Source organism: Melospiza georgiana, chromosome 6 (assembly GCF_028018845.1).
Source record: "Melospiza georgiana isolate bMelGeo1 chromosome 6, bMelGeo1.pri, whole genome shotgun sequence".
Taxonomy (NCBI): Eukaryota; Metazoa; Chordata; class Aves; order Passeriformes; family Passerellidae; genus Melospiza; species Melospiza georgiana.
The window spans coordinates 60693482-60809057 of NC_080435.1; the positions used below are offsets into that span (position 1 = coordinate 60693482).

The 115576-nt window shown below is 46.6% G+C and overlaps 1 protein-coding gene across 10 annotated transcripts; it reads right to left on the bottom strand.

Moving 5' to 3' along the window:
• Positions 1 to 23991: 23991 nt before the first annotated feature.
• Positions 23992 to 106314, bottom strand: KTN1 (kinectin 1). Of its 10 annotated transcripts, none has more exons than XM_058026258.1 (44): positions 106232 to 106314; positions 80879 to 81341; positions 79018 to 79155; positions 76554 to 76721; positions 74177 to 74307; positions 71784 to 71900; positions 67461 to 67601; positions 65505 to 65611; positions 64053 to 64185; positions 62832 to 62919; positions 62375 to 62541; positions 61712 to 61780; positions 59652 to 59689; positions 58975 to 59065; positions 58643 to 58711; positions 57892 to 57929; positions 57685 to 57775; positions 55391 to 55459; positions 54301 to 54335; positions 54084 to 54174; positions 52685 to 52753; positions 50856 to 50893; positions 50108 to 50198; positions 49879 to 49947; positions 48364 to 48401; positions 47808 to 47898; positions 47627 to 47704; positions 46739 to 46776; positions 45977 to 46067; positions 45731 to 45799; positions 45350 to 45387; positions 44339 to 44429; positions 42332 to 42418; positions 40450 to 40539; positions 39380 to 39460; positions 38340 to 38429; positions 38164 to 38256; positions 36215 to 36286; positions 35668 to 35751; positions 35379 to 35462; positions 33082 to 33165; positions 31690 to 31782; positions 25895 to 26014; positions 23992 to 24488 (listed from the first exon to the last, which is right to left on the bottom strand). In XM_058026258.1, the coding sequence occupies exons 2-43, from the start codon at positions 81303 to 81305 to the stop codon at positions 25910 to 25912; spliced, it is 3972 nt and encodes a 1323-aa protein (XP_057882241.1). In that variant the 5' UTR covers positions 81306 to 81341; positions 106232 to 106314; the 3' UTR covers positions 23992 to 24488; positions 25895 to 25909. The 10 variants fall into 10 exon arrangements, with proteins under 10 accessions (XP_057882241.1, XP_057882236.1, XP_057882235.1 ...); XM_058026253.1 differs by having other exon boundaries at positions 76554 to 76655; positions 80774 to 81341; XM_058026252.1 differs by having other exon boundaries at positions 80774 to 81341.
• Positions 106315 to 115576: the final 9262 nt, after the last annotated feature.

The window sequence follows — 115576 nt, forward strand, 5'->3', positions numbered from 1 at the left end:
GACAAAAGTCAAAGCGCTGCAGGACAACTTAACAGCTCCAGACACCTACAAACCCCATCCAGAGTCCAACTACACCCTACATGACAAATTTCAAGTCTTTTTGTTTTTTCTTTTTTTTTTTTTTTTTTTTTTTTTGGCTGTTCTAAAAGCAGGAACATTCCATGATGGATTACAGGACTTAAACAAGCACATGGACCCTATGGAGGGAGTAAATTCAGTGGGAAGGTTGAGTGCCAGGAGTGTCAGAGCACTGACTGACATGAAATTGGCTTTGGTGGAACCTTGCTGATTTATTGCCGCTGAAAACCTGAGCTGAGGTGGGAAGGAGCAGCCAGCAGAGAGGCATGGAATGGACAGACTTCCCTGCTGGAGGCTGGGGCAGCTTTGGAGCATGGGCCCAGGGTGGCATCTCTGTCTCCAGGGGTTCCCAGGGCTCATTTATTCAACAGGAACCAGGAAAATCCCATTTCACAGATCCCCAGATGCTCCCCTCCAGCACTGCTGTGATTCCTGCTCTGGGCTGTGTGCTTTGGACACAAGTGTCACTTTTCCCCTGCTGTCCCAGGGTGGTGGGGGGACACCCAGCACGTTGGCACATCCACACCAAACCGTGTCAGCTGTCCCCTTGCCAAGGCAGAGACCCCTGTGGTCCTTCAGCCACCCCTGCTGCGACCACCGAGCCCTGAATCTGCTGCCACACCAATTATTATCAATAACAACCCTGCGAGGAGCTCAGGGGTGGCCAAAACACACCAAGGGACTGTCACCCCACTCTCAGGGTGCTGTGAAAAGCCCAGCACAGGCAGGGTCTGCAGGCACTCTGCAGCTGGGCAGCAGCTCCAGGAAAGCTCCAGCCTCTGGCTCTGAAGGGTTTTGGGAGGCTCAGCTCCTCAGCCAGTGCCCAAGGCTGCAACAGGGAAAGGAATCGCAAGGAGGATTGGGATCTCACTGGGATCTGAGCCCCTTTGTCCTCTCCAAACCCCAGGCCAGCAGAAGCAAACCCAGCATTTATCAGGAGCAGCATCTCCCACAAACTGGGCTGGCACCTCAAGCTCCACAGGACACCTCTCCACCAGGGCTCCAGGCACCCACAGACCTGCTGCTGTGCTAATTACCCTCGACATTAACGAGCCAGGAGCTCCTGAGCCTGTCATTAGGAGCAAAAGGAGGAGATGGATGGGTGGCAGGGGAAGGGTGGGAAGCAGAAGCTGCTGCAGGTCAGTGGGTGGGCTGGAGAACACGAGCAATGAGAGACCTTCATGACCATCATTAATCTGGAGCCTTTAATTGGGCCTTTGGAAGGAGCCTTTTCCATCTGTCTCCAGAAGAGCAGGGTGGCCACCAGCCCCTGCCAGGCTGGCTCATGGAATGGGTTCCATCTTCCCTCCTGGAGCAGGGACACCCCAACCTGCTCCCGGCCCCTCCTGCGCTGGCTCAGCCCTGCAGCCCCTGGGGAGGATGAATTTCCATCTCTGCTTTCAAACCGTGCTGCTGGTTATTGCTTACCCCTGTATCAGCCATCAAAGTTCCCATGAAAACACTGAATAGGAGACACAAATTGCAAATTAGGCTTTAATTAGAAGCTGGCATCTGCTTTCTGACCAAGAAATACAATGAAGACGTCTATATGTTGCTATGGCAGTCCAGAAACACAGATTTCTGTTTCAGGACCCTTTGAAGACAAATTTACTCAGCACTATAAACTTGTATGCCAAAGTGATTAACACTTTAATGCTAATATCAAGCCGGACCAGTTACACACATTTTATTCATTAGAAGGCATCGTTTTTCAACTGTGCCTTATCAGTATGTAAATGAGATTTTGCCTCAGTCATTGTCTGCTCCCAAAAGCGCAGCCAAAGTGAATTCAATTAATGCGATTTACATCCCAATGTGACACGCGAGGCTGTGCTGGCCCTGATAAGGGAGCCAGATGGGAGCTGGGCTCCCGGCACAGCCCAGCCTTCAGGCAAGCTCCTGCTTTTAGGAGCAGGCACTGAGCCTTGTTTTAGGGTTTTTGGGATGACTCTCAGCCCCCAACACATTCTGGTTTTGACCAGGTGCTGGCAAAACGCCCATGAGGCCATTCCCAGGAGGGGACTTCCTTTCCTTTTCCCATCTATATCGGACATTCTGGACATTTATTTATTTCCTTTTATCTCAGACATTGTTTTGTTGATGTAAGCAAAGACCTGACTGTGCCACACCAAATTTATTGGGGTTTTCACATGGCTTCAGGATATGTGATGTTGTTATGTCTGCTTACACACGTGCATCAGTCCGGGGTGATTTTTACACTGCCTGAAAAGTGTAAAAATGGTTGGAAAGGATTCCCATGAGAAGCTCTGGCCAAACAGGTGTCAAAGAGTCGTGGGGGCCGTGATGAGGGAGCCAGATGGGAGCTGGGCTCCCGGCACAGCCTTCACTCTCCTCCTCTTCCTCCCGTTCCCCTGGAGCAGACACGCAGCCAGCTCCAACCCAAACCTGGTTTTCCTCCTCTCTGGATGCTGCTGCTGGCAGGGGACACCCTCTGGAGCCGCTGAGGTGTTTGAAAACACGGCAATGCCTCCAGTGCCAGCCCAGGATCGCTCAGGCCAATTGAGGACAAGCTCCAGCCTTTCTTCTTGGCTCGGTGGAGCCTTACAGATGTGCACAACAGCTGGTTCAGCAGCCCCCACTGCCAGGGCAGAGCTTCAGGAGACCCTGGCTTCCCCCTGAGCAATCCCTCTGGCTTCTCCCTGGTCTGGGCCACATCCTCATCCTCCTCATGCCTGGAGGACCCTGCTCGCAGTGCTGGCCCTGCCCCAGCCCCAGGTTTGGGTGTGATCACCCAGAATTGAGGTGTGAGGCTGGGGCAGTGCTGGGCTGGAGCACAGGGAAGCAGGACCCTCGTTGTCCCCTCATTGTCACACATAGCATCTTTCATCCCACAGCTCGGGATCCTTCCATGGCCCCCAGGACTCTCTGACACCTGTTTGGCCGGAGCTTCTGATGGGAATCCTTTCCTGTGGGAACCTAGGACGTCCCTCTGGCTGTCCAGGATGGCCAGACCCCTGCCAGGGGGCTCGGGAGCCCTGGCACGGAGCCCAAAACACCTGTAGGTTGGATTATGACCCGTGGAGCAAGTTACCAACCTTAGATGAAGATCAGCAAGCCACAACAGTTTAAGTAGAATATTAGTGAAATTATCATGGGGTGGAAAAATAGATTTTAGGGTTTCTGGTTTGGGGATTCAGGGAGGCAAAATGGAGGGATCTGGGTGTGTCCGGCCTTTCTCCTTCTTCTTCTTGGCCTCCATCTTCTGCTGTGATGCTGGCACTTACAGATTGGTTTAGAGTAGAAGCTCACTGTCTAACACAGGTGATGGGTATTGGGAAGTAATTGTAAACATTGTACACGTAGGCTTTAGTATAAAAACATAACACCACCCTGGGGGCAGGCAGAGTGCCTGGAACTGTCCTGCTGGATGGACCTCAGCAGGACAGGAGAAAGAATTTTATAGATAAGATACAATAAACAACCTTGAGACTGAGAAATGAAGAGCTCTGACTCCTTCTTCAAGTGCTGGGCTGGGAAAAGAGACTTTCCAACTTTTCTCGGGGTCACTTGGATAAGCCAGAGATCCCAACACTTCCAACCATTTTTACACTTTTTAAGCTGCGTAAAAATCACCCTGGTCGATGCACGTGTGCAAGGAGACATAACATCACATATTCTGAAGCCAGGGTGAAAACCCCAATAAATTTGGTGTGGCACAGTCAGATCTTTGCCTAAATCAACAAAATAATGTCTGAGATAAATGGAGATAAATAAATGTCCAGAATGTCTGAGATAAATGGAAATCTTGGGACCCCAAGCCCCCATTCTAAAACCCCCCCCAAAAAAAAAAATCTATTTTTCACCCTATGACAAACTAACAATTATTCTACTTAAACTCTTTTGACTTGTGATTCTTCATATAAAGGTTGGTAATTGTTTTTTCCAGGGGCTAAATCAAAGGCATGGGAGTTTTGGGCTCTGTGCCAAGGTCTCTGAGCCCCTCGGGCAGGGGCTCAAGCCCTCCAGGACAGCCAGAGGGATATCCTGGGTTCCAACACCCACACATCCATGAGAGTTCATTAATCCAGGGAATGCGCAGCAGGGAGCTGAATCTGTCCCCAGTGTCCCCGAGCTCACCCTGCCCTCCATCCCTCAGGGGTCCCCACCCTCTCCTGCCCCTCCTCTTCCTCTCCCCAAAATCCCTTTGGTTTTCTGTGACTGCGCAGCTCATTCCCATGGTTTCCATGCAAGGTGGGAAAGCTTTCCCAGGCACATCCCTATCCTGCTTGCTCCCCTTCACCTCTCACCCAGGCACGGATGTTCATCCCCCCATCCATTCCAATATTCCCTGGTCTATTTCCACCTCCTGCATCGCCAGCCCCCGGGCCATGCCAATCTGACCATTTTCCCCAGAGCAATCTCCCCATGCCAGCTCCATTTGTGTTTCCTAGCATGGGTTTGGCTGGGTAGACCCCTTGTGCTGAGAACCAGCAGTAAATAAATCATGCTGTGCCCCCTTTCAGCCAGCCAGCACTTTGCTATTCCTGAGCACAGTTAACCTTTGTTTTTCCACAAACGAAATGTTCCAGGACAATTATTCACCTTGGCAGTGTGATTGTGGGGGAAAGCAAAGAGGAAAAGACATTTTTGAGGAAGCAAATTCTGCCTGGGAGCTGGATCAGTCCTGTGACCCCCAAACACAAAGTCAATTGTTGCTGAAAATCTTCCCTTTTAGGGTTCAAAGGACAGGCAATAAGCAAGCTCAGATGATGGCTTGGCGTTAATGAAGCTGCAGAACTGCTGTTTATTCATGCAAATTCACTGTAACCAGCTTAGGCACATTATCCAGCGGGACCTGGGGGAGATCAGGGCAGGGAAACTCGGGGCTGGGTATCAGCACAGGCAGTTAAGGTGCTTCCAAATATCCCCATTAAGTCCCAGATTGGCCTGGCATTAGGATAACAGAGGAGGCCCTTGTTGTCTGACTGTTAACGATGGGCAAAGTCCCCAGGGGCTGGGACAGGGAAAACAGCATCCCATTGATCAGCCCTGCCCTGATCAATACCTGCTTTGACAACGTGGAAATGCTCATTTATCTCTTACCCGCAGGTAATAATGAGAGTGTCCAGGTAGCTGAAATAAATCCTGGGGGATGTTAACAACCCCCTCCCGGAATTCTCATTTCTCTTTCCCACGTGTTGTCTTATTTATCAAGAGTTCTATTACAGTGCAAGGATCCCATACTGCCAGAGTTTTGTGCCTCCTCAATGTTTTCTGTAAGCACTGACTCTTCCTGGTTCTTGCAGTAGCCCTCTGACTCCTGGTCCCACCAATCCACTCTTTTATACCACTTGTTCTTATTGGCTACAGGTGTGGCCTGTTAACATCAGGCCTGCTCCTAATTTTTAGTAATTGGTTCAGCTGCAACTCTTTGGGGGATAAGATTACACTCTATACCACCTTCATTTACCCATACTGTATCCCCCTACAATTCCCCTTTTTCTTTTTAACCACAAAGTTGCAGCATTTCCAGAAGTATGTATTCAAATAAGTTAACATTATGACAAATTTGTACATTTCATTTAGAACTAAGAGTTATATAAGTGTTCAAACAGCATATTATAGTACAGATATATATTTTTAAATGTTAGTTCAGTTTTATAATTTACAAAGTGCTTATCTTCATATTTAACAAACACTAATAGCTGTAATTGATATATTTTGTCAATAGTTTAGTATTCAAATCTGGTTTTCCCAAATCCACAGGGTTATATGGTTTAGTCCTAAATCCATGGGGTAATATGGTTTAGTCCCGAATCACATCGGGGTCACCATTTGTTGTCTTATTAATCAAGAGTTCTATTATAGTGCAAGGGTTCCATACCACCAGAGTTTCATGCCTCCTCAATGTTTTCTGTAAGCACTTCCTCTAAGCACTGACTGTTCTCAGTCCTTGCAGCAGCCATTGGACACCAGTTCCCACCAATCCACTCTTTTATACCACTTGTTCTTATTGGCTACAGGTGTGGCCTGTTAACATCAGGCCTGCTCCTGATTTTTAGTAATTGGTTCAGCTACAACTCTTTGGGGGATAAGATTACATTCTATACCACCTTCACGTACCCATGCTGTGTCCCCCTACACCCACAGGGCTGCAGGTTTCAGACACAGAGCCCTGGCGGCTTGTGCTGCCTGGGGAAGGGCAACCACAAACCATTGCTGGCCAGAGCTCACCAGGGCAGGAAGCAAAGCAGCTCCCAGGGCTTGTTTTTAGGGGGATTTGGGCACCCACATTCAATTTGGGAATTTGAAGCTCAGAATTACACACTAAAGCAGCACAGAATCTGAAAATTATAAAAGCTAAATCCTGAGGCGTCAGAGCCAGCTGGTTCAGGTTGTCCAGGGGGTGGTGGCATCACCAGCACTGCTGGGTTGGGGTTTTCAAGTCCCTCAAGTCCAGAACCAGTGACCCTCACCCAAGCATCCTCCCTGCTGAAAGGAGAGCTCAGAGCCCCTGGCAGGGCCTGAAGGGGCTCCAGGAGAGCTGGAGAGGGACTGGGGACAAGGGATGGAGGGACAGGACACAGGGAATGGCTTCCACTGCCAGAGGGCAGGGATGGATGGGAGATTGGGAAGGAATTCCTGGCTGGGAGGGTGGGCAGGCCCTGGCACAGGGTGCCCAGAGAAGCTGTGGCTCCTCCATCCCTGGAAGTGTCCAAGGCCAGGCTGGACAGGGCTTGGAGCACCCTGGGATAGTGGAAGATATCCCTGCCCATGGCAGGGGGTGGAACAAGATGAGCTTTAAGGTCCCTTCCAACCCAAACCATTCTGGGGTTCTGTGATTTTAAGTTCCTTCTGCTGCAGAGGCCAGAGTTTAGTGTCGATTTTCAGTCAGTGTAGGGTAAATCCAGAGTGACTGAAGCACACAGCATCCCTCATGAGCAGACTCCTGCAGGTGATGGCAGAGTTTGGCATCACTGATGCAGGAGGAAGGAGCTGGAAGAGCTGCCCAAGGCTTGGGGGATGGAGGGAAGACAGAACAACAGGCTGGGAATCATTTAAACATACCTGGTACCACAAAAAGCCAACAAAAAGAGATTTAAGTGCATTTAGATCAACACTGGGGGGGTTCCCAGAGCACATGATGAGCCTGTTCACCAGGAAAATCACATCCCTGCAAAACTGAGCAGCACTCACTCTTGCATGACAGGAGAGGCAGCCCAAGCTGGTGATTTGTAGCTTCAGGAAAGTGGGGTACTATTGGAAACGTGTCATTTTTCCATATGTTATTTTCCTATTTAATGAGGCTGTCCCAGGGGCACAAATATCAACTTCCTTTTCCTTATCAGCTGCAGGGGAGGAGGGAATACCAGGCTGCTGACCCCAGTTAACTCCTTCCCACAGCAGGGTGCTCCATGGATGTTACTGCATCCCCTCCGGGGCAGGGGGTTACAGCTCTTCCCAAGGATATCTGTTTCAACCCAAAAAAATAAAAATCCCACAGTGCCACAAAATAAACAACACTATAGGGGGAAAGGGGGTTTGTTTTCAGCTGAGCCTGTTAAAATTATTGGGTGCAGTGCTGGCTCAGGAGCAGCTTTGTGGCCCTAATAATTCAAAATTGGCTCAGGTTGAAGAGCTCAAGTCTTCCTGCAGGTGGTCTCCCAAACAGCATGGAGAGCAGGATGGGCAAGGAAAAGCCCTGTCGGTGTCTTTTAAGTGAAAAGGAGAGAAATGTTTTATTCACCTCAAGTGTTGCCACCAGTTTTTTCCTGTTAGGCTGCCACAGCCAAGCCAAAATCCATTCCCTTCCACCAGACTCCTTCAGACACCCTGAAAAGTGCAGGGCTGGGGTTGGCTACATGAAATCATGAAGGACCAAGAGTAAAGGAGGTATTTGGTAAAGGCTTGACAGGAGATGGGTAGGACAGCCAGGCCTCAACCCCAGACTTTCCTTTATGACAGCTGATGTCTTGTGAAGGCTGAGCTAGAACAGAGACTGAACACAGTTAAAGAATAAAATAGGGATTTATTCAAAGGCCTCAATGAATCCACCTTGGGCAGGACAAGAACCCAGCCAGGGCTGCACCCCAGGTGACCCCAAAATGGTCAGAAAATGGGCAACCAGTCACGGGGTCTCTCACTTTTTTAAGTTCTGCTCCATTTGCATCTTGCTGTTCATTGTCCAATTCCAGCTTTAGCCCATGCAGTCCCACCCTGCTTGTTTTTCTCTCTTCAGTCCATGTTGTTTGTCCTCAGCTGGGGAGGAAAGTACAGCCTGAAGAAGATGAAAGATTGCCCAGAGAATTTGTGGATGCCCCATGCATGGAAGTGTCCAAGGCCACGTTGGACAGGGCTTGGAGCACCCTGGGATAGTGGAAGGTGTCCCTGCCACGGCAGAGGGTGGAACTGGATGATCTTTAAGGTCCCTGACAGCACAAACTGTTCAATAATTCTACAAAAAGAGCCAAGAAAATAAAACTTGTCACTTCCCCAGACCTGATGGAAGCAAAGAATCTCCCCACCAATGCCCTACAAGCCAATACACCGAAATAATTTGGGCTCTGGAAAGGAGCACAGACCTATCAGAGCATCAGGACCTTTCTGGGAAGGAAATTTCTGTGAATTCCTTGATCCTGTCAGGGTGAGAACCCCAGGTGTGTGGGTGGGATATAACCCAGGAGCAGCTTCTCTGGAAACTGAGGTCAAAAATCAGAGCGGAGGGGAGGCACCAACATCCTTTCAGCATGGAAAAACCTCTCTAAATTAGTAGGGACCAAATTCCTTGCCAGCTCCTCTGCTGGACACAGATCTGCTCTAGAGATGCTTTTGTCATGGGGTTTGAACTTTAATGGTTCCTTCCGACCCAAACCATGCTATGATAACCCAGGGAAATCTCACAGCAGTTGCAGGCAGGCACCGGACAGGATGCTCACCCTGCTGACACACAGCCCAGCACTGCCTCCACACATCACTCATCAGCCAAAAAAACCATCAGGGCTTCCTTCTAAAGGCAAAACAAGCCACCAATATTCCTTAATCAAACAATAATGTTAACGATAAATAAAATACTATTGGCATGGGATAATGCTACCCTTGACTCCCCATAAATGCAGGGAGGGGCGAGGTATTTCCAGAGGCAGAAGAAATGAATCCTCAGACACTCCTGTCACTGTGACATAATTTACATTATACCCTGGCACCAGTGGAGATGCAATCATGTCACTTGATGGATGGCCCTGTAGGAGGGTGCAAATTGCTTTATTGACCTGCTGAGTCCGGGCTGCTTCACTCCCACTGGCCAAGAGAGGGTCGGGAAGGGGAGGTTGGATCCACCCACATGAATTTTGAAGGTGTAGGAGCCCCTTTCAAGCCTGTTCCATTTTTTCCTGCCAGCTAGGCCCCATCTTGTTGAGCCTGCTGATAAAACCTGCCACTGCAGGGACATGTGGCAGGCACAGAAATTGCAAATGAAGCTGTTGCCACCTGCTCCTGCACAATGAAAATGGGACAAGGAGCTGCTGCCTGGAGCCCCTCGGCTGAGCCAGCACCACACCAGTGCTCCCAGTTTGCCACCCTGGCTGGGGGAAGAGCACTGCCCTGCTGTGGGATGCCAAATTAATCTCTGTCTACAGACTTGTCTCTGTACAAATCACAAACGGGACGGGAGTGCTATGAACGTGCCTTGAGCTGGTTTATTTTCCAGCATCAGCCTCATTACATGATTATGACCATGGGAAGATGCCAGCAGCTCACATCATTACAATACCTGCTTGTGAGCCTTAAAATACGATGCACAGAGCTCCATTATTAAGTTTAAAACTTCCTAACATCTCACTAGATAAACTTTTCTGCAGCTTAGGGAGTTATTCTAGACAAGCATTTATACACAGACCATTGTTATATTTGTCCTTACTTTTCTACATTTTACATAATTTTTCTACTGACCAATCTTCTGGCTACTGCTTACACCAATCACAGTTCTGCTGTCTCAGAGGCCTGCCTTTTGCAGCTTTCCCAAAACTTTCTGATTTATGGATTCACATGTAACACAAACTGAGTAACAAAAAAACCCAAAGTCACCCCAAAATTAAAACAAAACCCTTGAAAGGATATATTTGTGTTTTATACATCAAATTTCTATTTCTCCAGCTGGGGCTGGCTCCTCCAGGCACTGAGCAGCACAGTCCTCACCAAACCCTACAATTAGGCAAAGCACCAAGATCTGTTTTAAACACCTTTTTCATGCCTGCATTGTCAAGGAAAGGTGACAAGTGATTGGATATTTCCAGGGAAGGAGAAAAATCCCAAACATCCTGTGGTCACTCCATGGACATCACCTTGGGCAGGTCTCAGCCTCCAAACCATCTATCTCCAAACCATCTATCTCCAAACCACCCATCTCCAAACCATCCATCTCCAAACCATCCATCTCCAAACCATCTATCTCCAAACCACCCATCTCCAAACCACCCATCTCCAAACCATCCATCTCCAAACCACCCATCTCCAAACCATCCATCTCCAAACCATCCATCTCCAAACCATCTATCTCCAAACCATCCATCTCCAAACCATCCATCTCCAAACCACCCATCTCCAAACCATCCATCTCCAAGCCATCCATCCCTGAGCACTGCAGGTACTGCCCCAACTGCCCAAATCCTTCAGGCCAGCCAAAAATCCATCACACACTTCCCACATCCAACCTCCAAAAATTCCCTCATCCAACCCCCAAAAATTCCTTCATCCAGCCTCCTCCAGGAGGAGCAGGAGCTCAGGGCCAGCAGAGTCCCGGGGCTCCGAGCACTGGTCATGTTTGGGGCAAAAAAATGCAAATCACGGTAATTATCTGCTGCAGAGCCTGTTAATGATTAAGTTTGGGAGGCACTAACAATCAAGGCTATTGAAAAGAACTACAAGGGTTTCCTCTAGACCATGTGACGGCAAATTGCTGCGAGTAGAGGGCTGTTAATGCAGATCTGGTTGCCATGGGGACGGGATAAAACCCCTCCTGTTCAGGGATGCCGCAAAAGCAACGACTGTTCAGCACAATCGGCTTCAGAGCTGGGGCCACGCTTTGTAAATCAAAAATAAATAAACCCTAAAATGATCTGGAGAGTGATATCGGTGCAAACCTTTCCTAGAGCAACATGGACAAAAGGGCAGAGGGATCTGGGCTGGGGAAAGAGCTGGAAACACATGGATGGATCCATGGAGGGAGCCATGGATGGATGGATGGATGGATGGATGGATGGATGATGGGTGGATGGATGGATGGATGGATGGATGGATGGATGGATGGATGGATGATGGATGGATGATGGATGGATGGTTGGATGGATGGATGGATGGATGGTTGGATGGATGGATGGTTGGATGGATGGATGGATGATGGATGGATGGATGATGGATGGATGCATGGATGCATGGATGGATGGATGAAGGATGGATGATGGATGGATGGATGGATGGATGGATGGATGGATGGATGGATGATGGATGGATGGATGGATGGATGGATGGATGGATGGATGGATGGTTGGATGGATGGATGGATGGATGGATCCATGGAGGGAGCCATGGATGGATGGATGGATGGATGGATGAAGGATGGATGCATGGATGCATGGATGGATGGATGAAGGATGGATGATGGATGGATGGATGGATGGATGGATGGATGGATGGATGGATGGATGATGGATGGATGGATGGATGGATGAAGGATGGTTGGATGGATGGATGGATGGATGGATGGATGGATGGATGGATGGATGATGGATGGATGGATGGATGGATGGATGGATGGATGGATGGATGGATGATGAATGGATGGATGGATGGGTGTGGGAAGCAGATCACTGTGGCCCATGCTCTCACAGTATTGATGGAGTTCAGCCATCTGTTCACAGGCAAGAGTTTCCCTCTTCTCCCAAAATGTCCCTGGCAAAGTCCCAGAGCTAAAAACCTGTCTGGATGCTGCCGAGGCATCAGCAGCCACTGAGGGGGACAGGAGCCACCCCTGGCACTGGCTGGGAATTCAGATATGGAGAAACACGGAGAAACAGGTTCTCCCAAGGCCAAGCACCACTGGCTCAGCTGTGATCACCTGTCCTGTTGCATCTCTCCCTACAGCCAGACCTTTGGAGGGCTCTCCCACTCCTGGAGTATCCTCTGGGACAGCTGATTGGAGCAGCACAGGAGCCCTGAGGAGAAGCTGAAGCTGATTTCAACTTGCTCCAAACTCCTGGGATTCATTCCCAGAGGTGTCTGAACCCAAGCAGAAATCAAACCTTTCTGCTGGGAGGGGCAGAGAAGCTGAAGCCTCTGGGCAGGCTCTGAGCTCAGAGCTGCCAAATTTGGGCTAAAATCAGCTGTGACACCAACAGCTGCTGCACGCGCTGCTCGCTCGCCTTCTGCTCGCAGGGGCCAGGGAAACATTTGTACAAAACATGAAATCAGTTCCCAGGAGCCGCTGGAACGAGCCAGGAATTTCTGGAACAAATCCTGCAGGCTTTAAGAGCTCTGTTCACGTTTGGGGTTGCAAGCACAGGGCCAGCAGGATTTGCCAGTGATCCCTACAAGTGTGGGTGTTTGATCAGTGGATCTCCTTGCCTGGGGAGACCACGGTGAGGGGAGCTCCAGCAGGGACAGGATAAGCTCATGGATGGTTCTTAAACCCATGGAAAGCACACGGAACCCTTGGAAAGTGGGTTCTTAAGCCCATGGAAAGTGGCTCAGGATGCCCCGTGCTGCAGACCACCCGCAGCTGGGAGAGCATCACTGTGACAAATGCATGTATTTTATGATTGGCTTTTTGCAAATAATAAAATGAATGCTATATGTGTTGTGTTAGAAAGCAATGCTGTATTCATTCTCTTAAGTAGTGTGTTAAATATAGTTTGAGGTTATAACATAAGGTTAAAATAGAAACTATGCTATGTAGGATACTTTATTTAAAGAAAGGACTTGCAGTGAGATAGCAGCCACAGAACACCTGAATCTTTCAGAGAAAGAGAATTTATTGCTCTATTATCAGAAGAAACGAACTTCTTCCCACCTCAAAGGTGCTGTTAGGATTCAGAGGAAGAGGCTGACACTGACCAGACAGAATCCTGTGTTTGAATGGAATTTATGCATCATGTATGAGGTGTATGAATATGCAACAGGCTGTTGTTTTTAAGGGTTAATCCTCTGTTAACATGGGTCCTTTTTCGGGCTCGTGCTGCCCAGAAAAAGGTACCTGGATGTTCGTAACTCTTTGTCTCTACTGTCTCATATTGTCCTAATCCAAATCGTCCAAATTATTATTACTTTAATTGTTTTACTATTTTTATAACCATTTTGTTACTATTAAACTTTTAACATTTTAAAAACAAGTGATTGGCGTTTTTCACAATCACTACACCCTGCCCAGCCCCTGGAGAGGGCTTGCAGAGCTTCTATCCTTATCCTGCCCAAAAACCCTTTTATTTTCCCTGGCACAAAACCACAAATCCCTGGGGGCTAAAAGGTGTGTGACAGCCCTGGAGGGCCACGGTGCCACCCCAGAGCTCCAGCCTGCTCCCCCCAAAGGCATCTCTTATGAAAAAGGCCGATTACTTGTTTTTAAAATTTTAAAAGTTTAATAGTGATAAAATGGTTATAAAAATAGTAATACAATTTGAGTAATAATAATTTGGACAATTTGGATTAGGACAATATGAGATAATAAATACAAAGAGCTATGGACAGTCCGGGTACCTTTTTCTGGGCAGCACGAGCCCAAAAAAGGCCCCACGTTAGCAAAGGAGTGACCCTTAAAAACAACAGCCTGTTGCATATTCATACACCTCATACATGATGCATAAATTCCATTCAAACACAGGATTCTGTCTGGTCATCTCAACTTCTTCCTCCGAATCCTATCAGCACCTTCGAGGCAGGAAGAAGTTTGTTTCTCCTGATAACGGAGCAATAAATTATTTTTCTCTGAAAGATTCGGGTGTCCTGTTGCTGCTGTCTCGCTGCAAGTCCTTTCTTTAAAAAAAGTATCCTACATAGCATAGTTTCTATTTTAACTTTTTTTTATAACCTAAAACTATACATAACACACTACTTAAGAGAATTAACACAGCATTACTTTCTAACGCAACACATATAGCATTCACTTTAATATTTGCGAAAAGCCAATCATAAAATATGCATTTTTCCCGTCTCTGAGAGCAGCCGGCTGCAGAGGGAGCAGCGCCGACAGCTCCATTGTTCCCCCGAGGAGGAGGAAGGAGGGGAAGCAACCATCACCTTCCCGCGTGGGAGCCGCCAGACGGATGAGTCACTTCCATCACCACCTCCTCCCCCGGAGCTCAGCATCCTCAGCAAGGAACAGCCGGCAATCCTCCTTCCCCTCCCGCTCCCTCCCTGCCCTGAGAGGAAGGGAAAAACCCAAAAAACCCGGAGTGATGCCAAAACCCCGTCCCTGCAGGGCGTGTGTGACCCCAGACCCAGCTGGGGTGGAGCAAATGCTCTCAGAGCACCAGTGGCACCCTTGGGTGCACACAGCAGCATAAATGTGATTTCCCACTCAAGGTTTCCTCCTCAACAGCATCCCAAACCGAGAGGATGGTGGGGATAACCCTGTTCCTGAGTGGCAGCTGTCCCCATCCCCAAAATGAGCTCCATGGGGGCGTGGATGCTGCAGCATCCCCCAACACAGGCTCCTCATGGGATGCATCTCCAGCATGGGGAGATGCTCATGGTTCTTTCCTCCAGATGAGGAAAACCAACCAAAACAACTGGGAAAAGGCAAAAGGCAGCACCACACCTCTCCCAGGGGTTCTACTCCTCACTCCTGCCTTGGGAGAGTGGTGAGGGACAGCTCACACCTCCCTAAATTCCCTTCCAGGAGTTCTGCTCCTCACTCCTGCCTTGGGAAAGTGGTGAGGGACAGCTCACACCTCCCTAAATTCCTAAATTGGGGAAGGATGGGGATTTTGAAGCTTATGATGAAATTTCATTCCCAGAAGGAGGTGAGGCTTTCTGCTCCGGAGTGGATGTAAATTGTTATTGGGATTTGGCTAATTAAAAATGAAGTTTTAACTGTGTTTATGATTGTGCTGGGGGGTATTTTTGAGGTTGTTGGATAGAAGGGGGAGTAGGATGGGGGTGGAGAGGGTTGCTAAGGTTAAGAGTATGAATGTGTTTAGGACTAAGAGAGTGGTGAGGGACAGCTCACACCCTAAATTCCTAAATTTAGCACCCTAAGTTCCCTTCCAGGCTGATGTTTGTCCCATCTTGCAACTCCTTGCGGGCAAAAAGCTCCTGCAAAGCCAAGGCTGCTTTCACCATTTGCTCCCATGTCTGGTGGCCAAGGAGTTTAAACCCAAGTAGGAAGAGATGTGAAACATCCAAAACTTCTTAAAACTGTCAGGGGGCTCACACCCAGCCCCACCATTGCTCCATGAAATGTGTAAATATTTCTGGAAATTAAATAATGCTCTTCACTGAGTGTCTGCACTCCAGTTTGGAGAGACAGAGGTAAAAAATTGTGCATTTGTGGTGCTGTTTTATCAACCTGCACATGGGATCCATCCAGAGCCACTACAGAAAGGAAAACCACTGTTACAGAGGCAGGACTGTTGTATCCTGCAAAGCACCAGCCTGATTTTAAAGTCTCTCTACCTCCAGGATGCCTCATCCTCCCCAGCCAGCAGAAGAAAACACTTGGAGGTTTCACATAAAAAGAGGTTTTTTTCATGGGAGAAAAAGGATGAAAGTAGGGAAAACATAAGTGGAAAACACTGATTAAAATGAGGATGCAGCAGCTCAAAGCCTGTGTGGCTGCTGGCCTGTGCAGGCTTAGCTTAAATCTTTAGTCTGAGCCCTTTGTCCCTTTGCTGAGTGCCCGGTGTACGCAGAGCCCTGAGCAAATGGCAACAGAAAATATTGTAATCTGATTTTAACAAAATTAAAGCCCCTGCAACCCGAGTGGGAGAGCAAGGTAAACAGCAGAGAGGAAGGCTTAAATGTGCTTTTCCATCCCTCTAACTCCAGGTTTGCTCCAGCTTAGGCAGTAGAAGGACGTGGCTCCTGCACCCACCAGGCTCAGAGCCAAGGACAGAAGGATTCCTGCCAAGGCTTTGCCACCATCCCAACACTCAATTCCCATTTCCCTCCCTGCCATCCCACCCTAACAAAGGCATTTGGTGACAGTGGACAGGGAGAAGCCTCAGCAGAGCCCCCCATTTCCAGGGGCACTGATTAATGAAAGGCTCCTCTATTATCGGGTTATCGCTCCCCGTTTTTCCTTAATTGAGGCGAGGCACCTCCATCCTCTAAACTTCAAGGATGACAATAATTAGCACAGCGAGTCGTTATTGCTCTCATCATCTCTCCCCTTCAGGAAGTACAAGATCTAAGGCACCAGCCACGAACGGGAAATCCAGCTTTGCCAGGCACACTCTCCCCGACCTCGGAGCCCGCCCCGCGATCTTGTAATGAGAGGATTAGCCCAGAATACATATGGGGCCCTTTAAAGGAGAATATTTATTAAAAATACATCAATATGTCGCTGCTGGGGTGCACATGCAGCTTATTAACAAGAGACCCCCCTCCTGAGAGGGCTTTTGTCAGCAGCAAACAGAGCTGGGGAGATAAACAGCAGCTCCTGTAATTAAGAGTAGCCCTTGTGTTAATGCTGGTTGCTGTTACAGCAGCTTATTGTCGGCTGCAGGGCCTGGGGAAGCAGGATGATGGCAAAGGCTAATGCTGAAAGGTGGATTTAGTCAGTAAAAGATGAGCCTGGGACATGGATTTTAAGCAAAAGGTGACAGGAAAAAAATATGCTTGGATTTAGCCATCCTCAGGCAAGATTTAACTGCAAATTAGGACTTAGAGAGTCACAGAATGGTTTGGGTTGGTTAAAGAGCATCTCATTCCAGCCCCTGCCATGGGCAGGGACACCTTCCACTATCCCAGGCTGCTCCAAGCCCTGTCCAACCTGGCCTTGGAGCAGAGAACTCCTCTTCTTTTTGGTGAAACGCAGACACACCTATAGAGATGTATGTGTAACATGTGGACATGATGTTCATGTGGAATCAGACCCCCATTATTGGCCCAAGGCATGTCAAACATGCACTGTTGGGGATCCTCTCCTGCTCTCAGTCCCACAGGATTCACCCTTTACCCAGCTGAAATTGCCTCAGCTGCCAAAAGCAACCTTCAGACAGAGATCCCCCTGTCAAATACCACAGGATTTGCAATAAACTCACCCTAGGCAGCAAGAACAGGAATTCCAGGAGAAAGAAAACCTGGGGAGAGTTTGTGTTTCTGCCTGTACAGCCCCCAGCCCAGCAGCAACACCTGTACATGTATTTAAAATAAATACACTGTGTGCTGCAAAGCTCTTCAAAAGGCACCTCCCAAAGGGACAGAGGGCAGCCCAAGGACACCCTGAGACATGGGGACACAACTGCAGAGCAACAGGGCAACCCCAGTGTTGGGACCCAGGACATTGCTCTGGCTGCCCTGGGTGATTTGAGACCCTGACAGGGGGCTCAGAGTCAAAACCAGCTGTGCCTTGGATTTTAGCCCATGGAAACAATTACCAACTTTGTGTGAGGATTTACAAGCCACGAGAGTTGGAGTAGAACGATAGTTAATTTGTCAGAGGGTGAAAAAGTAGAATTCTGGGGATTTAGAATGGGTGTTCAAGAAACAAGATAGAGAAATCTGGGTGTGTCCTGTCCTTCTCCTCCTCCTCCTCCTCCTCCTCCTTCTCCTTCTCCTTCTCCTTCTCCTTCTCCTTCTCCTTCTCCTTCTCCTTCTCCTTCTCCTTCTCCTTCTCCTTCTCCTTCTCCTTCTCCTTCTCCTTCTCCTTCTCCTTCTCCTCCTTCTCCTTCTCCTTCTCCTTCTCCTTCTCCTTCTCCTTCTCCTTCTCCTTCTCCTTCTTGTCCTCCATCTTCTGGTGGGATGGTGACACTTCTGGATTGGTTTAGAGCAGAGACAGACTGTCTAACATAGGTGATAGGTATTGGAAAATTATTGTAAATAAAGTACAGGTAGTTCTTAGTGTAAAAAGCCAACACCACCCCAAGGGCAGGGACTGTGCCACAGCCCAACCTGCTGGACAGATCTCAGCAGGTCAGAGAAAGAATGTAATAAACAAGAAAAAATAAACAGCCTTGAAAAGCAGAACCCAAGAATCTCAACTTCTTCTTCAGTTGCAGGGCTGGGAAAAAAGAGATTTTCTAATACCTCAAAAGTCATCTCAGCCACAGAAACCCGAGACCCCACATCCCCCCAAAACCAGTACAGGGCCCAGCTGCCTCTGCCTACCCCCCTAGCAGAGTAAGGGGAGAGGGGAAACTACATTCACATTCTATTATATGTATAAAAATACATAATATATAAAATACAGAGATCAGATATTGGGAAGGAATTCCTCCCCGTAAGGGTGGGGAGGCCCTGGCACAGAGCAGCTGTGGCTGCCCCTGGATCCCTGGAAGTGTCCAAGGCCAGGCTGGACAGGGCTTGGAGCCACCTGGGATGGTGGAAGGTGTCCCTGCCCATTACAAGGGGTGGAGCTGGACAATATTTCAGGTCCCTTCCAACCCAAACCATTCTGTATTCCCTGATATTTATAAATTCCTGCTCCCTGAGTGTCCCATTTTCAGGCCTTTTCCCTACAAACACTCCCAAGAGAGCAGTTGTGTTCTCACACACACCCCAACAATCAGGCTGTTCCTGCTGCTCTCTCATCAGGTTTCAGGAGCCCTTTGAGAGGACAGAGCATCAGTTTCCCTTTTGTTTCAGCTGGGTAACAAAATGCCTCCCTGGGCTGGGAGCAGGGACTGATCCTGCTCTGCCAGGGCAGCACCTTGGAGTCTCCTTAACCCAACATTTTCACTCCCTCACAGGGCCCCAAAAGCAGGATTTTTAGGACAGACATCCTGGAAAGCTCTGCTGACTGTTTGGGAGTGCAAGTCCTGCTGTCACTGAGTCCCCAGCCTGAGGCATGTGTGCAAAACAACCATTTTTTGCTGTATTTAACACCTGGGTGAAGGCTGGGCCCCCCTTTCTGAGTCACTGGAGATCCAGCAAATCCTCTCAGCCATGTGGGGGGAAGCAGCACTGAAAATTTCAGCTGTTGTGCTTCCTCAGCCAATTCAGCACTGCATCCATTGAATTAATAATGACCAGCCAGGGCCAGCACTGCTGATCCAGACCAGCTCCCTCTGCTCCTGAAATATTTATTGGTTTTAAAGAATTCTATCCCCAGCCTGGTGCAGCCCAGGTTGTTTTCTGTAGGGTTGGATTAGGATGAGCCCATTTGTTTAAGCAAGAGATCAGGTTCTTCCAGGATGGCCCTGGCAGTATTGAGGTGCTGCAGGAACACTCTGGCTCTGGATATGAGCTTTGAAATTGTCTTTGGGGTCTTTATTTTCTCTGCTTTAAGCCTGTTTGAGGTGGTGAGGGGTGTTTTACCCAAATAAATCCTGTGAGAAGATCACAAAGGCCTTGAACCTTCAGAGTCTCCATCCTCTCATGGTCCCACAGTGACACAAACAGGGCCCACAGCCACACTTGACAGTGGTTTTGTTAATGTAAAGAATTGTTGAAGGCCAAGCTGGAAATCCAAAGCCCACTGGGACCCTTCAGCACATCTGAGCTGGATTTTAACCCCAGATGTGCAGAATTTTACAGGGTGAAACTCAAAGCTGTTTGCCAGGCCTCCCTCCCATCTCCACTGAGGGGTCCTGCCATGGTCACAGCAGGGCTGAGGCTGAAGTTCAGGGTTTGGGGGGGTGAAAACTGCACAAAATAAAAGTATTAATGCCAAAAACCCAGGTGCAAACCTGCCCTTCCCACAGAGGAAGGAGAAACCCCTGGACCTTGCCCATGCACAACATGGATCGCTGCAAAAACAGGAATAAAACAAACCCACAGCATTTCCAGCAACGTGGAAGGAGCCCTGCTGGAGGGCCTGCGCTTCCCCCAGTTTAATTAGCTCCTCAATGATGCAGAGCAGCTTCCCCAGGAGCCTGCAGATGTATTTTTAGGTGCAAGCACTCCAGAAATAGCAGCATCCCCACAGGAAGCTGCAAACAGGCACCGAGGAGCCGCGTGAGGGTTGGGCTGTGGATGCACAAGCTGAGAGCAAAACCTGCACCCATCCCCAGCACAGGGACATCAGAACAGGGGCACCTCCAGCAGCCACCCCAGCACCCTCCCAGAGATGCCCCTGGGAAAAAACAAACAGAGAAATTCAGAAATGAGGTGTTTGGTGCATCCCTGTGTCACAGCATGAGGGGGACACAGCACAGGGGACCTCCCCAGTGAGCTCCTGAGCAAGCCTTGGCATTCCCACGGGTTCTCCTGCACTTCTGCTCATTCCTACAGGCTTGGGAAACTCCTCAAGGCTTCTACTACAGGTTTGCTGTGGAAATCTCACAGAGCAAGGCATCCAGAGGAAGCTCCAGAGGAGGCCCCACCTCAGGCCCTGATCCTGCCCCTGTGGCAGGCAGAGCTCTCAGCAAAATCTGAGCCTTCAGGAATGATTTCATTCAGCCTGATTTTAAGCAAGTCTGGGAAAGAAGACACCCTCTGTGAAGATCTTTGGTTAAATCTCCCTCCAAGGAGCAGCCCTTGCCCATTGCTCCCCCCTCAGCCACCGCCCAGGGAACCACAGGGATTTGTGACATCTCCAACAGGATGTGAGAGAAATGGAATGCTGGGGAAGTACCAATCATCTCCAATTTGTTTAAAAGCTTTTGGAGACTTTACATCCCACAGCATCACCAGAGGCTTTCTCCCCAAACCCTCTCCTCTCCAGCCAGGGCAGAAGCACAGTCTGGACCATGGAGGAGGAGTTTTTGCTGCATGTTTAACCTTGAAGTCCGGCAGAAATATGGAGTTTTTCACCTTCTGGAATTCCCACTCAGCCACCAGAAGCTGTGTCCACTCTGCTTCCACCAAGACCCCCCCCAGTACAACCAAACCCAGACTGGCAAGACCCTTGGTGGCCACCAAAGTGCAACCTGAGAGAGCTGCAGAGACAGCCAAGGTCACACAGGGAGCAAGGGGACACGGGGACCCCGGGAGGACACAGCTCTGTCACTGCAGAGGGTTTTTATGGCAAATTCAGCTGAATTATTTGGGGTTGAATTAAAGCTGCATGAGCTTTCCTTTTTTAATCACAGGAATAAATAGCTGGGTGAGTCAGTGCCTGAGAAAAGGCAGCAGCAGCTCCTGGGTAAACAACCTGCTGCTCCCCAGGGCTGGATCCAGGAAGGAAAGGGTGAGAGGGACCCAGGAGAGGCAGCACAAATTCAGGGAGACACCTCAGAGCCTTCCCCTTCACCTCCTAGTGATGCCTTGAGAAGGCTGACCTAGAACAGAGACTGGATGGAGTTAAAGAGTAAAATAGGGATTTATTAAAAGGATCTCCTCCATGGATGCACCTTGGGCAGCGCCAGAGCCCAGCCAGGGCTGCACCCAGGATGAACCAAAATGGCCCCAAAATGCACGGCCGGGCACGGGCTCTGTCCCTGGGATCAGTTCTGCTCCATTTGCACCTTGCAGTTCATTGTCCCATTCCAGCTTGAGCCCAGGCAGTCCCACCCTGCTTGTTTTTCTCTCTCCAGCCCATGGTGTTTGTGCTCCTGGGCTGACATTTGGATCATTTGTCCTTGGTGCCCAGCTGGAGCAGGAATTGTTTTGTCTCCCTGCTCTGTGCACAAAGCTCACCATCCCCTGATATGGAGCCCAGACCCACAGTCTAAAGCAGCACAGAATCTGAATTTTAGAATAGAAAAGCTCAAACCTGAGGCGTCACCATTCCCATTTTGAGGGAAGATGCTGAACTGAAAGCAGAAGGAGCCAGGTTTGTACAGGAGCCAGGCTGCACAGGCAGCACCCAGCCCCACATCACCCAGTGCAGCCTCTCCTGGTGCAAATCACCTCCAAAAAAATAAATAAATACCAGAAGAAATCCATTTGTCAGCATCTGAACATCCCACTTTGGGCTTTTTTCCAAGCAAAGCATCCCTGTATGCATTAGCCATTGTCTCCCTCTAGTGCAGGCAGACACCATCCTGCTCCTCTCCTGCCTGGCTGGGCACCAGGAGCTCTGCAGAGATCCCAGCCCTGGGAACACAACAGCACCAGCCCTACCTTTGCACTGATCAATCAGCTTCCCACAATTTTGTAGTTTTTTTCTCATTCCATTTTCTCCCAGGAGGGATTTCTCAGTGACCACATTGGATGAGCAGTGTTTTATGCAGGGCTGGAGAGGACAGTGAGATCAAACAGCATCCTTCCCTCCTCCCGGTGCCCTGGGGAACCAGCCTGACCTCTCCTCATCCTCCAGAGAGGGGATCAGCCTTTGCTCAGCTGAGCTTTCCACAGCTGCCTCTAACCCCTCTGTACATCCCCTAAAGCCCAATAAAAACCTGAGCTTAAATTTCAAAACGAAAAAGATCTCCCGTCCTCTCCAGGGAGAATTCCTGCCAAGAGAAAAAGGGAATGATGCTGCAAATCCATCCCCTTTTCACTGCAGCAGCACCTTCACCCCCTGCCCTGCAGCTCAGTCCACACAAAGTCAAGAGTCTGGAGACACAGGAATGATCCAGGAGCTCTCCAGGCACTGCTGTCCCTTCCAAAAGCATTTATTTGTTTGTTTATTTATTTCTTGCATTGCAAACCACCTTTTGAAGAAAGAAAGGACACCACCTTACCTGCAGAGCCCAGATCCCATTGGGATGATGACTCAGAGGAGCTTTCCCAGCATGGGTGGCCAAGGGGACTCTCCTGAGGGGGGCAGGAAAGAATCAGAGCCACAGGGACACCCCCAGCCCAAACCATCACCACTGAAACTCCTGGGTGATGTTCTTAAATAATTTTAAACCAGTCAAACCTGCATGGATCCATTGAACTGCCAATTACACCCCAAATTGGTGTTTGGACACCTGCTAGAGCCCCTGACCCCAACCAGGGCAAGTGTGGAGACCCTCCAGGTTTCAGGTTTTCTTGGATCTGCAGTTGTAGGGGTGAGTTTCTACTTTCTACATCAAACACCCACACAAGTCAGGCTAATGGCATTTGAGTTTTTACTCCAGGGAACACAACACTTCAGGGGCCACAGCTGGAGCCCAGGGGTAGCTCCTGCTGTGAGGAAACCACATTTTCCAGGTTTTTTCTCCCTCTTCTGAGCTGTTTCACAGCTCTCAGCAGGACTTGGCATGATGCACATCACTGGAACCATGTAAGGAAGAGGCTTCTTTACCTCCTGCCTGCTGAAGGCCAAATATTAACTAAAAAACAGCACAGAGGGGAGTGTGAACAGCTCAGGCTGAGCAGTTTGATCTGTTTCACCTCTGCAATTAACCCCCCATTAATGACTGACCCCTGTTTTATCACTTTCCCTCAGATAATCACATCCTCAAGTGTTCTAAAGAACCAAACCACCCCTCACCTTGCCCACTGCAGAATCCCACAGGACTGAGAGCTCCTCGAAGACACAGAGGAGAGGCCACCTGATCTCCCCACAGAATCCCCGTCCCATCAAAGACCCTCCCACACTTGTTCCCAACAAAGCACAAGGGAACAGAGCATCCAAACCCTATCCCAGAACTCCTTCCAGCCCAAACTCCCAGCCAGGGGGTGGATTTGGGGCAGAGGAACACACTCTGCTCACCACTGGCTTTGTCACATCCAGTGTTTCCAGCTGTTCCTCCCCCTGGCACTCCCTCATCTTTCCCAAAAACAACACATGGCACAGAACCACAATTTACATGACATTTTGATGGGGATTTCTTGTCTTTTTTAAAACTTGCTGCCTTCTCCTCTGCCCAAAAACAAGCACAGCCTGATGCTCATTTCGGGGAGGGGAGAGGTGGAAACCTCACCTGAGTCATCCAAACTCACTTGAAAGAAGAGAGCAGGAACACCTTGAATAATAGCATCCCTTTATTTGCTGACACCATTACAAAAACTGATTACATTAGCAACCAAAAAAAAAAAGAAAAAAAAAAAAAAAAGGAGTGTTTACTTGAGGTTGAAGTCAGAGGCAGCTAATCCCAAAAATGTAATTAAGTAAAACAGTGTACAACATCAGTATTAAAATGTCATTTCCCACTGGTGACTTTACCATGTTGGAATTTTCTGAACAAGTTTTATTGAGCAAAATAAGATAAAAGATTATGTGTTTACTGTCTCTCCAGGAATGTAAAGGTCTAATTATCCAAACAGGTTTGTTTTTATTATAAAACTAAACTCTGGAGGTGTCTACAGAGTTGGGGTTTGTTTCTTTAAATCAGTAGTCTAACAAGGATTAGAAAAGACAAAACTCTGTTCAGTGTTTCTGACGAAGTAGAAAGGGTGAAAACATAAATAAGGCTTTAATTTGGCAAAATATAATACAATGCCTTCTGCTATCCTCAAATGAACGATTCCCCCGTGATTTCACTCTGCAAGAGAAACACAAAGCACCAGGTCAGAGGGTTAGAATAATTCACAATTCCAGCACCTTGCCTGCATTTCTTTGGTGTCAGCCCATGAGGAAGCCCAGGGAAGGAGCCTGGGTGGTGGAGCTGAGCAGGAGCAGCCTCCTGGGCAGCCAAGGGGCAGCAGCACCTCCCTCCCTCCCTCCTGGACACCCAGGCACCCTCTGCCAGCTCTGCTTTGCAAAGGCAGGAGCACAAAAAGCTCCTGGATCAGGAATGCAACAAATCCCATCCTCAGCAGGTGAAAGGCAGCTCTGACACTCCTCAGTGAGTGCTGCAGTTCCCAGTTCAGACCCAAATCTGCATCAGCTTCCTTAAAAAGTTCAGTGTCTTGAGCTTATCCAACCTTCAGCTGACTCTGGGTTATTTGACTTTATCTGCAACTCCTGAAAGGTGAAGGTGGCTGCACTCAGCTGGGGCTGGGCTCTGTCTGCAGCAGCACTGACACACCCAGAGCACACAGCCTCAGGCTGCACCAAGGGAAATACAGGCTGGATATCAGGGAAAAGTTTTTTACAGAAAGGATGATAAAGTTCTGGAATGGCTGCCCAGGGAGGTGGTGCAGTCCCCATCCCTGGGTGTGTTTAACAAAGCCTGGATGTGGCACTGGGTGCCAGGGCTGAGCTGAGCTGTTGGGGCTGGGTTGGACTCAATGATCCTGAAGGGCTCTTCCAACCCAGTGATTCTGTGAATTCTGTGAATCCCCAGGTTTCCAAGCTGGATGAGCATTAAAATGAAAGCCTTGTCCACGTGTCTGTAACTGATTGAGAGCTCATGGCAGGCTGGTGTTCGTGTTCAGACACTCCCAGCCACCTCTGAGGGTCATTTCATATCCTCCATCCCAATAAGAGCACGGGAGTGCAGACAGTTTGCTGCTGGGGCAAACAAAGATGAGAAAAGGCTCTGGGAGAACAAAACTTGGGGAAACCTGCTGCAGGAAGGAGCAGGCAGGGGTGGAATTACCTGCCTACATGAGGGACAGAAGATCAGTCTCAGCTGATTGACATGTGCATCCACAGAGGAACAAATCCAGTGCCTGCCAGGAGCTTTTTATGATTTGCATGTGGAATTTGGATGAGTATTAGGAAAAGATTCTTCACTGGATGTGTCAGCAGGGTCAGGCATTAGAACAGGGCAGTGATGGAATCTCCATCTCTGGATGTGGCACTTGGGGACATGGTCAGTGCTGGCCTTGGCAGAGCTGGGGAAAGGCTGGACTCAGTCTCAGAAGGCTTTTCCCACCTTAATAATTCACTGACTGTAAAAAGCCTCATATTCAGACATGAGAGCTGTTAATCTGAACAAATTCCCACCACAACACAGCAGTGTCCCTCCCAGCAGCTGAACTGGGGGTCACTGTCCACACCCACCTGGCTGTAGTGTCCTCATCCCTTTGACAACATTTGGCTTACTGACACCAGCAGCTTCTTGAGGTGACCCACATCCTGGGTGAGATTCACCACCACATTTCTCCTTTTATCACTCAATTCCTGGAAGAAGGAAAAAAAAAAATTAAAAACTCATTTATAATCTAATTACCAAGAAAGCCCAGAATTAGATCCTCTGTATAAAATTACAACTCGTGGTGCAGAAGGGAACAGTTCTTGTCAGTCAGAGGGTTATGGCCACGTGCAAGGAGAACAAGGCTCAAAGTCAAGGAGCCCTTTCCTGTTCAGGGCATCACCTGCACATCCAGCTCCTACCCCACTGCCTGGGACTCCAGCCCTCCCTGCTCCAGGAATTGTGCAGGTACCCACAGCTGATCCAGCCCCAAAGGTTATTTCTCCACCAGCCTGGCTGAACCCCACAGATGTGGTTTATAACACAGGCCAGAGTGCACAGCTGATGCCTCAGGTTTGAGCTTTTCTATTTCTCAGGTTCTGTGCTGCTTTAGTGTGTGGGTCTGGGCTCCATATTCAGGGATGGTGAGCTCTGTGCACAGAGCAGGGAGACAAAACAATTCCTGCTCCAGCTGGGCACCAAGGACAAATGATCCAAATCTCAGCCCAGGACCACAAACCCCGTGGGCTGGAGAGAGAAAAACAAGCAGGGTGGGACTGCCTGGGCTAAAGCTGGAATGGGACAATGAACTGCAAGGTGCAAATGGAGCAGAACTTATCAAAGTCAGAGACCCCATGACCAGTTCTCCATTTTGGTTCATCCTGGGTGCAGCCCTGGCTGGGCTCTTGTGCTGCCCAAGGTGGATCCATTGAGGCCTTTGAATAAATCCCTGCTTTATTCTTTAGCTCTGTCCAGCCTCTGTTCTAGGTCAGCCTTCAGCACTCCTGAGCCCAGAGCTGGAGCAGCCAAACTCCTGCACCACCAAGGCCTGGGTGTGAGTGAGGAGCTGAGGGAGGCGTCCTCAGCAGAACCCAACAGCCCAGCCCAAGGCAGCTCCAGCTGTGGAACATCTGCCTGCAGTTCCACACCCTTCCCACAGATTCACCCTCTGCTCCAAAGCCCTGGGAAATTCCCACTGGCCAGCACCAGAAAACAGGAAGAAAATGAAAACAGGAAAAACGAAAGCTACCACGAGCTAGAAAGCTTCCTGTGCTGAAATGAAAATGCTGAGCTTGTGTTTTGAAACAAAAATAAATGTTTGGGGTTTTTTCTAAGAATTCAACAGTTTCTTAATCAGGAAGTGTCACAGCTGAAGATGGACTCTCCCCCTCCTGCCTCCCTGCCTGTCAGCCTGGGCTAACAGTGCTGTGTAATCCCTCTTTTATTATATATTTATTGATTAATTAACCCCTGCTTTATTATATTTATTGATTAACTGCTGCAGACATGCACAGAGCACTCCACATCCAACACACACACCCACCTTACTGCTCCTTATTCAGCCCAGAACACAGACATGCACATCACCTGCAGGAGAGCTTTTCCTTGAAATTTAACAGCTAAAATAAGCAACTGTGCCATGGTGTCAGCACTGCAGAAGTACCCAGTTCTCCACAGGGGCACAGAGGTGTCTGCAGGCTCCCAGCATCCATCAGCCCCACTCTGGTGTTACCCACAGAATGAGACTGATGCATAATGTGGGTGCAAATCTCTCCCCAGAGCTCCAGGGAAATTAGAGGGAGTTCAGAGAGGGCCATTTTCCCTGCTCCCGTTTGGCTGGAAATGCAAAATGAGCAGTAAATCAAACTCAATCAAGCACCTGCAGCATTGCAGGAACGACTCTGGGCTCAGACAAGAGAACAAAACCATCTACAGCAAAGCTCTTACTCCTGTGCAACTGGTAAACATTTGTCTACTGTAAGAAAATCACTGGGATCTGTATTAGGGCAGCCTTAACCTGTTTTACCCATATTAAAGCAGAAAAATCAGGTCTGTCAGGGCTGAGACTTGGCTCAGCAGTCTCACACAGCCTGATGGCAGTGGAAGGGTGAAGGCAATTAGCAGCCAACAGATGAATTAATCCAGCTCTGAGCAGCAGTGAGGCAGCCTGGGCAGCAGCACAGACCCAGCAGGAGCAGGAAGGAGCCCCCAGTGCCCTCCCAGCCCCTCTGGGAACAGCTCCTCCCCCCCTGCCTCATTTACTGCATCTCCCTTCTGTTCTGTGGCCTCACCAATGCCAGGCACTGCTCACTCACGAATTGCAGACACATCCCCAATCCTCCTGGGGCCAATCCTGACCACATCCCAATGGATTTGGGGCCAGCACAGTCCTCCTGCTAACCCAGGGGTGCACAGCTGCCTCACACTGCTGAGCCCCAGCCCTGTGCTCTGCATCACCTGGGGGAAAGAGGGGACATTTAGGGCAGATAAACAGAATAAATCCTTCCCTGTGAGGGTGTGAGGCCCTGGCACAGAGAAGCTGTGGCTGCCCCTGGATCCCTGGCAGTGCCCAAGGCCAGGTTGGACAGGGCTGGGAGCAGCCTGGGACAGTGGAAGGTGTTCCTGCCATGGCAGGGGGTTGGAATGGGATAATCTTTAAGGTCCCTTCCAACCCAAACCAGTCTGGGATTCTGTGATCCACTTCTCTGGGAGATGAGGATGAAGCCCCTGTGATTTCAGACCCAGCAGCTCCAGGAGGAGCTGAGCAGCCTGGACAGATTCCCCTTGGCTGTTTCACACATTTGGCATTCCCAGTTCCCAGTGATGGACTGCTCTGCACTGAGATTTGGGGGAAAAGCACATTACATTGCACATAAGCCTCAAAATCAGCTCAGTGCCTAAGCAAGCTGCTGAATATAAATGACTTCCTTAAAGCACACTAAAAGCCCCCTTTAGTCATCAGCTGGTCCCATAAGTGACAAAGCAGCTGATTAGAAACCCCAAATGGTCTATTTTTAAATAGAAAGCAAAGAAATCTAAAGAAAACACTCTGAGTGTGTTTGAGGGTTTAAGCAAGTATCATTTCTCAATTTTGTGGGTTGGTTCCAGCACCCAGAAGGAACAAATATGTTCATTTTTGAGCATGTGTTTTCAGGTCCTTAGTAAAAAAAAAAAAAAAAAAAAAAAGAGGCACTGTTGCTAGGTGGAAGTGGCTGGAAGACTTTCTTTTTTGATCTCAGAGCTATTTTCAGCTGGGTTTTTAGGCTTCTGGGGAGACAGTTTCCTTTTCTCCCCTCAAAAAGAGGGAAAAAAAAAAGGCAGCAGAAAAGGCTTGGAGAAAAGATAATGTTCTAATTCCAGCCTCTGCCAATGGCTACCTGTCAGGAGTGCTGCTTAGACAATTAATGTATTTTTACTAATGAAAGCTTAATTGCAGGTTTATTAGGACTGTTTTTCCACACTCCTCTTTAGAATAAAGCCATGGATATTCTGGCAGGAACCTGGGCTCCACAATGTGCAGCAAGAGCAGAGCAATGAGAGAGCCACAGGGGTTTTGTGAGGTAAGGCAATTAAAGCAAACAAGCACATCTGGGCCACCACAGGGCACATCTGGTGACAGCCCAGCTCAGGAGGGCTGCCCAGAGCCACCAGCCACAGATGCCAGGGCTGATGGCTCTGGTGTCACTGCTGATGGCACAGCTGATGGCACTGCTGTCCCCATGGATAAGCCATGAAGGCACAGCACAGAGAGCTGGCATTGGATTGAGGGGGGCTGTTCTCCAGCTGCTGCAGACAGGGACACAGCTCCTGACTGGCACTGATGCCTCAGGTTTTGGCTTTTCTGTTTTTTTCAGGCTCTGTGCTGCTTTAGTGTGTGGATCTGGGGATGGTGAGCTCTGTGCACAGAGCAGGGAGACAAAACAATTCCTGCTCCAGGAATTGCTCCATTTGGACAAATGATCCAAATCTCAGCCCAAGAACATAAATAAAATGGACTGAAGAGAGAAAAACAAGCAGGATGGGACTTCATGGGCTAAAGCTGGAATTGGACAATGAACTCCAATATGCAAATGGAGCAGAACTGATCAAAGTGAGAGTGTCACAGACATCTTTTATGAAAAATCCTTTCCTTAGGATTTTCCTCTTGAGAAGCTGAGAGGCTTCAGGAACAAAATGTAAACATTGATTATCTGCTGCTGTGGAATGCAACAGGTGCATCTGGGATTGGTCCATGTTGGTTGTTTCTAATTAATGGCCAATCACAGTCAGCTGGCTTGGACTCTCTGACCGAGGCACAAGCCTTTGTTATCATTTTTTCTTTTTCTATTCTTAGCTAGCCTTCTGATGAAATCTTTTCTTCTATTTTTTTAGTATAGTTTTAATATAATATATATCATAAAATAATAAATCAAGCCTTCTGAAACACAGAGTCAACATTCTCATCTCTTCCCTCATCTTTGGACCTCTGTGAACACAGTCACATGAGAGACCCTATGACCGGTTGTCCATTTTGTGACCATTTTGGTTCATCTTGGGTGCAGCCCTGGCTGGACTCTGGTGCTGCCCAAGGTGGATCCACTGAGGCCTTTTAATAAATCCCTGTTTTGTTCTTTCACTCCATCCAGTCTCTGTTCTAGCTCAGCCTTCACAAGGCATCAGCACCAAAGCCCCTGGCCTCCCATGGGAGCACAGGGAGGGCTCAGCAGCTCTCCCATCCCGCAGGAATCAGCTCCCAGGGTTGGCACATCTGAAATCTCCCAGGCCCAGCTGCATCTCTGGCTGAGCCATGGTGAGCCCAGCACAGGGTCCATCAGCATCCATGAGTGATGAGCCTGGAAAAGCCATTTCATTCCTGCTGATGACTGCAAAGGCTTTCCTGCAGCTCTCCTCAGAGGACCCCGAGCTTCCTCTCACAGCTGATGAAGCCACTTAGGTTCAGCAGCTAAAAGGAGCTGATATAAATTATTTGTGCTATCAGCAAGTGCTCCTCTGCCCCTCAAATGACAGCAGGTCCTTCCACTCTGTCCCTCAGAAGAAAATGGGGAATGAGCTCCATTGACACCACTCCTCAGCCTTCCCAACTGCCCTTGGAAAGCTGTTCCAGGGCTGGTGTGAAAGCCTCTTTTTGCCAGAGATGGAAAAAGCAGTGACAAAGCCCCAGTCCCTGTGCAGGTGGTGTCTTTAGGGCAATGCCTGAGGACCAGCAACCATCCTGACAGCAACCCACAGGCTCAAGGGAGCCACCTGCCCCCAGTTCCAGCCCCTAAAGCTGGAATGTCACTGCTGGAGGATACAGGAACACCTCCAGCCTGCAGAGTCACCCACCCACAGCATCCAGGGCTGAAGCTCATCTCAGCAACATTTTGCTGCTGGACCACATGAAGGTCTACACAAATCCCAGCTGAAATCAAGTTCTGGCTCCTGGCCACAGCTGCAGAGGAGCAGAAGAAACCATGTTCTGGCACGAGAATCTCTGAGTGTAACAGATTGTGCAAGACTGCCTTTCTTTGGCATTACTGATGTCAGAAGGGCCAACCCCACAGTGTTTTCAGCCCACTTAGTCATCAGCAGAGTTATTTTTGGCTTCCCTTTTCCCTTCCTGAAGGGACAAATCTGGGGATCTCCCCACGTTTGCCCAAACCAAACAAAAAACCCACCAAAAGCCCAGAATCCCTCCCTCCCTTTTTGCATGTCTGAGGCACAGGAAGGAGGTCACAATCCAGGCAGCAGCAAAATCAGTGAATCCTTGACACCCTGGCAAGCTGCAGCACTGGATAAAGCCCCAATCACCCAAACATCCTGTTCCTCTGCTGGGCCTCACTTCCCAAAGCTGCCACTTTGAGATGTGAGTGGCCCCTGAGCAGGAGCTCCAGGAATCACTCACCGAGTCTGTGCAAACGTCGCTGTTTTCAATAACATTGGCATCCCCAAAAACCTTCCCAATCTCTCTCTCCAGAGCTGCCAAAGACTCCTGGGCCTGCAAGGGAAAGACAGCATAAAAATAAAGATATAGTAAAAAAAAAAAAGAAAGGAAGGAAGAAACAGGGAAGGCACAACAATCAGCAAAGCCCCATCTCCCTGAGAGCACCAGAGACACAGGAAATCTTTAGCTCTGTCTAAAGATTTCTGTTTTATGCCAGATTATGCCAGAAAATCTGTTTTATGCCAGATTTGCTCCAGGGACCAACTCATTTGCCAAGACTGACATGTCTCCTCACAATCAGCATGTTGCATGTCAGCCTGTCTGCACCTGAGAGCAATCCCACAGGGAAGCTTTAATAGTCCCACATCAGGTTATCAGGTAAAAATCATGAAGTAAATCTCACAAGAGCAGGAGTGCAGCTCTCCAAAATCCTAACCCCATGAACCATGGACATCATGGCTTTGTATTCAACACCCAGCACAACTATCCAGAGCAAAATGTTTTAAATTCTTTATTTCAGCAAGTTTCCTTTAGCTTCTCACCTCCTCCAGTGCTTTTGTGATCATCTATCCCTGTCCAGGACAAAATATGCTCCCCCAACAGCATTTCCCACTCCAACTCTGGAAGAATTCAGCCCAATTTGAAACTATCCTGGAGGAATAAGGTGCTGCAGAGCCTGGAGCCAGAGCCCAGCACTCCACAGGCTATTCCTGTCTCCATTTACCAATTCCCCCATGACACCTTTGTTTCTGGAGTGACAGACAGCACTGAGACCTCTCATGCCTCAAGATTTCCCACTCCAACCCATCCTGTCATTGAGGAAAAGCACAGGAAACCCAGCTGTTTGTCCCATCACACTTGCACAGATCCAACTTTTAGGATTTGCACTCTGCTGGGTTACAGTGGACATGTCACCACGTGCAAAAGGGCAGATGCTTTGTAAAGCAGCTTGCAGCCCTCTGCCATTTGAGACTGCCATTAAAAACCTGTAGTGTGGGTGGAGGGCTGTGGGATGGGCTTTTTGTTAGGCTGGGGTTTCTTTTAAATAGAGAATTGCCAGCCACAAATCACCACTTGTACCTATTGGCATAAAATTATCATGAACAGGGGAGTATTTCAAGAAGGATGATTAAACAAGAGCTTTTGCTGTTTTACCATTTCATCATTTCATTTTAGCTGCAGTTTCATGCCTTTCTGACATGCAGGGAGAGCTCTTACAGTCCCAGCCAGTGGAGCAAGACACCCACCAGCTCAAATCAAGTCACAAATCATCATTTCCAGCACTGCAAAATCACAGACACTGAGGGGTTTTGATAACATTTGTATGTGCAACTGCTAAGGGTCTCTGCTTACCTTGGGCAAGTCACCAGCTACTTTTTCTCTCTCATTTTGATCAACTTTGAGTTTTGATAGTGTTTCATTTAGCTGTGTTTTCAGCTGCAAAAGAGTAAGCAAGCAGATCAGTTCCACTTCCACACACACAGATCTCCTCTGTCTGTCCCAGGGATTAACCCAGTGCACATGGACTGCAAAGGGAGTCAGATTTACTAACAATTACTGCACACAGGGGATTAGTGCACATGTATGATGAGGTTTACCAGGACAGTCAAGGAAGAGAGACTCCATCTGTAAAGATAAAGGTAAAGAATGGAAACTGCAGAAGACAAAAACGTGGTTGGCATTGGCTTCCTTACGAGTGGTTTCAACTTTTCAACTCCATTCCAGGAGGAGCATCAGCCTCTCCAGCATCCTTATCAAGGGAGTCAGCCCAGACTCCAATTTAATTCACAGCAAATATGCAAAAATGAAGATTGTCATCTTGCTAGAGCAGGCTAAACAGTCTCTCTACTGCTGAACAAACTAAAAAGCTCTACTTATCATCTTAATAAAGCACCACTTACTACAACTATGTTGACTTAACCAGTCTGTTAATGGCACATCAAGGCATGAATCACTGACAGGGGGATATTAACTTGTCGATTGTGTTTAGATTCAATCCAAAACAGTGAAACTATTTCAGTCAAGAGGGATGAATACTTTGTACTGGCTGCAGCCAGTACTTAAACTGCAGCCTTTCCAAAGGATACACAGGTTTTTTTTAAAGGATATTTTGATTGCTCTTCAATACAGCACACAGAACCAGCCAGAGCACTTGAGGCTTGAGCCTCAAACAGAAGTGCTAACAAGGAGCTTGAGTGCCAATTTTGTTGGATTTGTGCCTCTCAAGTGTGCTGTGCTAATGTTCACTATTCCTGCTGTCAATCTTCCTGCAAGCCAGCAGGAGATTAAAGGAGGGAACAATGGGCTACTCAGAGCCCTGAATTTTTACTGACTCCAAACCTACACATTGTGTTTGTCTCACCCTTGGAAGGCTTCCCCCCTTTGGAGCACCTGGGCTGGTGAGTGCTGGGCTTACACATTTTGGTGAAGCTCCTCTGCATTTTCACTTGCTTACCTTTTAAAGAGTGGGGAACCCATTCTGAAACCCCACAATTTGTATTCCTCAGGAATAGGACAGCATTCCTGAGGCAGCTGCATGGAGCTGGTTGTTTAACACACCCTCACACTCCCACCAGCACAGCACCACCACACTGCACTCAAGCTGCCCTAGCAGGGAGCTCAGCTTTTTGAGCTTTTGTTGTGCACAGACATAATAAATTGTTGCCTCAAAGAGGTTGGTGTTTGCTGATTAATTCCCAGATATGCATTCAATTCCCATTTCCCTTGCTTTCAGAATGAGAGGCTTTGCTTGCTGAGGCTGGTGTACCATTAACTTCAGCACATTGTTACTGTGGTGGTGGTGGTGGTGATTTTTCTAAATCAGCTATTTCAGCCCAGTTCCAAGCCTGGTTGTCCCATCGTCCCACAGACAAGGTGACAGGGACAACCCTCCCTAACTCTGGCTCAAAAGCAGGAAAGCACTGGCCAAACACAAGCAGAGGAAGGCTCTGACTGCTCCTGTAGCCTTAAAAAACAGGTCACTGAAACAAGTGAGAAGGGAAAGGGCTCAAAATGGAAAACCATGCATCCTTAGGTCCATCCTGTTAATCCAAGTCCTTCTTGAGAGAGTTGCTATAGGAGCATTATTGGCTGGAAGCATTTCCAGCCAAACAGGCTGTGACACATGCAAGCACCAAGCCAGCACAGCCATTCAGCCACAGCAGGGTGTCAGCAGCTGAAGGGCTGAATACTCTGAATTCATCCAGCTTTGGGTCTGGCCAATTTCTGTTCATACAGAGCAGGATGCAAAAGGCTCTGCACAGAGCAGGGACAGCACTGCTGCATCCTCAAAAGCTTTGGGGGGGAAAAAATCCACCAGAGGAGAATAATCCTCCAGTTAAACTGATGAGAGCACCACTTTTGTTGCTCCAAGGACATAACATTTGCTGCTGCATATGCCTACACTGCAAATCTTCTCAAGAAGTTTCAGGAATGAAAGTCTTACAGACTTTGGGAAAAAGTCTTAAGAACCAGACATGCTATTGTTAGGAGCAGAGAAAAGAGACAAATTGTAAAAGTCAGACTACATAAATGATTTCAATGGACAAAAATATCAGGCTGAAGAGGTTAGCAGAACAGACAGGATTTGAAATAAGTCTCCGCTTCAGACGTATGCTGGGAGCCTCGTTTGTGCCCAACAAGCTTCTTACCAAATTTAACTCTTCATTCTGTCTTACTGCTTCAGAATATGAATCATCAAGTTTTTTCTGCAATTCAGTCAAGAGATCTTTGAGCTGAAATGAAGTTTAGAGTTTTTTAGGATTTGTCTCCTTAGTATGCCCGTTCTCTTCTGCTCAGTTATTAGTGTGCTGCTCTAGCCTAAGGTCACAAGCACACAAACTCCTCAGCCACAGGGGCTAAGCACTAGGTTAGTTTGCCAGGCAACTGGTAATCAAAAGGAAAAAAAAAATAAAATACAGCTTGGACAATTGTGTTTACCTCTCTGACTTCTGAAACATAAGTGGATCGTTCTATTTCTGCCTTTTCTAGTTCACTTTCCAAATGTTCTCTCTCTTTTTTAAGCTAGAAACAGAAAAACAGAGTTAAATCAGATGTTTCCAGTGTTTTCTTGCAGTTATCATTTGCTTGATTATTGGCTTGATTATTTGCTTATAATTGGCTGTAAATTTCTATCAAATATTCCATGATGTTTTGAGAGCATTTCAAGCCCAGCAATTGCACATATTTAAACATCAGACTGCAGATTTAAACACCAAAAATAAGATAAAAAGAGAAAGTATCAAGCCCATGATTGTCAACAAGCAGTGAACTGCTCAGTCTCCCAAGAAAGAGCCCCAGTGGGTGAGTACAGAAGTAAAAACCAGAACAACTTTCCAGCTTCTCTGCCTTTTAAAAACCCTGCCCCAAAGGCTCAGGTTAAACTGCAGCACAGGCTGGGAGAAGTTCAGATTTACAGCACAAGCCTAAACTGTGCTTCAACAACATAAAGCTTCAAAGACAAGAAGAAAAAACCACCTGCACCTACAGTATCAACTTCTTTGTTTTCTTCCTTTAACCTCTCCACCTCGTGCTGCAAAGAAGTGACCACGGAATGCATCTGCAGTTTGGGGGAAAAATAAAAATATTTAGTTGGGTTGGTTTGAGACAAACTCTGCATAAATACACAGAGAAATTATCTATAATATATTAGAAATCTATAGTAAATTATCTATAATATTGTAAAAATTATCTATAATACTGTTGTAGAAATTATCTATAATATTTAATCCTAAATATCTAAATATTTTATCCTAAAAGTATTATGGATGAAATCAGAGTGGCTGAATAAAATGAGATGCTCACTCAAATAATTCAATTTACTGAGTCTACACCATTCCTATCTATTCCCAGCCCAAGTTCTCTGACATACTTAGAGGCCACATGCCTGGAAGATTTGGAATAGAAGCACTAATCCAGTTGTCCATTAGCCATGGTAGGGAAAATATCCTTCCCAGACTGGGAGTATTCACCATCTCTGTACCCAAACCTAGCATTTTCAGCCTTATTTGGGGCTGTGTAAGTGCAGCAGATGGCAGCACATCTATAGTTCCAGATCTGACAGCCTTTATAAGCCCCTCAAACAAGATGTTTATAAATCATCTGTTTGTGCCAGGCTCACACAGTGCCACTCAAATTTACTAAGCACAGATACTTTAGAAATTACTTTTTAAAAAAAGCTGTTTGACCTACTTTAATTCTAGATTAGAAAATAAACATAAAAGCCCTTTTTCTTCCCACTTTTGCTATCAACAGAGCCTTCCTACAAGGAAAGCTTTGCAGGCAATTTCAAGTGTAATTAGTTGACCATAATGGATTGAGCAGCACTTTAACAGCTTCCAGAAAACTGTTATGATTCTATGATACTTCAATTTTAGCATAAAGAGCCCATATCTGCTCACAAATATACTCAGAAAAAACCTTATGTGCTCAATAAAAACAGAGTCCAAGTTACCAGGATCAGAAAAATATTTATTTCTGGGCACATTAATGGGACACTTGTACAGTCAATCTTTGGCTTCCTATCCCATCAGCATTAATATTATTATTTATTATTTGGCTGCTTCCTGCAGCATCTGCAAAGGACTCCCCATCCCTGGAATTATCCAAGGCCAGGTTGGACAGGGCTTGGAGCAGCCTGGGGCAGTGGAAGGTGTCCCTGCCATGGCAGGAGGTGGAACTGGAGGAGCTTTAAGGTCCCTTCCAACCCAATCCATTCTGTGATTCTGTGACATAGATTCATCATAATGGTCAAGACCTTATACCTGTGCTGTTTGTTTTTCTTGCTTCTGTAAAAATGGCAACAGAAACAGTGACACAAATCTAAAGATACCGACAAATCCTCAATTTTTCAGTCTCTTTAGTGGAAATACATTCCTTCCTGCACCATCTGCAAAGGACTCCCCATCCCTGGAGTGTCCAAGGCCAGGTTGGACAGGGCTTGGAGCAGCCTGGGACAGTGGAAGGTGTCCCTGCCATGGCAGGGGAGTGGAACTGGAGGAGCTTTAAGGTCCTTCCAACCTAAATAATTCTGTGACTGTGACACAGATTTATCATAATGATCAAAGACTTTATACCTGTGCCATTTGTTTTTCTTGCTTCTGTAAAGACAGCAACAGAAATAGTGACATAAATCTAAAGATATCCACAAATCCTCCATTTTTCAGTCTCTTTAGTGAAAATACATTCCTTCAAAAGTGAAAACCCAGCCTTTACATGAAGCAAAGTATCAGAGCACCAGAACACCACTGATATGAGGAATCATTCCTATTATACTTGTTGCAGACTTCACCTTTTTCATCCCCTGGCCATGCACACATCAAACCAGGCAGCCAGGGCTGTTCCACACCTGCCTTCACAGAGCTCAGACACCCTCTGTGACTTCAAGCAGAGCCTGCCTGGCTGCTGAGGAAAAAAAAAAAACAACTTCAGAAATACCTGTTTAAGTTCCTTCTGTGATTCTTCAACTTTTATCTTCCATTTGCTTTCTTCCTCTTCCACACTCCTCTGTAGCCTTTGTAAAATCCCCTCCTAAGAAGAGAGAGGGATTTGAAAGCTCAGAGCAGAAGAAAGGCAGCTGGAACATCACAGAGGTGACCAGGCATCCCACTTACTGTCTCTGCCAGAACAGATTTGTATTTCTCACACTCCAGCTGCAGCAGGATGTGCATCTCCTCAGCCTCCTTCAACTTCTGCTCCATAGCCTGGCAAAGGAGGAAAGGCACCACAAGAGTCACATCTCAGTGGATGCATTTCAGTTCTATTCATCTTATTTCAACAAGCTGGTATCACTCCTGGGCAGTTCTGTCTTTCCAACCCACAAAAAAATAACAGCAAGTGCAGTGTTCACCTACAACTCTTAATACTCAGTTGTGACCATGTTGTCAGGGCTCTGAGGTTGAGGGAAGAGACAAGGATCTGACTCCATGTTTCAGAAGGCTTGATTTATTATTTTATAATATATATTGTATTAAAACTATACTAGAAGAATAGAAGAAAAGATTTCATCAGAAGGTTAGCTAAGAATAGAATCAGAAGGAATGATAACAAAGGTTTGTGTCTTGGATAGAGAGTCTGAGCCAGCTGACTGTGATTGGCCATTAATAAAAAACATCCAACATGGGCCAATCACAGATGCACCTGTTGCATTCCACAGCAGCAGATAATCAATGTTTACATCTTCTTCCTGAGGCCTCTCAGCTTCTCAGGAGGAAAAATCCTAAGGAAAGGATTTTTCATAAAAGATGTCTGTGACACTCAGTCATAAACTCTGAGTTACTATAAAAAAACCCCATCAGGTAAAATAAAAGAACGGGGATTTTCAATTTGATAAACTCACAATTCTACAAGGTACTTATCAAAGATGCAAATACATTTCTGTGAATATCTGAACAGCAGGTTGCCCAGAGAAGCTGTGGCTGACTCATTTCTGAAAGTGTTCAAGGCCAGGGTGGATGAGGCTTGAACAACCTGCCCAAGGCAGAGGGGCTGGAACTGGATGATCTCTAACCCAAACCATTCTAGAATTAACATAAAACAATTTTCTTGTGACTTCTCTGAGAACCTGAACTTCCCAACCCACAGCACAGTTTTCAATATTTATACTGGACAGATCCATTATCCCACACACCAGCTGTCCATTTTTTGTGCCTACCTTGACATCTTCAGATCCTGAAGCCTCTCTTAGGTATTCTTTAGCCATCTTCTCAAACCCACATATCCACTCACTGTGGCTCTGTTGGGAAATCGTTCAGTTTAGGCTGAGAATAACCCCAGGAGGGCTCTCCTCAGGCCATTTCCCTCCCCACTGCTGAGGGAGCAGTGTCCCAAGGCCCTGGGGCTCACACACAGCCCCATGGTTGCTGTTCAGGCACACACACGAGGTGATGAGACACACACACAGCTCAGGGGGGCTTGGAGGAGCTGAAATGCAGCTGGGTGACACAGGACTCCCTGCAAGTGTCAGGGCTCTGCAGAAGCATTTGAAGATTCAAAGGAATCTTTCCTCAAATCCCTGAGCACTTCAAGCAGATGCTGTATAGCTCTAAAAAAGTTACTTTATAACCTTATAGAAAGTCCTTTTATCAGGATAGTTACTTTAGCACGTTTAGGAACAATTTTAAATATGAATATTCAAAACCTCTAGGGGTTATAAATGAAATGCACCCATGTTTCCAGACTCACGTGATGTTATTGACCCCATCTGAACCCCATGAACCCAGGGCATTTTCCCTGAAAAATCACTGAAATTCACCAAAAATCACTCAAAGTCACCAAAAATATGAACTATAAAATTGGTGCTTGGGAACAAAATAAAACCCCCAAAATTGTATTAAGTGTCACTGAGGCACTGCAGCTCCTCTGGAAAGGTTGGGAATACAGAGATCCCATTGTGCCAGTGAGCAATGACAGCAGGCCTCATCCACCCCTGAAAATTTATTATCTCAATGAGACACAAGGTAACACAAACAGGTAAATCAGATTTGGGGCATAAAACCCACAAGATAACAACTTTTATTTCGCTCTTTTAACACTTCTTGAAGCAACTCATCCACAGCTCTGCCTCCCTGTGCAAGCACAGGCATCAGCAGCGAGAGCGACTCTGACCCCACTGCAAAGCCCTGGGACAGAGGGGCTGTGAGGAAACACCCCAGGAGTGCCCAGCCCAGCAGGAGCAGAGCTCCCTGACCCCAGCAGGAGGTTAAACAGATCCACTCCTCTTACCATGTTGGAAGGAAGAGAGACTTTGGGGAAGAGCTTCTGGAGGAGCTGGCGCGTCTCCACCTCGGCAGCTTCCAAGTGCTGCTGCTTCTCCTAAAGCAAGAGGAGGGCACAGGTGACATTGGGGACCTCACTCACCGACCTGGCAACAGCCTCTCCTCTGCCTACAGCAATTTACTTAACCCAGGAAGTCTTTTTCTAAGTGAGAAAGGAGCTATAGTCTCTAAAATTGCAGTAAATTGCTTCAGAAATGGGCACCAAATTGCTTCAGAATTTGGCCTTTGCATTTGCTCTCACTTAAGCTTTTATTTTCTGCAGTTCTCCTCCAATCTAGCCTGTTTGTACAGAAATTACACCATTGTTCACTTGTCCACAACACAAACTGCACTGTGCTGAGTAACTGCATCAACAGATAGCACCAGCCCTGCCACTCAAGTGAAGTGAGCTCAAAATCAAATAGTTTAGTCAATCAACTATTTTTGTTTTCTAATCTGTACTTCTAAGATAATTTTAGGTGTGAAAAAAATCACCGTAAGATAACATCATCACTTTGGAAACAGAGAATTTAAATCAAAAGGAAACTTTGTGTTAATGCACATTTGAACCAGGCCAAGAAAGGAAGACTTTCAAACATTACTTTTAAATACTTTAGAGGAAGCCACTTACATCCTCTTTTCCCAACCCTGGATGCAATGGGAGATAATTATTAGAGCTGTGTGACAATCTCCAGATATTTTTTTGTTAGTGCTCTGCAAATATAAATACCCAGAGCCACAGGCACCACAGATCTGCCCTTCCATGTATTTAACATTAAAAGCAGAGCAGCCACAGGACATGTGCTCGCTGTGCTTGTGGCAGATTGGGTTAGTTTAGCCATACAACACTCAGACTCTCATTTAAACTTAAATGTGGAAAGCCTGAAACACTGCACAGAAGGGCAGCTTTCAGCCAAAATCCTCCACTGATAATTTGGGATTGTTTTTCCCTTTGACATCAGTGCTGCTCTGAGTTCCTCTGCTGCAAGGGATCGTGAGCAGGCTGAGATTCAGAGACAGAAACAGACAGGAGACATTAGGTGGTGAGGCTGTGCTGGGTGTTAGCTGGCAGCAATTTAGGAGCCACCACGAAGGGGCAAAAGGCTTTGCTGAGGTCTTCCAGCTGCAGGAGAAAGCAGGCAAGCATTAGCACACGGTGAGAGCAGGGACAGGTCCTGCCAGCACAGAGACAGCTCCAGAACAGACACACAGCCCCAAAGCAGAGCTTCTCTGCTCCTGGCTGCTGCTCTTAGGGGTAGGTGGGTGCTTTTTCTTTTTGAGTTCTGCACAGTGGCAATGAACACTGGATCAGGCCCATGGCAAACACAAGCAAGTCACATCCCAGATCATTCTGAACATTGGTCCAATATTCCCTATCAAGCTTCACGCGCCTTCAAAGAAGGAAATTCACAGCTGTGGTGAGAATTTTCTGAGAAGCTCCCAAATTTTTTAATAATAATAATAATAATTTAGTCCTGGTTCTTCCCAGGTCCAACAAATTTGTTCAAGCACAGCCAAAGCCCAGTAGAAGAAAGCAGGTTGCTCACCAGCACAGCTTTTTATCTGGAGCTCCCCACAAATCAAAAACTATTCACAACAGCTCTAACAATTATGCAAACAGAAATCAAAAGTCAGCATGCCCACAAACTAACCATTCAAAAAAAAAAAAAAAAAAAACCAAACAACCTAAAGACAACAGGAAGAAGCAGAGGTGAAAGTATATGAATGATCACTCAGAAGAGGTTATACTTAAACTGCAGTAAAAGTTAAATGTCTCCATTTCACTTAAAGAACCAGCTGCAGATCTGCTTCTAGCTTAATGCATCATTTCTAGCAGTCAACATTACAACCTTGGCAGTCTTGTTCACTTTGTCCTGCAGCAATTTTTCAGTTGATGCCAATGCTTCCATTGCTTCCCAGTTTTTCTCCCGAAGGTCCTAATCATTTTTAGAAAGAATGATTTCAGTTCAGCCAATATTCAAACTGTTTGTGCTTTTACTTCAGAGAAATATTTCCCATTACATTCCACCATTTGCATTTAAATGCTGGTTACTGCAAGGTGATTTTGCTGGGGAGTATGACATACACTAGCAAAAACAAGTGTGATGTTCAAAGAGTCTGAATGAAAAGTGGGAGGGAAAAAATGCCAATTTCTGCCCAACCTGTCCCCATGTCCAAAACTGATGCAAGTGTTACTGCAGAGCATTATCACTACAGCGACCCCACACTTTGACTGCACTTGTAAGAAGAAAAGAGGGAAGTTTTCAAAAGTAGTGAGGAACACAGACACCAAACCACAGATCACACAACAGAGTGTTAGGCATGTTGCAGTGCAGAACCCAGCACGGACCCAGGAGACACGGAGGTGTGCACATTTACACCCCTGATCCTGCAGCCACACCCCGGCCCAAACCCGGCACTGATTTTGGGAACGCACAGCTCAGGGCTTGCAGCTCTGTCCACTGCACCCACACAGAGCTGGTTTGGTGCTCAGCAGCCCTCCTGGGAGGCTCTGGGATCTCAGAAGAGGTGAGCACATCCCAGACCCACGTGGGAAGGCCACGGTGCCACCCTCCTGTGTCTTTCTTGGCGAGGTCATCAAACGTGTACTCCACAAGATGTCAACACAACAAGTGAGAGCCTGAGAGCTCTTCTAAGAGCACCTCACAGCTCCTCTGCAGGATGGTGGGGCCTTGCAACAAGAAGATTACAGTGCTTGGGATTTAGATTTCATTTTTTCCAACCCTCAGAGCAAATCTCCTTTAGCAAAGGGTTATTTTGGAAAGGTTGCATTTTGAATTCATCAAAAGCCTAGCAAGCACCTACACTAATTTTAACTTCACCACTTCTATTAGCCCACAATCCCAAGGGCTGTTCACAGGATATAAACACAACATTGGATAAAACTGAGAAAAAGCTGGGATCTACAGGCCTGGTCTGCCTTTAGCAGCAGCCAGACTTTGCCTGCAGCACAAAGAATATTCAGACCTTGTGATTCTGCAGGAAACAAACTTTCTGTTTCACCTTTCCAGTTCCTCTGTCTGCTGAGACTATTTAGCCTCTTTCTCTCTACTTTATTTCAGCTCTTAAACAGCACTCCTTGCTCAAAAGTTCTCAGTATTTTCCTTAGACTGTCTGACTATTAAGAAACAAAGCTTATTGCCTGGTATTCATTGGATTTTAAAGGGTATCAAAGAGAGACAGGTGAGATAAACACCCTCTATTTTAACTTTCTTCCATATAACTTAAAAGATAACACTCCCCTGCCCAGCACAGGTAATGCATTACAAGGAAGTAACTCCACAGCTCTGTGATGGAAGATACAATCTTTAATTCCATCTACAAAGAACCCAGACTGCACCATCAGCAGCTGCTGTGCAGGAAGGCTCAGTCCTTCACTTCCTTTGGAAAATCAGGATTAGCCACTCTCAGGAATGGGAAGAGCCAGATCTGAGCACCCTGAAGGTGATTCCTGCCCCATGTCCCCACACAAGGACCAGAACTCTGTCAGAGCTCAGCCCCTTTGCTCCTCCCACCCTCCCTGCCCTTGGCAAAGTACATGGTTCTGAACTGGGTTAACCAGGTTTGAATCCAAATCCAAGAACTTGCTGTGGGATGTGTCCCTTAGCAAATCTCCTTCCTCTCATCCAATCAACACATCCAGGAGCTGGCACAACTCTGAGCAGTGAAGTCAGGTGTGCTGAGTCACTCCCAAGAGGAAAGGAGCACCCAGGGACACCATACAGCTGTCAGAAACACTCTCTGCAAAATGCCCCAGGCCTCAAGGAGTGCTGGGAACACACGTTTGGTTGTTTTGGGGGTTGTTTTCTGGAGTGGTGGGGGAAGAATTTCCTTACGTTGTTCTTTTTCCTCTGCTGCTCAAAAGCATTTCTCTGAGAGGCGAGCTCGCTCTGGAGATTGGCAATTTCCTTCTCTTTGCCTGCAACCCTGAATTAACAAAGGGAACCACAAACAAGTCAGGAGACATTGAAGAAATTCCCAGCGAAGCACTGACACCCTTTCCCACACACTAACTTGCCTTCCCTTTTCAGCTCTCTCTGAAAAGCTGTTTTCACTGACTTGGCAGCATTTTCTGCTTCCCACTGCTCCCTGAAGCACTCAGCCTGAGCAAACCCATTGTAAAGCTGTTGTTTGCCTACAACAGGCAGCTGCACACATTTAGCAGGGCCACGGAAAGGCAACACATTAGCTGAGGGTAGAGTCAGCCAGCCCACGCCAGTACAACACCACAGAACAGGCACTGCCTGCTGGATGAGAGTGTTCCCTCTCAAGCACCTAATCCACAATTTGTAAGTCATTTAACTTGAAAGACAAAATAATTCAGCCAGCTAAAAATGCATGACAGTGGCAATTTGCTTAGCACAATATAGCATTAGCTACCATTTAGTTATTTAATGTGCTTCAGCCCCACATTATAATACACTTTTACCCCTGAGGTTTTCCCTGGAAGAGATTTCCAGATGATTTTGTAATAGGAACAACTCTCTGCTAAGCTGAAGTTCCAAGAAAAAAGCCTGTCACTTTTGCTTGAAACACCAACATTTAACTCTTCAGCCATAAGCTGAGCTGGCATGCATTCAAAATAACATCAATCAAGGCTTGCTTCTATGGTGGGCACAACATATTGCCAGCACTGTCTGTCTGCAGGAGATTACACCTGAGGATTACAGTGTGAGCAGAATCTCCCATGCTCAACTTCTATGAGAAAGTAATTTAATTTATTTCTTTTTTACTGGCCACTTCACATAGTCTGATATTGTACATTTGGCATTTATTTCTAAATTTCCTGAGCAATTAAGTGAACTGAATCAATTCTCTAATGCATTCAGCAACCTGGCAGTACTCACACTTGTAGAAGCTCCTCGCTTTGGACAGCCAGAGATGCCTACAAAGAGATCAGAGATGTGTTAGGAGCAGAGCAGCAGCAGAGACCAGGATCTGCCTTGTTCACAGGCACTGCTGCACTCTGGGCCCTTGAGGGGATCCTGTGCAGCCCCCTCTGGCCAGGAACACAGCATAAGAAAGAGCATAAGGCTGCAAATCCATATGATAAAAGGAAGCAGGAGCAGATATGCAACAGCCAGAAAAGCTGGCTCAGTGCAACCCAACTCCAAAGGTGCCCCTAGATTTCCATGGGCAATACAAATCTTGGTTTTCTATGCCATCCATGCAAGCTACCACCACCCACTTTTGACTTCACTCAGTAACACTGCAATTGGAAGCTGTACCTGTTTGCAGTTCTCCTGCTTTAATTCCTGTATTTGAGCTTTGAAAGATTCATTTTCTTTTTGCACGTCCTGTTGAAAGAAAAAAGGCAATATATGTATAAATAGATATGTATATGTATAGATATGTATATGTATAAATAGAGATATTATAATTTATATAGAGAGATATACACTCACATATATACACACTCTGTATATATATAGATACACACTCCTCAAGATAAGGTGTTTCTGTCAAAACTTTACCTGTAACTGTTTGACTTGGTTTGCAATTTCTCTCTCTTTTTCTTCCACCAAAGCTTTCAACTTCTTCATTTGTTCTTCTTCCCCTTTCAACCTGCAGAGATGGTTTAGACAGTAAGGAGAAAGGGTTAAAGTAGGGGGGAAAATGCTAAAGAATTTATGCTAAGAAGGGACAGCCACTCACAGTGGGGCAGTTTGTGCAGCAGGAGAGAAATACATTTTGTGTGTTGAGGCTGCCTCAGGTACCACACACAGGCTGTGCCCAAGCTCTGCTGGGAGAGCAGCACAGCCCAGGAGCTGCTTTGCAGACAGATCCCCTCCTGGCACAGTCTCATACAACCTTCCTCTGCCTTGGAGCAGCCAGACAAAGCAGAGGAAAGCCTGGCAGCATTTCTCCATAAAACAGGAGTTTTGAATTGGCTATTGCATCTCAGCCTGAAAATGGCACAAACCAGATCTGTTCGCTGCTGCCACTGACTGAGCCACAGGCACTGCAGCCTCCAACATGCTGAACAGCAGGAGGAATTAGCACCAGACATGAGCAGCAGCAGCAATTCCAGTGGTTAACAGAGCCCTGGGTGCACATTCCCAGTGTGAGAGCAGCTCAGGGCAGGGACTCCAGGCATGGCAGCAGCCACCAGCGCTAACAGCTTATTTTAGCAAAGCCCGTGAAATTCCTGACAGCAATTCAAACATTTCAGCTGGAGATAAACTCAGTGCATATTCCCAGCAGGCACCTGAGGAAGTGCTACTCTGCATACTCACAGGTTCTCCACGTCCTGGACTTGGGATGCAGCAGGCACCTGAAAAAGTAATTCCCAGTCTCATTTTGATGGCACAGTTTTCAAATGAACAGCAGCACACAGCTTGCAAGACACTTGCCAAAGAAATACCAGGAATTTTGCATCAGGCATTGCTCCAAGAATATCTAATCACATAATGGATTTCAGAAACAGAGCTTACACCAAGCATCCCAAACTTCACACCAGCCAATTGCTCTCCATTCCATCTTCCCCGTGGGATAAATGCCTGTGTCTAGACATCCACCCAAAATAAAAGTCCAACTCAGCCTCCTCCTTTTACCATCAACAAAAATCCAAACTGAGCCAGAATAGCACCTTATTGGAAAAATTCTTCCATTAAGTAACACCTGGCTTCGAGGTTGTCCAGTTGTCTGCTCTCAAGTCCAGTGCAGGAAATCAAAAGCCAAAATATTCCAGCCCAGGGAAAGGCAGGAAGGAGTCACAGCACAGCCTGACCACTTCAAGAGATGCTGCTACATTCAGTTACAGCCAAAGCTCCTGCATGACCAGAGCCCTGCAGAGATGCTGCTCCAGCCTGGCAAGGAGGTGGCTGGGACACAGCTGGGGCTGTCTGTGAGCTCCAAGGCTTTCAGACCACCAAAGCTCCTCTTTATGCACAGCATCATCCCAGTTAAAACCTCCCAGAACCTGACAGCCATGTAAAACCTGTTCTGGATGAACACAGCTGAACTAGTGGGCTCTCCGCATTATAAACAGCTTAGTCAAGTTGGATTTAAAACATCTCTAAGTTGAAGCCAATGCAAATCCTCTGTGTGAGGTAGAGGAGAAAAAACAGCTTCCTGTTCAACCAAGCAGCATTCCCAAACCACATCCACTCTGCAGGCTGTACCTGTTGGAGTTGTTGCAGGTTCTGTTGTTCCAGCTCCTGAACTTTACTGGTTAATTGTGCAATTGTATCCTTCTGACCCTTTGGATTGATAAAAAGCAAAGTTAGAAGTGTGGCTTTATTTTTCCCAGCCAGACAAGCTGCAACAGAACTTACTTCCCTTCAGAATATTAAAGCAGCTTACCTGCAGACATTCTCCTTTCTTAACAATCTCTTTCTCCTTCTCTTCCAATAAGGCCTCCATGGTTTTCACCTGCTTTTCCTTCCCCTTCAACCTGTGCCATTGAACACAGACAAACACAGCATAAACCCTTTGCTCTTTCATCCACCTGGAAATAAAACATCCTGTGACTTACAGCACCTAACAAAGGCAGAATCTGTGATCAAAGGCACAAGCACAGTTCACCTACTAAAAACCAATGTGTGAGCACTTTCACTCCAGCCTGGGTTAGCAGGAGATGCCCTTGATCAGTGGCACTGCTCATTAGGTGAAAGCAAACTCTGTGCTGACACATCGCAGAGGTTCCACAAATCTGTGCTCTACTCATCCAAAAATATTTCCCTGCCCCTCCCCAGCTGGGGATATAAGGGCCTGACTGATCATTTCCCCACCCCTACAGCTCAGGTGTTACCCAAGCAGGTCTCACACCATGCCTTGCCCACATCCCTCCATCCTGACTTGAATTTAAGGGGTCAGTAAGGGGTGCACAGGGCAAACCAGAATTAACAACTGCACTTACAGAGTCTGAAGTTCTTTGACTTGGGATGTTATTGTCACCTAAAGAAAATAATCAACACTTCAGTTCAATGCACATAAATACTAAAAACTGCTCTATGAAGAAACACAGAGGAAAATTATCAGACACTTTCAAAAGAGGCACCATTTGCTGCAGTAAGCATAAATGCACTTTTTTAATTACAAGGCACCAAGTGTCTCCAACTATTTACATTCCCCACATTTAAAATGTGACTTCCAGAGCAGCAAAGGAAACAGTGCAAATGGGAACAACAAGCAGGCCCACAGGAGACACAGAGGAAGAAGCAGAGTGTGAGTGTGACCACCACCCCACTGTCAACTGCAGCTCCAGCCACAGACACCATCCCTGGCCACTGAGAGCTTTGGGTGCTCTCTGAAAAGTCAGCACTCCCTTAATTTCCCACTCTTAGGCTGAATGTGGATTGGAGATGTAAGATTTAGTGGGAATGTTGCTTTTGAATGCTGTGTGAAAGCCTGGCAGTGGTTATCTGCCAATCCTCTACCACAACACAAGCAGGAGTTTCAGACATTCCCAAAAATCTCCCTTCTGCTTGCAGGAGACCAAAAGGTGCACAGACACATCACCTTTGGAGCAAGCATCCCTCACAGAGCATTCCAGAAACAGCAAACCTAAACTGCATTTTTTTCTGGGCTCTGACAGTTCCAGGGAAGGAAATACAAACAAACAACCCCCTCAGTTCCTGGAAATTTGCTTTGGAGGAAAAGCCCAAGGCAGAAACACAATTCTGTGAAGCTTTGCCTAAAAAGGACAAAACTCTAACACTGAGCAGGGGGTGACATGTTGGAATGTAGCTAAAGGGACTGAAAAGAGTGCAGACCAAAATCACAACCCACACAAACAAGCACATTTCCTGACAGCACAATGGATTGAGCTGCCTGCAGAATGGGCTCCCTGAGGAAACGTGGGCTTCCCTTGCTTTGGATGCCAGACAGCAATCGTGCCAAAAAAGCCCATTCTCCTCCATCCCTGCATTCCTGACAGCTAAAGTGAAACTGACTGTGCCAAGATTGAACTCTTTTTGGGCACTGGGGAAAAAAAATGAACAGTCTTGGGTTTACCTGGGCCTATAGTATTGCTGCAGCAACACAAGAAGGCCAGACAGGAGCAGAAACTTCAGCACCTGAGATTTCCAAGTTGTCACCCCCAAGGATGCCCCAGGGTTTCATGTTTACTACAGGGACAGTGTGCCCAGGCAGAACTGATGCTGCAATGCATTAAGCTATAGCAGTTATTGCCAAATTTTATACTAAAAGCCCAAAAAGCTCAGGCTTCCAGAGGTGTGTGGTTTCTGAAGGATATCATTAATTATCCTACATTTTTATGGTTTCATATCCAAGAACAGTGTAGCTCCAGCATGAAAAAGTTCCTTACCCGAGGACATTCACCAGTGAAACAGAACACACTAGAACAGAAACAGTGAGCAAGGAAACATCCAAGGCAAGGCTGGTTCACACTGCTGCCACTAAAGTATTTTACCTGTTTTTCCATCTCAAGCTGGGAATTTCCTACTTCTTCTTTCAGAGCCTCTATTTCCTGTGTCAAAGCCTTTTCAATGACAAAACAAGACAGGGTTGGACAATGGAAACACAAAAACACCACAAAAATGGATGCTACAGATTGATCACTGTAGAATGCCATGCAGTAACAGACAGATGTGGTTGTGGCACCAACACACAAAAGAATTGCAGGGATTGCACACAGATACCTGAACAGTCTTCTCCTTGCTTGCTACTTTTAGGATTTCAGCTTGTAGGAGTTCTTCCACTGATTTTATTTTTCCATCCTTCTCATGGATCCTTAAAAAGAGAAAAGAAACAACAGAAGCTGGTTGAAAAAAATGTGCTGCTCAAGCAAATAAACAGAATTTGGCTCTGCTATCACATCACATCCCAACACCAGCCTCAGGGATCCACAGTGGGACCAGGCAGGAGGAACAAATAGGGAGAGTAAGATTGAGACTAGTGATTATTCTGCTGGTCATATAAAGCCCAGCAGAACCAGCTGGGCTTTATATGACCAGCAGTTCACATGCTTAATCAATACTATCACAGTCAAAAAATGCAAATTAAGATATCAAGAGTGTCTGGAATGACACACACTTAAAATCAGCCTTCACTGGACATACCAGCAAAGTATTTATCAACTTACAACACACAGGGGACAATCCCACCCTTTTTCAAGTGCCTACTGAACAAAAATTATTATCTGACAAATCAGAGCAATTCCTCACCTAGTCAAAGCCAGGTTTATGAAATTAACTGCTTAGCAGAGCAGCAACTGCATTTTCAGCAGGTATTGATCTGGTGTGACATGTTTCAAAAATGGAAATGCTTCCTGCCACACACACACTTCACCCAGCCAAAAGCCAATCATTTCAGGGAAGCAATACACTTGTAGTCATGGAATAAAGGCAGAGAGGATTAATCAGAAATTAAATCTGTGTAGTAACTTACACTTTCTGCAGTTCCTCCACCAGTGATTGGAAGGAAACCTGTTAAAAACAGAGCTTCATCTTAGGAAAAACAGAACAGAGCAAAACAATCTGTGAATGCTGAGGGCTGAGGACAGAGAGCTGGATGAACTATGTAGCAGCCTAATATTTTATTTATCTGGCTGCTCCTGAGAAAATCAGTCTCCAGCTGCTGGCAAAGCAGTAATACTAAGCCTGCTGCAAGTTCCAGGAAAACAAAAGCAAACCCACACCACCTTTAGCAGGAGAGGGTGAGGTCCAGGACCATCATTTCATCAGCTGCCCTCTAATCCTGACACTGCTGCACATCTCCCCAGGGTCACTGTGCCTGCCCTCTTCCAGACAGGATTTTCTAGGAGCTAATTGCCCTCCTGAGGTGTCCAAGCATAGCTGGTGTCAGGGACAGGCCCTTCCTGACCAGCACATCAGGAGTGACAACACTGTGACAGTGTCACCGAGCAGACACAAGGACGAGGGGGACAAGTGACACCTGCAGAGTGTGGGTTGACACTGGGAAGCTCAAACACTCATCACAAAGCTGAGGCAGTACAAGCTGCCTGCCAGCCATGCCTGCTGCTCCAGGCTTCTGCAAAAGGAGATCCAAACCATTTCAGAGCATGGCAAACTCACAGAATTCACAGAATCATTGAGTCCATCCCAGTCCCAGCCCCTCAACTCAGCCCTGGCACCCAGTGCCACATCCAGGCTTTGTTAAACACACCCAGGGATGGGCACTCCACCACCTCCCCTCTCCATTCCAGAACTTTCTCACCCTTTCTGTAAAACTTTTCCCTGATACCCAGCCTGTATTTCCCTTGGTGCAGCCTGAGGCTGTGTGCTCTGGCTGTGTCAGTGCTGCTGCAGACAGAGCCCAGCCCCAGCTGAGTGCAGCCACCTTCACCTTTCAGGAGTTGTAGATAAAGTCAAATAACCCAGAGTCAGCTGAAAGTTTAATAAGCTCAAGACACTGAACTTTTTAAGGAAGCTGATGCAGATTTGGGTCTGAACTGGGAACTGCAGCACTCACTGAGGAGTGTCAGAGCTGCCTTTCACCTGCTGAGGATGGGATTTGTTGCATTCCTGATCCAGGAGCTTTTTGTGCTCCTGCCTTTGTAAAAAGCAGAGCTGGCAGAGGGTGCCTGGGTGTCCAGGAGGGAGGGAGGGAGGCGCTGCTGCCCCTTGGCTGCCCTGGGAGGCTGCTCCTGCTCAGCTCCACCACCAGGCTCCTTCCCTGGGCTTCCTCATGGGCTGACACCAAAGAAATGCAGGCAAGGTGCTGGAATTGTGAATTATTCTAACCCTCCTTGGGAGGCTGCTCCTCCAGAACTTTCTCACCCTTTCTGTAAAACACTTTTCCCTGATATCCAACCTGTATTTCCCTTGTTGCAGCCTGAGGCTGTGTGCTCTGGGTGTCAGTGCTGCTGCAGACAGAGCCCAGCCCCAGCTGAGCACAGGCACCTTTCAGGGGCTGTGCAGAGTGATGGGGGCAGCCCTGAGTCTCCTTTTCTCCAGGCTGAGCACCCCCAGCTCCCTCAGGGCTGCCTCACAGTGTTTGTGTTCCAACCCCTCAAACTCAAACCAAGCCCAGGCAGCACTGCCTGCATCCTGAACATCTGCCCTGCTTCTGACACTTCTGCAAAGCAAAGATTTGACAGAAGCATCAGCTCCCAGACCAACACCGAAAGCAAACAGGATGCTTTGCCAACAGGCTTCAAAGGCAACTCCACCTTCTTCCCTTGACTTTTGCAACCACAGCAAGATTCTTTCAGATTTAGTTTAGGTGTAATAAAAGTTTTAGATGAAAAGTACTACCTGCTCTGATTGCTGAATTTGCAGGCTTTGAAGTTCTTTTCTCAGAGATGAATTCTCCGTTCTCAGGGCCTTTGAAAGCAGACACAGAGATAATGAAAGCCTCATTTGTGGGGGAAAAAAGTGTTAAGCTTGACAGAAAAGTAATTCCTTTTAGAATAAGTGAAAGACTTTGAAAGTCTGGAAGAGACCCCCCTCTGCAGGTGTTGGAGCCAAAGTATTCAACAGACTAATTATTCACCATTAATAACTTGGAGTGGACACTAATTTACAGGAAATTAGGGCAAGGTGGGAGTGCTGTAACTGAGCAGAGAGGTCAGAAAAACAAATGCAACAAATCATGTTACAGCCCATCTTTTGTACAGCCCATTTATTTATTTGTATTTACATAATATTTGGATTCTCCCACAGACAGACTTCTCACCACTCTGGGAATACAAATAAAAATTATATAACACCATAGACTTTAACAGTCTACATCCTACTCTAGAGTCAATAATAACATCCAAAATATGTAAGAATTCAAAGATGCCTTTGTACAGAATGGCACTACAAGAATAAAAATCACATAATCTAAACATCACTGTCAGCACTATTAAAAAAATTGTAAAATATTATTTCAAACTAATAACTTGCAGAATAAATCCCACCATCCCTGGAGGGATTTAAAAGCCACGTGGGTGTGGCACTTGGGGATGTGGTTTGGCAGTGCTGGGGATGGTTGGATTTGATCTCAGAGGGTTCTTCAGCCTAAAGGAATCTATGGGGTGATATGGCCCTGGAATTCAGGCACCTTAAGAAAGGGAAGAACATTGTCTTGGCTGTGCCCAGGTGGACACAGCTTTTCAGCAAGAGCCAGCTCCTAACAGACAGGGATTTCTGTATTGCCTCTCCAGGCTTCTCATCACTGCCTTCTTTATGAATAAACAGGAAGGAAATAACTTTATCACCATCCCAGAAATGCCACTAGTTCATAATCCACTTAACCCTTCAGATTAATTATCAATATCAGAATAATTATCAACTAAGACAAAAAAACCTGGAGTTTTATAATACCAAGTCCTTACAAAACACCCTTTCCTAAAGGGAGGTTTGTTGGGGATTAAATCAAATGTACAGCTCTAGAAATATATTCCCATTATTCCAAAGGGCTTTTTAGCAAAATCTGCCCTAGACTAAGCAGAGAGAAGCTTTATTTACTTATACTCTACTTATTTATTTATTCTACTCCACTGATGCTCATGCTTAGTCTGTCTTATAGAAAAGGTTTCAACCTCATCTTCACAGGTGTTTTTCCTGTTCAGAAGGAATTCACACTGAACTATGAGCACTCCAACATTCACCTTGCATAAGAGCACTTAATCTCTGTTTCCCCATGAAAAGATCATAAGAGGGATTTTACCTTCAGCTCCTCCTCCTTAGTAGCCACCTGGATGAGTCCTGCCTCAAGCAGCTCTTCAACTGTCTTGATTTTATCATCCCTCTCTCTCATGCTGAAAAAGCAAGAGTGAAAATTAAGAAAAAAGAGAATTTAACTTCAAAGGCAGTTAGCTATCAACAGTAATCTTACACCCACCAAATCTTTATTTTAGCTTCTGATTCAAAACAAAGTTTCTTACCTTTTTTCCATCTGCTCTATCAAGTCTTTGTTTGTCTATGAAGAAAAAAAAAAAGAATAGGGCCATCATTAATTGGATCAATAAAGGTTTGGGATTTAAAAAACAAATAATTGGAAAGCACCAACTTAACCAGAAGCTTGGTTACAACACTAATCCAGAAAGGAAAACAAAGTAGGGAGAGAAAGTCCTCATGGTATATTTGTCTAAAACTGATGCTGGAAAAAAATCAATCTTTCAGGGGAGAGACAGATCCAGCCCAAATGCCTTGATGGTTTTACACTGCTGGACTTGCAGCCAGCTCAGTACCTGAAACATTTTGAGCATTTATCAGAACCACAAGCTCCACCTGAGCCTCACTCAGCAGAACATTTACAATTCCTCAACACCACCACACTGTGAGAGACCAGGTGGGAAACATAAACCAGCTTCCCAGCAGAATCACCTCCAGTCCTTCAGGCAGGACACCAGATCAGCCAGGCCAGGGGAGCAGGGGCTGCAGGTCTGGTTCTCCACCAGAGAAAAGGGAGCAGCTCCAAAAGGGAGCTCCTGACTAGCAGGAGTACAGCAGAAGTTTCCTGTCCTGCCAGTCTTATTTCAGTGTTTCAGGAATTTTTGTCATTCCACAATGGTGCAAAGTCAGGGATGTTCATATGGGCTCTCCCAGAGAGCATCCCAAAGGAGATGGAGCTCAACAACACAACAGCTTTGAAGCTGCAGCACCCTGTGAGCACCACTGCAGCAGGTGAGCCATGGGCAAAAACACAGAGCAGGAGGCAAAAGACATCACAATGTAAAGTTTTCTACTTCCAAGGGTCAGAGTGGTTGCAGAAATAAGTTCTTGCTTGTGTTAAGCTATTTAAGTCTTCAGGAGTGGGGAAAAAAAAATCCAGATTTTGTTTGGACACTCCTGACTAGGTCTACAAGACAGTCACAACTGCCTTACTTGACCCTGCACAGAAGAGAAAATACCTAAAAAAGCATCAGGTTTTGACATCAACCAGCTCAGCCTGCAGCCAGGTTAAGAAAAAACACTGAAGAAATTAAAAGCACAGAAGACATTTGATAAAAGCTCAGCAAACACTGGTTGTACCTGCTCAGACAGGAGAGTCTGCAGCTTCTGAACTTCAGCTTGCAGAGCTGTGTTTTGATCCTTCAGAACCTGGAAGAAAATTGAGCATTTTATCAGTTCAGAACTGCAGAGCCTAAATACAGCCTTTCCATAATGGCAAAAAGGCAATTAAATAGCACAGAAGTAATTACAGAGAGTTCTTTGGAAGCTTCACGACTACAAAGAGCCCTTTCCTTCTCTGTCTTGCTTTTCTGCATTAAGGACAAAAGTATTGTCCTTATGTCCCATGAGAAATTCAGCTGTTCCCATCTTTATTTCCTGGCAGAGAATCAGACAGTACCAAATGTGAGAAGCTCAGAAAAAAACCACATTTCCCTCCTAAAGCAGCACCAGCATTGTGTCAAGATTTAATAACTGCCTCTTACAAAACCCTTATAAAAACCTGGGATGATTTGGTGAAGCAAATCATCCCAGATCCCCTTTCTGAGCTCCCTTCAGCTGCCTCAGCGCACAGCAAGGACCTGGCAGTGCAGCACAGACAGGTTTGCACAGCTCCCACACCTGGGAAGAGGTGGATGGGAAGGACAGACAGACTCTGCCTCTCCTCCTGCATTCCTGCTCCATACAATGGTCACAGCAGCCCTTAACAGACAGTGTTCTTAAATCTTCCTCTATTATTGGGTTTTTTTTGGTCTTTTTAAAGACTTGCTCGGTGCTTTACAAAAGTGAAAAGCATGACATGTGCTCTGCAAAACCCCCAAAATCTCACAGGGAAAACACAAGCAGGAAAGGACAGCAACAGTGAGGATTAAATGCACTGCTCTGGTTTGAACCTGGCTTTTCCCTCTTTCATGTGCCTGGGAAAAAAGCAGCACTTCCTTAGGTGGAAGCATTTAGATCAGCACTGGTCTGGTTTCTGTTTGGGATCAAAGAGAGGAGGAAGGAGAGGGCAGCAGTGCAATAATCTTCATGCTGGGAGCACACTGTGGATTTCTGCACCATCACAATGCTGATGATCTGCATTCAGCTCTCTGTTCACCTCCCAAGAGCTGCTGAAACTGCCTGCAGGTGATTTCTGCCATTACTTTAGCACTGAACTGATTACAGCACATAACCATTCACAACACCTCTAAGGCCTTTTTCCTGGCAACAGCTACTACAGAAACCATCACACTAAAAGGATGCTCCTATTTCTTCCCACATTCATTTTCACCTCACTACCATTTATAATGTTCCACCACACAAAGCCCTGAGAGTGGCACTAACTTGAGGCTTGCCCACTTCCCCCAGCCTGCCACCTCTTCCCACACTGGTTATGCACCTGTGACCCAGCACACAATCAACAGCTTTATTCCAAAAAATCAGCTGAAATTGTACTTTGTTTCCTATTTTATTAATTGAATAAATTTCTTCCCTCTTCTCCTCTGACAGCTTATAGAAACTACAGAGCCTTGGCAAGGGACTCTCATCAAAACCTCTTTGAAAGTGGCACTTAAATACAAAAATCAAGTTTACTGCCTGCTTCAAAGAGCTCCAGGAGACTCCAGAGGCTTCTCCTACAAAAGCATCCTGCCTCTGCCACTGCCCACTCGCTCTGTTCCTCACTAGCAAACTCACCAAGGTGACAGTGGCAGCTTCAGAGGGACTGACCTCACACCAGAAACATCAGAGGAGCAGCAGCACCCACCACAGGCTTTAGAGGAGTTCAGGGGACGGAGTCAGCACTTCTCTCTCTGTTTCTAAGAGCCCAGGTTCACAAGAAAAAGACCAAGGTGGCAGAGGGCAAGGAGCAATGAAGCTGCTCTCTGCACACACCACCCAGACACAAGCAGCAGCTTTGCTGTGCAGACCCCAGATGTCAGAACAAAAGCTGCAGCAGCTGAGCTGCAGCCTCATGAGCAAATGTGGGAAGAGGCAGAGTTAAAATAAGCATTTTCACATCTGCCTGACAGAAAACAGAGGCTTGGCATGATCATCCAAGCAGCAAAAGCTCCAAACAAAAGCACCAAGGCCTTGAAAGGCACATTTGCAGGTGGAATGCAGGGAAATCACAACAGTTTTTACTGTCCAACCTCCTCTCACAGAACTCAAAGCCCTCTCTCTCCACAACTCAGACACTGCATTTAACTTGTGTCATCCCACCTCTCACTCTGCTGTGACACCCCACATTGCTCCTGCCTTACAAACACAACACTGTAATTTATTTAAACACCCAAAAGTCAGTTTAATTTCACTGTTCTGCACTTGCTCCACAACCTCTGGAAACTGGAAAACTTACTGAAAACCAGCACAAAAACACCTGTTCTGTATCTTACCTTGAATTCTTCTTTTGTGTTTGAAATCTCAGCGAGTTCTTCTCGAAGCTGATCTTCAAGAGTTCTTATTTTGTCATCTTTCATGTGAATGCTGAGACAGAGCAGAACAGTTAAACACATTTCCCCATCCAAGTCTTACAAAAAGCATTACTAAAAAGAACATAAAAGACTGTTAAACATTGTTTATCAAATCCCAGAGCTATTTACCTTTTCTGCATCCTTTCCAGCTCATGTGCAGCAGCAGCCTAGATTATAAAGAGGATTAACACAGACTTAGGATACATCACATGATTCAATCAACCTTTCATTCCACAATATTAAAAAGCTAGAACAAGTCATTTGGCCTCCCAGCACATGACTGAAATCAAGAGTGAAAGGGGTAAGTTTGTCTTCATGCACTTTTACAGCACCAATCCACAAGCATGCAATTATACAAAGGGAAAACCATCTCCAAGAGATTCATTTGACAACTGGGATTATCTCTAATTAAACACTTCATTTCCACTTCTGTAATGAACAGGCCACATAGCAGCAACACAGGGACAGCATTTTGTTTGGCTCTAAAAACATCTCTGTGGTGAGGCAGGGGGAGCTGTGGGATTTGGGGTTTTTTTAGGGGTATGTTTATGAATCTTGTATGCAAATTCCAGGCCTGCATATTCACAGACAGCTGTGCTCACTCCTGTCCTGCACTCTGCATGCCTGAAAATCTAAACCAAGCAAGCAAAACGCTTCAGTAATTTGGATATCCAAGTACAAAACTCTGCTGGTGAAGGAGGGGGAAGAATTAGGGCTCCCAGCAGCAATAAGAACTGCAGGGAATCAGATCTGAGCCCAAGCTGGAAGCCTCACACCATTAAGGTGCTTAAGCAGAGCTTGCTTAAAGCCAACAGATCTGCATTTGCATTTATGACAGAACAGGTATTGGAAGGGAGGAAAAGCAAAACAACTGTTTCACCTGTTCATTTGTCACAGCCTGTAACTTCTGTACTTCTGATTTCAAGGAGAGGTTCATATTCTGTAAGACCTGAAGGAAGGAAAAAAAATAAATGTATTTACAGTTCATACACAGTGTCTTTCACTCTCCAGAGTGAAGTTTCAGGGGATTTTTTGAAGGAATATCCTCAAGTTTCCTTATCAACAGCTTTTCCAGCACCCAGCACTGGCCTTGCCTAGCAGAATAGACCTGTAGCTGAAAAGGCTGTTTCTAGACCCAAGGACAGCAGCCTTGGGGGCTGCATTTTGTACATGCAGCCAGCTCAGCTGGCATTTGCACAGCTTTTATTGTACCTTGAGCTCTTCCTCCTTGCTGGTTAAGTTGGCACGTTCATTGCCTAATGAGTCCTCCATCTGCTTGATCTGTTTGTCCTTCTCTGCAATCCTGCACAAGGGGGAAACAGAGACAGATCAGCACAGAAGATGTGGATGGAAATGGTGCAGGAAGCATCAGGCTAAACCCAAAACACACCCTGGCCCTTCAGCCCAGCTCCTGCTCCAAATCCTGCTGACTGTACACTTTGGGTCCAAAAGCTTTTCCCTTTTAAATGCTGTCTGCCTGCCAAAAAATTTATGAGACATTCCCTAGCTCTGAAACACAAGCAGCAGCCCGTGTCCCAGAGGGAGAAGCCTCCTGGCACAGCCCCACAGCCCAAATAACAACAATTCTCACGGTCACGCACATTCCTGCACGCTGCACTGACCCTGCACAGGCAGGGACCAACAACACAGGAGATGCTGCTTGCTCTGGGGCTCAGACCTACAGCAAAACTCCAAACCTGAGGCCAGACAGGGAAGGGAAACCTGTAGGAAGCTGTTTCCCAGCTCCCAAGGCGGTCTCATGAGGAGTTAAAAGCACAGACAGCAAGATCTCCTTCGGCAGTGCCTCCCCTATGCTCTGCACATGAATGAAGGGAAGGTGGCAGCAACACCTCCCAAATCCCAAAATCCCAGAGGAAATGGATGCTCACACTTTGTGAAGTTCTTCTGCCAGGACTGAAGCTGAGGTCTGCAGGAGGGAAAGACAAAAATAAAAACAAATAACTGGAAGTAAAGCAAGTCAAAGAATCCCCATCTTCACTGAGCCAGGAATAGCATTTGTCTGGTTATTTGAAACTGGCACAGGATGCTTCCAAATATTTCCTGGCTAAGGAACATTGAAGGAATACCAGCACATAGGAATGGCCCTTCCCCTCTGGCCTGGTGCAACATGAAGGGAAAAACGACCCCTAGAATTTGTCCTTCACTAGATTCAAACAAGCCACAGGCTCACCAGTACTTCCCCTCCTAGGAACTGAGTGTTTTATGGGATATTCTGCTGACAAACCACTTAAATTAAAAAAAAAAGATAAATTTAAAAAGTAAAGAAAAAAAAGGGAAAAACAGAAAAAAAGGAGGAGAAAAAAAGGAGGAGAAAAAAAGGAGGAGAAAAAAAGGAGGAGAAAAAAAGGAGGAGAAAAAAAGGAGGAGAAAAAAAGGAGGAGAAAAAAAGGAGGAGAAAAAAAGGAGGAGAAAAAAAGGAGGAGAAAAAAAGGAGGAGAAAAAAAGGAGGAGAAAAAAAGGAGAAGAAAAAAAGGAGAAGAAAAAAAGGAGAAGAAAAGGAGAAGAGGGAGAAAAGGGAAATGAAAAAAGGGGAGAAAAAAGGGAAGAAAAAAGGGGTGGAAAAAAAAGGGGAGAAAAAAAGAGGGGGAGAAAAAAACGGGGAGGAAGGGAAAAAAAGGGGAGGAAGGGAAAAAAAAGGGGAGGAAGGGAAAAAAAAGAAAAAAAAAAGAAAAAAAAAAAAAAAGGAAAAAAAAGGAAAAAAGGGAAATCCTGCCCAGTGCATCAGGACTTGTGTAGTGAACAGAAACAGCACCACAAATTCAGCAAGTGGCATTTTCCCCTCTGGAAAAAGCCTGTTACCTGTCCCTAGGCTGTCACACACAACAGGGCAAGACAGACCCACCACACTGCATGTGAAGGGACCTCTGCAGATTGTAGTAGAATTTCCATGCTCACAATTCCAGACCCTTCTAACAACTAAAGGAGTTTCATCATCCCTGATATCCAGAGCAGGATGCAACCCCAATTCCCCTCTCCAAAGTGTTATTTTCACCCCCACTGTGCATGGTGGAAAAACATCCCTAAATTTTCATGGCCAGCTGAGGCTACCTGGAGAAAACACACACCTCCAGCATCCTCCCTGTGTAACTCACAGCCAAAAAGTCAAATTTCCCTTGGAATTTATTTCCAAAGCCCTTAAAGGGATGAGAGGAGCAGGCCATGAAGATGCTGGAAATCTAAAATGGCTCTTCCCTCACTGCTCTCCCCACCCAGTGGGTTAAAACACTTCAAGCAAAGCCAGATTTTCAGCCTGATGTTGAATTTAATCAAATTCCATCAAGCACATCCATGATTAAAAGAAGGAAGCATCCAACTGCATAGGAACAGCCTCCACTTGTGCCCCCAAAGCCCTTCTGAGCTGATTTCTGTGACCTTCTTCTATGTGGAGGCAACTCCAGTGATCCTGAGGCTTTACACAGTGTTTACAACAGAAATAATGTCTGTAAGAAACTAGTTAAACCAAAATTTAAAACATTAAAATAACTGAGAAAGGTACTGTGCAGGTTTGGTGGGGTTTTGGTGTGATTTTTTTTTCTTTTCTGCTTCTGCACAGAAATCAGCATTAAAATGAACAGAGCTACCACAAGGGGAAAAGCACAATCAGGTGGTTGACAGGAGGACTGCAGAAAGACCAAAAGAACCACGAGACAGAATTGTAGACATGCAAAGCTACAGGACAAAAACCATTGAAAAAGGTACCATACCCTTTAGTTATAAATGAAAGCCATTATGGGAGGAAATAAATGGATTTTCCCCCCCCAAAAAAAGAAGCTTAAAGTTTTAAAACAGTTTAAAGAACATTAGAAAAGAGGATGCTAACAAGTCTCTGCTTTCAGCATTATATCTCATACCCAGCTACAAAAAGTCTTACTTTGAATGAAAGTTCACAAGTCATGACTACAAAAGGAAGTCTGAGAACATGCTGTACCTGGGCTGCCATTTGTGAATGAAACTTCTGAAGCTGAGCATTCAAAGCATCATTCTGCTCTATCAGCTCCTTGTAAAAGAGCACAGAAAGAAAAGCAGGCTGAGATCTGCAGCTACTCCACTTTTGCCAGGATTAGCTTTTAGCCATGATTATGTTAGTAAGAACAGTTCAGCATTTACATGTCAGACACTTTACAAAAGATGCTGGTTGGTTTTTTTTTTCTCCCCACTACAACCAACCAGTTGGAGTGGAAGCAATAGAACCTGTTCTGTATCAAGGAAAAACATCATTCCCTGCTCCACCATGACCCATCTGGTTTCCCTGAAGCCCTCAAAGGTTATGTCCATGCTGCCTCTCACCACCCGATGCCAGGAGGGAGGAGATCACACAGAAATTAAAGGTTTGCTGCTCCCCACACCATGGATCATTTCACAGCTTCAGAAATGGGCTCAGCACCTTTTCCTGACTTGCCCCAAGTGTGAGGTGACCCCACACCTCCTCAAATCACCACACACAAGGTCTCACTCCATAAACAGAGTTTTTTCACCCTTTATTCAGTGGGGAAGCCTCACTAAAGCAGCATTTTAGAGATAGTTGTGTGTTTCCACAGACACAGAGTGAAAGGGAAAACCCCAACCCCTTAAAACACTTGAGGAATACTACCTGCACCTGCATTTGCATGGAGTCCTCCTCAGTAGCTCTCTTTTGCTCAGCCTCCAATAACTGCAGCATCCTCTGCTCCAGCTGCTGTTTTGACACCATTGTATCAGTAAGTTTACTGTGCAAGCTCTGGATTTCATTGTCTTTGGCCACAAGCTTATTCTGCACATCTGTAGCAGAAATGTCAGGATTTTAATTCAGAAGTCAATATTTAACTTTGGGGGAAATAATTTTCACTGTAAATGGGGAGGCTGATTAGGAACCTCACTCCAAGGCCCAGCTCCCCCATCAGCACTCAGACTACCTGGAATCCCAAACCACTTTCCCCAGGGGTGCTGAAGCAGGGCTGACTTCACCTGAGCTTCATTTAAGACATTTACTCAATAATGCCCCTTTTTTTACAAATAGCAACAGCCAGTTCACTGCAGTAAGAATTGTTTGGGAATTTTGTGATACTTGCCTTGTTGTGCTGCCTCATGTTCTGCTGTTCTTTTCCTGAGATAAGCCTGGATTTCTTCCCATCTTCTCTCTGCTTCCTGCTGCTGGACCTTCACATTGAAGAAAGAGTTGATGAGAAGAATGTAATTAATTTCTTTACCTTTCATTTCTTTCTGAAGCATTCAGAGTGCATCTCCTCAGTGCTAGTCCCAAAACATATGGCAATGAAGTGAAATTGTTTCTTGTTTCCATTAGGGCACATCAGAGAGACAGAGTGCTCTGTAATCCTCCTCCTAGACTAGTTCAGCCTATTAATTTGAAAGGCAAATTGTGAACAGGATTTCATTATAGGCTCTTAACAGAATGGTTTCTGCAATATGAAAATGTAGCATCCTTGCCCTGATAGTTCAGAATTAATACCAGAAGCCAGACCAGCCAAGCATCACATAAATCTGCATTCAGTAATTAAAACATCTCAACTCTAGATACCAATTCTCCACCTGCCAGGGCAAAAGGCAGGGAGAACTTCTGGTATGTAAAATTTAATTGGAAATATTAAGGAAATCATGAGAGCTCTGGATTGACTTTCTCATCTGAAAACACTTTCTCTTCTTAAAAAAAACAAACCAAAATACTTTTTCTTCCAAAGAAATAGAAAGAGATTTATCGAGAAGCCTGTCCACTTACAATTTAATTCTTTTAAAAGTATATTTATTGTATTAATTTATTTATTTTATTAATTTATATTTTTAAATTAAGAATTAAGTTAATTTAACTCTTTAAAAAGTGTATTTATTTTTAAATACATTTAAGCAAAATGTATTCTAAAATAAATGCATTTTAAAATAAATGCATTTTAAAATAAATGCATTTTAAAATAAATGCATTTTAAAATAAATGTAATAAATAAACGTAGCTTCAAATGAAAACCACACAAGGACAGTGGCATCTGGATGAATGGCTCTGAAGTACCAACTCCTGTTGGACTTGTGCTCTCACAGAAAGCAAAATAAAAAGCTTAACTGGTGATGTTGAAAAGATATTTACCTGGAAGGTAAGTTTCACTTCTCAGGGAGGTCTGTAATCACTCACAACCCAGTGCACTGAATAAAACCACTGAACAAAGCCCTAGGCTGGCTGAGCCCATCTGAAACAAGCAGCTCAAGCAATTGCCACCCGCCTCACATCCCAGCTCAGACAAAACCCTGAGCACAGTCTGAGAGGCAGAGCCAACCCCAGGCACCTTGAGCTGAGCCACTGCCTGCTCTGCATTCTTCTTCTGGAGCTCCTCTTGCTGCAGTTTGCTGCTCTTCTCCCCCAGCTCATTCATCAGCCTGGCGTAGTCCTGGCGCAGCTTGTTCAGCTCTGCTGACTGCCTGCAGACAAACAAACAAATAAACAAATAAACATTGCCACAGGTTTGCTACTCAAATGTCAACAGCAAGTCATGCATTTGCAACCAAAGGGCGGGTTTGGGGTGTTTTCCCCCTCTGAGATGGTTTTATCCTAGAAAGGGATGAGGGTCAGGTACTCCTGGCCATGCATGGCAGCAGAACCATTGGTCCAGGTGAGCAGCACAGGTCAGCAGCCACAAGGCAGGGTCAGGAATTCAAGGTCAGCAAGGAGCCACAAGCAGCAGCTCCTGGAAGAGGTCTGCAAGCTGCCTGGCAAGATTTGGGCAGGCTGATGTCAGCTAAAGAGGCTCGGCATAAGGAAAGGTCTCACATTGAAATTCACATTCTTTTCCCATAAAGGATTATTGATCCTTTCTGGTTGAGGACTGTTCCTCCTGGACTAACTGCACACGTTCCTTCAGAATATTTGTTGCCTCCTGGCCTTGACCTGACTATTAACTGATGGAGGTATCTGATGCACTTTCTCAGCTGGGAGAGAAGATGCATTTGTTCAGCCCAAGGGAAGAATTTTAAGAGGTTCCCCTTTGTGCCTAAGCAAGTAAAAAGCATTTCAATTTTATCTCAGGTTTGCTTGAATTAAAGCCTTTTCAGGATAACTATCTGAAAGATAATGATGCTTCATTTAAATGAACAGGACACCTAAAATGAGAGCTCCACACTCTTCTCTGAGCACTTGACATTCAGTAATAAATATCAGAGAGGATACTGTGTCAGTTTTGTCTTCTACACACCTTAACCAGGGTGCTCAGCTTTTACCTGCACAATGCACAAAATCCTCCCTGCCAGCTCGGGGGCAGCCCAAGTCATAACTCCCAAAAGACAAATTTTGTTTTTCCAACCATTTGCAACACCAGCAAATAAATCCAAGTGCCACCCCAGCAGCATCAGTACCTGCAGGGTATTGATATGTAAGTTTAGAGCTGCTGTTCTCCCAAGAGGCCACAACCAGCACCTCTCCTAAAGCCCCAGGGGAAGGATTCACACCCTGCCAAAAACACCAGAGGTGCCTGAGCACTGCTGCACCTCTTTCTCTTAAAGCCTCAGCAGCACAGCCTAAAAGCTCAGGCTTCAAGTTGCAAAAAAGGCAAATATTTGTTCTGAAAGCCTTGGCTCAATGCAAACACCACCAGCTACCTGTCCAGCCCCAAAATATTTGTGTTCCCAGCTTAACCACTAATTCAGAGACAGCCAAGGACTTGGAAACAAAAGAAGCAGAAGCCAGAACAGCTCTTCAGGGGAGGCTCAAAAGCACACAGAGCTCCAAAGAGCTGCCAACATACTTGCTCTCCATTTGATTGGTGGAAGTGCTGACAGCATCTCTCAGGATACCATTTTCCTGCTTCAGGTGGCTTATCTCTGCCTCCATCTGCTCACGGAGCTGCTGGAACTGATGGGGAAAGAAAGATCAGTTCTGGGAAAGATTAAGCTAAGGAGCAATAAAAACAAAAGAAACCAGCTTGTACAAGTAGGGAAGATATCACAATAATTTCAGTAAATAAAACTAAGTGGGTTTTTTGGGAGAGGGGGAGCTTTGTTCCTTCCTCACACACCAGTTGTTAAATTAAACTGTGCTACTGAGACCCTTGTGCTCATATCAAAGCTCAGGTTTCCTTTTATATCAGTGCATCAACCTATTTATCAGGCAAGCTTTTTTATGGTTTAAAAGGCTACATAAGTGTTACTCAGAATACCAATGGCTCAGCTACATAACCTGAGATATTTATCAATAACTGGATACCAATATATCCCTTTTCCAAAGGGAAATAAAACAAACATGCTGTGAATTATCATTAGATAATTTGTTTGCTGTTCCTTTCAACAAACAAGGAAAAGTAAAAAGAAACTAATAATACACAGATTACAGCATGCAAACTACAAAAGGCAGTCCACATCTAATATTCTGATTTTTAGCAAGGTTCCAAAGCTAAGGCAGAAAGAAGTCCTGATAACCCAGGTTCAGACTAGTGTGAACAATGTCAAAAGACAGGATTTAAAGAAAAAAATGGACTCTGCATATGCAGAGACAGCAGAGCTGGTCTTGGAGCCCAAAAGTCTGCTCTGAAAATCCTTGAGCACACACAACAGTGTTCCTTTATCAGTTGCCAGCCTGCAGATATGGCTGACACCATTCCAGGACCCAGTTTCATCAAGTGGATGATTCATCAGTGAGCCTTTTTCACACCAGAAAAATCCAAATAAATGTTTGTGTAACAAGCCAGCAGCAGGGAGCAGTCCCTTGTAGGGCACCACCTCCAGTTCTGCCCCAAACGTAACAAGCTGGGCTTTGGACATTTTTGGGGGGTTCTTTTCTTTGCCTGTTTTGTTTTTTAATGCAAAGATCCCAAGAGAAGCAGGGGCACAAACCCCACCCAGCTGGAAGTTGTGACCATTTCCAGCTCCTCTGCCATGCTGCAGCACATCAGCAGAGGGAGCAGGACCAGAGCACTGGATCTTCTCTATTTCCTTTCTCCAGCTCAGCCTGGGACAGCAGTATTTGCTCAAGTCTCCCAGGTGTGCCCAGGTCTCCTTCCCCCTTCCCAGCCAGCAGCAAGGCCCTCTCCTTGTCCAGTTATCCACACAGGTTCTAAAGAAGTTTCTTCTGCTCCAAAACTGCAGAGATGCTGCTCTCCAAAGGGCCATGACAGAAGATACAAATTTGAAGTTGGGAAGTTCATATGTTGGGCTTAATGCTGTGACAGCCACACAGGACAGAATGACTAGAATGATATCTAAGCATAAGATGGGCCATTTTCCTTGGAAAAATCTAAGTTAAACTTTTAAATCTGATGAAACAAACCCTTCTGAGGTCACTCCATTATAAAGCAACTACAACAGAAAGTAACAAGGGTCTTAAAAAAATAAAAGTGGCTGCTCTGCAAATACTTCCAGCAAAGCACTCCCTCAGGCACTGATATTTCATGTGTATTACGCTATGCTGTCACTCTGTACTGTAATCTTAGGGACATTTATCTGCTGGTAAATGATCATCAGCATTAGTGGCTCCCTTAAGCTGAGTATTTCAATTAGACTTCACACTTTAATTGAATAACATTTCAGCAGAACACCAGGAAGGAAAAGTCACCAGATCAGGGAGCAGCTGCCTGGCCAGCACTGAGCTTTGCACACCTGTGAGAACTCCCTTTGCTTCAAACCAGGAATCCACCACAAAGTTTTGCAGCGATTTCTCAGCAGTTATGCATGAGCACCAGCCCCAGGAGTTTTGGCAAAGCATTTACCTTCATCTTCATCTGCTGAGACTCCTGGTAGCTGACGTGGATCTTGCTCTGGAAGGTGCCGTGCTCCTTCTCCAGCGCGTTGATGCGCTCGCGCATCTTGGCTGTGAGCAAACCGTTCCTCTCCTTCTCTGCCACCAGCTCCTGGGAAGGGACAGCAAAAGGGAAACAAATTGTCAGCACTCAGGACATCCCTCTGGCTGTGCTGAGCAGCCCAGACCCCTGCCAGGGAGCTCAGAGACCCTGGCACAGAGCCCAAACACCTGTGGGTTTGGTTATGACCCATGGAGCAAGTTACCAACCCTAGATGAAGATCTGCAAGCCATGACAAATTAAGTAGAATGACAGTGAATTTATCACAGGGTGAAAAAATAGATTTTTTTGGGGTTTTTATAATGGGGATTCAGGGGGGAAAGATGGAGGGATCTGGGCGTATCCAGCCTTTCTCTGCCACAGACATCTTTTCATTAAAATCCTTTCGTTAGGATTTTTCCTGCTGAAGCTGAGAAGTTTCAGCAACAAAGTGTAAACAATGGTTATCTGCTGCTGTGGAATGCAACAGGTGGATCCATGATTGGTCTCTTGTGGATGTTTGGATTTACTGACCACTCACAGCAGATCTGTTCTCGCTTTCTGCCAGGACACAGACCTTTGTTATTCACTCTTTTCTATTCTTAGCTTAGCTAGCCTTCTGAGAGCTTTTCCTTCTATTTCTTTTTAGCATAGTCATAATGCAATATATATAATAAAATAATAAATCAAGCCTTCTGAACATGAAGTCAACATTCTCGCCTCTCTCTTCACCTCAAAAACCCTTGTGACCACTGTCACATTTCTCCTTCTTCTTCTTCTTGGCCTCCATCTTCTGCTGTGATGTTGGCACTTACAGATTGGTTTAGAGTAGAAGCTCACTGTCTAACACAGGTGTAGGTATTGGGAAGTAATTGTAAACATTGTACACGTAGGCTTTAGTACAAAAACATAACACTGCCCCGGGGCAGAGTGCCTGGACTGTCTTACTGAATGGACCTCAGCAGGACAGGAGAAAGAATTTTATAGATAAGGAACAATAAACAACCTTGAGACTGAGAAATTAAGAGCTCTGATGCCTTCTTCAAGCACCAGGTTGGGAAGAGACTTTCCAACTTTTTTCAGGGTCACTCTGACCAGCGAGAGATCCTGACAAGTCACCCACTGCTGCTTTCTTAAGGCTAGGAGTCTTTGAAGATAACTAAAAGTACAATAAAAGTGTGCATCAAACTGAAGCTGTTGGAGTTCTGGACGCTGCGAATTTTAGACTCGCTGTGCTGACAGACTCTGACTCCCAGGAGAGCACTTCAATATTTGACCTGCGGCTGTGAAACAGGCTTCCAAAATTGCTTGATAACACTGGGATTATGGGTGTGGAGTTAGATTAGAAGTGTGTAATACTACAGGGTGGAAAACTTAGAGTTTAGAGTTTTAAAATATAGTAATATATATAGAGCAAGATAGAAGTTTTAAGGTAGAAGCTGGTCCTTCTTCTTTACTTTACTCTTTCTTCTTTCTTTATCTTCTTCTTCTTTACTTACTTCTTTGCCCTCTTCTTCCTTCCTTCTTTTTTACCTTCTTTTTCCTTCCTTCTTTACCTTCTTATTTACCACCTTCTTACTCCTTCTTCTTGGGTTTGGGTGGTATTTTGCAATTGGACAGAAAAGTCTGCATTGTGGATTTGGAGTGATTAGTTATTGCATTAAAAGTGAAAATAACTTAGGTGTAATTCCTTAATTGGATAGTTTAGCCTTAAAAAACCTTTAGCAAAAGATTGTTAACCATTTTATACCTAGTTAGCGAAGAACTGTACAACTCACTACCTGTGAAACTGTAACATAAATAAGAATTAATAAACACCTAATCTGAATGCAAACTATCATCTGGAGTACCTTGAATCCCAACCTCACCAAGGGAAAAAAGAATTCAAAAACTAACATTTAATGGTGTGAGGATTGAACTCACAACCTTCCTGAAGTCAGCATCCAATCTTCATTCAGCAAATTTACAGAATCAAACCAAACTTCCAAAACCTTACACTGATCCTGTATCATCATAAATCTCACATTTATTAAAAAGTTTGCCAATTTAAACACTGATCTCGTGTTGTCTCAGAAGAGATGGGAGCCTTATTTCTATTAAGTCTGGCCAAATCAGAGTCCTAACAACTAAAACCACAGACATCACAGAGGACAAAGCTTAGAATTCATCCCAAGTTTAGCAAAATGAAGAACAGGTAAAGCACCGTGGCAAAATAGAGCACTTTAGAGCAAAATAATTGCTTTGCAGCAGGTTGCAAAGCCAACAGCTTTGCCACAGGAGATGGGGTATTAGTGCACTACAAAGGCCAGAGAAGCCCTGAATCCCACCAGCATGATGCCACATTACAGCTTTCAGATGAAAATACACATTGCTTTTTAATCTTTTATTAGCCAGTAATTCAACCCAGACACCTGAGAAATCCACAGAGCTGCTCCTCTGCAATATAAATGCACTTGCTGCAGTAAGCAAAACCATTAAGTGCAGCTTTCAGCGGCTGTCATCACACAAATAGGAATTTGTACCACCCCAGCTTCAGGTGTTTTCAGCCACACAACTCTTAACACTGCCAGGGAGTCCTGACACAATTTAAATGCTCTAAATTATTAGCCTGAATACCCTCTATCTCTTAGGAGTAATTACAGTCTTTTTCACCTTTTAGTTTAAATAAAAGCTATTCTGTCTTGTAGATCAAACTCCAAGTTTTAGGGCACTTTTGCAAATACAATATAGAGAGCTTGAAACAAATCTTTCTCCATGCTTTTTTAAACTAAGATGCAATTAAAAGAAGGGCACCAGGACACTGCAGCCTCCTGTACCCCTACATCATTCACCCACCATTCACTTGTAGCTCTCAATAACCCAGCTACCCTGCCAGGGCAGAACCAGACATCCTGGGAAGATTAACTTTTCCCTGGTTTGTGTTTTGCCAAACACCTCTGAGTTCTGAGGTACTCAGCTCTTGCTCTCATTTACCCTCTCCATGTATTATCTTCATCAAGATCCCTGCAGGAAGCACCTTTAGCTTTTGACAGTGTTTTCAGAGAAACACATTAACTGGGAGATAAGAGCTTTTATCAGTCAAGCTGAGCTTTATCCCTTGTTTGTCCTGATACTTCAACATTGCAGCAACTTTGCTTTTACCCATTTTCTCCCAGCTTTTCCCTTTCCCCAATTCAGATGGGAAAACCCCCCACAATGACTCCCACCTCCCTACAGCTCCTGCCTCCCCTCCACAAGCACCACTTTGCAGGTGTTTTTTCCCCAACCACATCTGCATTTCCCACACTCAGATTCCTTCATCCATTCCTTCTGCTCCTTCAGCCAGCAGATCCCTCTCTTCAATTTTATTCTGCAGTCCTGAGCCAGCTTCCTTTTTCCCCTCAACCACACCACAAGCCCCTTCTCTCTCTAGTTAGACATTGATTATCCCAAACTTCTTGATCCCAAACCTCTTAATCCCACTTGTAAACAGCTGTGCCCTGCCAGGAGCTCACACAACACCCTCCTCTCATCTCCTAACTCCTGCATTCTCTGGCCACTCTACTCCCACCTTTGGCCAACCCAGCTTTCTGTGCCCAAATTATGTCCCACGACGTGGCTTTCCTGAGACTAATGCTCATGTGCTTCCAGACCAGCCAAAACATACAGATCTTTCTCCCAGGACTCCAAAATTCTCATATCTGCCTCACTATTTGGTCTACTGTAACTGTTTTCCTCTGAAACATTAATAAAAGAGTAAATTTTCATAAAGCAGTTTTGACAGTGATGCATCAGCATCCCTCTAAGTCCAAAGCAATCAGAGCTGCACCTCCAGGGGCTAAGCAGGCAATATTCTGTATCTTCTGCACTTTCTGTATCTTCCTTCTTGAAGAAAACCAATGATTGTTGTGCCTAGAAACACACAGGCACGTGAATGCCACACTATGGACCAAATTAAAACTGTGATGCAAGAAAGACATTTCATATTTGCATCCACAGAAAGTCTCATAGTGGTGAAGCAAGTGCTTTTAAAGTAATCATTTGAAAAGAAAAACAAGCTCAGCTTACAGGTCTCAGTAAATTGAATTCTCTGGAAAAACTACTGGAAAGTAACTGCATAAATACATTGTAAAATCAAATATAGTGTCTGATAAAGCTTTTTCAGTAAAAATAAATATCCTATCTTTTGCTTTAGCTGAGTGAGCCAGCATTTGCTGGCTGCTAGTCCTCCACACCCCTGCTCCTCTCTTCACCCATGAACACCTCAGTATTTACCTGGGAGAGCTGCTTGCACTGCTCCTTTGCCACAGCTGCCTCCTCCTTCACTGCTGTGAGCATCTTCTCCTTGTCCTGGAGCTGGTGCAGAGCTGCAGCTGTCTCAGCCTTGCTGGCCTGCAGCAGGATGACATAAAAATAACCACAAGTAGTGGCACAGCACACTAAAAGGCAGCAGAGCAAACCTGAGAGGAGGAAACACTCCCTCCTGCTCCCAAATTTTCCATCTGCACGATGCACGTGGCACCACCAGTGCCCAGTTCTGCCACTAATGGATTCACCAGGCAAAGAAATGCATTTTGAAAGCATGGAAAGCAATTAAGAGGGTAAATGGGCTCTTAAGGTGCTTCCCATTGGAAAAGAACAGTCATTAAGAGAAATAATGGGAAAAGATGCAGAGATGCTGAATCAGTCAATAACTGTGGTTGGAAGGACTTCCAAGATCAGCTGGTCCAGCCCACACTCAGGGCAGGTATAATCCAACAATTGTAATTGCTTGGAATATCTCACCACAAAGGGAAAAAGAAACACTGATCTGGTGTCTCCTTCCACTTCCCACCAGAGCCTCCAGCTGATGTATTTACATTTCTGCTGGCACACTGACACAAAAAGTTTCAGAGATACTCCAGGGAATAGACCTAAAGGAACAATCCCCAGGGAACAGACCTAGAGGAACAATCCCCTTGCATACTGGCCCTATAAATGAAATAAATGTCACAAAGAGCACAAATTCTCTGTGTTTGTGCTCAGATTTGACTCAGGGAAGTGTGATGGTTGTTCAGTCTCAGCCCTTGCAGGTTCCAAGCCCAGACTGGATAAAGCCCTGAGCAGCCTGTGCTGATCTCAGAGCTGGTGCTGCCTTGAGGAGGAGGATGGATCACTCGGACATCACTCATTCAAGTCTGATAACTGAAGAAGGAAAGAAGTCTCAGTCCCATAAATGGACCCTGAATTTCTCTGGAAATTCTCCTTTAGAGGTAATGTGCATGCCTGCAGTACAAACACGCTGTCAGGGACTTGCAAGAGCTACAGAGAGAACACAATTCACACTTCCACCTACAGAAACCCACTTTTTTTTTGTTGTCTACAAACCCAGTTTTCATCCTAAAGGTTCAGCTTTAACACCAAACCTTCCTTTAAAACAAGAAAAAACCAGAGCAAGCAGGGTGGCTGCTCAAACAGGCAACACCATTCCAAGGGCAGCACTACTGGGTTTTGTCTTTGGAGGTCTTCAAGATGCAAGTGGACAAATCCCTGAGGAAACTGCTCAGAATTCAGTGTTGGAGCTGTTCTGAGCAGGCAGCTGGAGTGCAGAGCCTCTTGAAGCCCCCACCAGCCCAAAGTGTGCTGTTATTGTGATATATTGCATTAACTGGACTGACACGGAGCCAGTTCTGCATTTCTGGTAGCGTGTCTGCAGAGGAACACAGGATTCCAAGAGCTCAAGTGTGACACACAGGATGTGACAAGCACAAAGTGACACCCACAGTGAGTCATGGCAGGGAGGAGTAGCTGTGTGCCCAGCAACAGGACCTAAAACACAAGTTGCACCTCAATGTGAATAAAAGCTGCTTTCCCTGGAGGATGGCACAGACCTGGAACAGCTGCCCAGGGAAGGGGTGGGGTTTCCCTCTGTGGAGACATTCCAAATCCACATGGACACAGTCCTGTGTCACCTGCTCCAGGTGACCCTGCCTCGGCCAGGGGATTGGGCTGAATGGCCTCCAGAGCTCCCTTCCACCCCAAGGATTGTGAGATTCTGCATTGATAAGGAACTGGTGGACACCATTCTCTTCTATCTTGACTACAAGAATTAAAAAGAACTGCCAAGCACTGGCACAGGTTGCCCAGAGGGGTTTTGCAGCCATTCCCTAAAGGCTTCAAGATATCCAGCCTGGATAAAGCATGGGCTGACCTCAGAGCTGGTCCTGCTTCAGGCAGGAGGCTGGAGCACTCCAAACCCCTTGAGATCCCTTCCAAACCTGAACTGCCCTACAATCCTATGGAAAATCTCCAAAGGAGTCAAACTACATTGTATAGACTTGCAAAGCACAGAATTAGTTCTGAATTCCTCCCACAGCTTATCCTATTCACACATTTGAGCAGGATCACTCCCAAAAGTCACCAGCCATCCCTCCCTGTGCCAACACACACCTGTCAGCAGCAGCATTCCTGCTTGATTCTTGCCCTCCATGGCCATTCCTGCTGTTCCCAAGTGGCCAGAGCCACCCCTGGCATGGCAGATGGCAGCACAAAGGCATCTGACAGCTCAGTGCTGCACGCCAGACTCTGCCCAGATCACACTGACAGAGCTCATCTGACAGCACCCCTTCCAATTTCTGGTTGTTCAATCAGTTTTGTCTCCCCTCCCCACACAATCCACAGCCATTCACCTTTTGCAAGAAATCATGAATTGCACCAGATTTTTCCTTTAACACCTCCACTACACAGCGGGCCTCGTCTTCAGAGAAGATCATGTTCTTCATGGATGTTACAAAATCCTTGAATTTCACTTCAGCATTCTCTGCAACACAGAAGGGAGGGTTTATTTACTTTGGACTCCATACAGAATTATTTATTTTGCCTTGAAACAGCATGTGATGGGGTATCATTATGCATTATATTTAATTCCAGTCTGAAATGCCAAGAAGCAAGAGGTCATGAACATTCAGCAAAAACAACATCTCTCCAATTTAAACCCGATAACAATCTGCCAGCTGATAGTTTTGGGAAAAGAGAAAATCCCAGCACTCTGTTTGCACAGTTGGTAACGTTTATAGTGTTGCCAGCAAGAAGACAAAGCAAGACACAGATTTTGGAGGAGAAAAATAGCATAAATGTGAAAAATTTAAGAGTCCTGTCCAGTGTATCATGACAGTAATTTAAACTGAGCTCTCAATTTGGAGGACAGCCTGGCTGCACAAGCAATATGCACATGAAAATTAATTAATTTAAAAACTGGCACATTTTTGATTACAATATATGGAAGACAAAAATATTAACTTCCAAATTTAGATTGAGGGAACTGCTGCAAGAAGAGTTCAGCAGTAGGAAGATAAATCAGTAAGATCCCTGTTAATGGCTGACCAAGTGTTTAAAGAGACACACACAAGGAAAGACAATTCAACTGAAACAAAACTGTTTTCTCTAACAAAAACCACTGCTCACAAACAGGCTGCTCATAAACAGGTCATTAGGTGGCCCTCTGACTCCAGGAAATGGGAGCACAAGACCAAGGCACCCCATACCACGGTCAAATATTCACCAGTGGCCAAAAGTGTGTGAAGGAATGGGAAGAATTAAAAAAAGCAGAAGCTCAAAAGTGATGCTTGGTCAGAAATTGTCCCATAGATCATGGAGACAGGTCTGGTCAACCATGCCCCTGAAATCAAGTTAACACATCAAACCCAAAGATGTATCTGAGAAATAAATGAAGAACAAAAAAGCAGCAGTGACTCTATGTCCTAAAAGAAATTACCAAGCATAAAATCACTGAATGACAGAGCATGGGGAGGGAGTGCTGAGGAATTCTAGCACACTCTGTCCTAGTCCTAAACCCAACTAAGCCTTCACTTCAGCTCACACCAGTGCTGCACTGACACCACCAGTGATGCTGCTACCAGGAATATGCCAAGATGCTGAGACCACAGCCCAGGAACTGATCCCAGCTGGGCCAGGAGCAGGAGCAGCCCCGGCCCTGTGCTCCCTGAAGGCACAGAGACCTTGCCCTTGCACCCAAGGAGCTTACAATTAGAGCAGGGCAAGATTTCTATATTGGGAGGGCAAATCCCAGCTGACACAGGAGAATTAGGAGTTCATGGAGAAGGTCACAGCGTGCCGAGGAAATGAGAAGGGACAGGAGCACGTGAGGGGCTCTGATGCTGCAGGACAGAAACGTGCAGCCACTGAGCCAGCAGCACAACAGGAGCCTCAGGAATGTGGGAATCCAATTAAAGAGCTGCCAGGAAGCTTTGGAGGGGGTATTTTAGAAGACAAAACTAAACAGAGAGGTTCCAAAGAGCAAAATGAGTGACCAGACAGTGCTGAAGAATCAGCCTTCTGCCCAAACCTGAGCTGGGTGTCACTGCTCAGCTGCCAGGCTTTTCTCTGGCTGCTCACAAACTTAAGGTCTCAACTCATCAGGCTTTGAGATGGTCAGAGGCCTATTTAAAGCTTCAGAGTGGAACACAAGGCTCATTAATCACTCCAGGCATTTGTGGGAGAGTATGAAGGAAGTCCTCCTGTCCCAAGCAATTCTATCTGCACTGAAGGAAAAATTTGAGTCTCCCTGGAAAGTGCCAGACTCTCTCCGCTGACAATCTGCTTCAGGTCACTCTGTATTGCACTGGGTCAGCCTCAGATAGCTCCATGAACAGCCCTAGAGCATGCAGGCTGCCCTTCCAGCCTCCAGCAGACCCCAAGAGCTTGTGCTGAATGCCCTGGGTTTGGAGCCCATCCCTGTGAGCAATGTCTGAACTCTCCTCTGTGAACTCCCTTCACTGCATCTGTGTGGTCTCTGATCACCCCTTTGCTCACTGGGGACACAAAAGCCCAGTCAGAGCTCAAAGGATTCAGATGGCACAGAGCCCTTTGCACAGTGCCAAAGACAAGGCAGAAATGAGCACACACAAGAAGAGCATCCTGCAAAAACATTTTCCTCAAATCCCTTCTTCACATTACATCAGAGAGAATCCCCCTACCCCCACTTCTTCCCTGCTGAATTTTGCAAGCAGACTATGCCAGAAACACACTAAAATATCAGTTTCTTACCTTTATCTGTTTCATTCTTCAGTTTCTTGCCACTGCCCTTCTGGATGCCCTCATTCACATTGTGTTTTACAACTTCAACCGGCTCACGCTTTTCCAAAGTGCCTGAGTCAGAATTATCCATCAAAGGAATATAAGTAGTTGCTTGAATAAGAGGTTCATCCACCAAAACTGTAATCATAAGTCCATAGGATGGGTTAAAGCTTTGTAATAATTGACACCAACACTTTTAGAAAAGGTGCCACAACATTAAGAGTTGAAGTAAAGAATCTCCAACCTCAATAGTTAATTATACTCTCCATTTCTATTATCCTTCACAGTTTAACTCATTAAAGCTCTTCAGGTAAGTCCATTAAATAAAGGCCTCTAATGCATAGTAATTTAATAGCTTCAATTAAATTTCTACTTCCAAAGCTGTCTTTTAGCATTTTAACAAGAAGAGAAGAACCTTTACATTTGACTTTCATTTCACTTTAGTAAGAAAGTCGCACATGGCATCAACGATTTTACTTGTGGCTGTGGAGAAAATCATTCAGCATCCCTAAAATATGAATAAAGCCTTTTGTCCCTATTCTGCTAAAAGCTGGTACTTCACTGGCAGCATTTTCATGGATTACATCACCTGTGAACTCAGCCACTTGGGCAGAGCATGCAGCAGGGGCAGCACTCGAGCTCATTTTGCATGCAGACTCCACTGCCCTTAATGAAGATCTCTCATCTGTCAGAGCAGGTTTGGGTGTCATTAACATGCAGAGAGGTGCTCAGAGGCACTGCCTGACCCCAGCCCTCCACTCCCACAACCCTGGATCACCGTGGTGAGGAGCAGCCTCTGCCCAAAGAGCTCCTCAGCAGAGACAGAAGCAGGAGAGGGGAGAGCAGGAGTGACAGAGCTGCAGCTGCTGCTCGCCCAGCTCCTGTTCCACACTGCCTGCAGGATGCCAGAGGCTGTGCATGGGCCAGCAGGCAAATCCCTGCCCCAGCCAGCCCACAGTGCAGGGCTGAGGGACAGCAGATGCCAGGCAGCAGCACAGAGAGAGGAGAACTGGGTGGGATGCAGGGTTTGGGCATCAGTGCAGAACAAGGATGCACTCCTGGCTGCCAGAGAGCCAGTTATGAAACACTCCTAAATTCTGGCTCTGTAAAAGGAGTGCAATGGGCCAGATGGACCTTTTTGTGTCACCTGGTGTCTCTCCACTTCAGCAGCCAGCAAACACCTGCAGGTACACTGCAAGCTCAGAGGTGAGAACTCTCCTCCAGCAGAAACAACCACCAGCTGCCCTCCTCACATTTTCCATTCCTCTCCTTATGAACTTCCCTCCCTTCCAACACCTATTTAATATCAATGAGACATTCTGCAGTATGAAATCCCCACAGTCATGTCCTGGCTAATCCTGGTGTCCACCAGAGCTCATTTTTACTCAGTCATTGAAAAGAAAACAGTTTGCATTCAAATAATGCATGAGCTGTTGCCCTGTAACACTGACAGCTCAGCTTTGCTGCTGCTGAGCTGGTACTGACATTCACTGCCCTGTACAGACAAGTTTGTGGCCCTTAAAAAAGTGCAATGCACATATTTCCATCAGGAAAAGCACAAGAATAAAAAATGATCACATAAAAGGTGATCACATCAGTAGGTTTTTTCCAGCAATCATTTAGGAGTTTTTCAGCTATACAGGAACCCTATAGAGCTTGGAACTCCATCCTGGACTGAACAAGGCCCACAACACATCTGCACCCTGATAACCTGACCAAAATATAAAGGGAACAGTGGGTAACAGTGCTCCAGGAGCAGCCCATCAGCTCCAACTTCACAGCTGCCCCAGCAGAGAAGAGTCTTGAGGAGCTAACAAGGTGGCCTCACAGAACTTCATGGTCACCGTGTGCCCAAAAGCCAGACACAACAGCAGCCATTGTAAAAAATTAAAAAAAAAAAAGAGAAAAACACACAGACACAGAGGCACAGTGAGCCAAGAGGACACAAGAAGCAGCATCTTGGCAGAGAACAGGGGATGACAACAGTGACGGCCTTGAGAGCAAAGATGAACAGTTTCTGTTGGAGCAAGAGGCAGCCAACAAAAGGACAATAAGAGAGGAATGTGGTCAAAGCAACTGGCTGAAAAAACTGCAATCTTGTTTGGGGCAATGACTGCAGCAGCTCCAGACATGCCTTGCTCAGAGCAACTTCAAGTCTGCTCATTACTCCTCGCTCAAGTGTGGATATTTGGATCCAAGAGAGCTCAGAAAGGTTCACAACATTCATTATCCCATGCTCAGTGGTACCAGGTGTTCATAACATTTACCAGGATCTCAAGCTCAGCAATCTTTCCTACCTGAAATTCCTGCTTTTTCAAATCAAGAGTTACTATTCTCTGAGTTCCTTTTCCAAAGGAAGAGGAACTAAAGCATGGATGGCTAAAAGGTTTAACAGTCAGGTTTATCTGAGCAATGTCACAGACTGGATTCTTACCATTATCAACTTTCTGCTTCTTTGCAGAGACCTTCTTCTTCCCTGACACATTTTCTTGCTTTATCTCCTGGTGGAGCAGCACTGGCTCTTGCTTTTTGGCAGGAGATACAACAGAATCAGTCTTACTATCTTGATCATCTGCAACAGACAATTGAGACAATATATGCTCTTCTGTATATTCTCAGCATTACCTTTTAATCAGCAGATCTGGAATCACCAAATTCTCCAATCCCAGGAAAACAAACTCACATCTTTTAAACATAACACAAATTTATCCCCATACACATACACACATAGACTCACACACAAACACACAATTCCCAGATCAGGTGAGACCCCAAAGCAACAGGAAGGTTTAGCAGAGTCAAGAGCCACAGCACCCAGTGATTTTTTAAGACAGGAATCTCATGTGCAAGCAGAACACACAGCAATGCAAGGAACAGTTTAACAACTCCAATCCAGATTTCACTGTGACAGAGCAGACAGCACATATTACCCATATTATTTTCTTATTTAGAAGTGTACTTTTCCCCTCCATGAACCCACTTGGGCACTTTAAACACACACACCCCCAATAGCTACTGGGACTGTGAGAAGCAGAAAATAAGTGTTTCCCATTAGGGAGCTGTTCTTTTTAAAAGCAGTTTCTAGTGAGGAATTTTTTTATCATTTTGGACAGCCTGTGCTATATTAAGATTCTTGTCAGAGCTGACACACACACAGCACCGGGCTCTGGTGTCAGCTCCTGTAATCAAGGAGAAGAGCTCGTTGTGGCTGCCCTCAGAACTGTGCTTGCAGACCACATTTTAACTGTGCCACAGAGATTTGCAGAGAACACCCACAAGCAAGATTGGATACTTTCTCTGTTGGTAGTGGGTGGGTCTTTTTTTCTCCATTTTTTTGGGGTTTCTTTTTCAGAAAAAGAAAAAATCTACCACATCAAGCAGCAATGTCATTCTTTTTCCTCACTCCCTGTGCAGACCTGCTGTGCCTGCATCTCACAAGGGAAACTGCAAATATCTTGGGTTTCATTTATTTCTAGAACTGGGTATTTTTATTCTTTTTTCACTTCTATTCCTAGTCAAGACAACCACATGGAGACATATCCTGATGAGGATATGGTCAAGACAGTCAGAAGGGATTCTGAAGAGTTTTTGGTCTGTTCCAGGTTGGATATTTCAGTCACAACAGCCAGACCAGTTTTAGCATCAGTTCCATTCAGTTAAAGAGGTGTAGCAGGTGGGCAGCAATGAATCAAGCACCAATCCATGAATCAGCCACCAAACACCTCTCTGTGCATTATGCCTGCACTTAGAGTGATTTATTTTGCAGACTGCTATTAGGTTTCTTGAGATGCCCTCCCTTATCAGAGCAACCACTCTCAGGACTCTGCTTTTTCACTGCCTGGCTCACAATGCACACAGCAAAAATATCTCCTGACTTCTCTCAGGTAATCAGAATTTTGATTGAGAGGAAAGCAGCCAAACCACAGAGCAAGGCAAAGGAATGAGCTACTCTGTTTCACTTCAGCTTTACTAGAAGAAAGCAAGGCCGGGAGGAGGAAAACCAGAGCACTGCTGCCAGATGAAAAACAGGGGGGAAAAAAGCAATAGCTCATAAAAAAGGAGAAGGTTAGAAAGGAGCTTTGCCCCGTAGAGATCAGGCAGAACAGTTGTGAGAGACACTCTGTGGCCTTGCAAAAAAGCAGAACACGGTTTTGGCGTTCTGTGCAAGAAGCATATGCAACATCAGATACCCATTCCATTTTTCTGCTTCTTCTGCCCAGGCTTCTTCTTAGCTGCTGTTGGTTCAGATGGTGGAGTGGGCTGTTTTGTAACAGGGACTGGATCTACTTTCTTGCCTGAAGACTTGGATCCTTCCGAGTCCTTAGTTACGTGATCATCTTGGTTGGCCTTGTGCTTCTTCTCCTTCTTCTTCCTCTCCCTGAGGCCGGCGGGGGCCTCGGTGCCCGCCGAGGGGACGGCGGGGACGGCAGGGACAGGCTCCTCATCCGTGCCCAGGGCATCAGACAGCTTAAAGTCCCGAGGGGCGCTCTCCGAGTCGGACTCGTGGATGTTCCCGTTCTGAGCCTCCTTCTTCTTGTTCTTCTTCTTCTCCGTTTTCTTCTTGTCGGCCTTGCTGGGCGGGAACTTCAGGTCCCGCTTCTGCTTGGCGAGGACCTCGTCGTACAAAGTCTCTTTCATGAAAAGCCAGAAAAAGAGGAAGATGACTGTAATGACCACAGAAGGGATGAGGATGATGAAGTAGGTGGACTCGTAAAACTCCATTGTGCTTTTTCTTAGCTATGATTTCTTAAAAAAAACCTACAGGAGAAAGGAAGAAAAAAAAAAAAAGAAAAATTAGGTTTTGAACACTTTTTCCCTCAGTGTTATTTCCTCCACCAATTATAATAATAAAAGAAGATTTCTCCTTGTTACAGAGCAGCCTCAAAGTAGCTTTAATAAAATTACCAAACTACATCAGGCATGGAACAGCTTCTGGAATCATTTACCACTTGCTTCAAAGTTGTCGGCCTGGGTAGGAAAACTGCAGTTTGCCAGACTGCTGATCTGGGGAGAGAATAATTCCCTTCCCTTGCTTTTCTTCATCCTCCTCACTCTTCCTTCCCACTTACATAAAGTTAAAGCTTTTGATTTCAGAAATACATGAGACAGCACTTCCAGAGGCTGTGAAAAAGAGACCACTAAGTATGTACAGAACTCCACCTTTTTCTTTTTTTTTTTTCTTTCATAAATCAAATATAATTCATTAAGATTCTTATCCTGGGAAGCAGGAGTTAAATTTCACCTTCCTTTTGTTCCCAGATTTATGACAGCTTCAGAAGTGGAATGAGGAGAGGACAGGAGAGAGCCCTGAATTTTAGTCAGCCATAAAGAATCAGGTATTTTCAAAACTCCTTTTTGAAGTCTAAAACCCAGCTTTACACTCATGAAAATTCCATACATTCATGGGGAAACAGGAAGATCTGTTACTTATTTTTAACATGTGATGGTATAAAACTTCCAGGGCACTTACACAGAACAGATGATTCCAAGATAATTTGCTGAAAACAATATTTTTGTCCAAAACATTACATGTATTTTCTTTCTAAAAAAGCAGGAACCATAGAGTTAAAAAAAAAAAGTCAGAACAAGGTTAAAAAACCTAACTTTGGGGTCAAAACAAGCCAGATTTTCCCAAAGTCAGAACAAGGTTAAAAAACCTAACTTTGGGGTCAAAACAAGCCAGATTTTCCCATTTCACAATTGATTGGTATAAACAGACCTGGATTTTTGCAGGAAGAATCCAAATTTTCTCCAGACTGCTTGCTCCAAGATAGAAAATAAACTCAAAAAAAAAAAACCCACCTAATATTGTAAAAAAATTCCACACTTAATCCAAACTAATTAGGCAAGTGCAATTCCCAATCCACCAACTCAGTTTGAAACCCACTATGGGAAGCACATGCCACAGCTCCATTTTCCTCTACACAAGAAAATTGACTTTTCAACTCCAGAGTCCCCTGGGACACCCATCCTCTTGGGGAATGAAAGGCAAGGGATTTAACCCAGGTTGTTCAGAATATTTCCACTGCTGCTTGAAAAATGAAAACAGATGTGTCCACCCAGGGCACAGGGAATAAAATGCACGTGGTGCAGGGAGAGGGCAGGCTCTCCTTGCCTCTGGGCAGGAGATTCACTCATTTCAAGTTGTTTTACCTCAATTCCTGGCTGGTTTGGAAGCTGCTAGCACAAAGTGGCTTGTGCCATCCTGCCACAGCGCAGAGAGCTCGGTGTGCAGTCTGGCTCTGGCTCAAGAGTTGTTATATAGAATAATTTCTGGACAGAGAGGAGTCCCTGTGATAATATATTTGTACAGTGCATTGAGCAGCACAGAAAGCAGGGCTTGGGAACTCTAATTTGGCTATTAAGTTATCCAAATAAAAGACTAACACTTCAATACACTAATTATTCATCAGTTGTCTTAACATTAAGTCTCCTCCCAGTTTGTATTTATTTTCTGTGTCTACACAGCTCACTGAAAATTACAGGGTCTAAAATTACATCCAGCACAGAAAGTTTTGGAAGGGCTGAGAGGGATGGGAAGAAAAGCTTGTCTTTTGGGGGAAAAAAAGAGCACAGATGCTCAAAACTAAGCTGGAGCTTTCAAAATGATTAATTACAGCTACTTGATAAACCCAGCTCCCTGCACCAAGTGATCTAATATTAGTCATCTCTTGAAGGAAGCAGATCTTGAAAATTTGTCTCAGCCAAAGTCAATATTGAACGCTTACGGGGAAAAGCTAATCCCCAAAGTAAATATGTAATTAAGCAGATTTTGCACAAGTGTAATTAAGTTGATCATTACAATACACTGCTGCAGCAGCAGCTACAATAGCCAAGCACGGGGAGCCCAGCAGGGCCCAGCTCATGACAGCAGCACACAGCCAGCCATGAGCTCATGGCATGGACAGGCACACCCTGCACAGCCCCCAGCCTCTCACACAGATGCTCAGGGCAAAGCACAGGCTCGGGGTAACACTGCTGAAGAGCTTCAAGGCTCCTCAAGAGGGTCAGGAGGCCACCATGGCCATGCAGGCAGGACATGCTCCACAGAGAGAGACACACTGAAAAGCTTTGGCTGCTTCCATAAATCCATGATGACAGCAGCTAGTCTGGGTGGGGAACGTGTGCTGGACTGGCTGGGCTCTGATCTCAGGGCTGGACAGGCTCTGCTGAGCCTCTGTCCCCCACCCTGCTCCCCCTCCCTGCATTGCCCCAAAAACGGGATCATCTCCCACATCTGGAGCATGACACTGCAGTGATGAGCTCCAGAACTCCATTCCTGCTCCTGTCTCCCTCCTGCTCCCTGCACTGCCCCAAAAACGGGATCATCTCCCAGATCTGGAGCATGACACTGCAGTGATGAGCTCCATTCCTGCTCCTGTCCCCCTATTGCTCCCTGAAATTCCCCAAAATCAGGATCATCTCCCAGATCTGGAGCATGACACTGCAGTGATGAGCTCCATTCCTGCTCCTGTCCCCTTCCTGCTCCCTGCATTTCCCCAAAAACGGGATCATCTCCCACATCTGGAGCATGACACTGCAGTGATGAGCTCCATTCCTGCTCCCTGCACTTGCCCAAAAAACAGGACCATCTCCCAGATCTGGAGCATGACACCGCAGTGACGAGCTCCAGAGCATCCCCAGGCTCCATTCCTGCTCCTGTCCCCCTCCTGCTCCCCGAAATTCCCCAAGAATGGGATCATCTCCCAGATCTGGAGTCCAACCCTGCAGTGATGAGCTCCAGAGCCTCTCCAGGCTCCATTCCTGCTCCTGTTCTCTCCTTCTCTCTGCACTTCCCCAAGAATGGGATCATCCCTCAGATCTGGAGCCCAACCCTGCAGTGATGAGTTCCAGAGCTCCATTCCTGCTCCTGTCCCCCTATTGCTCCCTGAAATTCCCCAAAAACAGGATCATCTCCCAGATCTGTAGCATGACACTGCAGTGACGAGCTCCAGAACTCCATTCCTGCTCCTGTCCCCCTCCTGCTCCCTGCACTGCCCCAAAAACGGGATCATCTCCGACATCTGGAGCATGACACTGCCGTCATGAGCTCCATTCCTGCTCCTGTCCCCTTCCTGCTCCCTGCATTTCCCCAAAAACGGGATCATCTCCCAGATCTGGAACATGACACTGCAGTGATGAGCTCCAGAGCATCCCCAGGCTCCATTCCTGCTCCTGTCCCCCTCCTGCTCCCTGCATTTCCCCAAAAACGGGATCATCTCCCACATCTGGAACATGACACTGCAGTGATGAGCTCCATTCCTGCTCCTGTCCCCCTCCTGCTCCCCGAAATTCCCCAAAACCAGGATCATTTCCCAGATCTGGAACATGACACTGCAGTGATGAGCTCCATTCCTGCTCCTGTCCCCTTCCTGCTCCCTGCATTTCCCCAAAAACAGGATCATCTCCCACATCTGGAGCATGACACTGCAGTGATGAGCTCCAGAGCTCCATTCCTGCTCCCTGCACTTGCCCAAAAAACAGGACCATCTCTCAGATCTGGAGCCTGACACTGCAGTGATGAGCTCCAGTGCATCCCCAGGCTCCATTCCTGCTCCTGTCCCCCTCCTGCTCCCTGAAATTCCCCAAAACCAGGATCATCTCCCAGATCTGGAGCATGACACTGAAGTGATGAGCTCCATTCCTGCTCCTGTCCCCTTCCTATGCCCTGCATTTCCCCAAAAACGGGATCATCTCCCAAATCTGGAGCATGACACTGCAGTGATGAGCTCCAGAGCTCCATTCCTGCTCCCTGCACTTGCCCAAAAAACAGGACCATCTCCCAGATCTGGAGCATAACACTGCAGTGATGAGCTCCAGTGCATCCCCAGGCTCCATTCCTGCTCCTGCTCCCTGAAATTCCCCAAGAATGGGATCATCTCCCAGATCTGGAGCCCAACACTGCAGTGATGAGTTCCAGACTCCATTCCTGCTCCTGTCCCCCTCCTGCTCCCTGAAATTCCCCAAAAACAGGACCATCTCCCAGATCTGGAGCATGACACTGCAGTGATGAGCTCCAGAACTCCATTCCTGCTCCTGTCCCCCTCCTGCTTCCTACAATTCCCCAAGAATGGGATCATCTCCCAGACCTGGAGCATGACACTGCAGTGATGAGCTCCAGAGCCTCTCCAGGCTCCATTCCTGCTCCTGCTCCCTGCACTTCCCCAAGAATGGGATCATCTCCCAGATCTGGAGCATGACACTGCAGTGATGAGCTCCAGAGCTCCATTCCTGCTCCTGTCCCCCTCCTGCTCATCAGGGCAAAGCCAAACATGAGCCACACAAACCTTTCCACCCCAAACACTGATCAGAACAAGATCTCTGAATTTATGATCAGATCTGATCTCTGAACTCCATACACAAATCCAGCTTTTCCCATAGAAGCACAGTTTAAAAAAAAAAAAAAACCTAAATCTAAATAAAACTCTCAGGGTGTAACTAGAATTGATTAAGCACACAGGAACAGCAAGCAAAAGCTGTGCTCTGATGGCCATACACTAATTTCTCATCTCAGCCCAGCAAGGGTATTTAAAACTCACTCCAGGAGGATCCCACTGCTGCTGGCTCTGTGCAGAATGACAAAACAACATCCATCACACCACCCCCTGCCAAAATGTCTTTATAAAGTGGCATCCTTGCCATGGGGTAAATTGGCAGTGTTTTGGCTCACACACAGTTTCCAGTTGTCCTCTGACAATCTACAATTACTAACAGTTCCATCATTTCCATTTGTATTTCTGTATTACACTGAGAAGCCATCCAGGAAAAAACAGAACCAATCTATAGGGGGGAAAAAATTTCTATGCCATGCAGAAAGAAACAGGATGAAGAAACTCATTCTGTTAAAGCAGAAAAAAGCAAATGCTGCATTGACACACCTTCACCTACCAGCTTAACTGCTCCATTTAGTTTTACTATCCTGGTTAGGAGACACTCTCAGGAAAAAAAAAAGCATTTTTTCCCCAGAAGTGCTGCAATGGGACTTTTATCATTTGCAGCTCTGAAGTCTCCAGGGTGGCTGCAGCAGCTCCCCACCCACCCAAACCCACAATCCCAGGCAAGGCACTCCCAGTGCAATCCCACTGCACTCCCCCTCCTTACTGCCTACGGAGGCACAGCAACTTCAGCTACACCTAAATTTCAAGGTATTTGGTTAAATACTCACCTTTCCTCTGTGTTTGATACTCAACCTGCTCTTGCTCACGTTTCTCAGAGCCCAGCCCCGTGCCAGGCTCCCCCCTGGCAGACCCGTGAATTCCAGACCTCACAACATCCCCTCAGTCATTCTGAAAAAGGGGAACAAGCTGCATCTGTCCCAGGCCGTGCACAGACCCAGTTACTGTTCCCATCCTGCCTTTAACAAAAGAATTGCACTTTTGTTCCCTAAACAGAGACCGTGCCACAGAAAAATAACTATTTCTGAACTCCACTGTGCTGTTACTGCCTGCACCTGATTTCTCCTGCCAGTTCATGCTGCCCTGGATTTTCTGACCCACCCTCTGCCTTTCTGAATTTAAATCTCAAGTTTCACCCTGCGCAGATACCACATTTCACAGGATATTCATTCAGTTTAGGTCCAGGGGATTAACTTACTTGAGAAGATAGAAATAAATTATAGCTCCATCTGGCTAATGAGTCACTCATAGCTTAGCCCCAGCACATGAGAAGCACGGCTGCTATAAAAGCTTGGGTCCCAAAATGCACATAATCTTCAGGGATTTGTGCCTCTTTGAAAAACTAACATTAAAGAGGGAAAATACAGGTACCAAGGTGCCTTTTTTTAAATACTAAGCAGTTTAAGAGATATCATGTATTATTTAGCCAAGGCAACAGCTCCTTTAATTGGGATATTTCCCTGGGATTTTCTCAAGCTGGCAAGCAGACTCACATCCAACAGCCACTAGGAACACAGCAAGAAGTCTCAGAGCTGTATCTGGATTCAATAAATTCCTCAAACAGATAACATTATTTTTGTTCTCCCTATTCTGCACGCAGCTTGGAACACGCTCCCTATCAGCCAGCTGCAAACAGGATCCTCTTGAAAACAGCTTCACTCCCAAACCCATCCTCCCCCAGAGCTTTTCCAGAGATGATGCCCAGCAACTTGGGCAACTAAACCCAATCTGCCACAGGCAAGGTATGAAATTAAACAAGAAGTTCAGCCTCTCCATGCCTATTCCACATTCATACACAAGAGCAAATGTGCCTCGTTTGTGTTACCTGACTAAAGCACTGCTCAAGCTCTAGGGAGGGGGGCTGCCAGGAAAACTTCAGGGTAGTTCATTTAACATCAGTGTTGGTACTGCATATGGGAAAACTGCAGAATTACAGCTTAGTTGGTTTAGTTTTGGGGATTGTCATGTGTTACTGAAAAAACAAGATGGGTTTTTCGTGTCCCAAGATAAGACACAAAGCACAGCAGAGCTGCTGGGATGTGACACCAAGAGCTGTCGGAGCAAGCAGGGATTTTAGCCCATCAAATTTGCTTGAGTTCATTAACAGCTGGCTAACTTCAGCAGGTGAGCCACACTGAGCTCAGCATTCCCCAAAAACAACCAGTGCAGAGAACAGCGGCAAGGAGCTGACTGCACCCAAGCAGTTTTTTCACAGGAGAATTAAGGTATTGCACACAGACCTCAGCTGACACCTACATAAAGAAAAGGCACAGCTTCCAGTAAGATCACACACAATCTTCTCACAGGTCACTTTTACATTGCACAGTTTGAAGTCATGCACGAGGCAGTCAGCAGCCAGAAAAGCTGAAGGTCCAAATGGACCTGTGAGTTCTGATCCCAGTGGCAAATCAGAAAATTACAGAAGAGACTCAGGATATCCTGAGTTGAAAGGGACCCACAAGGATCTTTGGGTTCAACTCCTGGCCCTGCACAGACACCCCAACAATCCCACCCTGTGCCTGAGAGTGCGTTCCAAGCACTCCTGGAGCTCTGGCAGCCCTGGGGCTGAGCCCATTCCCTGCGGAGCCTGAGCAGTGCCAGCACCCTCTGGGCGAAGAACCTTTCTTGAAATCCAGCCCAAACCTCCCCTGACACAGCTCCAGCTGTTCCCTCAGGTCCTGCTGATGCTCAGGAAGAAGAATTCAGCATTCTGCCCCTCCACTTCCCCCTGAGAGGAAGCTGCAGCCAGGATGAAGTCTGTCCTCAGTTCATCCCCTCCAGGTGACCTCGGTCACTCCTATCATGCCTTCCCCTCCAGACCCTTCCATGGCCCTTGGGCACTCTCCAGTACCTTCCTAACCTTCTTATGTTGTGGCATCCACCTTACTCAGGGTAAAATTTAACCTGTATATTTATACTATTTTTAAAAATTATAGTTTTATATCTCTATTTCCATGCTCTGTTTACACCAATCCCCCCAAACTGGGGGGGAAGCATAATAAACAGCATTTCAAGCTCTGAATTTTTCATTTCAATTCTTGCCCTGACAGCATGATTTGTGCAGCCCCGGGAGAAAGCTGCAGACACTCAAAAACACCAACTGAGCCATTCAGGTGTTAAAACTACTCTTCCCAGGAAGGAGACCTGTTCAAGGGAAGCTCAACAGCGCTTGACACCCCCTCCAAGGTGCTGACAGCAAGAGCAGAGCAAAACTTGTCAATAAATCTTGCTCTCCACTTTATTTCACTGATACAATGAAGCCATTTGCCGAGCACAAGCTCAGTGCTTCAAATACCCTCTAGGTAAATATTTTCCATTCCAAACATGCCGCTGTTTGTACCATCTGTTGGGCTCTGTCTGCTCTCAGTCGCTTGATGTTAGTTAACACAGACAAGCTCTTTATTAAATTCCAGAAAGAGTAGCTTTGCTTCAACAAAAGCCTTTACTTTCAGAGGGCTTTTTTTTGATACAACTTCAGAACCAACACCTGACAAAATGCAGCAGCAGTGCTGAGAGGGAGCTGGGAGCACAATAAGGCTGCACCACCTTGCCACCAGCACCAGCAGATGTCCTTGATCTTGTCCCAGTGCCGGCAGCAGCGAGCACCCAGGTACCTCCCACAAGAGGTTTCCACCACAGCCCGGCTCTTTGGGCAAGTTCCTACAAGATAAGGCAGGGCAGGGATTCACCAGGAGGCAGCTGACGCCCTGAAACCACCTGGGCTGGAGGATAAAGAGCCCAGAACTGGAATTAGCATCAGTGAAAGTGCAGCGAGCAACCTGGCTTTAGCAGGGGATAAATGCACACACACCTGCTGCTGGCACAGAGCAGGGAAAAGCAGCCTCTGCATCCTGATATCCCAAACTGCACAGAGCCTGGCACAGCAGAACCCCACCAAAGCATGGGCACAAATACAGATATCAGGTTTGCTCCCTGCGATGGGCACCGCTGCAGCACCTCCAGTCACAGGGGTGGGTTTGGGCTCCTCGTGAAAATAAAGATGTTGAGGAGCTGGAGCTTGGAAAAGGGAACAGAGCGGGGGAAGGGTTTGGAGCACCAGGGACAGCTGAGGGGGTTCAGCCGGGAAAAAAGGAGGTTCAGGGGACACCTTCTCACTCTCCACAACTCCCTGACAGGAGGCGACAGCCAGGGGGTTCAGGTTCTGCTGCCACAGAACAGGGGACAGGACAAGAGGAAACAGCCTCAAGTTGCACCAGAGGAGGTTTAGATTGGATATTAGGGAAAATTTCTTCATTGAAAGGGTGGTCAGGCACTGGCACAGCTGCCAAGGGCAAGGGTGGAGTGCCCATCCCTGGAGGAATTTAAAAACTGTGTGGATGTGGCACTTGGGGACATGGGACAGTGGTGGCCTTGGCAGTGCTGAGGGAATGGTTGGACTTGATTTTACAGCGCTCTTCCAACCTAAATTGGAAGAGTCTGTACTACTCAGCACAACAAAGTTTAGGAAACTAAAACATTTCTTGCAGTATTTGTGAGAGGATGTTACTTGGGATAAAAACCAGTGTGCATTAGAACCAGCAAAAAATGTCCTTGGCTGCACCAGACTCCAGAAACTGCAAGTTTCCCTTTTAAATCACCAGCAGCTAACACACACACACACACACACACCCCTATTATTCCCAGAGTTAGAAGATAACAAATTATCTTTACCTTTTTTCTAAGTGCCTGTAAGGAATCAAAGGTTTCTTTCTTCCAGCAGGAATTACTCAGCAAGTCTGCATCTTCCCATCCCTGCTTCCAAGGAGTCCCTGAGGCTCCCCCAGCTCACACACTCCTTCCTTCACACACTCATGTACAGACATGCTCTGCCCACACCACCATGAACTATTTGAGAGGCATTTAAACACCCAAGCAGCCAGCTCAGGCTTTTGGGTAAGCATTTCCCCTTTCCCTGCTCTCCACGCAGGCAGGGACCAGATCAGACATTTGCTCTTCAATCACCGCCAGCTTCCGTGCACAGGGAACTGGGAAGTGATACTTCTCAAAATAGGAAGGCATAAAAAAAGATTACAGAGTTTTCTCAAAATAATACTACAAATAAGAGCCAAATCTAGCAGACTTATGGCCAAAGCTGAGCTGAGGTTCCCTGTCTGAGCAGCAGTTCCATCTGTCGTGTAGTTTTTGAGCATCAAGGGATCTCCTGCAACATGAGCCCAAAAAAAAGGACAAACCTGGCACAGATTCGAGCCAGGACTCATGGGTCAGACAGGCATTAAACACACACAACCACACCCTGAAATCTGCTTCTGCCCAGCACCTGGACAGGAGGGAGGGACCAGGCCACACCTGGTTTTATTCTAATTAGCTGTCTGGGAAATTCACAGGGGTTTGTAAAATCCACGCTCCACAGCAGCTCAGCTTTACCACACACAAAAGCCATTTACACAGCTTTAAAGTGCTGCACACCTCAACAAAGGCCTTAAGACAGCTGCTGTGGTCTAGGGTATAAATAGACATTCACAAGATAATCTTCACCTTGGACCCACAGAAAGCCTCGGGGAGCAGCTACCAGCCCCTAAAAAGCCAGGGCAGGTACAATACAGGTCTGAGTCCAGCTGGGTTTGCTCACTCTGACACAGCTTAATCCCCTTCTGACGCAGGAAGAAGTTGCATTACTGTCAGTGTGTTCATTCTGCACCTACCCCTGGCATGCTCTATTACTTTAACTCAATTAAGTCTGAAGCACCCATAGGAATGATGCACTTGACCACCCTCTGGTCATAAATGAGGCAAAGCCCCAAATTCCAAGTAAAACAAACAAAAAAAAAAATTTAGGTCCTCTCCTGAGACATTCAGGGCTGCTGCATCCCTTTCATCTCCTTACATCCAAGTGTGGAAGGAAATTTTTGGTTGTGAGGCCCTGGCACAGGTTTGCCCAGAGAAGCTGTGGCTGCCCCATCCCTGAGGTGTTCAAACACAGCTTGGATGGGGCTTAGAGCAACCTGGTTTAGTGCAAGGTGTCCCTGCCCACATCATGGGGGGAAATCAGATGGTTTTTAAGGTCCCTTCCAAACCCAAATCATTCCATGATTCTATAACAGAGGAAAGCAGGTATGAGCAGTAGCTTCTCAGTACTCAAATTCCTCTCATACCTTCACAGCAATCTGCAAAGAGAAAACAGCTGGAATGAAACATTTTCCCCTTCCCAGTGTATACAGCAAATATAACTATATAAATATACATTCCTCTATTATGAATTTTTGTTAATATTTTAAAAAATAAATGTAAAATAAGAGGAGACAGAAACAAAAGAAGCAAAAGCCTTTGGTCCAGCTTTTTTTATTCTTTTTTTTTTTTCCCTTAGCAGATTCTGTGAAAGTATGAATGGCATCCGAGCACTGGGAGCTAATGCTCATTCAAAAAAACAACCCAGCTTTTTCTCCACAAGAGCTGCAAAGAGTCAAGCAGAAAACTCAGGTGGCATTACCTGCCTGTGCATCCCAGGAGAGGTAAAATCCCTTTTCTGCACATCCCCAGCAGCAGAGCTGTCCCTCCCTGGGCAGGCACAAGCTGTTCTCCATCTGAATTCAGGGCAGAGCAGCCGCCCTCGGCGCCACAGCCACAGGAAAACCACGACAGATTGCTAAAGAGGATGGCATCTTGTTTATGGGCTGTGCTTCTGAAGTTTGGCCATAACTGAGAAGAGATCAGCCTTAATTTATTGCTCGGTTCTCTGGATTTCTACTCAACTTTGCCCTTAACTGTACTCGCCAGGCAACTTTTTAGCTTATTCACTGGAATTCCTCCACACATGTAAGAAAGTTTTCGACCTACCACTTGTTCTGCAGCTCTCCAGACCACCTGGTGCTAAAGCTTTTCTCCCCAGTTTCTCACCAGGGCAGCCACAGCGACAGAGAAGCAAAAAATATCCTCAGTCTAAGCCTTCAAGGGCAAGCAGGTCACTCGGAGCAGCTTTAGCAGGTCCCTGTAAGTTGGATTTATTAACCTTTGTACCCCCACACCCCGAGGGTGCAGAGGCTGCCAGAACTACAGAAACTGAGCCATGCACAGCCCAACAGTGTCACTGCTGCTTTCACCACGTTTCCACCCACACTGAATGAGTGAGGTCTCACAGGAGCTCAGGGAAGGAGGACTGTGTGCACTGAGGTGATGGCACAGGACTCTTGAAGAGAGCTCAAAATAAATGAATTTGGAACATTTCCTATAGCAATGTGTCACCAAAGGTCTTCCTGCAAGAATGTATTAAATTCATCTAAGAATATTAATCTTGTTCATATTAAGAGTTTCTTTCCACTACAAAAATAAATCACACAAAGATATTCTTAGTCTGAACACCATAAAAGTGACTTGATCCAGACTTATTTTTGAATGTATATTAAAGGGATAAGAACAGAATTCTTCTGCCAACAAAGACAGGTATTAACCTAAAATAATCTGTTTAGCTTCAGACTTCTTAAGCAGACAAGATTTTACTCAAGTGTGCACATGCTGTCCTTTACCCTGTTGCGAAAGGAACAAAAGAAGAGGAAATGACTAATCAAAGCAGCAGCACATTAATATATTTTGGTATGTGGAAAGGGAAGATTGTAGCTGGTATTTTTAACATTCCCAACAGGAGAATGCAGGGCCATGCATACACCAGGCACGGAGGCTCAGCAGCTCCCAGGAGGGGAAATTAATGTTAAAAAAAGAGAAAAAAGGTGGAGTTGTGTCCCAAAGAGGAGTTCTGTATTTTCCATTTTTCAGCATGAGCTCTGCTGGACTGAGAGCCTGGAAAGGAGGCACAGCTGGGGTCAGCAGCAAGGCCTGAGTGATAACAGGTGCACTTTGCCTGAGCTGCAGGGAAAGCCCAGCCCGCAGAGGTGCTCTGAGGGAAAAGGTGAGAGTTTCCTGGAGCACTGCCACCAGCAAACACTCCTGTAAATCCCACTGCCACCCTGCTCTGCTGGCTGCCCTCATCCACAAGCTGATAAGAGACAGGGCAAGACAAGTGCCCCAGGTGGCACCCAGCAAGCCACAGCTCACCCACGTGCCACCCATGCCATGCTCAATTCCCCCTCAGAGCTCTCCATCCCCTGCACCTTCACATCTTCCCTTGCACTTACTTTGTCACTGAGCCCACTGATGTCCCTGTTCAACTGGATTTAACAGCTGGGTTTTAATCCCACATTCTTCCCTTCCCAAAAAATGGGAAATTCTTTGGGGCGGCCACAGTAGCAGGCTTGCTCAGACCAACAGGGCAGGAGCCTGACCACTGGGATAAACCCAAAATTAGAGCTTCCAAACCCCTTCCTAAAAGGGATCAAACCCAGTCAATCCAGCAGCAGCCCAGCACGGCCATTTGTGCGGTGGGATGGCACAGCACAAAGGCTCTGCTCACTCAGGAAGAGGAGCTGGACTGCTGCCTGTCTGTCCAGCTCCAATTGTTCCCACACTTCATAATTAAGGGCTACAATTCACCCTTTTTCCAATGCCAAACCCCCAAAAGGCTCCTAACAAAACCACTCTAAATACTAAATGGGAAGAGACTGTAATTGTTCAGATTCCCTCCCCTTGCTCCAACACTGCTGGATGCAAGGAGACACAGAGAAACTAATATTTAATGTTCTTGCAGAGAGATTCGTGCTCAGCCACAAGCCTGAAGCTTAGGCAGGTCTTTACCCTGGTATCACAAAATGACAGCCCCAGTCATTCCAGCAACAAGATTTTCCCATTATTTCTGTGCAGTGTGCTGTTCCACACAGCTTTACAAAGAGGTTGGACCACTGACAACAACAAAAAAAAAAGGCTTCGTTAACCTCTCAGTGACTCGACAATCCTATTGTTGAACAGAAATGGACAAAAGAGAAGCCAGCAGCAGACAGATGCTCTCATCTATCCAAATTCCTAGAGGAAAATGAAATTGAGCTGTGCTGGGAAAAGGCTGCAAGGCAGAGGAGAGTTGTTAGCTCAGAGGGAAATCAAAACTTCAGTGATTGTGAATTATATCAGATCTAGATGCTTTCATGTGGTTTCTTCTAACTACCTGGAGTCTCAAGACATTATTTATTGCACACATTATGTCTCAGCAGCTGAGTGATTTCAGTTGTCTCTAAAGAGAAAACTACTGTCAATGTGGCACAGATGTAGCTAAATGAGAGCATCAGAAGGCAGCAAGTGAAACAAGATTGCTGTACCCACCATCAGACTGAGTCTTGATAATTCTTCAACTGCAAATCGAGAGGAATCAACAGGGAAGTTCTTCCTTCTTTGTCACCACACACAGTACAATAAAAGAATGGGGGGGAAAGTATCCACCAGTTAAACAACCAAAGTTCACAGAGTGATAATAAATTTTCAGATGTGCCAAGAGTTTAGAAGTCAGGGCTATGCAGTTAGTTTCTCAACACCAAGATTTTAAAAGGGCATAAAGTGTCATATTTAAACATATTCAGCTTTCTTTAAAAATGTTTAAGGCTAACCCAAGAGAAAACAGTGTTTTCTCTAGATCTTTGTGACAGTGGACTGTGGGAATTACTGAATTATAATCCTCAGGAGCCTAGTATAATCTCTAGAGCCTACAGCCTTAAACTTGTGATATGAAGGCTGCACTTTACTGAAGAGGTTGCAGGCTTCAAACGAGTGCATTGCTAAAGAGAGCTTCAGTTCAGGTTGGGTGACTGGAGGAACAGAGACTAAACACAGAGAAGTCAAAGTTCCTGTAAGCTGACAGAGGAATCATAAAGGAAATTATCACCACCATGCACAACTACCAAAGCAGAATTCAGGGAGTACTACAAGGCTGGAACTGCCTCCTCTGCAGCCCACGCAGCCTGCTAAGCACTGCATCAGCAGCTCTATTTTTACTGTTAATACTCTACGCCACAGTGGTGGGTCAGAAAGACACAGAAACACTGGAAAAATCAGAACAGCCAGGCCTGAGCAGGCATTGCTGGCTACCCTCCCTTCCTGCGTGCAGAACAGCTCTGCTGCCCCGAGTGCCCCCGAGGCACAGGAGCCAGCCCAGCTTCCTCTGTCCCACCTTGCAGGGAACAGCACAACAATGCTGGCCTGGGGACAAAGGGACAGCGACGGGCACGGCTGCATTTGGGGAAAACACCCTCAGTCCTCAACCCAGCAAGGTGCTCAGAGCTGGAATGGTCAATCGGCAGCCTCTGCATGGAGCAGGGGCACTGTGGTTTATTATTTCGTTCTTTTGCTGGTAGCAATCGGGTTTTAATCCATAGTCACATTAGGAATGATATCTCTGAAGAGGGGTGGATTCTATTTCAACTGTGCGTTAAATTTAAAATCATTTGCCAGATTAAAGCACTGTTCACACTCTACTCACAAACCCTCTGAACATAGGGAATGTTTAGAGGTATGCTCAGGACTGAACTTGGACCTCAGAAGGTCCTGCTGGTGATGGGGCTTCCTACAGCAGTGATATTTTGACTTTCTGCTCCATAGATATGAATTAGTTTGACTGCTCGATAGCAAAGCTGTCCTTCAACATTTATCCTAAAGCACATTATCATGCAGGCATAAAGGCAGCACTTCTATATCCAAGCCAGATCCCTCATGCTGTAGAATTCAGTGCTGTTAATACTGTTAGAAACAAAATTTCAAAATGGTTTAGGAACAAAAGAGGCTTTAGAAGCAATCCCTGCAGCACTGGCACCACACAAGTTACACCAGTGCATTTCAAAGTATAAATTGCATCATGAGCTGGAACTTTTAACTCTATTTGAAAGCACAACATGAAGTTTTAGAAATTGCTGCTGAACTGTGGCCATTTCCCTGCTGAGCAGGTGAAGTGCTAAGGCCTTTCTCTGCTGTCCTTTGAGACACTGCACATATCTCATTTATCAAGGGCAGCACTAAGAGCTCACCTCATCATCCACCCCAAACACATCCTGCACTACAAGAATTTCACACAGCTCCACTGAGATGCCATCCTTTCACCTTGCACAACAAGAGATGTGCTCCTGAACAGCACAAAGCTTCTTCTCACCTTGTTAACTTCTCTGTGCTTCACTGCCCAGTCTGCTGCAGGCACTCACAGCAAGAAATGAGACACAGCTGGTGTCAGTGTCCTCACCCACACCCTTTCCTGAAATCCAACCCAAACCTCCCCTGACACAGCTCCAGCTGTTCCCTCAGGTCCTGGAAGAAGAATTCAGCATCTGCCCCTCCACTTCCCCCTGAGAGGAAGCTGCAGCCAGGATGAAGTCTGTCCTCAGTTCATCCCCTCCAGGTGACCTCGGTCACTCCTCTCATGCCTTCCCCTCCAGACCCTTCCATGGCCCTTGGGCACTCTCCAGTACCTTCCTAACCTTCTTATGTTGTGGCATCCACCTTACTCAGGGCAAAACTTAACCTACATATTTATATTCTTTTTAAAGAATATCGTTATATATCTCTATTTCCGTGCTCCGTTTACACCAATCCTCTCAAGCCCAAGACTGGGGGGGAAGTATAATAAACAGCATTTCAAGCTCTGAATTTTTCATTCACACAAAGCTTCTTCTCACCTTGTTAACCTCCCTGTGCTTCACTGCCCAGTCTGCTGCAGGCACTCGGAGCAAGAAATGAGACCCAGCTGGTGTCACCTCCCGGTGCCATCACCCACACTCTTTAGGCTCTGGCAGCAGCTCAGGAAGGTCACATGTGCTCAGCAATCAGTGCAGTGTTTCAGCAGACCCTGAGGCAATATTTGCCTTTTAAAACACCCAGAGGAGGGGACCACACTCCCCCCCAGCAGCAGGGAAAAGGCTCCAGCTCCTCCACAGACTTGCTTAATGCTTGAATCACACCAGAGCCACACAGAGGAGTTTTCCTTTACCACCTTCCCCACGCAGCTTTGATGCCCCGGGTGAGTGATGCTGAGGGTTGTTAATATTCCTTTGAGCAGCAGCAGCCCAGGGGATGCTGCAACCCTCCTGACTGGTCCCAGTTCACTGCAAAACCCCACATACAGTGCAATTTTGAGAGCTGTGCAACACCATGAAAACCCCGCAAAAGGTGTGTTCAAAGCACATATATCTAAAGTTTTCCTGGTGCTTTCCACTTGTCCCCACAAGAACCAAGACTGCAGGAGTCTCCTAAAGAAACTGGAAACAGTGAAATAACAGTGAAATGCAGATTTGAAGAGTTTTTGAGTTCGAGTGAAGAACCCAACAGCCCAGAGCTCTGCCCCCAAAACAGCCTCCTAACACAAGCACACACACCCTCCCCTACGTGCTCAGCACTCATCTGAACCCAAGAACATGCCATGCTGTTAAAGAGGACTAAAAATGCTCAGCAACAGAAATGCAGAGTAATTGAGGTCATTTCTCTCACGCTTCTCTGGGTTCTCACTCCCTTTGCTCTGCTGTCCCACAATCTGCTCCTCTTTTGGTGTGCAAGAATTGAACAAACACTTCACTGCAACCACACAGATCTAAACCTCTGCTGTGGCTGCAACGAAGTGTTTGTTCAATTGTGCTCCAACTTAAGTTACATCTCAAACTATTACTCCAGTAGCCTGTGATGCCAAGCAGGGATTAAAAAATCTACTTAGAAATAAGTACACCAGACCTGAAGCTGAAAAATTCTTCTTTTGGCACACAAACAGCATAGGAGGAGAGGTAAAAACTTGGAGGGGGGGGCTGAAAAAGGCAGGATTGTAATGGAAGCATCTGATCAAGAATTTTCACAAGCCTTTAAAACTTCTGAAACCCAAGCCCTCCGCCAGCACTTCTCACATGCCTCAGACTGCAGCCCATGTTATGCAAGTTCTAATTGTGCCTCCACAGCCCTCCCTCCCTCCCACGGGCTCTGCACCCCAGCAATCCCTGTGTGGAAGCACACTGAGGCAGAGAAGAGCCCTCCCACACCTGGCCTGGGCTGCTGCCACCTGTGCAAAGGAAGCCTGGCCTTGCTGGGCCATCTTGAACCAGGCTCTAAACTCCCTAAAAGCTGCTAAAAACCCCTCTGGCTTCACACACACAAACCAAGCTGTAAAAAGGTTCACTAAATTTAGCATGCAACCCAATCCTAGCGGTGGTGTAGCACAGGCTGAAGATATGCAAGTGACCTTAGGTGAAGGCAACAAGGAAAAACTGTCAGTACTCCCATTGAGCTGCCTGGGAAAGCCCAGAGAACCCAATAAAATCCTAACAAAACCTCCAGGCAGAGGCAGCCTGGTGGTTTCCAAGGCTTTGAGATGCCACCTCCACCTCTCTTTTGGACAATGCTGCTCGTTGTCCACACTGAGGACCTTCTTAGCACAATTCTCCATGAGCCTGGAGAAGTAAAGCTTGATGGAGCTCCACCACCACTGCTGCAAACACAAAACCAGGCAGCATGAAGAGAAAAAGCAGCTCAGTCCTTTGTCCTTCCAGCACAGCTGGAGCCACACGTACTGCCAACAGGTGTTGAAGCAAGCAAAGGTCGGCAGGTGTGACAGGAGATACAGCACTGACCTGTAAACTCCATTTTCTGCCAGCCCCTGAGAAGTGCAGACACTGCCTGCCCCAAGGACAGCACACAGAGTTTCCCTGGAGAACAGCAAGATGAAGGAGGCAAAGGAGTTCCCACCTAGTGCTGGGGAAAGGGCCCTTCCTGGCACAGCACCCTAAATCCCAATCTCTTCCCAGATCTGAAAATGCCCTGTGAAAGCTCCCATGGCTCTGAGCTGCTGTAGCCATGGTGATGCTCTCAGGTACACCTGGAGCTGAAGCACAGATGCTGCAGCTGGTTTCATGTACCTGGTTTTACACAGAATTAAAGGCAATGCCTGGTGAAAGCCAAGCTGGGATGTCCATTTGCAATATTAAGGGATGGTTTAGATGGCAAAGCAGCAATAAACACCAAGGCAGCCTTTCAAACCTGTTTGGGAGGCAAGAAGCAACATCAGTGACCCTAACCCCAGCCTCCCACACAGCAACATCACTGACCCTGACCCTGACAGGAAGGGGCACACAGGAACAGCCCTGGTTGCTGCAGGAAAGCAGTTCCATGTCCCATCACAGAATGGTTCGGGTGGGAAGGGACCTTAAAGATCATCCCATTCCAACTCCCTGCCATGGAGCAACTATCCCAGATTGCTCCAAGTCCTGTCCAGCCTGGCCTTGGACCCTTCCAGGGATCCAGGGGCAGCCACAGCTGCTCTGGGCACCCTGTGCCAGGCCCTCACCACCCTCACAAGGAACAATTCCTAATATCTAATCTAAATCTCTCCTCTCTTTGTTTAAATCCATTCCCCCTTGTCCTGTCACTATGTGACAATGAGCTCACCCACCAGCTGACTGCCAGGGGTTCAGGTCACAGATGGCACCAAGAAAAAGGCACCACCAGCTCTCTGCTGATGACCTCCTGGCACCTTCACCTGCAGGTGCTCCACCTGTGCTTTCCCTTCTGTACAATGGGCAGGTAAGTGCCATGCCAGAGCCTGGCAGCAGCACAGGGCAGGTGAAGGAGAAACACCCATGTGAGCAAAATCATCAGCTTAAATACCCCTGCCACACAGCACTTCCCACCCAAGGCCTGGGAACCATTCACCTCCTCCAATAAATTGGATTTTTTAATTTATCATCATCAAGTGTAGACTTTCCAACTTAAAACCCCACAGCGAATTGGCTGGGAAAGAAAAGTAGTCATGGCCAGTGGTCAGATGAAACCAGTAATAATGAAATTAAGAGCAGACTGATATTATAGGCTCTCTTGTGAGTCAGTCATGATCCAGTCCACTCCTGGTGAGCTCCCTGAAGGGCTGCACCTTGTGCAATGGCTTAGTCATCATCTTCCTTGACAGCCACGCACTTACAATCCCATTTTGAGTCCACTCACATTTTCCCATGAAATTTTTCCTCTCTGCCCTACTGCAGGCAGGACAGAGCAGAGCAGAGCCAGGCTAGGAGTGGGCAGCCTGTCCCTTGCAGGGGAGAAGATAAAGCTTTTATCTCCCAGACTCAACAACTTCCTTCCTGTGTGGTAGCAGGCAGACAAAAGACACCTCTTCACACCACAGAAAGGAATGAGATGTACAAAAATTTGTCACAACTCTGAAATAAAATACCCTGCTTAATGTTTTCAGGCCATACAGGAGAGTGTAAAACAGAACTAAGCCAGCATTTCTTCTACAAGGAACTTGCAGGGTGGGATCTGGAAGGCAAAGAATAAGGAGCCCAAAATAACTCTGGTTGAGTTTATATTGCTCTGGCAGCTAAGCAAAAGTTGATAACACTGGACTGAGGTACTTCCCCTCTGCAGGATGAGAGCTGGATTGTTTTTGGAAGCACCATGAATCACGGGCATAAATATACCAGGCTTTAAGAGCCTTTGACACCCACGTAATTCTGAACTCCAGCTTGATTTTCCCTGGGTCATTCAACACATGCTCAGTGAGCTGGACACCAGACAGGCAGGCTGAGAAAGCCACCTACTCAATTAATAGGTGTAATCCCAAAATCAGAACTTGGGTTTTGCTGGATAACATCAACACACCTCTTCTGAGAGAAAGAGAGCCTTCCCTGATGCTTCTCCGTTTGTCATTCAACTGCAACTTGAAGGAAAACAGGAGTTTTGCTCTATTTCCTCAACTTCACAGCATAAAAGGGCTGAAAGATGCTTTCTGCAACAGGGGAGCTGTGGTGCAGCAGCTCCAGCAGAGCAGTGATTTGCAGGATTGCCTGGCTGTGAGCAGATCCAGGCAAGGAAAGCACACAGAGGGATCAGCCAGAAGGAAGAGTGTCCGATGGAAAAAGAGAAAAAAAACATTAAAACCCTGCAAGTTCCCTGTGTTTCACTACCACTGAAAACCCTGCACACCTGAGAGCAAAGAGCTGTAAGTGCAAGCAGAGGACAACACTATTTATAATAGGGATTATCAGTGCAACAAAAGGCTTGTCCACATGACTGATTCACAGACACTTTCTCTGAGTTACAATGCAGTGATGCACAAGCAAAGATGAGCTTTCATCTGAAACAGAAAAAATGCTATTCCTCTAAATAAATCTTCATGGGAAGAAAAAATGGGAAGGAACTACTTTTACTTCTCTTCAGTAACAGCAGTTTGGAGCTGTGGATTGTGGTAAGCAGGGTGGTCACAAAGCACAAACAAAAACAGAGCATTGCAGAAAAGGAGGAGGAGAGCTGAAAATAAATAACTCTGATTACCCCACAAACCTCACAGCTCCTGCCCCTCTCCTCTCCCTCCCACCCCAAACTTATTCCACAGCAAAACTCAAGGCTTGAAGCACCCAAAAGAGCTTGAAACTACTTGAAACCACAAAGCTTCTCTGCACGACATAGCGGCAAGCAGATAATGTTCTTTATCTGTGTTAGTGCAGTTAGAGATTGTTTCCAGAGTTCTCATGTAATGGATACCATTCCTCTTTTTTCCTGTTTTCTACAGTATCTAAGAGACTTAAAAAAAAAAAAAAAAAAACCTCCTCACCTCTAGTTAAATTGGAAGCATTAAAAAGGATCATGAGATTTGCATTCTTTAGCACCTCAGATTATTGGAGTTTCCACTGCCATGACTTCCCCTTCCAACTCCACACCCAAGCTCCAATTAAAGAATCTTCACATTTGGGTGGACTTTGGTATTTCTTGTACCAAGACACTGGAGCAGCCAGGCTGACAAGATGGCCAAGGCAGCAGAATTTCTGCACTCCCAAGAGATCTCTGTTTAATTTTGCTTTATGGAGAGATCCTGCACCAAGCCTGCCCTCTGCCCAGGACCTATATTTAGGGACTGAGCTGACCCAGCAGTGCCCCTGTAAGCTCATTTATTGAGATTCACTTATTCATTCTAATATAATCTAATTAGATGCAGCAGTCCTGCACACAGGCATGGCAGTGACCAGGAGAGGACGAGTTCAAACACAGGGAACCCAGCCTAGGTGCTATTTAGCTCTCACAGACAGGGAAAAAAACCTCTTGCAGAGGAATGGCAGGAATTACAGACGGCTGTGCACTATCTCTGGATCCACTCTGCCTCTTCCATCCACCAGGTAAAAAACAATTCCTCAGCTGGAAACAGCAGAGTGCAGATCAATGCACGGTGCTTATCCGTGCTGCTCCTGCTCTGAAATCACTGGAAATGGGGGCCAAAAAAAAAGGCAGGAATCAGCCTTTAAGGCAGTGCCCACGCCAGCAGGCACAGATGCATTCCCAAACTGCAGACCACAGGCATCAGCCTGGAAAAAATGCCAAAGAGCCCACATTGTAAGAAAATACTTTAAAGGCTCCATTCTGGCAAGAAATAGGAAGTTTTCAAAGCTCCCAAGTACCCTCTCTCCTGCCACCAGCTGTAGTTCAGGCAGGCGAACAGGAAGAAGCTTTTACATTTCTAAAAACATAAATAAATACTTCTTAAAAAAAAAAAAAAGTCTACATGTGTTTTATTTGCTTGGACATCTTGTATAACATGCGAGGAGAAGCAGATTCCTAGGAGCCATGGGCTGGTAATTCTCCAATTTATCATCTCCATAGTTTATGCACAGTCATTAACAAGAAGTGATTTGTCTGGGACAGATTTAGCCCAGCAACTCCCTGTCTCATTAGCCTGAAACAATCACCCGAGGAATGTCAAAAAGTTTGTGAGCTTAGTGCAGCAATCAGCCCCCTCCAAAATATTCCTACTTTTAAAAATAGCCCAATCCTGCTGCTTTGCCAATGCAGAGCAGGAAGTGCTAAACAGAGATGCAAAAAATTCCCTTTATATTAAAAAGGTTCTGATGGGTAAAGGCAAAAGGTTGTCACTGACAAGGAAATCCTGAGAATATCGATAAGACAACAATTCAAGGAGACTTAAAGACTTCGACTTGTTTAACCCATGAAAACAAGGGGTCAAGAGGGGATCCAATTGCTCTAATTGCATCAGGGAGGGAAAACAATCATTTAAACCAAATGGAAACATCAGAACCAAAAACAAATGACACAAACAGGCCACGAGCACCGTGAGGATGGAAATTCAGCAAGGAGGCTCCCCAACAGCTCTCCTGCAGAGACGGAGAAAGAATAAACTGATCAAGTTTCACCTTGGAGGCAGTTGTGCTATGAAAGGCATCCACAGCACGGATGGGTGCTAAAAACAGGGAAACTAAACTTGATTTGGGCTGCTGCCACAGCTTTTGGAGTGAGGAGCGGGATGAAGAATTACCTGCTCCTGCCGCTCTGCCTCCTGCTTCCTCCCCATCCCCGCGGGACAGCACAGGGGGCATCCACACCATTTCCTCAGGCACATCCCTGGGCCGTGAGCAGGGAGCTAAACTTGGGAGCTGAAGCCTCACAAAGTCAGTGGTGAGAGGTGGGTGCCTTGGCAGCAGCACGGGAAGGGATTAGGAGCAACCAAGTTTGATGCTTAAAATAAAACACATGTTCCTGTCCCCTGTGTCCTCACACTTCAGGGTCTTGAGTGTGTAGCTTCAACACAGACCTGGCCAGCACCTCTGAAACTCACAGGGAATTCCAGCTCCTAAGGGATTTCTTTAGCCAGCACCCAGGGTCAAGAATGATTAGACATTTTTGAAGCCATAACCACCAAAATCTCCAAGAGCAAGAGCAGATGACGCAAATGAAAGCTGTTCCAGAGCTAACCAAGCAACACCACAGCTTTACACAGGCTTGAGTAAGTCCTTCCCTTTCCTCCAAGGGGTTTCAGAAACAAAGTAGTCATCAGGTCTGTGACGGGGATAAAGGATAAAATCAAAATCTCACTGTGTCCTTCAGATCCTACTGCTGCTATTTCTGAGAGCAGAAAGCATCTTCTTGAGAGCAGCTAGAAAAGGGAGGTGGTAGGAAAAAAAACTACCAAAAAAGGTATTTGGTAATAACCCTACCAGAGAATTAGTGTTTCTTTCCAATCCCCAACCTTTCACTGCTGCAGTTACACACAAAAGTTATTTTAATCACAGTATGCAGAAAGCAGCATCAGCATATGAGGCAAGAGAAAAAATATGTGGTAAAGCGAGTTGCATGGCCTGTTGGAGGGCAGAAATTACAGCACAGTTACAGGCAAGAGGTCCACGAGGCAGAGAAATGCTTACAGCCCAAGCCAAACAGGAGGATGATAGTGATCCACAGAGAGAAAAGGCAAGGAAAAACATCTGAAAGGAGGTGGAACACAGGAACTGAATCCCTTCTCAACTTTTGCAGCAACCAGTTCGGACTGCCCAGCGAGAGATTTTTGCCTTGTCATAGGTAAAGAGATGCTAAATGGAATAGTTATATCAACTAAATGCCGTTTGTGTTGGTGGACAGAGGCAGCAATGGAAACACTAAAGGAACACAGGAGAAAAAAAGGGAGAATTTTAAACAGAAAAGAGCTACAGCGGGGTATCAGCTCAGCTCCTCTTCCACAAAGTGAGAAATTATCTTCGAGGTTTTCTAACAGCGACCTCAAAATACACAGCAATGCTTTAGTGGGGGTGTGGGGGAAAAAAGGTCAAAAAATGACAAACCTACAGCACACGGGTGGATGCACATCACTGGAGAGCAGAACTTGTCACTGTCTAATGCAGAAAAGACACTAAGCTACGTTATTCTTAATAACCACCTACTCAATTAAAATACTTCATCATCTGAAGGCAGCCGGGTACAAAAGGCGCAGCTTTGCCACCTTAACTCCTCTTTCCTTCTCCACAACTCGCAGGCTGGGAGAAGGGAGCCAGCCGTGAGTAGTGAGAGGTGATGGGGGCAAAGACACCTCCAGGGTTAACAGAGCTGCACACAACCCGGACCAAAGGGCAAAGGCAACCTCAGGAACGAAACACCACCGACACCATCACCTGCGAGGGTGGGGAGCGGCGTTTGCGAGCATCTGACACCCGCACGGCACCCGGGGCGGCCCGGATCGCGGTAATGGAGCGCGATGCTCATTAAAGCTCCCACGGCCACCCGGGCGCTGCAGCAGCAGCCGCCTCTCGCCAAACCTCACCCGGGGCTCCGCCAGCCCCGGGGAAGGCTCCGATCCCCATCTGGGGCGGCAATTGCCGCCCGGCCGCCCCTCGGCGGGCGGTTTAACGCAGCGGGCTCCGGGAGCACCGCGGGCACGGCGCGCCTGCCCCGCTTCACCCGGCTCCGGGGGGATGCGCTCGGGGAGCACCGGAGCCCCAGCGGAGCCCCCCGAGCCCCGCCGGCCCCACGGCAGCGGCCTCTCCCCGCCCTGGGGCCGCGCCCGGACCACCCCCCCCCCCCCCGGCCGGGCCGCAGCCCCGGGCCCGCCGCGGCCTGGGCCCGCCGCCCCTCGCCGGGAGGGCCCGGCCCCGCTGCGGCCCGCGGCGCTCCCCGGGCGGCACTCACCGAGACGGCGGCGGGCAGGGCAGGGCCGTGCCGGGCCGGGGCTGCGGGGACGGAGCGGGAGCGGCCGGTGCTGCGCGGCGCGGGCGGCAGGAAGGGGAGGAGGCGGCCCCGCACGTCCGCCGCGCCTGCGGCCGCCCCCCCGCGCGTTAAAGGCACCGGCACCGCCCCGGCCGGGAGCCCCCGGCACCGCCCGGCCCTGCCCGGCACCGAGCGCGGCCGCGGGGGAGCCCCGGCAGCGGGGAGCGCCCGCCCGGCTCCGCCACGTGTGTGGGTGCATCACCCGCAGCCCGCCGTGCGCCGGGGGATCGCCCCCGAGCTCCACACGTGGGGATCCCTCAGCTCGGCCTGGGGTTCGCCCACCCAGCCTCACTCCGGGCGGGGATCCCCGGGATCACCCACCGAGACTCACCCCACGCGGGGATCCCCAGGGATCACTCACCCAGACTCCTTCACATGGGGATCCCAGGCATCACCCATCCACGTTATTCCCATGCAGGGATCCTCAGGGATCACCCACCCACACGGGGATCCCACCGCCCCCAAGCTCCCCCATGCTGCAATCCCTCACCTGTTCCTGAGGATCGCCTACCCAAACTTCCACCAGGAAGGGATCCCCAGGGATCATCCACCCCGAGTTCCCCTAGACCGGGATGCCCAGGGATCTCCCCACCATACCCCACCCACGGACAGCCCTCCCGGAGGTAGGGATCCTCCCATGCAGGTTTCCCACACGCAGGGAACACATCCACGCACACCCCACCCGAGGTGGGAATCACCTTCCGCACTCAGGTCTCCCCACCTGTGTGTGGAGCCATTCTCCACAGATCTGCCCGATGCAGGGACCCCGCTGCCCGGGCTCACCGGGCACAGGGATCGCCCGTCCAGCCCCACAGTTCCAGCCAGTTCCCCCCATTCCCTCTCTACCCCTTTCCGGGAGTTGGCACAGGGGCGGGATCCCAGAGGCCCGAGGCAAGCAGACAGAGCACACCCCAAAGCCTCCTCCTGGAGGACATGAAAGAGACCAGACACCTCCTCATGACCAGGAACAGGGCTTGTCCTTCAATTTCCCTTAAATGTCTTTAAAATGCCCGGCAGCCCTGCCTGCAGCGCAGACATACCAGGGGCTTATTCAGTGACATCCCAGCAAGCTGTGGAGTCTGCAGGGAGGGAGATTAACTGGATTTTTTCAGCTCTGACATCTTAGAGCCCCAAGTTCTTCTTCTTTTTGGCGTGGATCCTTCCCAAAGTGCTCCCAGGGCAGATTGCTTTCTGCTGCAGGAGCTCAGCGGCTGACCACGGCTCTGTGGGTACCCACGGGGATGGAAACTGCAGCGAAGCAGCCCAAGAAGCCACCGAGGGCACCCGTCCAGCTCCATCGCTGGGGGCTAACATTAACCCTCAGCTTCCTGGAATCCCAAACACGTTGGGGAAAACACAAGAAAAATGCAGAGTTTTTGGCTCAGCAGCACGGCTGAGCCAGCGGTGGCTGAAGGGAAAGTTCTGGTGCTGCTCAGGTATCCCCAGGCTCGGGGTGCAGCTGGCAGAAGAGATGCTGGCATCACCCCAGGGATTTGCACGCTCCCATCATTTCTTGTGACCTCTGGCAACGCCTGCTTTGACTCCCAGGCCATTTGTTTATTTGTCCCACAGCCCCTTTGAGAAATCACCCGCTACCAAAGCGGGATTGGCACGGGGAGAGCTCAGCGCTCCCCTCCCGGGCAGCCGTGCGTGGCACTCAGCTGCGATCCCGCCGCATTCCCAAACTCTCCGGAGCACGCACAGGCAGCGGCAGGAGGTGGATGCTGACAGGGGGAAGCCGTGCCTTTGCCCGGGAGGTGGAGCAGGCCCGGAGGGGTGGCCACGGGGGTGTGGAGGCGGCCGGACACTTGGAATGTGTGACCGGCCATCAGCTGGCCAGGCTGCGTTTTGCTGCTTCATCCCGGAGCTTCCCTGGCTCAGCACATCCCAGCCGGTCACTGGGCTGCTGAGAGCAGCACATGATCCAGCCAAAGGCAGCATCCCCACCCTGAGCTTCCAAGGTGAAAATTTAAGGCCAAATCTTCCTAATATTAACCATTCCAGGAGTGGTGGCAGGGCTCGGCAGCAGCAGATTCTGCAGATGTTTAATTGCTTTTGTCCACAGCAGAGTTTTCCAGCTGGCATCAGAAGCAAAGCACGGCCTCCCAGGAATGGGATTTGCTGCCTCACGGTGGGTGAGGGTCCTGCCAACAGATAAAGATTGGAGCCACGAGCCTGGGAAGGGCATTGGAGGGAGAGAGCTGGAATGGAGGAGCAGAGAGTGCAAATCCAGCTGCTACAGCTACAGAAGGGACAGGCAGCGATCTCTGCGCTCTGTGACAGAGACAGGACCTGAGGGAATGGCTGGAGCTGTGCCAGGGCAGGTTTAGGTTGGATTTCAGGAAAGGTTCTTCCCCCAGAGGGTGCTGGCACTGCCCAGGCTGCCCAGGGAATGGGCAGAGCTGCCAGAGCTCCAGGACTGCTTGGAACAGGCACAGGGTGGGATTGTTGGGGTGTCTGAGCACGCAGCAGTCACACTCATGATCCTTGTGTGGCCCTTCCAACCCAGGATATTCTCTGATTCTATAATTCAGAACTTTCTCCTCTTCCTCCTTCCAGGATTCAGAGTTGATTTCCTCGCTGGGTGGTCACTGCTTGCTCTGAAGGATTTCAGCTGAGAACATTCCACTTCCTACCAGCTCAGAAGCCTCTGGTCCTTCACATCTTACAGATTTGCCACAACAGCACAGCATAAAGGACCTGAAAATGCTTTAAAATCCCATGTCAGGTACCATTACCCAAAACATAAACTATCTCAGTTGTGTGGATTGGGAAACCTGGTGGAAAACTTCACCAGAGAGCCAAGCAGCCAGGCAGGTAAATGGTGCCGAATGTCCTGACTGCAGGGAGGAAATAATGCAAATTTTAAAAAAGCCACTAAAATCCCACTCACATTAGGCAGCCACTCATGGACAAAAAGAAAAGGTTTTAAAATTCCCAGGAGCCCCAAGTCATTAGTTTTGTTAGGAATTTTGCTTTCTCAGATCACAAGGAAAAAACTCTCAGTCAGATCTGTAGGTTCAGAGGAAGCCCAAGAGAAAGGCAAGCTATGCACTGAGCAGGGCTGTAAGTCATGGGGGCTGGTTATTGTTAATTTAGCATTTTATATAAGAATGTGAGAGATCCTTACCAAAGCCTGAAACAAACACCCTGCATGTTTCAACACCTCACTGAATCCAGCTAGGGAAAAAAAAAGACCAAATGCTGGATTTTCTCTCTCTCTCTCTCTCTTTATTTGCATTAAAATTTTTATACTATTTATAATATTTATAATATGAATCCCTGCAATTGACAAGAAGTGGAAATTAATAGATTATATGCACACGTGCCAAAAAACATTTGAATTGCTGCTAAAGAAGGTCCCAAAAATTGCTACAATTTTCTTCTCAGAGTAGTCAACTAGGAGTAACTCCATTGTGGAAACTTGAGCTATATGGAAAAAGATGTTTGATCCAATTCATCTGTAAGGGAATAAAAATAAATCTGTCCTAAGCAGCAGCTGTCAGCAGAAATGACAGTGGAAATTCTTGCAAGAAGAGTAAGAGCTCATAATGAAAAAACAACAATCTAAACCATGACATTGTATGTGAGCAGGATGAAAATCCATCAGGCTACTAGCAGCCTCCACATAATCCCCACACTACCACAATGTAGATATGCTGTTAATTAAATTGAGATGGGTACATTTTGTACTGCTGGAAATACAGTTAATTAAGTGAATTGTTCAAAACTGTTCAGAGTTCACTGGAAAAAAATACTTATTTATAAACTACAGTCACCTTCCATTTCTGGATTTCATCACTGTAACAGAGCACTGAAAAGCCCAAAATTTGGTTTAAAACTGTACTGTTCAATTTTATCACGTTGAAAATATGAGCAGCACAATTGGAGAGACACAGACAGCTGAGTGCTAAACAAACACCTAAATCCCTGCAAGATCAGGGCCTGCCATCACTCTGAATAACCCCTACTCCATTTCAAGTCAATTATTATTCCTACACCTGCATCACATGACTTCAATTATCTTTATTTTCCCCCCCAAAAAGTTTGATTTTGACCAAAAAGCACCAGCTTTAACTGGAAGCACTCACTGTAATGGAAAACCTATTTGCTGTGACTGCAGCAGGTCATTAGGTCAGGGCCACAGAGGTGGAATTTAATTTCTAATCTGGAGATCTCAAGCCTTTGGTATCAGATAGAGCTAAAGGGATCACAGGGAAGCTGGACAGAAAAGCAGCTTTCCAAGCAGCACAATAATAACCATGCTTTGAATTCCCATTAGAATCACATTTCAAAGCAAGTTCCAAATTGTCTTCTTCTTTCTTGGTGGCATCCTAGCAGAAGATGATTTTTAAGAGTGAAAAGTTAATGGTTATTAAGTAAAGCAAATGCAGAAATGACACAGAAAACACCTCCTGTAAAACTCTCCCTGTGTGGTGGAGCAGTGACAGCCCAAATCCTTTTCTCCCATTCATCATTCACAGCACCTGCTCACTATTTATGCTATATATTTATTTATTATGCTATTTATTTATGTTATACATTAATCTAGGGCAGGTTTTAAATTAATACTCTTCTTCATCAATACCTATGGAATGAAGAATTTTTCCTTTGCAAAGAAAAACCTTTGCAACACCAACACAACACGTCCCTCCTCAGCACCTGAAACGTAGCAAACAGAATATGAAGTGGGAGATGGGGAGTGTGGTATTTTCAGGGTCCTCAGGATGAAGGAGGAATTGAGAACCTGACTCCATGTTCTTAGAAGGCTAATTTATTATTTCATGTACTTATATTATATTAAAGAATGCTATACTAAACTATACTAAAGAATAGAGAAAGGATACTTACAGAAGGCTTAACAAGATACTTATTAAAAACTCGTGACCCTGTCCAAAGTCCCAACACAGCTGGACCATGATTGGTCATTAAATAAAAACAATTCACATGTTGGATAAACAATCTCCAACCACATTCCAAAGCACCAAAACACAGGTGAGAAAAATGAGATAATATTGGTTTTCCTTTTTCTCTCTTCTCAGCTTTGCAGGAGAAGAAATCCTGGCGAAGGGATTTTTCAGAAAATATGACAGTGACAGGGGAGAAAAAAAAGCAATGCAGAGTGAGACAGCCCTGATGCTCCGAGGGCTTCTTCAGCCTGGGGATCAGGTGTCCCAGGGCTGGAGCAGCCTGCAGGGCTGGCTCAGCACCTTCTGCTCTGCAGCCAGGGAAGGACACGGGTTGAGCTGTGCGAGGCATCGCGGGACAGGTGTGACAAACTATTGTTGTTATCTTATTGTATTTCATATTTCTAGAGTCCCATACTTTTGTTATGATATTCTTAAAGTCCATGCCTTCTAGCTGGTTTTCTACCATGCAGCTCCTCTCTGCTGTGCAGTTCCTCATGGCTTCACAAGGGCTCCTCCTGGGCTCTCGACCCACCCCCTTTTATCCCAGTTATCTTTGCAAGCCACAGCTGCTGCCCAACTAAGAACTTCACAGCTGTGGCTCATTTAGAGCAACTAGGACCCACTTATCCAACACATAGGACTCTCACTACATATCCCCCTTTTTCTATTACTAACAGATGTATTCAAATACAATATAGATATTCAAGTACAATATATTCATTTCCTTTACAATACATGTTTTACCCCACAACTCAAAGGCCTCATACACCGCACAAGTACAATACACACATTCCCCCATGGCTCAGAGGTCATGTACAACACACACAGCTTCTTGACTCAAGGGCCATAATCCAGCACAGCTCCTTGAGATTCAATAGCTATGTTCTTTCTGCAGTTCTAGGCTGCCTTTTCTTCCACAGCTCTTCAGGCTGCTACAGCTCTCAGGCTGTCCTATCTTCCACAGCTCTTCAGGCTGCATACCTCCATCGCATCGGGGAACTCCATCACGTCGGGGTCACCAATTATTGTATTTCATATTTCTCGAGTCCCATACTCTTGTTATGAAATTCTTAAAGTCCATACCTTCTAGCTGGTTTTCTACCATGTAGCTCCTCTCTGCTGTGCAGTTCCTCATGGCTTCACAGGGACTCCACCAGGGCTCTCAACCCCACCCCTTTTATCCCAGTTGCCTTCATGAGCTACAGCTGCTACCCAACCAAGGATCCCACAGCTGTAGCTCATCCAGAGCAACCACCACCCACCTATCCAATACATAGGACTCTCACTACAACAAACCTCTGAGGAAGCTGCAGCATGCACCCCACCAGTCTGCCTGGAGAAATCAGAGAGCACAGGAGCCATCCCAGCTGCTCCTGCCGCCACAGAGCGCGGTAACATGGAGCTGTTTTGTCTGAGGTTTCACAGGGGATGTGTCCGCCTGCCTGGAGCAATGGGTGTCACGCCAAGGTCCCCAGTTTGCCACCCCTGGTGGTGACACGCACCTGCATCCCAAGGGTGGCTGGAGACTTGGAAATGTTCACAAACCCTTCCTGTTCACAATCGCATCCTGTTCTCTGGTGCCCCAGGAGATCCAGAAATTCCCAATGTTGCAACTCACCGTGCATCCCTCTGCAAGATTTTATTTTAGCTTACACCTAAAATGAGCAAATATTCTTCTCTTCACCTATATATCTAATTTTTTTACACAGTACTAAGCCTATCCCTAGTGAACCTACAGCTGCCCACATTGTGCCTAGACTTGTAAGGTATTTAAAGGTTTCTGTCATCCTGTTCATAAGGCCTGGAGGGCAGAAAGGGTTAAGAACCAACTCAGATTCTCTAGGGAAAACAGAAAGGCACCAGAAAAGCCAATTCAACTGATTTTACCCGAAGGGACAAAAGAAGGTTTAGTAGGTCCTTTATAAAATGTCAGAGAGAAAAGCTTTATTTTCCCACAGGGAAAAACATACCCATTAACAAATTAGGTGAAAGCTGAGTGAGATGTAAAAGGTCTGAAATTCCTCAAAGCCTTTAAACTGTCTGTCTTCACACACTTCATTTATTTTGGACAGCAGCACTACCCATGCCAACTGGGGAGCAAAGGGAACTGTGAAAATACCTGTGGATGAATTTATTTTTAATGTTAATAAGCAAATCTTAATTGATCTGAGCAACACTATTTGGGTTTTAGAGAACAACCAACTCCCAAATTCAAGCCCATCTGGGTTCCTCATTTTCCTCGGAGCATCACTGAGCAAACCTTCACAACTCTACCTGAGTGGAAACAGATTTCAGGGGAACTACTCTTATATTTATGAGTTGGGTAAATGCTCATTGAAGGGAGGCCAAAGCAATCACAGTATTTAATTATTCCTGACAAGTCACAGGGGAAAAAAAAAAAAAGAGGAAAAAAATAACACCTATGTAATGAAGGGCACTGTGACAAGTGAGCTTCCTCCACAGCCTGCAGATACCAAAAATATATTAAAAATATTCCCTATAGTATCTTGCATAGTATGGGGAAAATTAACTCCTATTCCACTTCCAGAGGCTGACCATAAATCCAAATGCTGTTGGAAGGAAACCGCAAAGACAGCAAGGAAGGAGGAAGAGCCAAATGGAGTGATGAAGCTGTAACAAAAGGGACCTCGGGCTGGGCTCCTGCTTGGCTGGGATGAGCATGGGAATGAGATGAAGTGCAGGAGCTCGTGGTGAGGCAGCAGAGCTGGGCACAGATTCCCCCAGCACAGCTGAACTAACAGCGTTCATCAGCAGAGCACGGCTGAGGGGCTGCAGTGACACAAGCAGGACGGTGTTAACACTTAATTATGTGTGCTAAAAGCACAGAACCATCAAGGAGAGGGGACTGGAGCTTCTGCTGACATCTGGCAGCGTTTTGGGGAAGCTGCGTTTCTCCTGAGGTCCTCATTGATTCAGGAGCACCGATTTGCTGACGTTAATTGGAGGAAGAGGTAATGAGAACTGACTAATGACCGAGCTGTGTGCCCTGCAGACTCATTCCAGTGTCAGTCATCCTATCTTGCTGATCACTCAGGCAAAACTCAGTTTTAGGGGGAATTCAGTGGTTGGTCAGCACCCTTCTTTGACTCACTGTATTTGCATTTGGTTGTACAATAAGCTGATGAGAGCTGTGGTGGTGTCACAGCTCAGCTGACACAGCAGTGGAGGCATCACAGCACCTGCTGTCATTCCTGGAGAGCTTGCACTGAAGGTCTGGACATGCTAATGTCACTGCTGGTGTCCCCAATGTGACTGTGACCCCTGCAAAGTGAACTAGCAGAGCTCTGCCAGCCCCTGCTGCGTGCACACCTCTCCTTTTCCCTGCAAACACACAGGGCTGCTGTTACCATATTGTTTTTCCAGATAAGGCTTAAAGGATCAGTATTTAATTGCAGCAGTGAGTTCAAGGTATGAGACACGGTGTTTGCATTAGAGAGATTTGTCGCAAAACTTGGAGGGAAACAGCAGCACTCAGATGATCCATCACACACTCACCTCATTTAAATGCAATTCAATTTAGCCAGACCCTTTGGCACAAAAGTGGGAAAGATGACTTAACAAAAAGCACGGAAGAATACTTCTGACCCCAGGTGTCAGCTGGATTTGTGTGTGACATTCACAGAGGAGCTGTCCAAGAAAGCCTGCAGCCATTCATTGCTAGGCTGCAATTAAGGTGGCAGCCAATGTTTAAAACCCTCCTCATCCCACTCCCCCCTTTTCTGGCCACATTTTAAATACAACACAGAATGAAAAATAAAAATGGACTGCTGTGCCCTGCCCCACATGAGGCTGGGCCAGGATGAGTGGATGTCTATGCAAACAACACACAAAATGCCTTCCTTTAATCAGTTTGTTGCCTGACACAGATAGGAAAATTAAATGAAGTTAACTGTACAGTTCTCAAGTCACCATTCAGCCTTTCAGTTGAGACAGATGACTTCTACTTACAGTGCTTCTTCCTCTGGCATTCAGTGGAAAATCTGGCAATCCTCTCTGGGTCTGGCTCTCAGCAATTCTATGACATGGGGGCAGTTAGTGTCTCCATTGCACATAATAGAGCTGTAGAAGCCAGGGAAAAATGGCTCTTTTCTGGCCAGTTTCCCCCTTTCCCATCTGACAGAAGTGATTTTCTTCCCTGATCCAAAAGCCAACACACCCTGGTCTCCACCAGTGAGCATGGCAGGCACAGCACACAAATGCTCAGGGTCCCCTAAAGTTTGCAAAAAGTACCAAATTCCCCCATTTCTGCCCTTCTCAGGGAGTAAGAGAGCCCCAGTGTGAGCAGGGCAAAGAGGCAGCCCTACCTTTGTGTGACTGGGGCTGCATCACTGACCCA

What these genes read in the sequence shown, in the direction of transcription:
- KTN1 (XM_058026252.1), bottom strand. Translation starts at nt 81,305, where the DNA reads ATGGAGTTTTACGAGTCCACCTACTTCATCATCCTCATCCCTTCTGTG. An exon ending in TTCATGATTTCTTGCAAAAG is followed by an intron (nt 71,901 to 74,176) that starts GTGAATGGCTGT and finishes ATCCTGCTGCAG; the next exon opens with GCCAGCAAGGCTGAGACAGC. An exon ending in AGAAAGGAGAATGTCTGCAG is followed by an intron (nt 47,705 to 47,807) that starts GTAAGCTGCTTT and finishes ATCAATCCAAAG; the next exon opens with GGTCAGAAGGATACAATTGC.